At 44.3% G+C, this 127,017-nt stretch overlaps 2 protein-coding genes and 1 long non-coding RNA gene across 10 annotated transcripts; 2 read left to right on the top strand and 1 right to left on the bottom strand.

Moving 5' to 3' along the window:
• Nucleotides 1–19,429: 19,429 nt before the first annotated feature.
• Nucleotides 19,430–50,813, bottom strand: RRP1B (ribosomal RNA processing 1B). 4 transcript variants are annotated; one of them, XM_014581005.4, is made up of 16 exons: nt 50,555–50,813; nt 47,217–47,299; nt 46,824–46,881; nt 45,951–46,036; nt 44,739–44,800; nt 41,943–42,072; nt 39,781–39,845; nt 39,065–39,231; nt 37,554–37,645; nt 35,473–35,570; nt 34,735–34,754; nt 34,225–34,353; nt 29,098–29,777; nt 26,324–26,470; nt 25,104–25,170; nt 19,430–22,744 (listed from the first exon to the last, which is right to left on the bottom strand). In XM_014581005.4, the coding sequence occupies exons 1-16, from the start codon at nt 50,793–50,795 to the stop codon at nt 22,557–22,559; spliced, it is 2,313 nt and encodes a 770-aa protein (XP_014436491.3). In that variant the 5' UTR covers nt 50,796–50,813; the 3' UTR covers nt 19,430–22,556. The 4 variants fall into 4 exon arrangements, with proteins under 4 accessions (XP_014436491.3, XP_006137945.3, XP_075768613.2 ...); XM_006137883.5 differs by having other exon boundaries at nt 29,035–29,777; nt 50,555–50,808; XM_075912498.2 differs by lacking the exon at nt 50,555–50,813 and adding an exon at nt 49,413–49,831 and having other exon boundaries at nt 29,035–29,777.
• Nucleotides 31,088–34,506, top strand: LOC142821485 (uncharacterized). The gene is made up of 3 exons (XR_012898247.2): nt 31,088–31,174; nt 32,964–33,097; nt 34,258–34,506. It is a non-coding gene; the product is annotated as an uncharacterized LOC142821485 (long non-coding RNA).
• Nucleotides 50,814–55,510: 4,697 nt separating the features above from the next.
• Nucleotides 55,511–115,900, top strand: HSF2BP (heat shock transcription factor 2 binding protein). Of its 5 annotated transcripts, XR_012898246.2 has the most exons (10): nt 55,533–55,648; nt 64,257–64,407; nt 68,626–68,729; nt 75,555–75,704; nt 77,199–77,337; nt 81,812–81,929; nt 87,032–87,135; nt 102,661–102,719; nt 111,640–112,101; nt 114,797–115,900. XR_012898246.2 is itself a non-coding variant. In XM_075912470.2 (9 exons), the coding sequence occupies exons 1-9, from the start codon at nt 55,613–55,615 to the stop codon at nt 104,571–104,573; spliced, it is 870 nt and encodes a 289-aa protein (XP_075768585.1). In that variant the 5' UTR covers nt 55,533–55,612; the 3' UTR covers nt 104,574–105,047. The 5 variants fall into 5 exon arrangements, 4 of the variants coding, with proteins under 4 accessions (XP_075768573.1, XP_075768585.1, XP_089630460.1 ...); XM_075912470.2 differs by lacking the exons at nt 111,640–112,101; nt 114,797–115,900 and adding an exon at nt 104,565–105,047; XM_075912458.2 differs by lacking the exons at nt 111,640–112,101; nt 114,797–115,900 and having other exon boundaries at nt 55,511–55,648; nt 101,471–105,047.
• The last annotated feature ends 11,117 nt before the right edge of the window (nt 115,901–127,017 follow it).

The following is a 127,017-nucleotide window of genomic DNA, read 5'->3' as shown; positions in this document are numbered from 1 at the left end:
GCTGCCCGGTAAGTCCCCCCAGGATCAACCCGGCAGCACCTCAGCTGCTCTACCCCAGGCATCCACAACAAAAGCCTGGTCTGCGTAACTCAGGGACTGCCTGTATTTTGGGGTGTTTGTTCTTTCTTTTTAATAGTTTGTCCCCCTCATGAAAAGTGTCCCCAACTGGGTATCAGAAGATAAAGTCTCTGCTGCTTTTTTATCACTTGTTTGAGTTTCCTTTCCTGCTCGATAAGTCTATGTACTGCTTAAATGCAAGTTAAGCAGAGTACACATTCATTTTGTTTGACAGACAGGCCTGTAACTATCTCAATTTGGAGCACATTAATACCACTGTACAGTGGAATCTTACAGCTTCACAGTGTTACTGCACATTCTATCATATTAATACTCATCAGCAAGTTTTAGTCTTCAAATGATACCTCACAAAGCATCTTTTGTCCCAAGATTACTACAATAGCGTGTACAGTGTGAACACAGGGATACATTCTGTCACAACAGCATTCAACTGCCTTAACAATGAGACCTTCCTTTCCCCCCCTGCTTCATTCACCACAGCCCTTCCAAGTTCTGCAAGGAAATGAAGCAGGGATCTTACTAGACAATGTTGCCCCTCATTACACAGCCAGGATTCATCTCCAGACGTAAGCCTATCCTGTGCACTGATGAGCGCAGAGGTCCCGAGGAAAGGATATCATACTACATGCACACAAAGGGCTGAATTAGGGTCACACAAACTTAGAATGGACTCAATGGGTGCAGCAGGGCTGGAGCACCCACAGAAAAGAGTTGATAGCTGCTAAGCAGCCACTACCAACCAGCCTCCCCCACTCCACCCCTTCTTTGAGCACACCTCCATCAGTCACCTCCTCTCCCGCTTCCCCCAGAGCTTACCGCACTCTGAGGAACAATTATTAACCAGCATGCAGGAGGCACAGAGGGGGAAGAGGCAGAGCAAGGGTCAAGAAACCCTCAACTTGCAAGGGAGTCAGCATCTATGTGCACAAGTAACCAACATTCCAGCATTTCCTAACTCGAGTGCTTGGCTTTGCCCTCCTAATGTTCTTTTAACACATGTGCACATCCTTGGGGGAGCCTGCCTCAGCTTCTTCTCACCAGGCTCCCAGAAATAAGCCAAAGGCACCCTCTCCAATACCTTCCTTTAGGTCTATATTTATTAGAAAGACAATCCTCAAAGTACTAATCTCAAGCCACTTTCTATGTCCCCACAGGACTGCATTCCTTATCCAATTCTCCAGCTCCACAAAGTCATCAGGCAAACTGCTCTCCTGGCCTTGCCCTGATTCTTCAGGATCCTGTTCCCAGGGTACTACCCTAGAAGCCCTTGCATCCTTAGCTATCACTGGGCTTTGCTACCTTTCAGGTTTCTAGGTGCTAGACTTCAGCACTGACTCCCAAGCAATTTTTCCTGCTTTCTTTTCCCCCATACAGAAACCTTCCTTATTCCTCCACCAAGCTAACTTTTCTGCCCTTTTATAAAGCCCACATGTCTCATTATATCACCTGATCTTAATCCAAGCCCTTTTGGCTAAGAGGCAATTAATGAGCAGCACAGCTTGGACTGATGGAACAGAGCTGACTAGCCCTAGGCCTCTTATGAGCGTGAATGTGTGTTTAATTTCATAGGTTTTTTTAAAACCAACTGAAAAAAACCCAGAAACTCCACAAGGCATTATATTGACACCTACAAGGGTCATCAGCAAGCTTAGAAGCTTTCTGATCCACTACACAGGCCTCTGCCATTTGAGCCAACAGGATAACTGATAGCAGTAGGAGTTGCCATCCGTACCTGGACCAGCACTAGAGAGCAATGGGGCACTTTGCCAGTGAGTTTCACAGATAATTACTGATTGCAGAGAAAAGGTGAGACTCAGAAACTGTACCTTGCTTTCCAGCTCTAGAGGAGAGTGTGCTCTAAAAGTCTAATGAGCATGGATTCTTTTGCCTATTCCCCCCAAAATGTGATCCCTTTGGTCCTCCCTCTTCCCCACTCATGTCTCTGCCCCCCTTCTAGATCCTTCTCCCAGTTGCATTCTCTTCATCTAGTCACTTCCAGTCTCCACTCTTTCAGCTTCTCATCCAAGTCACAGTTTTCTTGCTGAATCATTCTGTTCCCCACCTTCCCCCCAGCTCCTTGTCCCAAGTCTCCTTGCCCACCAAGTCTCAGCTCAATCAGTCTTGGCTCCTTGTCTGACCTGTTTGTTTCCAACCCTAGTTGCCAATCACCTCCTCTCTGCCCACATTCTCTATCTCCACTGGTTCCCAGTTCAAATCTTCTTCCCCAAGCTCCTTGTCCAGACTCAGTCTTCTACTCACTGTTCCTTGTTCCCATTTCTTTGCCCAACTAAGCCCAATTCTCTCTTCCCACCCCCAGCTTCTCATTAGACCTGTTTTTCCTTCTCCTACATTTTCAGTCCCATCTGCCCATAGCTTCTCATCTGATTTCACTTTCTCAGCCACTGGCTCAGGCTGTCCCATTCTCCCCCACATGATCATTTCAGTCTCAGCTTCAATTTCCCACTTCTTGTCAGCATCCAATTTGTTTCCGCACACCCACGCTGTCTAGGCTATGTCTACACTACAGAGGGTTTTTTTTTAAAAAACAGCTTTTTTTCCGAAAAAACTTCACTTATGTCCTCTCTGCAGTCGTGTTCTTTTGGAAAAACATTTGAAAGAACAGAGGGGTTTTTCTGACATTGGTAAACCTCTTTCTACAAGGAAGAAGCCTTTTCCCAAAAGAACTCTTTCATAAAAAGGCCTGTGTGGATGGAAAAGAGGGAGTTCTTTCAAAAGAAGAGGAACGAGGAAAAAGCACATCCACAAAAAGCACTCCATCCATAGTAATCACAACTTAAATGTGAGATAGCATCTATTCAGTGTGGACACTATGTTTTGAAAAAGCAGATCGCTTTTTCGATGCACTTTGGCAAGGTGGACGCTCTCTTTCGGAAGAAGTTTTTTCGGAAGATCTCTTCCAGAAAAGCTTCTTCCGAAAGAAGCCTGCAGTCTAGATGTAGCCCTACTCTCCTCTCTCCCCACAGATATGGTTCTTGTCCCCTCTGCATTTGAATTGAGCAGCTTGGTCCTCCACACTGCCCGAGCCTAGCAGAGAGTCATTTTGAGCACAGGACAGAGAGGCAGGCTTCCTGTTGTCCATTCAGGTAGTTGGACCTGGGCCTGGATGGACCCAAAGCAGCTGGGAAATGCAATTACTGGGAAAACCCTGGGTTGCAGAATGCCTGATATGGATGGAATCTTCTGGGAATTTACCTGCAAACGTCTGGTAAGTCTCCACTGAGTATGTGCAAACTGCAATTTTCAGAAGCTTATCACTTGCGAAAATTTGGGCAGATTTTCACATGGATGTCAAAAGTTACATTCCTGACAGAGAGAGAATCCCCTGGACGAATTTTAAATTCCTGATCCACATCATGGGGCTGTTAGAGCTTTACAAATAAAAAGGTCACCAGAATTTTTTATCGTGGGCAAAACAACATATTTTCATCTAGTCTCATTCTTGGAATCAATTCAACCATTCTGCTGAAATTTTCCGCAAAGCATTCACTTTGAGGCAAACAACTAACATGGAAAATTTCAGCCTACCTTGTCAGAATTTAAAGGTGTAAGTTACTGAAAACAAGGATTCTATAACAGAAAGTGGCAGGTCAGACTAGATATACTATATACCATAACAAACACCATATGCTACATGCTCATGCATATACAGTAATCTTATATAGAAACAAATGTGCAATTCTGTAATGTTACATTGCACATGATGTACATCATATATGTTATAATCCCATCCAAACAACATGGAGCACACTTTGTAAATACACATATATATATAAAAACAGCAGCCTGAAACGCGCACACAATTTGCACAACAAAGACATAGCATGAAGGAAACTTGATTATTATTTTTCATTTCACATTTAATAGTTAGAGGCATCCTGCTGTGCATGTGTTTCCTGAACTTCAGCAGGCAGTGGCTAAGGTTTAGGCTTATAGTAATGTTCTTTACAGTAGAAGGGAACAATACACAGCAGCTTTTTAGTCTGCTAATCTGAAGTCTGCCTCAAACAGGTTGGAGGCAGCTGACTTGCAAGTTGCCATTCTCAGGTGCGCGCGTGTGCGGGCATACATACACACACACACACACACATACACAGATTGCAATGAGAAACTGCTGAGCTGGAATTTATAGGAAAATTTGACACTGTCAAAATAGGTTTAAGCAGAGACGTAGAATGGCTATTATTCTACAACTTCTATAATGGCTATTCTATTATGTATTGTAATAAAAATTATTACAATACATAATTTCCCTTTAAGTTACTGCCACCTCATCACTGATGGAGGTGAGCCACATCCACTCTGATTCAATTAGCACTGATGTCATACTCCCATCTCTGTATCCCTTCCTTTTTTCTTTTTTCTTCAAGCATCAGAAGTGAGTTGTATTTCAAAAAAGCTTATACCCAAATAAATTGGTTAGTCTTTAAAGTGTCACCAGACCCCTTGTTGTTTGTACAATGCAGAATATTTCTCTGAGTCCAAAGTGCTACTATACAGGATATATTTGCTTCTACTTGTGCACAAAAAGATATATCAACTCAAATGAAAATGAATTGCACTCAGGAAGAGAATATACATATAAATCACTGCTGGAATACAGTTCATTGAGATAATATGTTTTGATATGGGATAAAATAAATTACAACTGCAGAGTTTGCCACCAGCATATGATTGCTCTGAAATACTAAGTTAATTGAATATCAATTTACATAATCTGATTTTTTGCTGCTTTTCTCTGGGTTGTGTCAATTTAGGAGCAAGTCTCATGAGTAATTATTTAAGGGCATACTGATGGTTTCTTTTAAGTTTGTATAATGTTAAGATTTGATTACTGGCCATTGTTTTTTTTAAAAAAAACCTTAGATTCTGGAGAATATTATTTGTTCTGCAATCCTACTGCCAGGAATATGATAGGAGTACTTTATTCTGTTGTACTTCCTCACTCCCAGAACATGAGGGGGCTGTGTGCATTGTTCTAGCCACATAGGGTGTGTGTGTGGGTGGGCACACACACCTTTTTTGGAGGAACTCAAGAAATTACTTCCAGTAGGGAAGCAATATATGTAGGAGACTCTGAGTGTCTATTAACATAGTTGTGCATTGACATTAACATTTTCTCTCTACATGCCTCAAGCGCCTGCTGCATGATGCCTCTCCTTCGTCCCAGTAATTATTTCCTTTTCATAGGCAATCCAAAGGAGCCATCAGTAAGTGGCTCTGGCATTTCTGATTGCCCTTTCAACAGCTGCCAATGTGAGTCTTGCATTCTTATCAAACCAGCTCCTCTTCCTAAGAGAGCAAAGCATCTATCGCATTTGGAATGTCAGTCCTTCGGATTCTGGCACAGTTCTGGCAGCCTCCCGCACAGGTGTGCCAGATGGGGCTCAGACACAGGGAGTTATCACACACCTGTTCAGGAGCTGCTTTCACTTTTAGCATCATTAGATGTGACTGAGCCCCTACTAAGGAGTGTGTGTGTATATGCAGGGCTCTGCCCATCTCTGTGCACTAGTTGTCAGTCTAAGGAGGCAGTACATGCTGCACCTCCAAAAAGGACATGTAGAAAGCAGCCCTAAGCACCCTCCCCTTGCCTCAGCTCTCCATGCACCTAGAAGTGCAAAGGCAAAATACCTCTATTAACTGCTACCCAAGCACTGCACTTCTACACCGGGTGTGCTAAAATGTTAGTTAACTCTAATCACTTTCTAATCTAAACAAGCCCTTACAATGGCAGGATTAGGACCTAAGTCAGTACAGTTATGCATTCCCTTCATCAGAAGTCCATCCCTGTTAAGACATTAATTTTGAATGGTTGCTTGAAATGGATTGGACTGTACATAATGAAGATGTACTATGTAAAAGTCCTAGCAGGATTTTACTTATTAGGCCTTACTAAGACTTCTGTTCAAATAGAACTTCCATTGGTTCAGAACTAAAATAATGTTGTCAGGAACTATCAATAATGAGGGTAAATGCTCTTCTCTGGCTAACGGGAAGTAGATTATTGAAAATGGATAGTGTCACAGAGCCCACGCTGTGCTGGAGAGTTATTTGAACATTTTAAATGATTTGACAGGAGGCTTTGATTTGTGCAAAAGATGCTATGATCAATGCTATTTTTTCAGCAAGTTTTAAATAAAATAGAACAGCAAATCAGCAGGATTGGTATGTTTTCTGCAATGCTGCAATAGAATTGGTCTGAAGAATGACTGCCAGACTTAAATCCTTATTGACTGCAATAGTAATTTTAGTGCACAGAACAGCATTTATAGATGTCTTAAACTTTCTTTAGATCAGAGAACGCGTCTCTGGAACTGATGGGAACATGATAGGAAATAAAAAGCCTATCATTACCGCACTCAGGGCCCAGTCCTGCAAAGTGCCGAGTGCCCCCACCTCCTATTGACGTCAGCACTCTTTGGCAGCCCACCGTATTATAATGGCCGGAGGAAGAAGATCAGGCAATGTATTCTAGGACCTGATCCTAGAATGTAGGACCTGATCTTGCAAATTTTATGTGAGTTATCCAACTAAAATAAATGGGACAACTTCCTTGAGTAATATATGCAAAAATTCTGGGCCCAGAAGGCTGAGTGCCCTGAAAAAAATCAGGGCAATAATGATACAAGATTAAAATACCTGAAATGCAAACTGAAAAGAGTCCAGTTTTGATGTTCTACCCATATGTGATCCTTAGTCTGAGACTGACCTACTCCAGAAAAGGGGCTAGAAATATTCTTCCATTCAAAGAAAAAACCCTAAATATTTCATGATGTGTATTCTAAGATGTATATTCTGTACTCATGTATTATTACTTTCTCTGTTACCACAAGCCATAGTATTCCAACTGCTTTTGCCATCTACATATTTTTGGCCCCCATGGAACTAAAAAGTTTAAGGGAATAGAAAGCAGAAATCTAGACCCTGGTATTTTATCGTGTAAATCTTCATGACTACAGGGAAACCAACAGACCCACATTGGTTTACATCTGCTGAGGATCTGGCTCCAAGTTTTTTTTATATTGGCTGAATTCAGAATTGAATACTATTGTGCTTAGATCAACTATCAAAACAGTAGAAAAATAACGTTTCCTATTTCCTTATTCTTTTTTATCTAATTGCTTTGTTTATTCACAGTACAATGTCTTGCCATTGCTATTTATATATAATGGTAACTGTACCTGGTCCTCAGCTGAGAAGTACCTATTTCTAAAAGTGAACAAAACCCCTGCTGTTCAGAGTGACAAACTGCTATGGTGCAATGTAATGCAATGTAATACAATGCAATCCAGTGTGGCATGTGGTCATTATAGTTTCGTGAGAAAGCTGTGTTTTCAGTGGGCTGGAGTTTTTTGGTTTTTTTAAGGCACTTAGGTGTTTTTCTGAATCCCATTGTTTTCTGTAATTTACAGCCATATAGACCTTGCTACCTAACTTCATAGAATCATTGCACTGGAAGGAACCTCACAACATGACTGTATGAAGGGGGGTGTGAAGGGTGCAAACAAAATCCCCCATGGTCCTTCATGCTCTGCCATGGCTGACATAAGGAAGGCAGGGGCGGGGGCATTGCTCCAGCCTCCCCCACCTTGCTCTGGCTGGGGCTGATTCCCGCTTCCTCACTCAGGACCAAGGCTGGGGCGGGGCTGGGCCATGGGGGCAGCCACCAGCTCATCCCATAGCTCACATCCCCCCACACAGAGAAATTCCTGCATATGGGATGCAAGAAGTCATCTAGTCCAGTCCCCTGCTCTTTTGGACTAAGCACCACCTAGACCATTCTTGATGAGTGTTTGTCTAAACCTATACTCTTAATAATCTCCAGTGAGTTTGTATTACTTAACCCAAAAGAGGTGGGAGACAGTTTATAAGAGATACTGTACCAGATACATTTGTATTATAATCATGCTATGAGCTAGAAAAGAGCAAGCCCGTTGCTGGCACTTCTGAAACTTCTAGTCATAAACTGTATCTCTCAGCAGTTTGCCCTGCATGTGATGGCTTGCGTCACACGCTGTCATTTTGCTGTCATGAGTCACTTACTTCAGTTCCCGTTGCTTTGGGGTATAAGCTTGGCGAAGGAAGCCCTGTCTCTACATATTTTAATCCCTGTAGAAATGTGCACACAAAGCAGTGGAAACTCAGGCCTCTGCTGTGCTTGAAATGGAACAGATTTGCATTTGAGCGAGAACTCCAGGGGGTGGACGTTAAGCTGAGTAATATTGCATCTATTTTCAGTCTTGTTACCGGGGTGATAGTAATTGTTTTGTTGTTCTTTTCCTACAGTGATAGGGGGAAAAAATCCTCACTAGCAGTGAAGGGAATTTAGATTTTTAAAAATTCAATAGCTTCCCCAAAATTTCAACATCACATACAATATATCATATTATCAAAACGTCAAATGTCCAATATAAAACAAAATCTGGGAGTTACAAGCATGACTGTTTTGTCTTATTCTGTTCTTCCTTTAACCTGTATTTGATTTGCCTGTGTAATAACACAACCTTTATGGTAACAGGTAACAGGTTTAAAATAAACAAAAGGAATTACTTCTTCACACAACACAGCCAATCTGTGGAACTCCTTGCCAGAGCTAGTTAAAGTCAGAGAAGCAAAACATTGCAGTTATATTTTCTTTTTTCCTGAAAAAGCATTTGCTTTCTGGTATCAGTAAAAAGCCAGAAAAATTCAAATGTAGCCCAAAGAAGTTTGAGTAGCAATAAAAGTTGTGGAAAGAAAAGCTAGAGAAATGTGGACATTAAAATAAAGTAAATTAGAATTGTAGCTTGTTTGAGAGCCACAGGACCTGGATTTGGATCCTCTAAAGAGAGAAATAATGATTTGGGCATATTTTAGTGTCAAGAATGGGATCCATGAAGGGACTTATGCTGCAGCACTGAGTTTCATGGGGTGTCTAGCTTTTAGAAAATTACAGGAAGAACAGTGAAGCCCACCAGGCCAAGGTAGGTGTCTAAGGGCTTGTCTCCAGTACTCTTCACCCTGTGTCGTCTTTGGTAACTTACATAACTGAAGTAGCATAACTTAAGTCAACTTACAGAGTTAGCATACATCAGCATCAGCCCTTAGATCCCTGAACAATGAATGGGGAGAGAAAGGGATCCACAAAAGCCAGCACACTAGGCAGGGAGATGCCTAAGCCAGCCAATGGGATATTCTGGATCTGGGTCTAAGCACTAGCCTCCTTTCAGAGCCTAAGCCAGGCTGCAGGATCATGCCCAACTTTGCTTAGCCATTCACAAATAGGAGGCTGCCTCCTAGAGTCAGACAGTTTAGGTGCCAAAGATGTTTCTGGGACCAGCCTTACCCCATGCAAAATGGCTGCAGGAGTAACTGGTTTCTTATATAACTTCTCTCTCCCCCATTACCTACTATATGATAATGACAACAAGATGCTAAAATTAGGCTTTGAGAGGTGGGGTTCTGCTCATTGTGCACTGCTGGAAGACAGATCTCCATAATCTTGAAAACTGCCTCGTTTGCATCCCTTGGACATCGCAGCTGTGCTGAGGAGCTGGAGCCAACACATAACATCTTCCTTGGCTGATCTTAGGCAGCAGCTATAATGCCAGCCAGCTGGGGAAAGCAATATCCAGCTCAAGAAGCCTACGGGATTAAAATGGAAAAATCCCACGATGGCTAGAGTTCAAGATGTAGTGAACACATAATCAGTGAGAGCTCTTCTGAAGCTGCAGCTACCCTAGGATATGGGGCCACCACATTTTCCAATGGATACATCGCCAGTAGTGGAGATTGGAACGTGTTCAAGGGTTGGACAGGCTCAGACTTTTCCACTATTGTCAGACCCAATGGAAATTGATTGAACTTCATCCATTGGCCATTAGTATCCTAAAAAATCCTATACCGGGCACAACTTTTGATATTATATTAAAAAAAATTGTGGAAGTATCAGTAGGATGCCACAGGGGAAGGAACTTAACACCTATGACTGGGGTGGGGGGGGGGGGGCAGGAGACAAAGACAGCAATATGTTTAAAAGAGAGGTCTGAATCATAGAAATGTGGGGTTAGCGGGTATTGATTAATCAGCTAATCGAGTCATCAATGGAATTTCCATCAACTACTCAATTAGTCAATAAGGAGAAAGTGGAGCACTCGCTATCTGGGCTGCACCTCTGCCTTTTAAATATAGTAAGAGCAGCTCACAACTCTTACTACATTTAAAAAGCAGAAGAGCAGCGGGAAACCTGGAGTGGGGACTCAAGCAGTCTCCGTTTGCGCCGTTTCCCGCCTGTACCTCTGCCCCCCTGCCCCTTGCAGAGATGGTGCTAGGGGGGAAAACCAGCTTTTAAGCCAGCTCTCCCCAGCACCAGCTCCTGCTCCCCACCCTTGCTGACTCTCTCTGATAGAGGCAGCAACAGGGAGGAGGAGGGGGAGTGATTAGTCAAGTCACTACTCGACTATCCAACAAGCATATGCTTATCGGGTAGTCAACTAGTCACTTACATCCCTACAGGGACCTTCAAAAGTCATCGAGTCCAGTCCTCTGACCAAGTTAACCTAGGCCATTCCTGACAGGTGTTTGTCTGATATGTTCTTAAATGCCTCCAATGATGGGGATTCCACTGCCTCCCTTACAAACTTATTCCAGAGTTTAACTACCCTGGTAGATACAAAGTTTTTATTGATATCTAACCTAAATCTTCCTTCCTGCAGATGAAGACCTTTACTTCTTATCCTACATTCAGTGGACCTGGGGAACAATGATCACAGGTCTCATTGTAATAGCTCTTGATGTATTTGATGTACTCCAGCTGAGGCCTTACCTATTGTTTCTTACAGATGATACTCCTGTTAATACAGACTGGAATGACATCAGCCTTTTTTGCAGCTGCATTATGTTGACAACTCAGATTCCATTTGTGATCCTCTGTAGCCTCCTGATTCTGTTCAGTAGCACTTCCACCTCATCACTTCTTCCCTATTTTGTAGTTGTGTGTTTGTTCCTTCCCAAGTGAAGGACTTTGCACTTATCTTTGTTGAATTTCATGTAGCTGATTTCAAATCAACTCTCCAATTTATCAAGATGATTTTGATTTCTAATCCTCTCCTCTAACTTGCTCACAACTCCAGTAGCTTGGTGTCATCTGCATATTCTCTACTCTATTGTCCAAGTTTATTAAATGAGGCTTAGCTAATTCAGATCTGTAGAGACACTTTTTGTGACTTTTGCTGCCTTCGTCAGGGTTTTATAGCACAGCCATTGGGAAATGTTCACTGTAGAATGCAGACTTAAGAGGAAAGTGCTTAGTTATAGTCATATTTGTTTTTCACTAAGAGCAAATTTCACTCATCACAAGTCCTTCCACCTCACTGAAACTTTATGACAAGAAGGACAGGATCCCCAAAGGAGGTGTCAGCATTAGAGACAAAGTCACTACTCGACTATCCATGGGGGACACGGAGAATCCATGAGTGAATATGCTCTATGATTTTGCCTACAGATCCAGTCACCAAGAACCCTTACACAAGAGGCACAGAGGGGCCGCAGGTGCTAATGCTTGTGAATAGCAGCCATGGAGGGACTGTTACAGTCCTGCAGCTGACAGGTGGGTTGGGAGGAGTCCTCTCCTACAAACACACCTACAAAGGCCAAGTAATGGGATTGTGTGAGAAGAAAAGTTGGATTTTTTTTCCTAACCCAGCAAAGGCAGTAGAATTCTATGGACGGTAAGGTGAATGCCAGGTATAGACACTTAAAAGTCTCAGAGGGGTAGCCCTGTGAGTCTGTAACCAAAAAGAAATTAAAAAACCCATGAAAGTCACTAAGGTACTGCAAGGCCCAACAAAAAATGTGGTTAGTATCATGAGCTTTCAGGGGCACAACCCACTTCTAAAATGGGTTATGCCCCTGAAAGCTCATGATGCTATCCACATTTTTTGTTAGTCTCTAAGATACTTCAGGACCATTTGTTGTTTTCTTAGTTCTTTTCAGACACAGATGTTAATGAGTTCTGCAATTGTCCTAAGGCATGTTTAGGAATGACTACTCCATCATATTCACACCCTAAAGAAGCTGAGGAGAGGTCTATGCTAGAAAGTTACATTGACTATGTCTCTCAGGGGTATGAAACTGGTGTGAGTAGCTGGGACAACCTAATCCCTGGGTTTAGACAGCAAGGAGGCAACAGAAGAATTCTTCCATGGATATTTGTATATTCTCAATTAGGAAGAGAGCATCCTTAATGAATGCTGATTTCTTAATCCAGTTTTAGCTTTATCCTCCGTGATGTAAGGTAGCTTTGCATTCCAAAATTGGTCACTAAAGCTAGTGACTTTTTTCCTGTGGCTCAACCCTACCAGATTTTGATAAATCACCTGTCAAGCAATGGAGCATTATATAACTTTCCCCCATCCAGTCCACTATAACTGCAATCCTAGCAATTAAGACACACCTTGGCAAGGCCAGAAAAATACTTGTCAGCACTTAAAGTACAGAGAGGTTCATTTCAATTTAAATTGCAATGTTATTCCAGAAAACAAAAACTCCTTTCATTTTCTGGAGAATTCAACCACATATTATTCAGAGAACTCAGTGGTTCACAATCTCTCCTGTTATAAGTCGTAAGTAGAAAAGCCCGCTTTATATCATCTACTTAGTGAAACAAAGAATTTGATATTACGGAATCTTGTATTTCAGAAAATTTGCACATATCTGAAAACCAAATGCTAAGCTTATTAGTGTTAGAAACATAGAGGTCTCTTTGCCAGCTATTCATGCAACACAGCTGTTCAATTTTAGTTCAATGCTTAATTGTAAACATTAATCTGTGACCAAACCTAACTGTATAATGTGCTCCATTTCATCTGTTTTGGGAGACAATCAGCTTCAGACTTGGTGAGCATGTGGATGAAAGCAGCATGATTTTAAGGTGACTCTAGCTTAGTAACCTTTCCTTGATTGAATTAATTGATTTGTAAAATAACTATTCCCTTGGAAGCTCTTAGTAAGATGTCCCAATGCTGGCTACTGGAGTTGGCTGCGTTCTCCTTCTGGAGATGAGACAACAAAGACAGAAAAAAAAAAAGCCATAGCCCAGATACTATACAGAAACAAATCGGAAAATTCTTAGTAGTGTACTGAACAATTTGCACAGTGTACATTAGAAGTGGGCCTGTATACTTTAGTCCCATATTCTTATTTTTTTGATCATGAGTGTGTGCTAACGAAGAAGTCTGACACTAGGTGGCAGCTGTAGGAAGTACAGATTGAAAACAGCAAAAACAAAAGAACGTGTTAAATACTACATATTCAAGGTGCCTAAAAATGACAGTCAGGAGAAAACATTGCAAGAAGGATGTATGCAACTGTTTAGTATAACTAGAGGCCCATATTCTTCTTTAAAAGGGATTCATAGTTATCAAAAAATGGAGTGACTAATTTTCCATATTTCTGAAATAAAAACCCTGTAACTAGTGTGTCTTGAAATAAAGATTCTTTAACACTTCTTTTTAAGAAAGGGTTTTCCACTCCTCTACATATAAGAAGAAGGGTGTTTTGCAAGTTAATTGAATATATGGGAAAACAATGAAAATTATGTACAGAGTGCTGTAAAATTCACCAAAAGGAAGAAAAATATTTCTTCCCTTTTTATCCCACCATCACCAGTGTTAATAATCTTAGGGATTACCGTAAAATCTCGAGTATAATGCACACCTATATATAATGCGCATTTGCCTTTTCAAGGTCAAAATTCTTGAATAAATTAAACTCTTATCTATAATGCGCACCCCTATTATACTCGAGATTTTAAGCTATGCATAGGAAGGAAGGGGCTCGTGCCTGCCGCTGGGCCCCCAGCCCAGCTGAGCTCGTGCGTGCTGAGCTCGCACCTACTGGGGGAGCCTTCCCCACCCAGTTGCCAGCGCGCCGAGCTCGTGCCTGCCGGGGGAGCATCCCCGCTTAGTTGCTGGCTCGCCGAGCTTGCGCCTGCCCCCCCCCAGCTCATGCCTGCCGAGGGTGAGTTTAAAACTTTTTAAAAAAAACCTCCTATGGATAACGTGCACCCCGACTTTGCCGTTAAAAAACGGAAAAAAGTTTGCACTATATTCGCAACTTTACAGTACTTGCAACAACAGTAAATTCAAAAAATTCAAACAAAAATGTTATTTTTAGAGTTGACATCTTTTTAGCTTTCAGGGTATTGTTAAATGGCTGATGTTAATTCCTACAAGGGAGAACAGGATCCTCTAAAATATCCCTGCTGGTTACAAGAAGGTCCAGGAATCTTTCAAGTTTGTTTTCTGAAATTCCATGAACCACGATACCCAAGTCTTCAGTCAGCAGAGTTGCTGTGTAGCCCTGAAACCTGTACACTATTGTCAAATGAATATAACAGGGGCTCCGCAACCCCGGAAACACAACTCTCAGGGTATGTCTACACTACAGCGCTAATTCGAACTAACTTAGTTCGAATTAGTTAATTGGAACTAAGCTAATTCGAACGCGTCTAGAACTAAAAACTAGTTCGAATTAGCGTTTTGCTAATTCGAACTAGCATGTCCACATTAAGTGGACCCTGAACAGGGCTTAAGGATGGCCGGAAGCAGTGCCGGCAGGGCATCAGAGGAGGACTTAGAGCGTGGAGATGCTGTCTCAGGCTAGCCGAGGGCTGTGCTTAAAGGGTCCCGACCCCCACCCCGGACAGACAGTTCTCAGGGGTGCCCCGCTTGAAAAGCAGTCCTGGCTTGGAGTGCCCTGAGTGCCCACACTGGGCACATCACAGCACTCGGCCATCAGCCCGGCTGCACTTGACGCAGGCTGCCATCTGGGGAGAGCGGGCAATTGGGGGGCTGCAGGAGAGCTTCCACCCCCAGAAGCCCGCAGAGCCAGCCCAGTCTTCCCCATCGGGGGCGCGTACCCCATTCCTCCCTCACCTCCTTCCACTTACCCTTCCCTAGCCCCCCTTTTCTTGATGTACAAAATAAAGGACAATTGTGTTCAAAAATGGAATCTGTCTTTATTGAACAAAACTGGGGGAGACTGGGAAAAGGAGGTGGGAGAGGGGAAGAGAGAGGCTGGGAGAGGGGAGGGCAACTACAATGATCAGGGGTTGGGAACAGGTCCCATATGAAGAGAGGCTAAAGAGACTGGGACTTCTCAGCTTAGAAAAGAGGAGACGGAGGGGGGACAAGATAGAGGTCTCTAAAAGCAGGAGTTGGGTGGAGAGGGTGCATACAGAAAAGTTCTTCATTAGTTCCCATAAAGAAGGACTAGAGGACACCAAAGGAAAGGAATGGGTAGCAGGCTTCAAACTAGTAACAGAAAGTTCTTCTTCACAAAGCAAAGAGTCAACCTGTGGAACTCCTTGCTGCAGGAGGCTGTGAAGGCTAGAACTAGAACAGAGTTTAAAGGGAAGTGAGATCAAGTCATGGAGGTTGGGTCCATGGAGTGGTATTAGCCAGGGGGTAGGAGTGGTGTCCCTGCCCAAGGTTTGTGGAAGGCTGGAGAGGGATGGCACGAGACAAATGGCTTGGTCACTGTCTTCGGTCCATCCCCTCCAGGGTCCCTAGGGTTGGCCGCTGTCGGCAGACAGGCTACTGGGCTAGATGGACCTTTGGTCTGACCCAGGACGGCCATTGTAAGCTCAGGGCTCAGGGTCGGGGGTCTCAGTGGACCCCCTTGATTTTCATGCACACCTGCTCCTGGGTGGCCAGGCTGGCAGCTCTCCTGCCCTAGATGGCCACTTTCCTGTGCCTAGTGCGGAGATCGTGGACGAGGTCCACGATGTCCGCACTAGCCCAGGCGGGTGCCCGCCTCTTGCGGTCCCGGGCAAGCTCCCGGGAGCCGCCAGCCTGGTCCCGGGAAGAGGGGAAGGGCTGGGGGGCATCGGGTGGCTGGCTCGATCCGTGCCAGGTGCAGGGTCTGCTGGCTGGGTGCTGGCAGGCTTGCACCTGGCATGGGCACCGTAGCCAGCCCGTGCCCCTTTAAGGGGTCCAGGGCCGGGAGGGGGGCATAGAGTTTCCCTGGTGTTGGCCAGAGTGGCCACCAGGGAAAGCTGGGGAGGGCTAGCCTCCCACTAGTTCGAATTAAGGGTCTACACAGCCCTTAATTTGAACTAGCTAGTTCGAACTAGGCTTAATCCTCGTAAAATGAGGTTTACCTAGTTCGAACTAAGCGCTCCGCTAGTTCGAATTAAATTCGAACTAGCGGAGCGCTAGTGTAGCGCCTATTAAAGTTAGTTCGAACTAACGTCCGTTAGTTCGAACTAACTTTGTAGTGTAGACATACCCTCAGTTACTATTTGCATCCTCTGTTCAAAATAGCAGACATCAGCTATTTTAGCATTATTTTTAGGTAATGAAATACAGGACACCTGTAATGAGATCCTACTTTTAACTGCAAAACTATTTTAAAATGTAGGCTGACACTTAAAATATATTTACATTTTAAAGAGGTAAACTACACTGACAGGTTGGTTAAAGAAAGTTTACATTGAAGACAAGTAGCTTGGCACGTGGACTCATACACTGAAAGCATGTTCCAACTTTCATTAAAGGCACTGGTAAACTGGAGTTAACTAAACCCAAAGTTTGGGAAGACCTCTATACTAAAGCCCAGTGGAAATCCAGAAATTCAACTCTTATTCTCACATGTATTGTTTTAAGTATTTTTCTTTAGTCATCCTTACATTATTTTCCTCTGGAATGTTCAGATTGGAGTAGGCATCATTTATGTGCATGTTTGAGAAACTGTCTATATTTTCCACAGTGCTACCACACATTACGTCTACACTGGCACCCTTTTCCGGAAATGCTTAAAACAGAACGGTTTTCCGTTATAAGTATTTCCGGAAAAAGCACTTTTCCTGGAAAAGCATCCGTGGCCAATGTAGACGCGCTTTTCCGCAAAAGAGCCCCGATCGTCATTTTTGCGATCGGGGCTTTTTTGCGGAAAAGACTACTGTGCTGTCTACACTGGCCCTTTTCCAGAACAGTTTTTCCAGAAAAGGACTTTTGCCTGAACGAGAGCAGCATAGTTTTTCCGGAAAAACACTGACAATTTTACAGTAGACTGTCATTGCTCTTCCGGAAAAGCAAGCGGCCAGTGTAGACAGCTGGCAAGTTATTCCGGAAAAGCGGCTGCTTTTCCGGAATAAGTGGCCCAGTGTAGACACAGCCTACATGTTTGAGGCTAGGCAAGTCACCCAAATTTATCTGTGCCTCACGTCTCCAGTGGGGATAATACACTTGCCTACCCGTCACTGGGTGTTGTGAAGAAACACTTAGAAATTTCACTGTTAGGGGAGTACCAACCTAGCTAGCTATATAGGCCACAATCCCCTTGAGAAGATTCAGCAATGAGATTTAAGGGCGGGCCTAGGATTGAAAGCAAAGTCTGATAACTGAACAAGTTGGCAGATGATACCAAACTGTTTAGGATAGTCAAGACAGAAGCAGACTGTGAGGGACACTCCAAGAAGATCTCACCAAACTGAGTGATTGGGCAACAAAATGGCAAATGAAATTTAATGTGGATAAGTGTAAAGTAATGCACATCGGGAAAAATAACCCCAACTATACGTACAGTATGATGGGGGCTAATTTGGCTACGACAAATCAGGAAAGAGATCTTGGGAGTTATCGTGGACAGTTCTCTGAAAACTTCCACACAGTGTGCAGCGGCGGTCAAAAAGGCAAATAGGATGCTAGGAATTATTAGGAAAGGGATAGAAAATAAGACCCAGAATATCTTACTGCCCCTGTATAAAACTATGGTACGCCCACATCTTGAATACTGTGTACAGATGTGGTCTCCTCACCTCAAAAAATATATTTTGGCCTTGGAAAGGGTTCAGAAAAGGGCAACTAAAATGATTAGGGGTTTGGAACGGGTCCCATATGAGGAAAGGTTAAAGCGACTGGGACTTTTCAGTTTAGAAAAGAGGAGACTGAGGGGGGATATGATAGAGGTATATAAAATCATGAGTGGTGTGGAGAGGGCCGATAAAGAAAAGTTATTTATTAGTTCCCTAAATAGAAGAACTAGAGGACACCAAATGAAATTAATGGGTAGCAGGTTTAAAACTAATAAAAGAAAGTTCTTCTTCACACAGCGTGTAGTCAACCTGTGGAACTCCTTGCCAGAGGAGGCTGTGAAGGCTAGGACTATAATAGAGTTTAAAGAGAAGCTAGATAATTTCATGGAGGTTAGGTCCATAAAAGGCTATTAGGCAGGGGATAAAATGGTGTCCTTAGCCTCTGTCTGTCAGAGGCTGGAGAGGGATGGCAGGAGACAAATCGCTTGATCATTGTCTTCGGTCCACCCTCTCTGGGGCACCTGGTGCTGGCCACTGTTGGCAGACAGGATACTGGGCTAGATGGACCTTTGGTCTGACCCAGTACGGCCGTTCTTATGTTCTTAAATTAGCCAGTCAGAGCAAGCTTCCCCCTCGGGCACCTGAGCCAAGGGCAAGAAGCATGAGCAAGAGGGATCCAACTGCAAAAGGACAGTTAAAGTCTAAACCAAGTCATGCCTTTGTCTCTGCTGGTCCTCTACTGAGGATTAACAAACCAAATCCAATCCAATAGCATAACAGATTAAATGTACAATTATATTCTTGCTGCATGCTCATAATTCCTATTACCCAATGGAATCTTATTCAAACATTACCAAAATAGACCCTACCCAAGGCATTTATTCAAGTCTGAAGAAATATATTTTTTCACCTTTCATGTTGCAGGAGATCCATTGCCTGTAAAGGATTTTATCTGGAAAGAAATCACTGTTTCTAGGTTCTTTAGGATATTTATTTTACACTCCTCCCACAGCCCATTGCTGTGGGTGGACAGATCACATTTTCGTGACTGAAGAATTAGATTTCTAGTATTTCTCAGATACTGAACATTTAGCTCTTCAGTCAGGAAAATGTAATCAACAGTATTTTAGATGCTTGCATATAGCAGTTCTTGGAATTCTTAGTAATTATGTGATCATTGTAATCGAATACCTTATGTTTTACTGATGAAAAATGTAGAGAGCCATCACACTGCCCAACTTTATCACTTAAGTACCTCAGTGAGGCACAGTGATTATACCTTTAAGGTATACCTCTTCAGGTTGGAGTTGTGGTATTTAAACTTACTTTGCTTGTCCTGAAAAGTGTTTTTTACCTCTGTTGACCTCTACTCAATGGTTCCTATTATAATGGTCATGTGGACAGACACCTTCAGCCACTAACTTATTTACTTCCAATATGCACACGATAGCACCTCAATTCTGGGTATTGCAAAGAAAGCAAACAGACCCCAGATGCTACCACAAAAATAAAAATTCACTCCAGAATACAAAATCCACAGAAATGACAGTTTATTGGCACTTGACTAACAGATCAAATGTTTAACCATCCATATTTATATTAACAGTAAGGTTGCAAATGTACACAAATTAATGGGAAAAAAATTCCTGCCTGCAATAAAAGTTATATATGGGAAATGAGAATAAAAGGAACAAGGGTGTACAAAGCTTTAAGCTTTGATAAAAATAAAAGCTTTTACAGCCTGATATTTTAAATACAATGTTAAACAGTCCTCCCCCCCCCCCCCCCCGAGGATTCATTTTGTGCTTCTGAGTTCATCTAAAATCATTAAGAATTACAAACCATCAGAAAAGTTTGACAAGTACAAAGTTGACCAGATTTATAAAAAACTGGGGGGGAGAGAGATCCCCATTACAAAATACTGTCCTTTTTAATCTTAGCCACATTAACTTCACCATTCTGTTTCCTCAATTCTGAATATGGTTGGCAGCTGCAGATTTGAAATAAAATTAAGTGACAACTTGATTAGAATCCACTTTTTGTTTAAATCCATCTCTTTGTGCTAGAATTGTGTTTGCACAGTAATTATCTCAGATGTTGAATTTATTTCTCCTTTTATTTATCTTCAATGTTTACTGGAATTTCCATTACTGAAATGTTCTGGGTTATTTAATTAATTTAATTGAGAAATTGCATTGACTGTATTTTGGGTTTTCTTAGAAACTTGTCCTTAATGAAACTCCAGGTACACTGAAGAAAATGGAATATTTACTACACATGCATATTTACAAGACATTCCATCAATATAATGGTACACAGTATGCATTAAATCCAGGAGCCCCAATGAGCAATCATATCACTACAATATTCATTAAACAGTGACTGTCATTTTAACCCACACCATTTAGCATCTGTGGGTCATAGTAACTTGGCCAAGCACTGGGTCACAGGATCCAGAACCAGTAAAGAGGGGTGAGATAACTTGAAGATGTTTGCAGAAAGATAAGAATAATAACCATTTTGTTTGAACCTCTGATACCCAGTATCTCTATATACACCAGTGACTGTTGCATCTACATCCTTAAGGAATACTGAATTCCAAACATAATGTATTAAAATCCATGCACATACAGATGCTATTATGCGTATTCCACAAAAGACTTCTTACCCACAGTACAAGATAACAAGCACAACATATTATTGAATAGTCTTTGTTAACGCCTACTCACCACTGCCTTCTCAGAATAAGTCGTTTCTTCAATACGAGAATCTCGTTTTTATATATTAGTAATATACCGAAGAGCAAATATTCATAGTTCTCAGATGTATACTCCCTCGTTCTTTATTGAGCAGCCAGATCAATAAAAAAATGCAACCTACTGAAATTCAGTTCTTCATTTTGACTGAGTAGTAGCATTCAAAAAGTAGAAGTAAATGATTTTCTAAAGCGCTCTCATGTCAATACCACAAGTTGCGGACCGGCATTGATTTAATCTAATAGTAAGAGACATTTAACATTGAGCACCATCCTTAATTTACAATTGTACAAGCATTTTAAGGAAATCCTAAATGAACTGGTTTCTCAGAAGGTACAGTTTCATTCTAGTTGCTGTTGATACTATTTTGCAAAGACAGCAGGCACCAAAGACTGGTAAAAAGATATGGATCTATCTATCTTTCTAGATAGATTTTACATATTTACTATGCTGGCTGAAGTACGCATCTGCTAGTTTTGATATGACATAAGATGATGATATAGGCTTCCTGTGCCTATTGATACCCAGAAGTAAATGGAGGGAAATTAAGTGAACAGCTGTGTCCAGACACTACACTGTGCTTTAACACTGAGGTCCAATGCAGAGGCCTAGTGAAAATCCTTTTTTGTATAGGCACGTCTTCCAGAAAATACCTACTGCACCAGACTGCAGAATAATTCCCTCCACACATCATAATTTGTCAGAAGAAATGAATAGTCTATTACAGCAATTTACTTCATTCTTAACTGAAGTCATAAGAGTAAAAAAACTAAATTAAAAAAAAAAACACAATCAAATCACCGGATAACCATAGAATACCTGAATATTCCATGCAGAATAAAAACATACCAAAAATAAAACCTGTAGAAAGAATTCTTCTGGTTCTACCTTAAAGAAAAAGCTATGAGCTGCTTGCACTATAAAGCTCTACCTTGTATTTAAAGGCACCAAGGTTTTCAGAGAAATGTGTATCCTAAACAAAATGCACTACTCTGTTTTAACTCACTTTAATTTGCTGAATGAAGTTTAGACTATATTAAAGTCTGACCTCTGCTCAAATGTAGTGATACCAATTGTTAGAGGGGAAATAAAGATTGTTTTGAAACTTTTGCCATTTTTTGAGAAAGAAGACAGAAGCTGAACATTAACACACAAGAGACTTCTCAAATATGATAGCCTTATTTCAGTTGTAGTAGGTAAAAGAGAGAATGTGGAGAAGCCAACTGTGCCACAGTGATAGTGAAGTACAAGTCTGACTTGGCACTTGTTTTACAATATTTGTGTGGTTTGTATATAAGTAGCTGATTGGCTGATCAATGCCAAGAGTTTATGTATGAAATGATCATCTCAGCAGCTACTTTATTTCTAATCCATGTGGATAAGTTTTGCTGCCATCTGTAAGGCCAAGAGGTTCATTAAAACAGAGACTAAGTTTTCATGTCAGAAGTCAGGCCAAACCAGAATGCCAGCGATCAGAGAGTTACTTGAGGAACAAATCTGTAAATACACTGACAGCTGCCTAGTAAGTTGTTTTCTTTTTTCAAATCCTGAACTGCTGTAGACAGTCAAGGAGCTTGAAGAATAAGTTTTCTTAATCAGTCTCGAAAAACTGACTCTAGCAGTCCTTTAAATAGCAAGTCCTGTGAGAACGCCATGGGGAGACCACACCTTTCAGAAACGTAGGTAGAGTCTCATTTTAATCCCTTCCCCAAAACAAGTATAACAAGGTACCTCACAAGGCACAGCTGAAGAGGTGGTAAAGCAGCAGTGTCACAATCAGAACCTCTTATATACAGTTCAGAGAAATTTAAAATAAAAAACCCCAGAGAAGTCCAAAATACCTCCTGAGAAAGCTCTGGTTTACTGAAATATCCTGTACAAAAAGTAGGCCACTCCGAGCTGACTTAAAAGAAGTCCATTGCGGTTGGTCTCTTCTTAGCTGGTGTTACAAAGGATTTCTTCAGCTGGGGCTCTCCTGTGGGTGCACCAGGTGACTTCAGCACCCCATGGGGAGGCTTTTGTTCAGGGTTGAAAGCCACCCGGGAGGCTCCTTCTGGGCTCACTAAAATACTTTTGTCTGTCTTTTTAAATTCTGTCAATAAAAGTTAAAGAACAAAGTGATTAGAGACCCAGCCGATGAGAGATTTAGGCACTCCTCCAGTTCCCTGATTGCTCTGGCACCCGAATGGGTACCAAGGAAATCTGCCATCCATGCACGAGATCCAGGCTGTTACCAAAACTCAGAGTTTGAAGAGGAAAATCACAGAAATGTAGGACTGGGCAGGACTTCAATAGGAGATCTAGTCCAATCCTGCCTCAGTGCAGGGAATTACATATTACCTAGACTATCCACAACAGGTATTTGTCATTGGTAGTTTTTAACAACAGGTTTGACAGAGTTTACAACCTCCCCGAGTAATTTGTTCCCGTGCTTACCTACCCTTACTGTTAGGAAATTGTTCCTAATGTTTAACCTAGGTCACCCCTGCTGCAATGTAAGCCAATAACTTCTTGTCCCGACCTCAGTGAATCAGGAGAACAATTTATTACTCTTCTCTTTAAAAAAAATTCAAGTCCCTCCTCAGTCTCCTCTGCTCCAGACTAAATAAACCCAGTTTGTTCAATCTTTCCTCGTAGGTCATGTTTTCTAGAATATAAGAAATTTTTGTTGCTTTTCTCTGGACTGTCTCCAATATGTCCACATCATTCCTGAAGCATGGAGTCCAAAACTGGACACAGTACTCCAGTTGAGGTCTTCATAGTGCTGAGAGGAGTGGAAGAATTACTTCTTATGTCTTGCTTACATCATTCCTGTTAACATAACCCAGAATTATCTTTATTTTTTTTCCTGCAACAGTTTTTATATTTCTGCGGTACTCCCTCCTAATTTCCCATTTTGTATTTGTGCAGTTGATTACTCCTTCCTAAGTTTTGTACTTTGCATTTGATCCTTATTGAATTTCATCCTTTTTCTCCAATTTGTTAAGATAATTTTGAATTCGAACCCCGTCCTCCAAAGTACTTACAACCACTCCCAACTTGGTATTTTCCACAAACTTTATAAGTGTCATCTCTGTGTTTTGTAAGTGTCATCTAAATAATTTATGAGGCTATAGACTAGAACCAGACACAGGATAGATCGATGTGCGACCCCACTTGATCTGCCCTTCCAACTTGACTGTGAGCTATTGAAAACTACTCTTTAAGAATGGATTTCCAACCAGTTATCCACTGACCTTACAGTAGGTTTGTGTAGGTTATATTTCCTTATTTTATAAGGCCATATATAGCATCAAAAAGCCTCACTCAAGTCAACATACATCACTTCTATTACTTCCAAATTACAGAGAAGCCAACAAGCTTTTATGAAAAAAGATGTTTGTGACAAATCTACGTTCACTGTTACTCGCTTTGTATTTTCCCTTTTTCACGCCTATGAGATTTCTTCCATCCTCCATAAATTCTTAAAGATAACTGCTTATGGCTCAGATCTCGTTAGCCAGTTCTAGGATGTGTTTCATCAGTCCTTGAAGACATCTACTTTGTCTAAATTCTTAACTTGATTTTTCCCTATTTTGTCAGATCCTGCCCCATTTATACCGATTTTCACTATGTCAGTCATCTGATCACTGGTAAATCGGTGAAAATATGAAAGACTCTTATAAAGCGGTCCACAGAACGAAACAGATTTGAAACCACTCTGCCATAGCATTACTGAATCTAGTGGATTCTATTCATTAGGGATCAGTGCAGCTTCATGGAGTCAAGATAATCTCCGAGCCAGAAGCTTCTAGATTTTAGTCTGTCCCCCAGATCATAACTTGGGTACATAAACAATAGAATCCTAAGGCCGGAAGAGACCTCAGGAGGTCGAGTTCAGCCCACTGCCGAAAGCAGGACCAACCCCAACTAAATCATCCCAGCCAGCGCTTTGTCAAGCCGAGACTTAAAAACCTCTAGAGATGGAGATTCCACCACTTCCCTAGGTAACCCATTCCAGTGCTTCACCACCCTCCTAGTGAAATAGTTTTTCCTAATATCCAACTTAGACCTCCCCCAATGTAAGCTGAGACCATTGCTCCTTGTTCTACCATCTGTCACTACTGAGAACAGCCTCACTCCATCCTCTCTGGAACCTCCCTTCAGGAAGTTGAAGGCTGCTATCAAATCCCTCCTCACTCTTTTCTTCTGCAGACTAAATAAGCTCAAATCCCTCAGCCTTTCATGTAGGTCATGTGCTCCAGCCCCCTAATCATTTTGGTTGCCTTCTGCTGGACCCTCTACAAAGTTGACAAAAAGACACACTCTGGAAGCAGAGTCTGACAGGTTCTGTATCCTCGTCTACATACTGTTTTGTAGTTCTAGCCTCCCCTGCCCCTGTCTTTCAACACTGCCCTACTGCACACCAGAAGATATACGTATGTTGCAGGTTCGCAGACACATAGACTCACCAGCAGTCATGTTCTTATTCAATCCAAAGGTGACTTTTTTGGAGCTGGAGCCCTGCAGCTTGTTTAACTACAGAATAAAATGAAGATAGAAAATAAAGGTTGATTTGAGGCAACATTAAGTTCTGTTTCCCTGCTGGAGCTCTGCCGAGTCCTAATTTCTTCCCAGTTATAGATTACTCCCACCCTCAAAGACCCATGCATAGCAGCTTTTGTGCTGGAGAAAAAGGAATGATATTGCTTTAGATTGACTAGATAGCTCACCAATAGTCGACTGTCCTTCCTCCCAGGTATTAAGTACACTGGCCCCACCACCACTCTTAGCCCATCAAGCTAAGAGGGTGTTACAAAGCATAAATTTTAACAGGGTTCAGAAAAGTTGAGAAAAAGTTTAAGAGGGTTATATGAAAACAGGTAGGACGCCTTAGAAGACCTCTTCTGTTACAAGCCTCCATGAAAGGAAAGAGCTGCAAAACTTAAGAGACCATCTGTAAGAGCAGCAAGCCCAGCTCTCTCTCCCCAGCCTCTGGGAGGTTGGGCCAGGCCGTAGCTACCCCTCCCCAAGTGAGGCCATAGCTGAGGGAAAGGCTGAGGGACGCAGAGTGATGCATGATGTCACTGTGTCATCCCTCAGGAAAAGGAGGGAGAGGGAGAGATGGACAAATAAAATGGACATATAAAAATCCCATGGAAATCACAATCTGCTGAGGAGCTCCAGGCCAGTTTTCATCTAGGTCAGGGGTCCCAAACTTTTACCCAGTCTGAACCAATTTTCCTCTAATTGTTTCCAGCCATGTGCACAATAATTTTTTACATGCACGGAGACATATGTGAATATGAAACACAAAACCTAGCTCTGGGCGCTTTGGTAATCAGCTGGGTAGCACTGGACTCTCTCCTGAGCAGTCACACAGGCACTCAGCTTACCAGGAACACTGCTGAGAATTTGCCAGGAGCCTCGGGGCCACATCTAGTTTGCACAAGGCAGAGCAGACAACAGTTGTCTTCAGTGTCACAGATGCTGCTCACGGAGACAACAGATCCCAGCAAAACTGGATGAAGACACTGGTGTGATCCACATGGAGTATCATGGGTTGGGACCCACATCTGGACAAACTGCCTTCTGTTTTTAGATACAGGCAGCTGTCAGCCACATCCTGGAGTTCCATGAGCCATATTAAGCACCCCGCTAATTTTGGCAGACCAAATCAGGGTCACTTTACCTGCATTGAGGCTCTGGTTGAAGAGATGCTTCCTTTGGCTTTCCTGAAGAAAACTGGCTTTGGCAAAGTTGTTTTTTCAAATTTCACAAAGTCATTCTCTGTCTTGGCCTTCTTTTTCTTTATTAAAGTGAGAGTGCCACCAACCTCCTGTGAGGTGGGGAAAAATAAAACAAACATTGACTCAGCGTGGAAAAGAGCGGCAGCTAACTGAGAAATACATGCTATGGGTTAGTGCAAGCCATTCACTAGTGGTGGCCACAATTAAAGAATGGTAACTTATTATGAATGAATGCTAGTTGGCAGTCATTTGTTAGTCCCCTGGTTAACATTTGCCCTCATTACAAAAATGTCAAGTTTGCATGATGGGAAATCTGTGTTCAAGAAAGATCCGCACTGGAATAGGAAGACTGTTGCATGGCGAAAGGAGGTGCATTGGGGGAATTCTGAAAGGTGATGGGAACTTGGAAGACACTTGTTTGAACTTTCAGGGTCCAGATAATGCCACCCCATTCAGGAGCACAAGGTTTCCCTACTCTCTTCTATGTCCATCGGGGAGCTCTGAAGCTTTCCCCTTTCCCTCTGCCCCAGTAGGGCAAGGATTACATGGGACTGGTTCTGTGTCTGTTTAACTCTGTTCCTGCATTGAAAAGAGTGTGGACAGGCTGCTACTGAGTAATATAAAGATCTAGAGAACATGACCTATGAGGGAAGGCTGAAGGAATTTGGTTTGCTTAGTTTATAAAAGAGAAGATTGAGGGGGGACATGATAGCAGTTTTCAGGTATCTAAAAGGGTGTCATAAGGAGGAGGGAGAAAACTTGTTCATCTTGGCCTCTGAGGACAGAACAAGAAGCAATGGGCTTAAACTGCAGCAACGGAGGTTTAGATTGGACATTAGGAAAAAGTTCCTAACTGTCAGGGTGGTCAAACACTGGAATAAATTGCCAGGGAGGTTGTGGAATCCCCATCTCTGGAGATATTTAAGAGTAGGTTTAATAAATGTCTATCAGGGATGGTCTAGACAGTATTTGGTCCTGCCATGAGGGCAGGGGACTGGACTTGATGACCTCTCGAGATCCCTTCCAGTCCTAATATTCTACGATTCTATAAGCACACTTTGCTCTCTAAGGAATGACTATGTTAAGAAACCTAGGAGACCAAGAAAGTTACCAAGAATGAAACAAAGTCTCTTGCAGAACCTGGCAACTAAGTGGCTGCCCTCTCCTCACGGACAAATTGAGTCATGTTAGTTCAGATTTTTTTTTAAAAGAGCAAAAATAAAAAAGGGGGTAAGAGAATAAAAGGGGACCCTTTTCAGGGTAATCTTAATCTTAACACCACTGGGACCAGAATACAATTATGCTCCACTTAAAAAAAAGAGCATAAGTCTTAGTTTCCCAATTCTGGACATTTCTGGTTTTGCCCTTTCCTATTGTTTTACAATGTACACAGCTTCTTCCCCTTCCCAAAATTTTTCACACTTGGGAAACCAAGAAACAAAACATCTCCAACTCCATTCTCTTGAGGGCAGGACAATTTTTAGTTCAGGTTAGTTTTATGGGACATCATTTTTCAGATGCAACTAAGCTCCGTCTTCAAAGACAGAGAACCGAGAACGAGATATTACACCATTTAAAATAAAAGATGTACAAAGATAGATTCCTCTCTTTTTACATCATAAAGGAGAGAAGCAGTATTTAACTTTGCACTAGACAGATTTAGAGATCCAATATTTTGAAAACTCTATAATGGCAGAAATGTGTGATTTGTGATTTGGAAATGCCAATTTCCCATACTCTCATGAAGCCCTCGTTCTTTGAATACTATTTGACTGCAAAACATAACTCTTTAAAAAATGTTCACAGTATTATGTATAAAAATCTATAGAACCTTTCTAACAGCATAATATATGAGTTACTAGTCTTCCAAGGAGTATACTGTTGGATCTTGTCGATACACAAATGTGCACAGGTTTAACTAAAGATGTGTTTTTAAGCTTGTTTAAACTGGTGTGTAACCAAAGGTATTTAAGCAGTCTGATTTCTAAGGTAGAGGAACAAAGAACAAAACCTTTTCTTAGACTGTGTACAAAGGTTTCCTTAAAACCTTGTGAAAGACAAAATGAGCAATGCAAAGTGCAAAACTAGGATTAAAATATTTGGAAAAACATCTGTAAACGAAAATGAAAATATATAGCTAGTAAATATTCACTAGTTTTCACTAAGGAAAACTCAGAGACTATTTCAAGGGGAAAATAGACACAACACTTCTGGAATCCTGGCAAAGTCAGAATCTGCAAAATATTTTTGGATGCTAAATGCTTTGTAAATTCAGACTGCCTCCACTTACACCTCACGCCCCTAGAAGGACATGGAGGACAAAAACCAAAATGGCCATTTATTGTTGCAAGGAATTCTTATTGCTGCATCAGAGATGGCTTTCTGATGCAGAACAAATTGAGCACAGTGTTGGATGCAATGCCCCTTTACAAGGATTTGGCCCATTCATTCACACAAGTAGTCATGGAAGCACCATGAGCAATGGAAGTGACTCTGATCCATGACATTCCTGGGTGGTGAAAGAGGGAAAAATAGGAACATGGGACTCTCCCACTCCTTTAATTCCTTTTCACAAGGGGAAATTAATGCCCTCTCAGACTACTTAGCTCAAACAAGCCTCACGAGCAAAAGAGAATTAGGCCTCTCTGCTTACGCTCTTTTTGCTTTTCTTGCATGCAGCCTCAAGAACTCCCTTCACTTCCACAGAGTTTATCACCTCTTTGATCTTCCTCTTCTTTTTCAGGGATGCTGGTTTCTGGTTTGAGACCTTGAGTCCTTCTGAACTGCCCAACTTAGGTTTTTTCTTCAATTTCACTTTTTGGATAGGTGTGGATTCAGAGTCCCCTTCTCCTTTAAGGCTATTCTGCAAGCTTTCTCCTTCTGACTGCAGAGTAGCCTGTTCAGATAAGCCACTTCCATTGAATAAGACAGTCCCTATTTTCTGTTTCTTTTTCACCATCTTGGTAGTAGTCAGAGGGGCACAGTCACTGCCATCCTGCAGGGCACTGGCATTAGTTGGTCCATTCTGGGATACAGGATTTACAGGAACCTTCTGTAGTTTTGTATTCTTTTTCTTGAGCTGTGTCCTTTTATTCTGTATTATGTGGGTCAGAGCATCCTGAGCACAGTTGTCACCACCTCCTCCACTGCCGGTTGCTCCAATTCCAGTCTCCGTTGGCTCTCTGTCCAGAGATTTGGTTTTTCTTTTTCTCTTATTAGTTTCTGACGCTCTGCCCTTGTTGGGTTCAACGGCATCACATACCCCTTGCTCACTCCTTCCGTCAGCTGTGCTGGAGTTTGCAATTTGACAGTCCCTCTTCTTCCGCCTCTTCCTCTTCTTCTGGCGTCCTGGTGCATCATTTCCCTCTGCACTCGGTGCCTCTTTTCCATCCTTCTCTGCGAGACAAAATCAGAAGCAGAAAATTTAACACAAATATGAAATGAAGGGACAACTGCAACAGTCCAGGTGCTTTCATTATGCCCCTAAAACTTATCTTCATGTACAGCCACCGATTCCATATCATTTTCCCCCCAGGCCTATTCATGCTTTGCTTGCCTTTTTTCCTTTGTTATTGCTGGGTTGCCAGCAGTTTCCCATGAATAGTCTATTATGGGCAATAATATCTCTGCCCCATCAAAGTACTCTTTCTTGGAGGCCTTCCTGCCAGTAAACCCATTAAAAGGCAGCTCATGTGTCAGATGACTGGTACATTTTCAGATAAGAACATGAAGCCTGTAGTAATGTAAATGCAAACCCTGATGGGAGAAACAGCTGTGAAGCCTCCTAGATAGCTTATCTCCATTCCTCTCCTGTAGACATTCCCCCAATTGCTAATGTTCTAATACAGTGTTTCTCAACATTTCTTTTATAAAGTATCCCTTAAAAAAATTATAAGTACCCTCAGTACCTACAGTTTTCAGACACACAAATTTCTTTTCTACCATTGCAACACATGTGTTTAAACAACTTAACTGTAGCCAGGCGGGTGATGAAATTTTTGGGTGTAAGAAGTACAAAAATAATAAAGTGCTGTAACACTTAAAACAAAAATTCAGTTTCCTCCAAATTTCAGTTGTGCTGACATCCCCCGCCCCCCCCGACTTCTCGAGTACCCCTGAGGGTACTCGTACCACCGGTTGAGAAACACTGCTCTAATAGCGTTCCTCTTTCAAGAAGACAAATATGTTCTTGCTTGCACGGTAAATACCAATAGTGCTCTTTGACAGAGTGTCATGACCATGAGAGATGGGCAGTAGCCTGGGGACTAAGGGGTTAACTGTACCTAGCCAGGTGACTTGGGTTTAGAAAGATCCAATGTGGACAAGGGGGAGGAAGTTGCAGAGGGATTGGAGGTTGTTTCTGATGGAGTGGAGACAGCCAGGGAGATGAAATAGCCCTCTGGTGATCAAGTGACTGTTTGACCAGCTTGCTGGAGTGTGTGTGTTGCTGAACAGGGATGTTTCCAGTCTGATTCTGTGAAGGGACCAGAGATCCATAAGTCTATTAAACCAGTTCACCTAGGCCCTGTCTCTGTGAGGTAGTGGCCCACTTGGAAAACTAGATTGAAAGAAGCAGGGTGACAGGTTAGTGTCTGGACTGCTTGCTTCCTGATTCACTGTGGAGAGAAGGAAAATTCCATGGCCATTGTGAGCAAGGCAGACACACCCAGCCAGCCCTTTGTCTTTGGGATACAGAGTTCTGAATTTGAACACAAGGCGAGGGGGAGGGGTAAGACTTGTGTTTGCCCAGGAAGGAGGCAGCTTTTTAAATCAAAAAGCCCAAAATTGTCAGGGTACACTTGCTATGGATTTGTTTCTACTGCTTATCGTAACCTTCATAACCAATGTGTTGCTGTTACTAAGAATTGTAACAATGTCCACTGTGCATGATTTTGTACCAAAACCCTGGAAACTGTTAAGAAATGTACCCAAGGACACACTGTATGTTCAAAAGCCTTGTGACACTGGTATTTCACTATTGATACCTCTGCTTAGTTATAGAGCTTCTCACCTGAGAAGGGGTATTCCAGGATTGGTGTGCTATGTGAAAGGGGAAACGGAGGCACAACTACATTTTGGTATCCTGGCTAAGTTCCAACATGCCTACACTATGGGGAATAAGGATACATACATACATTATATCAGCGTTAATTTTAAACAATTGCCAAAGCTGGCATGGATAAATTTAATATTTTCTTTAGCTGAGCAAGAGCATTGCTGTACCCACTAATGGGTGTCGGGTCCAAATTTTGTGAAAAGGGGCCCATTTAAGGTGTCTACTGAAAACTTTTTCTCTGCTGATTCTATGTATGATACTAGTGTACGTGTGTGATGTTTGTATATGAAGTTATGGAATGGACTTTGTTCTTGTATGTTAAAATTTTTCTGTCTGGAAGGACTAAGTGGGTGTGGACTGCCTACTGTGAAGAATGCTTATTCAGTGAATGGCTGTGCTAAGTAGCACTGCCTCATGAAACAAAAAACAGGGCTATGTAGCACTTTAAAGACTAACAAGACCTGAGGCCTGCATCTGGGAGACTGAAAACCATCTTGCAGAGGACTGCTTGCATGTGACCAGCTCCAATTGGCAGACAGGAACATTAAAGGGCCCGAGGCTGACACTAAAGACTGTTAAGCTAGCAGTTTGTCCGATCTTTGCTAACCACCTGCATCAAACTCTCGGTGATTGACGTATGACAAGTGTTCTCTATAACAATCTTACTCCCAACTTTTTCTTTCATTAATACACCTTTAGAGTTTAGATTCTAAAGGACTGGCCCAGCGTGCTCTTGTGGGTAAGATCTAAGAGAAAACTGGCCTGGAACTGTGGATGAGTCCTTTGGATCATGAGGATCTGTTTAGAGTTGTGATAGAAATGTAGCCGTGTTAGTCTGGTGTAGCTGAAACAAAATACAGGACTATGTAGCACTTTAAAGACTAACAAGATGGTTTATTAGATGATGAGCTTTCGTGGGCCAGACCCACTTCCTCAGATCAGTGGGTCTGGCCCACGAAAGCTCATCATCTAATAAACCATCTTGTTAGTCTTTAAAGTGCTACATAGTCCTGTATTTTGTTTAGAGTTGGTGAGTGTAACCTCCCACCTGTATGTGAGGCCTGGGTCTGATGGTGGCACAGGGAAACTGGGGTGTCCAAGGGGTTTTGCTGGTAAGGCTTCGTGCTGGCCAGGTTAGCAGCTGAAGTGCTCGGTGTAACTGGTGGGGTGCCTTGGGAAAGGACCCCAGTTGAGGGTAGTAAGTAGCCCTGTTTTTAAGCAATTCGCCCTGAGCTGACGCCCTCAGCAGTACCAAGACCCGGCCTGGTGTATGACAGTGGTGCATTCCCCAGGAGGCACAGAACCTAGTCAATCAAGCTTTGGATCAGGACCCCACGCTATTCTAAATTTGATTTTGAAATTGAGAGTTTGATTGGTTAAAGAGGCAATTCCGGACTCAATTACTTAGGACACTCTCAATATATCAGTCATGGTACTCCATGAATGTGGAAGAGTTTTGTTTAATTCTCATGTATTCGCTAAGAATGTAAATTGTGCTTGTACTTATTTACTATGTTTTATCCCAGACCTCCAGGAAGAAATCACGGCCAGTGTAACCAGAGGCTGTCCAGCACCGTCTGCGATTTGGGGACGTGTCATGACCATGAGAGATGGGCAGCAGCCTGGAGACTAAGGGGTTAACTGTACCGTACCTAGCCAGGTATCTGCTCAGCCAATAGAAATGCAGATAGGGATTTCAAACTGAGACAAAGGAATTTTGGGGTTTTTCCCTCCTTTGTCCCTGAGCAGTTACTCTCCAGCTACTGAGGGGGGCAGACAAAATGTCTCTCTCCAAGAAAAGACTCTTCACTATCTGTAAGTAGGGCAAAGTTTAGACAAATCCGTTAGGTTTTATTGTTTGGGAATAGGAATCTATGTCTGTGCATTTAAAAATGGGTTTTCCTCTCCTAGTTTTGGCCCATGGTGGAATCCCCCCATGAGTATACTGTGACTTTTCCTGTACTCATTATGCTTGCAACAGGAATAGTGTGGTGATAAAATGAAAAGAGAAAGAACTTTTATTATTAACCTGGTATTGGTTAATTTGTGAGTCCTGGTTTTACTTTTGGAGCTGAGATTTCCTAAGTAGTCTCTCACTGGTTTCTTTATTATTACTTAGGTGGTGACAGTGGATTTTTTTTATCCTCAAAATCTAGGGTTTTAAGATTTTTTGGGGGGAAGCTTTATACCAAAGCCTGGAAAGATAAGACTTTGGGATACTTTTGTGGGCCCCCACTTCTGCATTTATCGTGCCAGAGTGGGGAAGAAACTTTGACAGTGAGTAAAAGCAAAGTCCAGCTTCTTCCCAATCTGCAACGTATTGGGTGAAACCTTAGCTCCACTCACAACAGTGGCAAAATTCCCATTGACTTAAATGAGAATTGAAGGATTTCAACCTTTCCCCTGCATTGCAATGAGACTCAGAAATCAGTGAATCCCAAGCAATTGATCATTGTTTTAAATCAATCTAATCCTCTTATGTTGCCATGCCACACTGGGTGTGTCTGCCCTGCAACTGGGAGCATACCTCCCAGCCTGAGCAGACAGACTTATACTAGCAGGACTTGATCTAGCATGCTGAAAAGAGCAGTGCAGCCACTGTGGCTCAGGCTCTCAAGTCTACCAGACCTCCTAGGCTTGACAATCAGAGTCACAGTGTACCACACATCTATTTTTAGTATGCTATCATCAGCCCTGCTAGCCTGAGTTTGGCTAGCTCACCACTGCAGTGTGGACATACTTGCAGCCTGGTGATAACAGTCCCGCTTCCCTAGCTTTGCCTCCTACCTTTCTCTTTCTCCAGCTTGGCTTTCTCCACAGGTTTAACAACTTTTCTCTTTCGCCTGCCCCTGCTGAATGTATCGTCATCTTCATCTGTAGAAACGTCTTCAGGGAAGTCATCTTGTGGGAAGATTCCTGTTGAGGAAAAAAAGTCTGAGGAGATGTCTGGAAGTCCCCACCTCTCTCCCTCAGTAGTTTCTGGGCTCACATTCAGCACAAGGGACACAAACATAGATTCCCCTACTCTACTTGTTCATCAGCAAGTTTAAAGCACCGCAAAGAAATGTGCACCAAAGTGTGAGATTTCTTCATTTTTCTGTATCAAACTAATCATGTTTCTCACTTAAGAAGCAATGAATCTGATTAAGTGGGCAAGACCCTGGCTTATATGCTTCCTAATCAGAAAAACACATCACAGCAATCCCCTCTGAAATTAATACTCTGAAAACGTATGTAAAAACAGCACACAGACATAACATTCATGAACATGCTTCTTTTTTGATGCTCAATTCTCACCTTCTGCTAGGCCCTGGAACCTGAAAAAAAGTTAAAAAACAAAGTCTTATTGTTACAATAACGTTTGACTGAAATGTCATCAAGTCACTGCATTTATGATGCACACTTCCCACTTTTAAGGAAAGCATAATGAATTGGAGGGCTACAAAACGTATCTCTCCAAGAGATCGGCCTCAAATCTCAGGCAATTCAAAGCCAAACTATTGAAGAAGTCTTGGCAAGAGTGCAGTCTAACACTCCCCCCTCCACAGTTTGAGCACAGCGCTGTTCAAAACACTGTGATTTAAGAGAATGTGGAGTAATTTGTCAAGCAAAGGCATAGAAGCCTGATCACTTGAAATACTTAGAACTACACAAGACAAAGCACTTGACATGCAATGTAACAACTATAAACTGGTATGAAGTACAGACAAAATAACTCAAGTCCCTTCCAACTCTAGTGTCTAGGAAACTGTGAAAGACACAACAGCCAAACCAAAATCTGTTTCAGACCCATACATATACCCATGTCAGACAGATTTTGTATTCATATACACTAGGAACTGTAAGCAATGTCCTCTTTTTAAGATATATGGTTAAAGCAGGAAAGTACTAGACAATATATTCACGGCTGAAACGCTTTCATTAAAAGGAGAGAAATCTCTTAATGCAGACACTAGCAGTAGACTGAGTTGTGGAAACAGGTCCTCAAGTCTACTGACAAATCATCATACAGAGCTTTGTTTCAAGAAAACTCACTTTTTGACCAGTTTGTACAGACGTTTTCTGTTAAAGGCAGGTGTATTTTTTCTGCTGGCCAATTCGAAGAGTCTGTTAGCAACAGCTTTATAGTTAAACTGCAAAAAGAAAGCGAGCACAATACAGCATCGTTGTTAGGCAATTATACTAAACAGCCTAGTATAGCTTATGTTATAAATACTTCAAGCAGCATATGCTTCTTACTACTTCCAATCTCTTCCATTACACTTGATCTCTGCCAAGATTCACACCCCCAAATGCACATGCTAGCTTTATGGATGGGTTCTTTGACGACATAACCATGGGAGAGACCAGCTGGGTGAGGCAATATCTTACTGGGTCAACTTCTGTTGGTGGAAGAGACAACCTAAGAGCTTGGTTTAGTTTGAACACTTGCATTTACTGCCAAGAAAAGTTGGTCCAACAAAAGTTATCTTACCCACTTTGTGTGTCACCCTCTGATAAACATAACTTCAGCAACACTACGTTACAATGAAGCATTCAAATAATATTTTTGAAGAACACTTCTAACATGGGCGTTCATTCAGAAGGAAAAAGCAAACAAATTAACTTATATTTAAAATCTTTTAAGATTTTAAACGACAAAATGTACATGCGCCATAGGCCATCCCAGAAGCACGAGGTGTCTCTGTTGTAGCATAATTCTGGATCTCAGCAGTTCATTCCAATGAGTTCATAAAATCTGGCATGCATCTTTAGAGGGGAGGGACAGCTCAGTGATTTGAGCACTGGCCTGCTTTTAAACCCAGAGTTGTGAGTTCAACCCTTGAGGGGGCCAATTAGGGATCTGGGGCAAATCTGTCAGGGAGGGTACTTGGTCCTGCTGTGAGGGCAGGGGACTGGACTGGATGACCTCTCAAGATTCCTTCCACCTCTATGAGCTGGTATAGCTCCATATATTATATTACTATTAAGGCCTAGCCCCATGCCCTGTATTCGCTTCTACCCTGTCATTTGTGCTCTCAGTATCAGTAAGGGCTGTCCTGACTCCTGGGACAGACAGTACAAGATATGGGTTTAGCAACTTTTTTGGTACCTTTTGAGGTGGAAGGGGAGGAAAGAAGCAGGTCAGGGGAAAAGGGAGAGAGAGAGAGGCAAAACAAAATTTGGCATATGTACTGCTGTACCATCATTTATTTTGTGTAACCACCTCATAAGGAATATGTTAATACAAAACTCAGCTGAAGATATTTAAGGCATGTCTACACTACAATTAAAAACCCATGTCTGGCTCCTATCTGCTGACAGGCTTGTGGTGAGGATGTCCTGGCTTGGGCTGTACCCTGAGCTCTGGGATGCATCCACCTTGCAGGTCCTAGATCTCAGCCCCAGCCCAGAAGTCTACACAGCAATCAAATAGCCCTAGAGCCAGACTCAGTTGGCAAGGGCCAGCCACAAGATCTTAGACATACCTTAAGACAGGGCTACTCGATTTTTGGTAGCCCCGGGGGCCACGATACTCACAGCCCATGCTGAGGGCCGTAATTTAAGCGTGGTTGCATATACATGCAAATAGCTTCCTTCACACAGACGAGCATGAATAAAGATCAATCCTTAAACCGTGGTGCTGGACCCAAACATGGCCAGTGTCAGCCAGTCAGCACTTCTCAGGTTCTGCCCATAAGGCTAAGCAGCCAGCACTTCCCACAATGCCCTGGCGCTCCCTGCACCTCTTTCCCTGGCGGTGAGAAATGCCGACATGCTGTACCTGTCTGTTCCAGCCAGCCCGTCCGCTTGAGTCTTTCAATGTTCATCCGGCCTTGGAGACACCTTGCCATTGTGGAGCATGTTCCCAGTGAAGGCCATGTTCAACGAATCCCACCCGCAGGCCATGTGTTGAGCCCCGCGTAAACCCAAACTGCACTGCGGGCCGCAAAGAAATGGGCCGCAGGTTGCATGCGGCCCGCTGCCCGCGTGTTGAGTAGCCCTGCCTTAAGTTATGCAAGACATATTTATCTCTTTATTCAACTGGTGATGTCTCCACTATACAACAAATAAACAAATCTTAGGATTATTCATGGGGACCTGTCATGCTGATACAAAGCAAGCAAGGCACACACCTGGAGAACAGGACCAATATTTTCATCAGTATTTTCAGAAAGGTCCTTTTGTTCCTCAAAGCCCAGTGCAGATTTTCTTGATAAATGTTTGTCTGTTACAGAAAAAGGATTTTAAAGCTCAGTCAGAAAGTATACGCAAAGTGCTGTGCAACACAGTGGAACAAGAGGCGTGTTAGAGCCATGAAACTCTCCCCCCATGTAGGGAGAGGGGAAGCAGCCATCACCAAGTAGCAAATGAACAAAGGGCCAAGACAGGAGACCTGATAACTTTCCTTGCTCTAGCACTGACATATTGTGTTATTTTTGGAAACTACCAGAGATGCTCTACACTGCAGGTACCTGCTCTTGGTATTAGGGATGAACACATTCCCATTTATATCCACGTATTTTGGCTGTAAGGATGAAAAACATCATACAATTCAAAACAGCGGTATTATTTCTGGGTCTTTGAAATGACCATCTCCATAGCAGAAGAAACATCTTGGAGCAATTTCCTCTCAGGTCATTATCACAAAATACAGTAAAACTTCAATTGTTGAGCATCCAGTGGTCCAGCACTCCTGATAGTCTGGCACCAACTGGAACCTGGAAGTGCTTCAGCTAGCTGGACAATTGGAGCTGCCCAGAAGCAGCGACAGAGAGAGGGCAAGAGGCAGGCAGCTGTTTAAGCGGGCGGGGGGGATGGGCGGAACACGGCAAGGGGTGAACCCTCCGCCGTGTTGCGGGGAGGCGGTGGAAGCCCCACGCAGCCGGCTTGCAAGTGGGGAAACTCAGCCGCCGGCTTGTAAGCGGTGGCAAGGGGCAGGCGGCGTTCCCCGCTGACCCCCGCCCCTGCCCGCCTGCCTTAAACTGCCTGCCTCTCGCCCCCTCTCCACTGCTTGCAAGCCGACTACGTGGGGCTTCCACCACTTCCCCGCAACACAGTGGAGGGTTCGCCCCTCGCTGCACTGTTCCCCGCCAGCCTTAAACAGCTGTCTGTCTCTCGCCTCCTCTCCTCCGCCGCTTGCAAGCTGGCTGCGCGGGGCTTCCACCCCCTCCCCACAACACGGCAGAGGGCTCGCCCCTCCCCGCGCCCCCTCCACGCAGTGCGGATCCTGGCAGTCCCGGCACAGTACCCTAACGGAGTACCTCCCGATACTCCGTCATATCTGATAATCTGACACCCCTGGGTCCCAAGGGTGCCGGATTATCAGAAGTCTACTGTACTAGTTTTTGGACAGTCCTGGGTTATCTATGGCTGTTGCTATAATTAGACAAATGTGGTACCGCATAGTCTGGTTTATAAAAACAGCACTGAGATTTGTATAATGTATTATTCTATTGTTACTTTGGCTATTAGGTCACCTGGACAGAAGCAAGATTTGCTGTTCTTGTATCCACCTGAGTGCCATAGGCCGGCTGAGAGTAGGAATGGCATTTTTAAAAGACAGGGTACATATTTGGATCCTATCAGTGGCTACCATATTTCTTTAAAATCTGGGCGAGGCTAATTTTCATCACTTCTTCCTCACCTTTGGTCATTAATGGCTCCTTGTTTTCATCTTCATCTTCCTCGGACAGCTCAACATGGTCATCACAGCTTGTTTTCAATTCTTTCATTAGATCTTCAATAGCAAAAGGGGACTGATCCACAATGGCTTCAAAGATACCCCGGGCTACTGCCTGCATCAGGTGACGACTGCGTTATATAAAAGGGATGAGAGTGATAAGGAACACACATAGTGCATTATAAGCTCTTTTTGCTTCCTATTTACATTTAAAAATTCTTTGAAGATGGTGAGACAGAGGTAGAGAGAGGCATCTAATTTTTTGGGGGGCGGGGGAGGGAAAGAACATCTATAACTTAAACAAGTCATGTAACTTCAAGCTGATTATCCAGTTTGGGATTTGGTTCTTCCAATGTTATAGCTTAGACATTTTGCTTATTTATTAATATTTTATATATTCCAGTAATACCAATCAGTACTCCAGAAGTATCTGTTGTGTTAGATACTCTATAAACACAGGTACAGGTGTTTTTTATGTTTACACACCCACTTCATTTATGATTAAGGTAGTCACAAAGGTTTGTCCATATGCTTCTTTCTCTAGGATCTAAACTTCGTTATGTTCTTTGCTTCAATCCATTTGTTTATTACCTCTTGAAATGGCATTTCAAGAACTTCATAGACTTAAGACTAAATAATTAAATAAAATGGAAAATCCAATATTCATCCATCAAACTTACTCCTTAGATTTGGCAGCAATTTTGCAGAATGGTTCAATAAACTTGAGATTCTGATCTGCTGTGAGCTGTGAGATTAAAAGACAGAAAGACTTAGTATAGTAGAGCAGGCAGGTTGAGTAACTCATTGTAGACTGTGAGGAAGATCTTTATAAGACTACGCCAGCACTTTTCATCAGGTCTTTTCCCACTAAAATTGACAACATTTTAGCACCACCACCACCACCACCAAGGTATCTGATAGAAGCACTATAGAAATAGAGTGCTTGTACACAATGATTTATTAAAACCTCACAATATGTCCTTGATACTCAATTCAAGAAGAAGGTGAAATAAGGCAGAAGAAAGTTAAGTGAGTCAGCCCAAGGTCACAAAGTAATTCTGCCGCACACTAAAACCTGCACACCTTAATCTACAGACTGTCAGACAAAACAGTAATGAACAGTAAGACTGGATCCTTTTACTAAGCTCAATATAAATATAGGCTGAGACTCTCAAAGCAGAATAGGGGATTTACATACACCTTTCAGTACAATTAATCTAAATCCCTTAGACCAGGGCTACTCAACTTTGGAAGCCCCGGGGGCCACAATATCCACAGCACATGCCGAGGGCCACAATTTAAGTGTGGTTGCATATACACATGCAAATATATATGCAAACAGCTTCTTTCACACTGACGGGCATGAATACAAAGATGAAACCTTAAACCGTGGTGCTGGACCCAAACGTGGCCAGTGTGAGCCAGTCAGCACTTCTCAGGCTCTGCCCACAAGGCTAAGCAGCCAGCACTTCCCACAATGCCCCGGTGCTCCCGGCACCTCTTCCCTGGGTGTTAGAATAGCCGACACCCTGTACTCATCTGCTTCAGCCAGCCCGTCTGCTTGCGTCTTTCAATGCTCACCCCCCCACCTGGGAGACACCTCGCCATTGTGGAATGTGTTCCCAGTGGAAGCCATGTTCAACGGATCCTATCCGCGGGCCATGTGTTAAGCCCTGCGTAAACTCAAACTGTACTGGGGGCTGCAAACAAATGGGCCGCGTGTTGAGTAGCCTTGCCCTGGACAGTTCTCAAAGTTCCAATCAAAATCCTTATGAACCTATGCAAATGCTGGGACTGGAGAAACAGTTGCTGAATTAGGGCCCTGATTGTAGACACTGTCTTCTGTTATGGAAGGTTCCGCTACCCCCTTGCTGCCTACACCTCCCAACAGAACTGACTGCTAGGTCACCCCTTGCATTCTGCTGGCTCCTCTTTACACAGCACTGCTACAAAACTAATAGGCACACCATGTCGGTTAGAAAGAAAAAGAAAATAGCTACCAGGAGAGGATTTGCCAGCAGCATCATATATGGACTAGCAAGTAAAGGCTGCAAATTAGTATATGGAGTCTGCAGAGACCCCTCCCCATCAGGCTAAGAAGAGACACTGTGGGGAGGGATTTCAAGTCATAATGAAATGCTGAATTCATATTCCTGCAGCAGAATTTCACAGTAGCTGCTGTAGAACCAGACTTTAAACTGCTGTAAAATTCTACTGCTTTGCAAAAGCCAATAGCATGTAAGCAAAACAGAGGAAGGTCAATATCAAAAGCACTGACAAGCAAACTAAATTAAGATATTGTTGGGTACCTGGCAAGTGTGCATTTTTATAGATTATGGGGTAATCTATAAAAATGCACACATCCAAATCCAGTCATTGAAGACAGTTTTAAAATTAGATTTCTAAACCTCTACAACGTATGTGATTAAAAGACCAGGTCAATTATGGGCTCAAAGTGAATTTGTATGCAAGAAAAGAGTGATTAAAATTTAAAAAGTCCCAAGAGAAATTACAACATTTTTTTTTCTCCAAAGAAAAAAAAGAGGGTAGGAGTCAGACAGAGATTTCTTCGTTATATTTGCCATCTAAAATTGGACTATTTGTACCAGAGCGTGAGAATTGGAAAGTGACCAATGTATATTCCTTGTCTAAGCTCAAAGAAATGCAAAACATAGCCGAACAAACAGTGATAAGTAAAGAGGATTTTAGAAATTTCTTCAATGTCGATAAGCTATATTTAAAACAATTAAATATAACAAACTAGGATTTAAAAACACTGATAAAAGATAGCTGTGTAATATAGAAATACTAATCACAAAGAAAGTTACAATGTGTATTCTACCTCCTTGGCTCCAACTTTAGCCAGTTCTTCCAGATAGATGTCAATAAAATGGAATTTAATCCCATTTGGAGCATTACTCTCTGGGTGTATAACTTCCTTCATTAACAGATGCAGAAATGGCCCAATCAGACTGAAAAAAGAAAAAAAGCAAGCAAGATACATACATTTATATGCCTGGGTATAGTTTGTTTTTTCACCAAATGCTAAAAGATGGCTTTTTGACAGCTTGATGAAAATATACAAGACTGTGCAGAGGCAACAGATTGGACAGAGAAGTCAGTTTACAATGAAAGACTGCTTGCTATAAGCTGGTTTTATCATGAAATTGTCACCCCACATAAGGAACATGCAATTCATAGGATAACAAGATTCCCCTTTTCCAGATGTTCTGTGCTATGACTTCATAGTGAATAGTGTACTTCTAAAATTCTACTGCTAGTTCTCCTGGTTGCAATGCCAAAAAGCTGGGCATTATCAGTATACACAGGAACCATTGAATGCAAGACGTGTTAGCCATCATGCTAAAAGCTCTTATATTCAGTATGTACACATATATCCAAATATGTTTTCACAAGAACCTTATTGTGGAATACATGATTCGACTAACTGCTTAAGCAACTTCACCATTATCAATTACAAACATGTTTAACGTAATAAATAATAATAATATAGACTTTAATGTATGCATTAACTAGCAGGTAAGGCCCATTGTTGACTGGGCAAAGTCAGTTTGCGTAGATTACATTTATGGGAAAGTTCAAGAAATTGCATATATGTAATAGAATTTTTTATTAATGTGCTTGCAAAAGGGAAGTAAAAGAACAGTTTTAAATTTGTAGAATTTCAACTTCAAACATTATTCATTTTATTGAATAATTACCATACGTACAATGAGTTTCTGATTCAGATGTAAAGCTTGCATTACTCTTTCTGTAATTAATTTGAATTATTTTGTGATTTGTAAGAGTAAAAATTTTCTTTGCACTAAAATGACAGTTGAATAGACAGCTTGATCTTAATTCTGTTAGCAAATATTTATGGACTCTAGTCATAAGTCATGACTTTTTTCTGATGAAAACCAAAAATGATTTAAACCTTTCATCCAGCATATTCTGATGTAAAAAAATAGTGCATCCAGTTAATTTACGTGGAAAGATTATTTATGCAAAAATTTGATATCTGTAGGTAATTGCAAAGTATGACTTTACTTGCACTAACAAATCCATAAAATATCTTCAAAATATATATGGGTTGTTCCTCCCTTAACCAGGACTTCCTGGTCTGTCAACATCAGTGGAACTGGATCACAGCAGGCACGCCACAGGGGGCACCAATGACTCAGCTGGGAGCCCAATGTGTGTGGGTGCGGGGTAATAGGGGGGGGTGGGCGGCTGGGAGGCAGAGGATAGACAGCCTGGAGGGGAGTTCTGGCCCTGGTGGAGCTCCTTGGTCCCAGCAGCTGGGAGTTCCAGCCCAGCAGCATCCGTGGAGCTCTGCCACAGCCTGGGAGCTCTACCCCCAGCAGCGGCCAGGGAGCCCTGACCCCAGACGCAGAGCTCTAGCCCCGGCCCCGATCTGGCTCCAACAGCCCAGGAGCTCCAGCCCCAGTAGCAGCCAGGAAGCTCTGGCCCTGGCTGCAGAGACAGACGGCTGCAGAGCTCTGGCCATAGTACTCTGGCTCTGGCAGCAGCGGGGTCGGTGGCACCTGAAGAGCCCCAGGGAGTTGGGGCAGCAGCAGGGGCAGGCTGGAGCCCTAACCCGGTGACAGCATGGGCCATCAGGGGAGGGACCTTCCCTGGTCTGGCAAATCACCTCATTCGGGACTATGGATGTGAAAGACTAGTCCACTATCCGATAAGCAAATGCTTATCAGATAGTTGAAAGGACAGTTGACTAGTCCAGCTGTGGCCAACCCACGGCTCGCTACTCCCCCCCCCCCCAAAATCAGTGTGGCTCACGGAACCGCCCCTGCGCTCCTAAGAATGGCTCCTCTGTGCTCACCGGGGCAGGGGAGCTGTCTGGTGCTTCCAATATGGTGGCGGCCAGCAGGAGCCTGCTAAGACCAAAAAGCATAGAAATGTGCTTCTTAAAGGGGCAGGCTCTTTTTTTTTTTGGCTCTACAACTTTGCCCTGGCTCTTCGTGCTGGGTGCACTAACATCTTGGCTCTACATCCAGAACGGGTTAGCCGCTTCCCCCATCTTGCTGCCTCCAGCAGAAAGAGGCAGCAAGGGGCGGTACTTCAAAGCGGTAGCACCACTTGAAGCTTGAGGCCAGGTGCCAGGCTCCACGCTTTGAAATGCTGCATCCAGTGCTGCCACTTTGAAACGCTGTGGGAAGTCCAGCATCAGGCTCCTTGTGGTGTTTCAAAGAGACAGTGCTGAGTGGAGCCCGGGATCAACTGGGGAGTCCTCAGCTAACCCCAGGCTCCATGCAGCGCTTTTGCCTTTGATGTGTAGTAACAGCCCTAGGAGCTGTTGTTACACTTCAAAGGCAGAGCCACCCTATCGACTAATTGAATAGTTGATGCAAAAATGTATAGACTATTCGATTAGTCAGTTAGCTGATACTTAACATCCTTATTCAGGACCAGTCAGGTTCTGAGGGTGCTAGACCACTTAGGTGCAACTTGTAGTAAACTAGACAGCACAAGAGATGTGATACATAAAAGGCTTAAGCAGAACAAAGAAAGCCCATGACTAAAAGAGCTACCTAAAGAGAAAGAAGGCACATTACATATTTTTGATATAGGCACACTGCATAATTTCTTTATTGTACAATTACATCCGTTTATTTACCTTTCATTCCATCCATTTCTTTTCAGTACTTCGAAGGACTGCCTCAAAACCATGCGGATTAGCTATAAAGCAGAAGAGTTGTTATACAATACTGCAATTTTCTAACAGAGTCAATAAACTAGTTATTGTTTAATTGAGTTTTTTATGGCCCCAGAAAGTTTGCTGGAAAGCTTCTTTCATGAACATATGAGAAGTTTCTCCATTACAAAGAGATGGGGTACAGGCAGTGTATGACCTGAAGTTCCCCCAGCATCTCTACTTACTCTTTTTCTTTGGCTTGGTATGTAACGATAGCAACCATTGTGAATTCCCCTACACAGTTCTATGATGCCCGCCTCTACCCCATAAATCCTACAAATCAGTTAAGGTGCATTTCCCAGTTTACAAAAATTCCAACTGAATAAGTTCAAACCAATTGAAAATGTTAACAGCTTCACACTAACATTAGTTTGTCCCATTGCATATACATTTAATTAAGAGACAGGTATACTACATATGTAACAGCCATAATAAACTTAACCTTACATTGCTGATGTTCTCAATTTGGAGTAGTGAACGTCTGAACCATAAAACCCCAATAAGATAAGTTTTTGAATGAAGCTTCCTTTTTTAAGGAAATAAAAATTGGAAGACGAAAACACTAATCTCATTTCATGGAGTATTTCCATTAATAGATATTTTATGCTCAGAATATGCCTTTAAAATTAATTTACCTCACTGTTAACACAATATCTCCTATACTTTGGTTTCTACTACATGGTAGTAAGTTTAATTGCCACAAATTGTAATTCTTTTGTTTTTAAACGACACCTTGCAGAAAAACCTTAACCAATATGTAAATATTAATTTTGATGAGGCATCCATTAACATGCCCTCTGGATATTATTACCAACACTCATGTATGTACTTAATTTTATGCCCAGGTATAGTCTTACTGAAGTCAATAAAGAATGCCCGTGTGGCGTAAAGCTAAGCAGATGCATAAGCAGGATCAGACACTTACATAAAAATAACGTAATGACTTCTACATTTGCCATGGCCCCTAAATAGAGGCCTATAAATGCATTGTGCATACTGAAACTGGCACAACTCTGGAAAATTCTTCTGCAAACACATACAAAGCTATGGCAACTCTCTTGTACAGTATCATCATTCTTTGTCCATGTATAATATATATACTAAAAAAAAATCACCCTAAAGAATTAATATTACCATGTAGTATTTATCAAGGCGCAGTCTGTCTATTCCATTCCATTCACGGTTCATAGTTTGCCAAAAGGTCTGAATGAACAGGTGCTCTGCAACAGAATTAAAATAGTGAATATGCATGTTCAACACTAATATTACTGTGTGTTAACGCAAGCAACCTAGAGAGACCTCTTTTCCAACTTAATTTTTTTCACACTTCTTCACATACTGGTCCAGCAGTTTCATCACCAGTCTGGAAACACATACTCAAGACTGTTGTGAGGGGAGATACAATACAGACTGTAAGGTGCTCAGGTACTACAGTAACTAGGAGCAAACAAGTATTTTACATAAATAGGTGCTGCAAACAGTTACACTGACTGATCTTTGTAAGAGATCAAATGAAAAGTGTATATCTACTTGAGGCAGAAAAAAGTGTTGATTTCGCACTAAGTTCTACTTGTACCCAGTTAGGCCATGATTCAGCAAATAAATCAGACACATTCTTAATGCTGGATCAGGTTGTTACAGTTCAAAAACATGTCTGTTTTTAATTGAGGTGAAAGATATAAAAGCAAATGAGCAGCTAAATAAAAGTGAAGTAGTAAGGCACTCTCATGGTTTTGTATTGATACCCATCATGGCAATATGGAGCACTTTTTATATCAAAATACTGTTGTACCGCAAACTTTTTCATGTTTGGATTCTGAACATGTGACTGAGACCCGCCTCATACATTGCAATCACAGACAAATCTTGGATGACAACTGGAAAACAACAACAAAAAAGCCCAACAACCCTATCTATATCTGTTCTGGACTCCCCGATGACTGCCTAAAAGTCCCAAAATATAAAGGCCAAAAAAATAGATAAAACAAAATGAAATAGTAAACTTACGAGCTTCAATATTCTGAATGACATGTATAAGTTGGGAGATAGTACTTGCTAGTTCTTCCTTAAAAAGATAAAAGGAAACAAAAATAAATGTTAATGAAAAGATTGTCCATTTCCCAGAACAGGCTGCTGAAAACTCAAATACACTCCCATTCAAGTAAATCTATAGGTGCCTCCTTTAGTGAAGGACTGCCAGTTACAATTAACTCTCCCACATGTGTTGAATTCCAACTTATCCTTATGAACGAAATGTGGCAAGAATGTAATTAAATCAGTGTTGCTACCCAAATGAAAGGGAACTGTATCTTCATGGTGCATTCTAGAAGGATATCTACTATATACACACACAACTTCCCCTCATCCCCTCACCCAAAAAAGGACAATTGGATAATATACCTGCAGCAGAGGTTTATCTTGCATCCACATACAATAAAATAATCCTTTCCATATTTTTAATAATTCTTCTTGGCTGAAGCCACCTAGAGTGCAATAAATAAAAAAATTACACATTTGAAAGAAAATCACTTCCTCCAAATTCTTAAAAGCAGATTTCTCATTCTCCATTCACTCACTTCCACCCCTTTAAAATACACATTTTTCCTTCTATTTTGAATGGAACTGAAGCTAATATGACAGTTTTGCTTGTGAAAAAACTCATTTAATGCAATGACACATTGCCTTTTAGCCTCCAACTTGTCTCATATAAAGTAATAAGCGTTTTGAAGAAGTCACAGATGGGAAAAACCTGTTAGGCTGTTTTATTCCATCCCCTTGTCAGCACAGCCCTGCACACAAAAAACACCCCTCACACACCATAGGGAACAAAGTCCCAGTGTTATTTTAAGTGAGGGCATCATATTTAATGTTTCATGAAAAGGATGAGAGGGGAGGAGAAAGGCTAAGGATAAAGCAGGGAGAGTAAGTGGCTATCACTACACTCAAACACCAACACTCAATGGATACATTCAGAAATACATTCTGTGTTTTGAAATCTTATTTAAATGCAATTCAAATACTGAACTCATTTCTCAGTAGTCAGCAGCTATGTATGGGTAAATCAATGTTAGAACGCAGACCAGCAAGAGATGTGACTGAATCACATTTAATATTTTTAGCATGACCCAGTCTTAATCATTGATCATAATTAAGTTCTTTTGATTGTACCTATAGTTGATCCCTTACCAACAAACTCCATGGCACCACACTGAAAAAGATGTGTTACTAAAAATTCAAGAATCTCTAATGGTGCCTTGAATTTGCGCTGTGATCTTACGCTCAATTCCAAGCTATGGCACACATACTTCTGAGAAGAAAAGTAACTATAGGCCAAATCTCCCTTGTCCGGCACCCTCGAGACCTGAGTGGTGCAAAAACCATGGAGTTTGCCAGACCAGTGGAGGGCAAGGCTCCCTACCAGGCTGTGGGCTCTGCTCCCAACTGTGGGCTGTTCTCCATGCCTCCTGCCCTGCTGCCTCCAGCCTCTCACCATGCCAGCACTGACTGGGGTTGTCCCTCCCTTGGCGCCAGCCTTGAACAGCCGTGCCAAGCTGCTGACCCCACTGCCTCCAGCCCTGGCCAGGGCTCTCTCTTGGCTGCCAGCTCTGCTGCCTTCAGCCCTAACTGGGGGTGCACCTCTCACCGCACCAGCCCCAACTTAGGCAGTGCCCTCCCACTGTGACAACCTGGCTGGGGATGCACTCCTGGCTGTCGGCCCCGCTGCCTCCAGCCCTGGCTGGAGCCACGCTCCTTGCCGTCAGCCCTCACCAAGGCTGGGTTGCCCACTGTGTGGACCCCTCTTGGGCTGCACTCCCTACTGCCAACCCAGCCTGGTGGGGGTGGGAAGGAGAGGTTGCCCAGGGGTAGCTGCAAACCTGCAGTATAAACAGAATGCACCCATGCCACTTGTCTAGAGAAAGTCAACAAGGTAAGTCACATTGGATAAGTGTCTCTGCGCTAGGGGCTTGTGCTGGTATAAACAGCACTACAGTTGTATTGATGCAAGTTTTCCTACTCTATATAAGAGGATGGGAAGACACAGAAAGCTCTTGCTACTCCCTGTTAAGCCATTCAGTCACCTGATCACTGAATTGTAAGGTTTAAAAAAGTGTGAAAAAAACCTCAAAGAGCACAAATTAAGAAAAAAAAGTGCTGATATTTATCTAAATGTTTTGTAATTATATTAACAAGCGCCCTGGTAATCTGCACATGCTAAATTTCCACACATACAATGGATTTATGTTAGCACATTTCATGCTACTGCAGAATTTAAGTTTTCACTTAAAACAACAAAAATGGGTTTAGCTCTTGCAGCAGCCATATATCAAAGTATGCAATATGGTTGTGCGCCAATCTCGTTAAAATACGGCCTAGTATTGCTAACATCGATAGGACTGGATTCTGCCTACACCAGCTACACAAAGACATTTTCTAAGATGCTTGGTACACAGTCATATTGTAAATGGGTGCTCCTACATAAAATTGAAATGTAAACCCTATTGAAGAGGCAGGCAGAAAACATGTAACAGCTATGAATTACACACAGTCATCTCAGGGTAGGTCTACACTACTGTTTGTACAGCTATGGAACCGCACCTCTGCTGCTGTAACGTAGATTCTTCTGAAATGGATGGAAGGAGCTTTTCTGTTGATGTCCACCTCTCTGGGAAGCACTAGCTATGCTGAAGAATTCTTTTGCTCACCTACCTGCCATTTACAGCAGGGACAGGGTGTTAAGTCAGCATACCTATGGCACTCAGGATGCAAAGTTTCTCAGAGCAGACATGGCTAGGTTGATCAAATTTTTAAGTATACATTAGGCCTCCGTCAGGTATCAACTTTAAAGCATGCTTCACTTAACATTTCCCCAGATATCCAACTAGGATGCTTCATATGTGAGCTCAAATGCTTGTTGTCTCCATTTGGCAATCATAACTGAGTTACATGCTGTTTCAAAAAGTGATTTTTATGAGCAATCTCAAAAAATTCATTCTGGTTCTAGAGACATTACTGATTCTGGAAATACTCCCCATTTAAAAAACAGAATCTGAAATATGTAATATTTCTAAACATCCATGTAATTGTCTACTTTACAGTACTTGAAGTCTCTGTGTTCTTAGGAGCCAAGCCGCTAATTATTCCTCCACATTCGTAGTAATATATTTCAGGAAAAAAATTCTTCCCATGGTAAATATAAATTAAAATAATATAAAATAAGGACATGAAGTAGTGAACGCACAAATTCTTCTTATAAAAGGTAGAGAGTACAAGAAGCTCCACTCCCATCTGAGCAGCAGCATCCCTTACTCCTTCTTAATTTGGCCTTGCGCACCACACACCATGTGCAGCATAACCCCATTCTCAGGGCTAACAACTCCACGTGTCTCGTACACTCTGTGACTCCACTTCCTTTCCCTAACACCACTGCCCCTCAGCAGTCTACTGCCAGGGCTAAGCCCTCATGCCTGCCCTACCCGCCCTCATTCTACTGCCAGGGCTAAGCCCTCATGCCTGCCCTGCCCGCCCTCATTCTCTGATGCCCATGCCTCTCGTGGCACCACGTGCTTGCCTCAGCTACTCCGTCCCTTACCCTGACCCCAGCCATGTGCGACTCCTAACCCCACCCCCATTTCGCAGTTGCCACCGCTTCGTCTCCCCTACCAAACCTCAGGCTGCCTGCCTCAGCACCATGTGCCGGCCCCACCGTCGCCCAGCACCGCGCTCCTGCCCGTCTTTACCCGCCGGGCTCCGGGTCCTGAGGCTGATGTAGCCGCGCAGCTTCTTCACCGCCCGGTCCCGGTTCCGCTTCTCGTTGGCGGCCAGTCTCTGCGCGAACTGGATCTCTGGCGGCTGCACGGCGGCGGTGGCGGCAGCAGGAGCCATGGTCCCCGCTCCACCATCCCCCTTCGCTCCCCCTCCCTCTGCTGGGTAGACGGCGTCCCTCCCGCCGGCCCGCTGGAACCGGCTGACGCGTTCCATCGAACGCCCGCTGATTGCGTCACAATCGCTCTCTGTCGCAAGAGTTCCAGGTCTCTCCGGGGAGGGTTCTGCTCTTAAAGAGCTAGTAGTCACTTATTGAAAGGTGCTTTCCTTCGGTGGGGAAATGTGCCAGTCGCATATTGTGCCACTACACACTATGCGCTTTTAAACGACTCCCCCCCTCACCATGGCGTCTGTACAAGCGGCGGCCAAAGTCCCCCTCCTCCCGGCAATTTCGTTGGACACGGATGCTTTTCAGTATATAAAGCACTCTCCCCTGCATGACACTACACACGCACACATAGGCCACGGTTGTTTGAAACCCTAGGTTACGAGAAACAGCTTCAGGAATTAGCAAACATGGACTGAGAAATCCAGACAAACAATCCCCACAGGTGAAAAGTGAATGATTTTAGATTTTTGGCAGAAATTTGAAAGCCTTTCTTTAACAAAACAGTGTTCCCCTACCATTCTAATCTTTATTTTAAATCTCCTTTGTTTTGTAAGAACGGTTTTGACCAGCAGTGTCAGATCTCATTTAGATTCAGAAGTATAATACGCATTTTACAAATGGAGATGTGAGGCAGCAAACAACGTAGGCCATTGCTACAATGGATCTATGCAGGTGAGTCATGCCTTTCTATCTCCCAACGACTGGAGTGGGTATCATAGGCATAATTTTCATGGTCAGGAGGATCTTGAAGTAAGCAGTCATGAGAAAAATCTGTGGTAGGAACTCAGGGTGAATTTAGATCCCTAAATCTCCAAGAGCCACAAGACCATTCTTCCTACACAGTATTTTCAACTTCAAAGCATTATATGGAAAACTGAGCCTGTATATACCATCAAAAAGCCAGATCCAGGAGACACTACTTGTATCTGTTCTATTTTCATAAAATACTATAAAACATTGCCAGCTCACAGAATCCAACATACACAAATTCAGGTTCAATGGGAGGTATGCACCTAAATACCTCTGAGGATATAGACCACAATTTATCATTTCTTACCATGTAGACTTTCACCTACAAAAACAGAGAAGACACCCTCTAATTCTTTCAACAACACATACCATTGATTTTTCTCTTTTAGACAACTTATTTCTTCTAATCTTCCAATAATTTTTTATGTATTCTTTCAGTGACTTCATCCTGCAATAAATTCTGTTTGGCTGAACCTAGCTACCGGACTGGGGCCCAGTTAAAATTGTAGTCCTAAATACTTGTAACAAAAGAGGGAATTCTGACTTTCACCCAGACATTAAACTACCTTCTACTTTAATGCACACAAACCATTAGGGTTGCCAGATGGTTTAACAAAAAATATGGAACACTCCTCTTTCCCCTCCCAAAAAAAACCACCAGGAAAAAATGTTGTTGAGAAAAAAAAAGGGGGGAGACCAAAGCTGTTAAGTTAAAAAAAAAAAGAGAGAGACCAAAGTTGTTAAACAAAAAAGAAAAAAAGGGGAGACCAAAGTTAAAAAAAAAAAGGGTGCTGTGGCTTTAAATGGCTCTGCACTCCTCACTCCCTCCCCCACCTGATACGACAGGGGAAAATTGTCCCCGCCAGGCTTCCGTCCAAGGGAAACAGGAAATACTGGACATTTCACGTGTCCGGGATTTTCTGTTTTTTTTTTAATTTTAACCAGACGGGATCCGAATACCGAACTGTCCGGGTGGAAACAAAATCTGACAATCCTACAAACCATTTTAAATTCACACTTCTGTTTGAAATTATTTATATCTATTATTAGGGATATTAACTGGCTCTTGCCAATTAACATCTGTGGTGTCCAGTCATAGCAGGATTGGGTGGTGGGTCCTAGGTTAAAATGGTTTACTGGTTAAGCACTATCATTTAACCAGTTAACCATTTTAACATCCCTATCTACTATAGTTACATGTATCATCTAAGATTACTGGAAACTATAAGGAATAAACATTTTTAAGCTTGCTTACTTTGTCCATTTTACAATACTTAAAGCCCTATCCTGCAGGTTGTTCCACAGGATCAGATCCTTATGCCCAAGTGATTCCTATAGAGATCAGTGGAACTGCACGCAGGCACATGAGGCCAGCTATGTAAGAGTCAAATAAGATCCGAGTCTTGTTTCTCTGTTTTCTGTGTAAATCTTTCACAAACAGAAATGATAAGAAACTATGATTGTAAAATCATAAAGAGTAGAGGCATATTCAAATGTAAATTTACAGTATATTAAACAACTTTAGAAAAATCTGACTAGATTGCAAATTGGCAGTGTCTCTGTGCCCTCCTTCATGATTAATATGTTTTAAGCTTAAATCTTAACATATTCTGTGATTCCTCCATTAAACCCAATGTTGTAACTATATTTTTAAAAGGCTGTAAAGGTGATTTGGGGAATTAGATACCAGTCAGAATTACACCTGTAACCAGAAAATTATTTGAAATAATAATTAAAAACAAAATATCTGGAAGGTGATGACAATAATGACACGGTTTGCCCAGCATGGTTTCTACAAACGAAAATAATGACTCACTAATATCTTACATAATACACTTAAAAAACAACAAATGATCCAGTAGCACTTTATAGACTAACAAAACATGTAGATGGTATCATGAGCTGTAGTGGGCACAACCCACTTCTTCAGATTGACTGGAGTTTTTTTGAAACTTTGAAGTATCTTACAGGGTTTTTTTTTTTAAAACATGTCATCGGTAAAACAACGGATAAAAGAGAACGACATGGCAATTTATTTAGATGTCCAAACAGGCCTTTGACAAAGTCCCACACAAAAATCTACAAGAAGCTAAGCAGTCATGGGATTAGAGGCAAATCACTGTTATGAACAAAAAATTGGCAGAGAAAAGAGAGAATAAGCAAAAAGTAGGATTAGTTAGTTTTCCTTATTGTAAAAAGTTCGCAGAGTGCTTCAAAATTTCAGAGTAGGCCCTCTAGTATTAAACAATGGTCAGGAAATGGTGAGAACTGAAGCACAAATTTGCAATGACACAAAGTTATTTAGTCAGGAACAAAAAGATTATGAGGAACCTGCGAGACATCAACAAACCAGGCACATAGGCAACATGATGGCAAATTAAATTCAGTGTTGATAAATGTAAATAAAACATACTGAAGGAAAAAATTATCTTACAGAGAGCTCTGGATTAATTATCACAACTCAGGAAAGGGATTGGGGCATAACTACACAGTGCAATGGAACCTTTGGCTAAATGGGCTGCAGAAGTTTAAAAAATCCCAAAATGTTAGGATGCATAAGTAATGGGATAGTGACTAATACAATATTATAATGCCTTCATATCAACTAATACAGCATGGCCTGTCTAGAGTATTGGTTTCATCATCTCAGAAATAATATTGTAAAAGAAGAGGGATGTTCAGAAAAGGATAAAAAGACTAGTTAAAGACATGGAAAAATCCTCACATGACGAGAGAATTACAAGATTGGGATTTTATTTTAAAAAAGGAGAGAAGAGGGGACATAATGAAAGTATATAAAGATAGAGCAATTAGACAAGGTAAAACTGATGGACCTGTCTCCTAACACAAGCACAAAGGACTATCCAATGACATTTAGAAGTGGGGAATTAAAACAAATAATGCAAATACTTTTTTACATAGTAATTACTCTGGATCTTATTGCTCATTGGATGCTTTTTAGGTTAGACTTTAATAAGATTAAAGAGTTTTATGGACAATTCATTCAAGAATATGGTAAACATTTTGGAAAGACTATTAAAACTGATGTTGCAAGGGTTAGGTAAATTTTTGGCTGCTAGAGACAGTGGGCCAGGGCCTACTGCAATGGCTCTTACACGTTGCTCTGAAGCATCTTGCGCTGGCCATTGTCCTCGCTGATACTTCACTAGCTGAGCCTGTACTGGACCAACTAAATCTGCTGCAGTATGGCACCCCCAAAGTGTGTAATGGATATCAAACTGCTGCACTTTGCAGAAAAGAAGTTGCTGGATTTCATTCATCTTCCCACTGTCTTCTATTGTCACTTGGGCTACGTCTAGACTGCAAGCCTCTTTCGAAAGAGACTTTTTCGAAAGATCCTTTCAAAAAAGCTTCTTTCAAAAAAGAGCATCTAAACTGCAATCTCTTCTTTGGAAAAGTGAGCTGCTTTTTCGAAAGAGAGCTCCCAGGCAGTCTGGATGCTCTCGTTCGAAAAAGCCCTGTTTGCATTCAAGAACGCCTTTTTTCAAAAGAGCATTTTCAAAAAAAGGCGTTCTTCCTTGTGAAATGATTTCAAAAGAACACGGCTATAGTCTAGATGCAGGTTTAGTTTTTTCAAAAAAAAGCTACTTTTTTCGAAAAAACCCTGCAGTCTAGACACAGCCTTGGTAAAACTACCAGCGTTAGAAACTCCCACTCGCCTGTCTGCTACTTTGGAGATAAACGCCCCCACCCCAGGCATAAGTAGCCTAAAAAAACCCAAAACCAACCCAAAACCTCCAGCGAAGGCAGCTCCCAGCCCAGTCACAAAGGACACTAGCAATCGCACCGGTCCCCTTCAAAGGCTCCCGGGACTGGCCAGCGCACCCTGCCAGGCACCAGCCGCAGGCACCAGGAAGCCTTCTGCGTCCCGCCTCCTAAGAACTGCGAGGCGCAGAATAGGCAAGGAACCTCCACGCGCCTACAAGCGGCCCTTCCCACCAGTCCCAGAACCCGCTGGGCTCCGCCCCCCCCCCTCCCTTCCGAGGTGGGATGTTCGAGAGAGTCACGTGGAGCGGAGGCGCGTGGTGGGCGGGGGCTCTGCTCTTGCGCCTTTCTCGCGGCGCGCGGGAGAATTTCGAGGCCGGCGGGCGCCATGAAGCGGAGCGCGCGCCAGGCCGCGGACGGGCAGGTAGAGCGCGCGGCCTTTTCCCTCCGCTAGGTTGCGCCTCGCGCCCATCAGGCCCCGGGTCGCTCGCCCCGAAGCGGCGGGGTCTGGCGGGGCAGGTTCGGTTCCCGGTTGTGCTGCCTCCGCGTGCCCAGGCAGGGCGTCTGCGACCTCAGAGCGCTGCAAACGATAGGCCCCGAAGGGCTTTTGAGAGGGTCAGCTGGGCTCGTCCCGTGCACCAGTCATGGCAGGGTGAAGCCTGAGCTAGGCATCCCCCGACCTGCCTCTGTCACACCTTTCCCCTGAACGTATTAACCGCTGAGATTCTGCAATCTCTTACCCTGGGCTACACTCTCCCCCCCCCCCTCCCAGAAATGTCCTAGTATCCAACCTCATCCCCCCTTCTTTTAAGCCTGTTGCTTCTTATCCTGTCCTCGCTAATGAAGGAGAAACATTTTTCTCCCTCTTTGTAACAACTTTGTATGCACTTGAAAGCTATTTCCTCCCCCTCTCAGGTTTCACTTTGCCAGACCAAATTGGCCCATTTTTTTTTTCAGTCTTCCCTCATAGGTCATGTTTTCCAGACCTTTAATCATTCTTGTTGCTCTTCTCTAGACTGTCTCCAGTTTGTTCACATCTTTCCAGAACTGGAGGTCATAACAGCTCAGAGTAGAGTGGAAGAATTACGTCTCATGGCTTCCGTACAACGGTCTTGCTAATACATCCCAGAATGAAGTTGGTGTTCCTCCCGCCTCCAAAAGACCTGTTTTGACCAGGCTTGATGTGTGTGGATGTACTTTTAGAAAATCAGGACACATTTAGTACATTATATGCAGCCACAGTGACTTCTGCTGTGAGATATGACCTTGGGAGGCCTTGTAAAGATCGATACAAAAAAATAAAACTTCAGTTTACACTCTATAATGTGTATTTGTGTGAACTGTAATGCACTATACAGGAGCTACACTAGAGAATATTAGCCAGCTGTGGAGGTGAGTCACTGAATCAGTGATCTGTTCAACATCACATAATCTTTAGAACAGTGGTCCCCAAACTTTTTGGCATCATGCCCCCTTTTTGATTTTTGAGAAACCCCCTCACGCTTCCCCTCCCCCCCCAAAAAAACCCCAGCAAAACTTGTTGAGGAAAAAAAATGGGCTTTCAAGAGCAGAGCAGGCATTGCCCTTTAAAGGCAGCCATTTTGAAGTCTGCCCCAGCCAGCCTGAGTGGACAAAAGGACCAGGCTCTTTCTTAAGGCTGGGCTGGGTTGCCCCCCTGCCCCCCTGGAATTTCTTGATGCCCCTCAGTTTGGGAACCTATGCTTTAGAAAAAAGAGGAATAGATAGAACTGGGTTCTGACTTAACAGTTACTTGTTTCATGTAGTGTGATAGCTGTGTTGATCCCAGGATTTTAAAGAAATAAGGTGAGTGAGGTCATATCTTCTATGGGACCACTTTTTGTGGTGAGAGGACAATCTTTTGAATTCACACACAGCTCTACAGAGGTGTAAGCTTAAAATTGATCTTGTTCACCAAAAGAAGTTGGTCCAATAAAAAGATATTACCTCAGCCATCTTTGTCTTTAGTTACTTATATTAACCCATAGCATCGAAACACCGCACAACATCTTTGTGCATTACAGAACCAAGTTTTATAGATGGAAAACTGAGATTCACAGTTAAATGCTATGGGCATTGTTGCATAGGGGGTTAGTGGTAACATCAGGAATTGATCCCAGCAAGTCTTTTGCAATGGTGCTGGAACAATTTTTAGGCTGAAGGTACCCCTTTACACTTTTTTCCATGCCTCTCTGATGGTTGCCAACTCGATGCAATTTGTGGCAAAGTCAAGTCCGTCTAGTCTAGGAGACTTGACAACCCTAACCCCTCCTTGGCCACAGAGGGGCCACAGATGGGGGCAACTGCTGACCCTCAGGCCGAGGCCAGGAGCTGAGCCCTGCACTGGCAGCAATGGAGCTGCCAAGGCCCGTATCCTAGGTCCAGCAGGGCCAGTGGCCTGTACTCTAGGGCTGTGTCTACACTGGCAAGTTATTCCGGAAAATCAACTGCTTTTCTGGAAAAACTTACCAGATGTCTACACTGGCCACTTGAATTTCCGGAAAAGCACTGATGATCTAATGTAAAATCATCAGTGCTTTTCCGGAAAAACTATGCTGCTCCCGTTCGGGCAAAAGTCTTTTTCCGGAAAACTGTTCTGGAAAAGGGCAAGTGTAGACAGCACAGTAGTGTTTTCCGAAAAAAGCCCCGATCGCGAAAATGACGATCGAGGCTTTTTTGCGGAAAAGCGCGTCTAGATTGGCCACGGACGCTTTCCCGGAAAAAGTGCTTTTCCAGAAAAGCGTCCTGCCAATCTTGACGTGCTTTTCTGAAAATGCTTTTAACGGAAAACTTTTCCGTTAAAAGCATTTCCGGAAAATCATACCAGTGTAGACGTAGCCTAGGGCTATATCTACACTCACGGCTTCTTGCGTGAGAAATATGTGGAATATTGCTAAGCCTCATTTGCATGCCTAATAAACTGCCATTTTTGCAGAAGAGGCTCTTACGCCAGAAGGAGCTGTTTACACTGTCCCTTCTTGCGCAAGAAAAACCCTTTTGCGCAATGCCGCTACGCTGATTATTTTCAGGAATAAAAGCATTGCTCAAGAGCGTTTTTCTTGCACAAGAAGGGGCAGTATAGACAGCTCCTTGTGACGCAAGAACCTCTTCTGGAAAAATGGCAGCTCATTATGTATGCAAATGAGGCTTGGCAATATTCCATGCTTAGCCTCGTTTGCATATTTCTCACGCAAGAAGCCGTGAGCGTAGACATAGCCCATAGGTGGTGAGCTGTGGATTGGTGGCTGATAGGACCTGAAGGGCTTTTAGAGCAGTGGTCCCCAACCTTTTGGGGCTGCTGGGAACCCAGGGGCAGGGCTGTGCACGTGCCTGGGGGCAGGGCCACCCATATGGACACGCCTGGTGCTGGTGCCACCCATGTGCCACACTCCCGGGGATCGGCGCTGGTACCGCTCCTGTGCCACGTGCCCAGGGGTGGAGCTGCCCATACGCCGTGCGCCGGGGCTGGAAAAGCCCATGCGCCACGCGCCCAGGGGCGGGGCTGCCACCGCCCGTGTACTGCATGCCCTGGGCCGGTGCCACCCCTGTGTCGCGTGCCCAAGGGCCGGCACCACCCATATGCTGTGCACCCGGGGGCGGGGCTGCCCAAATGCTGCGCACCCGGGGTCGGCACTGCCCATGTGCTGTGCACCCAGGGCCAGCACTATTCCTCTGCCGCACGCCCGCAGCCGGGGCTGCCCCTGTGCCGCGCACCCGGGGCCGGCACTGCCCTTACACTGTGCACCCGGGGGCAGGGCCACCCAAATACTGTGCACCCGGGGGCGGCCCGGGGCCGACGCTGCCCATACACCGTGCACCCAGGGGACTGGCACCACCCAGGCGCCCGGGGGCGGAGTCAGCCCCGTTCAGTCAGCAGATGCACAGAAATGGCCCGGCGGGCGCCATGGCGCCTGTGGGCACCACGTTGGGGACCACTGTTTTAGAGCTTTCAAGGCCAGCTGGCAGCAGCAAAGCTAGTGAGGCCAGTGGGTAGCTGCGGGGGCTGCCCAGAGGTCTGGAGCTGGCAAAACCAGTGATGGGTTGGCAGTGGGGCTGACTTCTGAGCACGGAAATGCTGGCTGCAGCGCCCCCCACCTCCTGCACCATAACGTCCTGCACCAATAGTCTTCTGAGTCTAGTTTGGGGCCTTAATCACAAAACCATCCATTTTTCAGCGACCTAGTCTGTATGTCTAATTCCTTTCTTTAAAAAAATATTCCAACATTTGAGGCTTGTAAATTATTTCTGAGTGGAGGAAAGAAAAAATAAAACTTGACAATTGCATCTGTCATGTTGCATGAGATGAACTATGTGTACTGAGAGAATCGTAAATTAGAATTCTCAATTTTGTGCATTTAACATCGCAATCCAAATGTTAAAGTATTTAGTACTGAATACACCCATCTTTGATACCAGTTCCAAATTGCTTTTCATTTGTCAAAACTACTGACTTGCTACTTCACCCTTCCTATATGATCACTAATCTGCTCAGTCCCCTGATTGATCACGCTGTTTATCTAAAGCAGTGGTGGACAACCTGAGCCTGAGAAGGATCCAGAATATAACCAATGTACAGTACCAGAGAGCCACAATTATACATCATCAGCTCCCCTCTCCTGCCTCCACCACCTCTCAGTTGCCAGCAGAGGGGAACAAGGGCATGGCAGACTCAGGGGAGAGGATAGGAAGTGGTGGCAGTTTTGGGGGAAAGATGGAGTAGGGACAGGACCTGTGGCTGTGCCAGGGGTTGAGCACCCCCTAACACACTGGAAAGTTAGACCCCGTCGCTCCAGTCCCGGGGTCAGTGCCTGTGCAAAAAGCTTTACAGGCAGTCCCCGACTTACGCAGATCCGACTTATGTCAGATCCGCACTTAAGAACGGGGCTTTCTCGCCCCGGAGCTTGCAGGCAGCAATCCGCCACCTCGACCTCCGGAGCGAGAAAAGCTGCTCCCGGTGCCCCTGGTCTGCTGGAGACCGTCTCCAGCAGACCAGGGGCACCGGGAGCGAAGCCGCAGCAGCGGTGGGTTCCCGCGCTTCTGAGGCTTTGCCAGAGCAAAGCCTCAGAGGCGCGGGACCTCACCGCGGCTGCGGCTTCGCTCCCGGTGTCCCTGGTCTGCTGGAGATGGTCCCCAGCAGACCAGAGACACCGGGAGCGAAGCCTCAGCCGCGGCGCGGTCCCGCGCCTCGCAAAGCCTCAGAAGCGCGGGAACCCGCCGCTGCTGCGGCTTCGCTCCCGGTGTCTCTGGTCTGCTGGGGACCGTCTCCAGCAGACCAGGGACACCGGGAGCAAAGGCGCAGCCGCGGCGGGGTCCCGCGCCTCTGAGGTTTTGCCAGAGCAAAGCCTCAGAGGCGCGGCACCCCGCTGCCGCTGCGGCTTTGCTCCCCGTGTCCCTGGTCTGTTGGGGGCGGGGGGAAGCTAGTGTGCCCCCCCCCCCCCCGCAGACCAGGCTTTTGTTGTGGACCCTGGGGTAGAGCAGCTGGGGCACTGCCGGTTGGTCCTGCAGCGCTGCTCTGGGCACTACTGGACCAACCCGGCAGCACCCCAGCTGCTCTGCCCCAGGCGTCCCCAAGTCAGCCGCTGCTGAAACTGACCAGCGCTGACTACAGGAAGCCCGAGGCAGAGTTGCTCTGCCCCAGGCTTCCTGGAATCAGCCGCTGATCAGTTTCAGCAGCAGCTGACTTGGGGACGCTTGGGGTTCTTAAGTTGAATCTGTATGTAAGTCAGAACTGGCGGTCAGTTTCAGCAGCTGCTGAATCTGGACGCCAGTTCCGACTTACATACAGATTCAACTTAAGAACAAACCTACAGTCCCTATCTTGTACGTAACCCGGGGTCTGCCTGTATTAACATCTGAAGAGCTGAATGCAGCTCCAGAACCACAGGTTGGCTACCCCGATCTAAAGTTTTGCTGACCTGTTTATCTTCCCCTCCCCTCCCTCTGAGCTCCTTGGGATTTAATCCATTAACATGGCAAAGAGATTCACTCTGTCCAGAAAGTTTACAATCTATGTAAATAATCTTATTTTAATACTTTCATTTTCACTCTGGTGTCTTAACCAGGAAATCTGGTATTTTGTTAAATGCCAGACAGCACTGGGCTGTTTTTGATGGGGAGGGGAAGCAGGAAGGGAAGGGACTGCAAAAGAAATAAAAGGAGAAGTAAACATGAAAGGGAAGCATACAAACAGAAAAGAAAGAGGATGAAGCAGGCAACCAAAAAGGGAGAGGAAATAGAAAAATGTGTAAGAGAAATGCAAATTCCATATAGATTGTCCTGGTAGTTTAGTGATAAAGTGTACTTGGAATGACCTTCCCTCTCTCATCTGGCTGAAGATGGGAATGTTGCAGAGGCAGCACCTTAGAGTAAAGGCTGTTTGTATGGTTCTTCAGCAGCCCCTTGTGGCTGACTGAAGAAAATTTGTATGCAGTGTTGTAGGCATGCTGGTCCCACGGTATAAGAGACAAGATAGGTGAAGTAATAGTTTTTATTACTCCAACTTCTGTTGGTAAGAAAGACATGTTTGAGCTTAAACACAGCTCTTTTTCAGAAGAAAGTTTGACAGGCTTGAGGGGCAGCTGTTTTCACTAGAGATTTCTTGCCAGCATGGCAGTTGCTGGTTTATTTTAAACAGCACACTTATTTTGAAATAAGCTATTTCAGAATTTTTTTTTACAAAATAGCACATCTACACTACAGGGAAGCCTCAGAATTAGTCTAAGGCAGGCGTCCCTAATGTGGAAATGCTACCTTGATTTAGAGGCCCAGGAGGTACAGGGGAGTAATTATTTTGAATGGCCCTATGGAGGAGCTATTTCAAAATAGCAGTGAAACATTATTCCTCGTGGAATGAGGTTTATAAGATTTTGAAATAACAGAATTGCTGTGTAGACACTAGGGCTGTGTCTACACTGGCATGAATTTCCGGAACTGCTTAAAACGGAATACTATTCCGATTTCAGTTTTTCCGGAAAAGGAGCGTCTACATTGGCAGGCTGCTTTTCCGGAAAAGCCCTTTTTCCGGAAAAGTGTCTGTGGCCAATGTAGACGTGCTTTTCCGGAAAAGAGCCCCGATCGCCATTTTCGCGATCGGGGCTTTTTTCCGGAAAAGACTACTGGGCTGTCTACACTGGCCCTTTTCTGGAACAGTGTTCCGGAATAAGGACTTATGCCCGAGCGGGAGCAGAATAGTTTTTCCGGAATAGCGGCTGATTTTGTACAGTAGAGCGTCGTTGCTTTTCCGGAAATTCAAGGGCCAGTGTAGACAGTTCGCAGCTTATTCTGGAAAAGCGGCTGATTTTCCGGAATAAGTGGCCCAGTGTAGACACAGCCTAGGGCTGTGTCTAGACTGGCAAGTTTTTCTGCAAAAGCAGCTGCTTTTGTGGAAAAACTTGCCAGCTGTCTACACTTGCCGCTTGAATTTCCGCAAGAACACTGACGATCTCATGTAAGAAATCAGTGCTTCTTGTGGAAATACTATGCTGCTCCCGTTCGGGCAAAAGTCCTTTTGCGCAAAAGCTTTTGTGCAAAAGGGCCAGTGTAGACAGCTCAGATTTGTTTTGCACAAAAAAGCCCTAATCGCGAAAATGGCGATCGGGGCTTTTTTGCACAAAAGTGCGTCTAGATTGGCTCGGACGCTTTTCTGCAAAAAGTGCTTTTGCGGAAAAGCATCCGTGCCAATCTAGACGCTCTTTTCCGCAAATGCTTTTAACGGAAAACTTTTCTGTTAAAAGCATTTGCGGAAAAACTTGCCAGTCTAGACACAGCCTAGCATTATTATTTCAAAATAACTGATGTTATTTTGAAGTAAGTGCTGTGTCGACTCACCCTGACCGACCAGTGTGGACTCACAGCTAGTAAGGCAGGTGATATTAATCAGTTGTTATCTATTTGCACCTGTTTCAGGGTTACTATCTGAAATATCTCTGGATAGTTTTGGAGTGGCTTTAATAATGTGCAGATCATATAAAGACTGGGGATTTCAATATATCTCTAGTTTTGTGTTCTTTTAGGTAAGTGAGATAGCCTATAATGCAAGGTTCTTGGAGAGGGAGAAAGGAGGAAATTAAAGCTGTTGGAAAGATGTTCCCTCCTTTGCCACCCAAAAGGAATAATATTTAAATAAGAGGATGGAATGAGAGGGAGACACACAAATAGAGACGTATGAAAACAGACAGGAGTGTAAGAAAAATATTAGATATAATAAGTGATCAGAGTAGTAGAGAGTTTGAAATGTGCTGCTTCATTCTAGAATCTAGGGAGAAAAATTTGTGGTTTTGTATAGCACCAGACTAATTGATATTAAAATAACTTGATTTGTGGTTGAAATAAGCGCACACAAAAAGATCACCCCAAAATTTTGTAATTCTGCCTTTTGAAAGCATATTGGAAGACATTCCAGACAAACAAAACTTAATGATTAATCTTGAATGTACAGCAGTTTTCAAGACAGTACCGTGTGCACATGCATATATTAGAGTGAGTACTCCGTTTCTTTTTTTAAGTAAGAGCTAATTTTCTCAGGCGGCAGAGTTTAAATGAATGCTATAGCAACAGTTAAATACAAGAAGAATTATATAACTTTTATTGGTCTTAAATCAGAGTTTAATTGCTTCTGTGTGTTGGTTGTGATTCATGAATGTTAATTTATGAGCTTTTAAAATTTGATCTTTTGTGGTGAATATAAATAGTTCCAGTAGAAGACCTATTATGATTTATTAAAATAGCTGAGGAAGTTTCAGAATTTTTTGGATTACTTTAAAATACAAACAGTACATCATAAGCCTTAGGACAATCTAAAGATAGTAGTTCAGCATCTGTATGATACTTCATATTTTTAAAGTTCAATGATTTAAAAGACCACTAGATAACATTCCCTTTCAAAATAAATCCTGTATTACTATTGAATGGTGGGAGATGCATTTGTGGTAGAGAAAGATAGATGTTTAACTAGAATACAAGTAAGAGACTACTGCAGAGTAACAAAGATATCTATGGTCTGTTCCATGATTCAGAAGGCTGAGACCAAAGAGGAATTTGTTAAAGTCAAAAAGCGAGATTTGGAGAGACTAACAACTGAAGTAATGCAGTTACGAGACTTCCTACCCAGAATACTGAATGGAGAGGTCTTGGAGAGCTTCCAGAAATTGGACGTTATTGAAACCAGTAAGTTGCTCCACATTAGAAGCAATCATAAATACATTCACCACTATTTATAACATATCCCAGTTGTACAAATGAATATAGATTTTTGTTGACACATTCAGCTTTAATATTTTTTCAAAGAACAGTTCCAGTGTTTTTCAAAATTTCAGAATTAACTACACATGTCAATAAAATATTTTAATTTTGTAGAATTAGTTAATTAAAGACAAAACCTTTATTTACACAATATAAGCTGCCATTTTCCTATCAAAAGACAGAAAGGAAGAGAGATTGGGTCAGGAAGAAGCTTATTCTGCATTGAAAACCATGAAAGGAAGCTTGCAAATACAGTACAGGTTGGACCTTCCTGGGTCTGGCACCCTTGGGACCTAACTGGTCCCAGCTGAGGGATTTTGCCAGACATGGGGAGGTTGTTTGTGGCCCTCCTGCTGCAAGCCCCATCCCCTGCCCTGCCACCCCACTGGGCTCACCAGCTCCACAGTGCAGCAGCTCCCTCACTTGCCATCCCTTAATCGGTTAACCCATTAAACAATATGTTTAATCAAATAGCCACTTAAATGGGATTTTACATCCCCACAAATCAGGATGTGATGTTGCAGAAATCTGCCTCTCTAATGCTTTTTTCAGGTTGATTCTGTCAGTGCACAGTTCAGACCACTGGCTGAGAAACTTCTAGGCCAACCACTTTCAGGGCATCAAATGCTCAAACTAGTAATCATAGTCTTTCACCAAATCTATCCGTCTCTGAGCTCCAGTTTCAGTCTCCTTCAGGTACTCTAGCATCTTCACCCCCAGCTTTGGCATTGAGTACTGGCCCCTTGGAATGAGTCTCTGAGATTGCTGCACTTTTGCAGACTCTGGCTCAGGCTGCTTCACAGAAATCCCTCTGCTGCCAATGGTTCTCTCCTTCAGACTGAGCTGTCCCTTTTCCCCTCCCCCCTATACACCTTTTATAAGGCTCAAGTGCCAATTAACTTTCAGATAGTTCCCAGTTGCACCAGAAGCAGCTACTTAGGTACACACCTGTTGCATCTGTGCCATAATTAATTGGCTATTGACCCCTTTCCAGTCTGTGATGGGCTTCTACCCCATCATTGCCCAAAACAGCTTAGACTTCATTCAAGCTCAAGTACTAAAGATTCTCAATAATTTCTACAGTTGAAATATTTCTTCCTTCCTTTAGCTCATTCAGTGTCTTCCTGACTGTAATAATGGAGGATCATCCACCAGTGGAGTTGCTCTTAGTTTTTTCTCAACCAGCAATATCCAGGTTTCTCAAGGCCCTTCTATATACTTTAGTGGTCAGAAAATCTATTTTAGAGTGCGACATCATTGTTATTCTCCTAAAACTTATGGAGCTCATCCCTGCATTTGAGCCTCTCTCCTAGTCTGCTCCATCTCACTCTCAAAATAGTTTTTTTGGTAGCCATCACCTTAGCCCAGCAGAGAGAGTGAGCTTCAGGCATGCATGACTGAACTCTCATACATGTTTCACACCATGTGGCACTTGGTCCATTTAAATTAATCTGTTAATTTACCTGTGTTCTTTCCAAAACCAAGGGGAGAAGTACCTGCACAGTCTGGATATATCAGAGAGCTCCAGATACTGGATTGACAGGAATACATTTTTCAGAATGTCTTCTAATCAATTTTTGGCTTCACATGGTTGTTTTATTGGAAAGATTATCAAATTGGATAACACAAAATGTCTCAATGGTACCTCCCTTACCAAATACCAATGCTCACGCCAGCAGAACTCAGACATCTTCTGGCTGCTTCTGAAATTTCCAGCAGGGGCGGTCCGTCCATATAGGTGAACTAGGCGATCGCCTAGGGTGGCAACTTAAAATGGGGCGCTAAATGGTGGCGCAATATCATTGAGGGGTTTGGAGATGGGGGCGCCGATTGCATGGTTCGCCTAGGGCGCCAGTCGCTGGCAGCTAGTCTAGGGCCGCCCCTGTGTGCCAGTATCAGAAATCTGCAATCTAGAGGAAATGCTTCATGTTTGTCAAGCATTATTCCAAATGTGTGAGAGCAGTACTCCAATTTCTATTTGACCGACACAGCCGAAACTCCTCACTGATACCATCTGACGAAAACACTGTTTGCCAGTCATTTGCAGTAGGATCCACGAGGACAAGCACACAAAGAAGAAAGAATGGATATTTACCCTGCAGTAACTGGTTTATTGAGATGATATCATGACTTCCTTGCCATTTCTGCTTTTCAGTATCCTCAGCAAGGGAAGTCATGACATCATCTCAAGAAATCTTGGTTACTGCAGGGTAAATATCTAAGGGAACTAAAGCAGGATTGCACCCACTCTGCCCTTAATGGCCTCGAGCAGGGGCACAAGAAGGCACAAGGTGCATGTGGGGCCCTAATAATCATGTTCAGTAAACATTCTTAGTTTGTGTGGCATGTGCATTTACCATAGGTTCTACATTGACTACAACATTTCAAGGAGACACAATTGTGGTAGAGTAAGCAATCATTTGTTCTTTCTGTGTCAGTAAATGGAGCCGCTTTGTTCTTTCTCTATGAACAATGGAAGAACTTACTTGTCTGACCTGAGCACAAGGGGGAATTGTGAGAATGCACTGGAGGAAGTGTTTCAAATTACTTTTTCCCCCCTTTGGAATTTCACAGTTCTTTACCAAATAAAAAAAGTGGGATGCAAGTGACTAGTCAACTACCCGATAAGCACATGCCTTATGCAGTCCTCACTTGTGCCGGTCCCAATTGCTGCGCCTCTCCCTTTGAGATGTATAAGAGCTGCCTTGTACATTTCAGAGGAAGAGAAACAGTGGGGAACCTGCGTGAGTGGGGACTGCTTATGTAAAATTTAGATTAATTGGCTAATTGAATGGTCGATGCAAATTTGCATCGACTATTTGATTAGTTGATAAGGGCACCTCCACCTCTGAAGTGTAGCAACAGCTTCAGGGCTGTTGCTACACTTCAAAGGTGAAAATGCTGTGCGGAGCACGGAGCTAGTGGGGGACTCAAGCAGTCCTATGCTGGCCCTATGCTCCCTACGGCTTTTCAAAGCAGCAGCACCGCATGAAGTCCGGGGTCAATGGGGGAGTCCCCAGCTGGCCACGGGCTGCACACAGTGTTTTAAAATGGCAGCACTGCATGGAGCCCAGGGTCTGGCCCTGGCTCCATGTGGCGATGCTGCTTTGAAGCAGTCCCTTCTCTCCCCCTACCCCTTCCTGCCTCTTTCTGATAGACAACTAGTGTGTCGACTATCTGGTAAACATTTGCTTATCAGATAGTCAACTAGTTGTTCACATCCCTATAAATATATGCATAGGATTTATCTAGTTTTCTACAAACATTAGCACATTTGGGCTATGTCTAGACTGCAAGCCTCTTTTGAAAGAGTAAGCGGAACTTTCGAAAGAGCAAGCCGCTTTTTCGAAAGAAAGCACCCAGTGAGTCTGGATGCTCTCTTTCGAAGAAGCCCTATTTACATTCAAGAACGCCTTCTTTCGAAAGAAGCACTTTCGAAAGAAGGCGTTCTTCCTCGTGAAATGAGGTTTACCGCCGTCGAAAGAAAAGCCGCGTTCTTTCAATTTAATTTCGAAAGAACGCGGCTGCAGTCTAGACGCATGTGAAGTTTTTTCGGAAAAAGGCTACTTTTCCCGAAATAACCCCTGAGTCTGGACACAGCCTCAGAGTATTTCAACTACATTTTTTAATTGTTCACATACTTCATATCACATAGATTAAATCAACATTTACTTCTGGTTGGTGTTGATATTTTTCTCATCTTTGCCTACAGTATTTCATTATACCTGCCACTGGAGTTTAGGGCAAAAACTCCAGATGATATGCAGATTATGAAAACTAAAAAAAAAAGTAGAAAATCAATGACATTAAAATAAAGTTAATGTTCTGGGCAAAAGGAAGCTCAATTTCAACATAGCTTACTGTGCCCTGCCATGGTCAAATAAGAGAGATTTGATCATTCACCATGAATTCTCGATTTCCTGATTTAAGTTATAAAATTCATGTTAATTTATTAGATTTTTTGTAATATTTGTTTATTTATGTGACACATGGTTATAGTACCTGTTGGCCACAAGGAGGAGGCCTGACACAACCAAATATTTAAAGCAGATTTTTCATATTGCATTTGGCAGAATATTCATGGTTGGTGTAAGGTAGTTGCTTGTAACTTCTTACTGAATTTGTATAAATTATTTATTGCAGACATGGAGAAAAGAGAACAAGAACTAGAGCATCTGAGATTGGATTGTGAACACTTCAAAGCCCGTCTGGAAACAGCCAAAGCAGATTGCATGAAGGAGAAAAAGGTACATTTGTTTGCAAAAAAAGCTATGATCTGTATGCTTGTGTTTTAGTAAGAAGTGCAGAGAAATACCAGTTTAGCACGTGAACCCTGCAAGATATAATATCTCTTCAGTCAGGGGTGGATATAGGGCAGGGCGAGCGGGGCGGCCACCCGGGCCCTGTACTTCAAGAAGCCCTGCGCATGTGCGTGGCGCCACCGCGCATGCGCCGTGGCAAAGGGGGGCCCTGCGAAATTGTGCTGCCCTGGGCCCTGAAAAATAGTCATCTGCCCCTGTCTTCAGTACAGGCAGTCCCCGGGTTACGTACAAGATAGGGACTGTAGGTTTGTTCTTAAGTTGAATTTGTATGTAAGTCGGAACTGGTACATATTGTAGGGGAAACTCTAGCCAAACATTTTTTTTAATTTTGGATAGCATAGGGAAAGGTTAACTCCCCTCTAATGTTTGTTTTGCTGTCTGTTCCCCTGTTCAGAAGATTTCACATCTATTTCTGTCCCTATGACAAACTCAGGACTAAAGGAGTAACTCATCAAATACCAAACAGCTCTGCACCATGCTTTGAGCTAATAGCTTTATTTCCACACACCACCCAGGGTTCTAGGAGGAGGGTCCTTTTTTTGCTAACACAATGAGGCCAGCACTTTGTTTGTTTTGGTGGAGTCTTTGTTTGCCCAGGGAGCCCAGCATGTATAGGGGGAGGAGGGGCAGAGAGGCTGCTTTTGTCTGCTGTTCGGCAGCCTGTTGCTCAGGGGAGGGGGCAGCCTGTTGCTGGCAGGGGGGGAGGGGGGAGGCGTGCAGGATGCGAGGCAGCGGGCGTGGGGAGGCACTTTTCCTCTGCCCAGCAGCTCTGCGGGATCCCTGTCCCTGTGGCCAGCTGCTGCAGGCAGAGGCCAGTTGGAGCCGGCCGAAGAGGAGGAGAAGGTGGATTCTAGGACCCAGGTGAGCGAGCCCCGGGGACGCTGCTGCGCTCCGGGAGCCCGGGAGCCCGGCATGTATAGAGGGGAGGAGGGGCAGAGAGGCTGCTTTTGTCTGTTCAGCAGCCTGTTGCTCAGGGGAGGGGGCAGCCTGTTGCTGGCAGAGGGGTGGGGGGGGCAGCGGGCGTGGGGAGGCACTTTTCCTCTGCCCGGCAGCTCTGCGGGACCCCAGTCGGAGCCGGCCCGAGGAGGAGGAGGAGGATCCTAGGACCCAGGTGAGCGAGCCCCGGGAATGCTGCTGCGCATGTGCGGGAGTTGCCTTACCCCGTTCGTATCTAGGGATCCGACGTAAGTCGGATCCACGTAAGTCGGGGACTGCCTGTATATGTTTTTTCAGCAATCTGGAAAAATGTTGGACATTGAGTTCATATAACTAAATAATATGTAAATTGTGCTCCTGAAAGTTCTAACTTTCATACTTTTTGTACAAAGGATTGTTCTAGAACTGAAATGTCCATATTATAAGAGTAGTAAAATGAAACATGTCTGCAGTACTCATAGTTATTTGAAGCTGAAATCTTAAAAGGAAACAAATTCACTCTTGTGTGTGATTTTCTTTATCTCTTATTATAAATGTCTCTAAAAAACTAATTACATATTATTCCCATAAATGAAGTTGGGGGAAAACTAAATATGTTTGATAATATTGTTCTTAGATTTCTCCCTTTTTCAAACATAAATTAAACTGGAATTGGTATAAAGGGATGCTTTCTCAGTTATAGATGTATATATTGCAGTCTACGCAGGGGTCAAAATAGTTTGATTTTTGTATTGTACATGCTGCAGTTGTTGTTTACAGTGCGATGCATTTAGGTCAGATTTATTCTTAAATATGATTTCCTTTTTTTTAAGATTGTTTGACTTAACATTTGAATCTGGTTTAACCCACGTGATTGAAAATCTACATCCATATGCTCTTTGTCTCAAAATAGAGGAACACGCTGCTTAGGTTTTCTCAAAGCATTTTACAAAATCTTTGCAGATAGTTGACATCAAGAGCTTTTAGGAATTAATCTCTTTAATTTAATATAACATTTCTATAACATGGCCATTTAAAAAGGGAAAACATTTCTCCTGCTGTCATATTATGTACCACTAGTTGGACCTGGGGAAAATTCTAACTCTAGTTGCAGTATTGCATAGAGACATTCTAAAGCAAAGTACAGTGCTTGACCACCAGACAGTGACTTTGGCTTGGCTACACAAGGAGGATACTCTACAGCAGTGTTTCTCTGAATGCGTCTACACTACAGGGCTTAACTCGAAATAAGCTATGCAAATTGAGCTACGTCAATTGCATATCTTATTTCGATATAGTTTATTTCGAAATAGGGAGCATCTACACAGCACTTATTTTGAAATAGAGCACTCTTCCTCCGACTTCCCTTATTCCTCGTACAATGAGGGTTACAGGAATCTGCGTAAGAAGTCCTCCAGCTTGACAGTATTTTGACACTGTTTTGAAATAACTGCCTGCTGTGTAGACGTGGACTAAGTTATTTCAGAATAGCACTAGTTATTTCGAAATAGTCTGTGGACCCACTCTGAGAAAGCTGGTACCAGGCCACTCCGGTTTGTTTATTTACCGGCTCTGCAGCCACAGAGTTCGCGGCTCCCATTGGTTGTGGTTTGCTGTTTGCAGCCAAGGGGAGCTGCAGGAAGCAGTGGCCCAAGTCATGCTGCTTCCCATGTCTCCCCTTGGCTGCAAATGGCAAACCACAGCCAATGTGAGCTGCTAGCCTCTGTGGCCCAGTAGCAGCTTTCTCACCACTTTGAGAAACACTGCTCCTACAGTAAGATAGGGTGTGAATTTAAAGTGCAGGAGCTTTTCCAGAAAAGATCTTGGTGTGGATACTCTTATTCCAGAAAAAGTTTGCCTTTTTCCAGTTTATTTTGATCTGCTTCCAAAATTGATTAAATAATGAGAAAAAGGCATCCTTACTCCAGAATAAGCATGTCCACAGGGCCACGAAAGCTTATGCCTTAGTGCCCTAATAAATATTTTAGTTTTTAAAGCGCCACCAAACTCCTTGTTATTTCAGACTAGCTTATTCTGCTGTAGCTATTCTGGTCCATTTCTCTGTGGTATAAGCATCAGAGTTGAAATACCTACACATCATAATGGCACTGACTCAAATTCTGACAGAATGGATTTTATTAACTTGATAAACCGAATGCCATCCAGTTCACAGAGTGTAATTTTTTATATGACTTTAAAATAAATTATGGTACATTTAATAAGAGAATGAGTTTCCCTGGTGTTCTTGGCCAAATTTTTCCCTCTCATCTTCATTGTTGTGCAGTAGATGTTGATTTCCCTGGTGTGTGCAGTGGTGTGTGCATGGATAGGTTGTGAAAGTCTTTCAGAAATATGTAATGGTCTGCTTATTTGCATGTCATTGTCCTGAATACTCTTTCAGTTGCTGGCTGTTTAGTAGCAATGATAGTGTGATCAGCTTGGAAACAAATTAAAAAGTAGGGATGTAAAAAATCCATTAAAAAGGTAACCATAAGTCCACTGAAAATCTAGTTTTATGACCATGCACTGACTGCTCCAGACTGCTTTTAGTACATATAGACATTTTTTTGAAAAACTGTTTACAAGAAATGGAAGTCCCAGATTCTTTGATATCAGTAACTAGTGTATGTCTGCTGAATCGACTACAGCAAGAGAAGAATATATTATGGATTGACGCTGAAAAATCTGCTCAGTTAATTTCATTTGCAAAACAGTGACTCACACGTTGCATGTCCCAGTGACAGCATATTTAATCAACACAAAGTTGGCTATAAATTGTGTAGGCAGCTAGATGTGGACATAGGAATATATCAACAAAGTAGCTTTTTAGATTATCAATTATGTGACCTGGGGGATCTAATTAAAGCAATCACTCATAACAATAATGTGTAAATCTGCAAAGCTTTGTGGATGGATGTGGGTACCATGTTATAACATGTTTTCTTTAGGTGACTTTAACTATTTCAGTATTTTCAACCCACAACTTCAAAAATTGAGGACTCCCCCCCCACCCAAGGATTGAGATCCCTAGCTTTGAAATCCCGATCATGGTGTTTTTCATTTGTTTGTTTTTTAATCATATGTTTGGCTCTGTTTTTTTCATACTCAAACTTGTTAAGAAAACATCCTCTCCACCCACACTTTACGTGTGAGCCGGTGTCAGAGCGGAACACACAGGGCACCCACACAGATGAGATGAGGGCACCTTGATTCCTCCTGAAATGTAGTGTACTTTCCCTCGTTTTAACCATTCAATTGGCATCCTTTTCTTCACTGGCCGTTTACTCCCTCTGCCCAACACATTCTCCAGTAGCTTCCCCTTTGAGAGGCGTGGTACAGCCTATACCTCCATCTCCCTGACATATTCCAGCTCCTGGCACTCCAGTCCTGATGTCACTTCCCCCAGTGTATCTAGCATTGTACACATTGGGATAGACCGAGTGACCCAGAAACCCATAACCCTTATTCCGCCTCAGCAGACTCCCGCAGCAGACTCCCATCCTATACTCTAGCACAGCCTTAGCTCCCATCTTCCTTTTAGGCTTCAGCAAGTTTCCCCTATCCCAGCCTGCTGGAAAAACTCCTATTCTGGGAGTAAGGAGGATGTTACCCTGCTGGGATCTCTTCCTATCTAAATTAACTTTGCTACCCCAGTGAAGTAGTAGTGGTAGACGAGAGACTGTTGCTGCCTACTTCAGTGGGAGAGGGCTTCTCTGGGTATGTCTACACTACAAATAAAAACCGGTTGGCTGGCCCCTGCCATCTGAGGCTGGCTAAGGGGCTGTTTAAGGGCAGGGTAGATGTTAGGCTTGGCAGCCTGAGCTCTGGGACCTTTCATCTTCACGGGCTCCTGGAGCCTGGGCTCCAGCTTTAGTCTAAAAATCTGTACCAAAATTTAACAGGCCCAAGGCTTGCAAGTCTGAGTCAACAGTATAATTGCAGTGTAGACATCCCTCTCAGTGTTGCACCAGCTCTGTTTCCCATTGACTAGCCCAACGTGCCCAGGAATTGCCTGCAGCTGCTGGGTTGCTGACTGTACTACAGGCTGCTAAAGCAAAAGCTGCAGGTTGCTAGTATGAAACCCTGAGGTGCATGTGGTTGTGCGCTTATTTACAAGCAGATGCAAAAACTGTCCCCAAATTACAATGCTCATAGTGTCTTCACAAGTACAGGTTGGACTTCACTGGTCCAGCACCCTCAGGACCTAAGTGGTCCCGGATAAGGGAATTTGCCAAACCAGGGAAGGTCTCCTGCCTCCGGCCCCCTCAGCCCCTCCCCACTGCTGGCTTATTTGGCTCTGTTGCCATCTGGGCGACATGGCTGCCCAAACCTCGCTGCCAGAGCTACTGCTCCAGCCTCAGTGCCGGCACAGCAGCATGCAGCCCTGGCCCCGGTGCTGCAGCACCAGCCCTGCTGCCGGCCAGTACGCAGCCATGATCAGGCTGCTGATCTGCTGTGGCCCGAGATGGGCTTCACCCGCTGCGCTGCCGCGGCCCGGCCTTACTGTCCCCACTGCCGGGCTGACACGCTCAGGGTGTCGCGGCACAACACTGCTTCTGGGCTGTCACCTATGGGCTGCCCCTACTCCATGGTCCTGCTACTGCCGCAGGTCTGCTGAGTGCCTGGCCCCATTACCACCAGCTGCGCCTTCTGCAGGACTCTCAGCTGCTGGCCCTCCTGCCCTGGGTCTCTCTTGTTCAGCAAGATCCGCAGTCCTGCCGGACCACACATGTTGCCGGACGAGAGAGTCCCAGTTTAGGGAGGTGCCACCTGTATTATAGCTCCGCTTTCTCTTTCCTTGAAACATTGTTCATTATTTAGTGTGATTTTTGGTAGGTTTATATTTAGTCCCTTGTAGGCAACAATTTAGAGGGCTTTTTGGGAGATTGGTACTTCTTGATTTTCTTTGTGACCTGCTCATGTCTGTTTTCTTTCTTGTCTGGTCAGGCTATCCTGTCTGATTAGTCAGTAAGGATTATTTAAAAACTGTTTGAGACCTGAGAATATCTTCATTTCATGTCTCTCTTTTTGCCAACCTACCATGTAGCTGTGAGAACTGCCTGCCGCTCCAAAATACTACCAGGTCTAGCTGAATTTACCAATCAGGTGATATATTCTCTGTGTTGGCCTATGGCAGAGTGAGCTAAGCACAAACCAATTCATGCAAACAGGCCTGCTGCTCCTATATCATGAACGACAGATCCTTGGAAGCCTGTGACCTAAGGTCCTAAAATTGGAGGCCATCCCAAAGCTAGGGCCTAGAGCTTAGAGCTCCAGGGATCCTCTCTTAATCTGCCACTGCATGTCAGGGAAGTCGCCTCTAGCTTCTGTGAGATAGGATAGGCCATTATTTTTTTTCTGGGGCATTTATTCTAACTCAGAAACAACTTTATTTCACATAGCTGAGATTCTTAGCCGTTTTTTACAGGACTGCTACCCTAAGACTCTTGCTTAAGACCAAGACTCTTGCTAAGACTGTTGTGCTAAAATGTCTTGTGTCTCAGCGGGAAATGCAATTCTTTGTGTGATAGGAGCTGATTGTACTTTAACTTGAACCACATAGTCTATTGTGGCAGCTATAGTTCAGCTCTGGCACTACTCCATAAACTACAGGTTGCAGACTCCTCTAATTCCTGCTGTATTCCCCAGCAGACAGCATGATTACTTAGACTGCTCTGGAAAGAGACTGCAGCTCTGTGGAAGTACTGCAAATTGCTGCTTATATATATATGGCTGTAATATTGTCTCCCTAGCTTTTAGTGGTAGAAACATAGTTGGGATGCTTTGAAACAGAATGAAATGCTCTTCAGTTTTAATCTCCCCAATTAATTTCAGGAGAAATTAGCCCATCGACAGCAGCTGAATGAGGCAAGACAGCAACTACTGCAACAGGCAGAATATTGTACAGAAATGGGAGCTGCAGTCTGTACTTTGTTATGGGGTGTCTCTAGCAATGAGGAAGCAGTTAAAAACATTCTAGGAGGGGTAAGTACTGCAGAGGTATACATTGTAGTGGGAATGCTTAGGTGTTATAGGTAGATAACTTGCTGTGAAAACCATGACACACAGGTGTATTTCAGAAGCTTCAGTGGGTACAAACCAATTCTGCTAGCCAGATCCACAGACAAGCATTGGAATTAGAGTTCATCCACAAATTCAGTTAACGTGCTAATGGACTCAATCCTGATGGAAGTTGGTTGGGACACTACCAATTTAACAGCCATTGAAGGTGCCAACAGCTCTTTGTATAGACTCATGTCAGGAAGGATATTATCTATTGACGTTGATTCTTATCTGCTTCATTTTAACTACCCAATCTTCAGATACTTACTGATTCCCTCTAGCTCCCTGTCTCCCACCCTTCTTCCTTTATTCCCCCCTTCCCCTCCCCTTTCCTATTTATTTTGGGTGTGCACATCTTAAACTCATAACTCCAGTCATTGAAGAAGTGGGCTGTGCCCACGAAAGCTCATGATACCATCTACATGTTTTGTTAATCCATAAAGTGCTACCAGATATATTTCAGAAATTGAACATACAGCAAAATTATTCTCTGAATTGTTTATTCTCTTTGGACTATCCACATATAGAGTCTATAAACTGTTTAATGTATAGAAGCAGGGAACTTTTTTTTTTTTTTTGCACAAAACCCCTGTTTTGTGCAAGATCCTTATGCCTGTCCCAGAGAGGCATAAGGATCTTGCGCAAAATGGGATTTTTGCACAAAAACAAGTCCACACTCCTTCTTTTGGCGCAAAAACCCTTTGCGCAATAAGAAATGGCAGAAAAGATGCTAATGGGATCATGACTTATGCTGCTGGAAGAACTCGCAGTGAAGACGTAGCCTAAGACTCTAAACATGCTGTTGCGTGAAGAGAGTACGTGTGTTCCCTCCCCTCCCCCAGCATGTTGCAGAGGGCTCCTTGCAGTGTCACTTCTGCCTTCTTGATTATCTAAACTCCTGAATATCTAAACAAAATTCATGTCCATCCTTCTATTCAGATAACTGAGAGTATATTGTGTAAGATACATTTTAAGTACAAATTTATCATTCAGTAGATGTGCAAAATGAGTGTAACTTGCACAGCTTTATTTTATACTCTTATCAGTTGCCTTTTCTGCTGTGCTGCTTCTGTCCCTGCCATATTTTAGTTGCTCACTTTATTATCACACTAAGTGTCAGATGAGTGCAAGTTATACTACTTTACCATTTTGCCAGTTATCTGATCAGTTTGCTCTCAACGTTTAACTTTTGCTACCTTTTATATCATTGCGGAATTTGGCAGTTAAGTTCTAATACTTGCTGGAAGATGTGTTTCGTAAGGGAGGAGTTCTGCAAGGGTCAGTAAACTGTGGCATGTAAAGAAATTTGACATATACAGTGAGGTAGTGATAACACTTGTATACTATCATATGTTCCTTTCAATATTACTTAGTACAGTCTGTGAAAAGTGATTTGTTTTCCCTCCGCACTTGCAGAGCAAAGCAGTAAAGTTTTTCACGATCACTGGACAAACTTTGGAGAGCTTTGTGAGGTCACTAGGTGAAGATACCAAACACCAAGATCTGGATTCTGATGAAAATCAATTTGTATTAGCTTTGGCAGGGATTGTGACAAGTAAGTCAGTTTGTATAGGTCAGTTTTGTATGTCAGGATTGTATTCCACTCTGTAAGGAGCATATTGTTCAGTAAGTATGATGAGGCATATCTAGCCGTTTGACTAAATAACTGATTATTTAAAATGTTGGTATCTTGTGTGAATCACCATTCTCTTCAAGTTCTAGACAGCTTCATTGTCTTCTAGCTGTGTTGGTTCTGCTATGTTAAGTAGAGTAAAAAGTGATAAAACTTTCTTTCTCATTTAAGTTGGTAAACATGACACTGATTTCACCCTGGGAGCAGATTTATTGGATTTTAGTTTCTTTCTCACTATAATCATGCTTTGAAATCAGAAGTTTAGACAGGGCTTTTGCTTTTAATATAATATTAGTAGAAGACATAAGCTAATTATCTCAACTTCCAGAAGGTATTTATTTCTCACAAATGGTTATTAAGGAAGCCAAATATCCTAGGGCGAGAAGTAAAAGATAGGAATCCAAAGAACTAACTGTGTTTGTTCTTGGCATGAAAAAATGTTAAAAACGCTGGAATCAGCATCTTGAAACAGGGCTTAACTATTGAGATGGAAGTATTTGCTTAAAACACAAAATTATATAGTCTAAACTAAAGAGTATTGTGAAGAACTACAGAAAGAACTAACAACACATAAATTATTCATATATAGTAGTGGTCCTAAATTTAATAACCCTTTTTTGGAGTCTGATGTGATAATCTAGGTGATATTATGGCTAGTTCAATTAAGATGTCTCATAAATGTGAATAAGATGAAAGCCTGTATTTAGGATAATATAAAAATATTATGCCTTTCTACAAATTAAAGGTGTGATTTGATTCTGCCTCAGATTACTTCATTTATAAAAGCATATCAGAAATAAAGGTCCAGAGACTGACAATGAAAATGTTTAGAGGTCTGTGGAATGAAGAAGTCTTCTATTGGAGGACAAAATTTAAAAAAAGTATTGCCAGTGACTTCAGTACTGCTGAGATATCACCTAGTATGTCTACTTAATTTAGAACAGAGAATGTTTAAGGACAAATATGGTAAAGGATATGCTATAATGAATGATTGAACCTTAATCATGGTTTTGCAACCTTAACATTTTTAAGGTAGGTTTTTTTCTTAATAAAAAATGTGATTCTTTAATATTCTAACTCAAGGTTTATTAGCTAAGAAAAAGAAATTAGAGTTATTGAAGGTTAAAGCAGGTAAAATACATTAATAGGTGAGTCCAAGTTTGTAAATCCAGATTGATAGCAGAGATGTAGTAATCTGCAAGTTTGCACTAAGTCTCTTTGCGTTTATCAAAATAGTTCTGGGTATCTCTGTACACTTGTACAGTATTCTACCCTGTTAGAATTCAAACAATTCAGAGATTCAGGATTGTTCTCTGGATCCATTCTAATTGCTGTCTTCCCCGGAAACAATCTGGCAAATGTTTCCATCACAGAACGGGCTTGTGATGGACCCAGCAGGGTCCGCACTGACCCTGGTCGGGGGACCATCCCTCCCTTCCTCCCTCCACCCCTCCCGGCTCGGGGAGGGCAGGCTGGTGGCGTGAATGGCTGGAGCAGCCCCGGCCGGGCTCAGACCAGGTGCAGGGGATCGCGCGTGGCCCCGTGGTGAAGGGGGCGGGGCCGGACGCGACCGTGATGGGCGGGCTGGGAGCCTGAGAAGCGTGCCGGCTGCCTGGGGCCGCGTGGAGCGGGAGGCGGAGCTCTGCACCCCGGTCGTTGCGCAACGGGGCGTGCGGACGCCAGAGGGGTGGGGCTGACTCACGCTGCATCCATGCCTGGGTCGCTTGAAAAGTGGCCGGGTGAGACGGCTGGAGGCGGCTCAGGGAGGAGCCGCCAAACCCCCCCCCCCCAGAAGGGCGAGCATCCTGCCCTGCTGGAGGGAAAGAAGAGCAACGCCGGAGCCTCCAGGACACCGGCCGGACGGGGCCGACGGCTCGGGCGCGGTAAGTGACCGGGGCGGACACCCCGGCAGGGCAGTGGAGAGCGGGGAGTGGAAGAATCCCGGGGCAGAGCGCTTCTGGCGCCCATGGGCAGGCGAGTTTCGGGGATCGTCCCCGCCTGTTGTGGAGGGAACGCACTAGTTGTACCCCGCTTAGGGCCCCGGGCTGGGACCCGGTGGAGAGGGCGGGCCTGGGTCCCCCACACCCTCCCCTTGTCCCTGCCGCCTCAGCCTATCCAGTAGACCCGGCACACTGCAACCCCTGGAGAGCCGGGCGACCTCTAACGCGAGCCAAACGCTTGTCACCCCCTCCCCCCCTTCTGGGGAGGACCTTTCCTAGGAACAGGCCCCTGGACCTCCTTTCCCGATGGGACCCCCAGGACCCTTAACTGGGGTGGAGCAGTGAGTCCGCCGAACCCCGGCACCGACCCGGTACCGGGTGATCGCACTCACCTACCCCTCCCCGGGGACAAGCCCCGGAGCAAAAATACGTCAGACACAGATGGTGGGTCCGCTGAACCCCCCTGGCCCGTCGGAAGGGGGCGCTCGCACCCGGTAAATCCGTCACAGGGCTTTTCCTCTATATACTAAATTCAGACTGGGTCTGTGGATTTCCCATTGTTGAAAATAATGACCCATACTTCAAAGTAAGTATGCTGCTTCATTTATATATCCAAGGCTCCAGTCCCATTTGATGGGCAGTCCAATTACAGAAATAATTACAATGCATTTAGTTACAGTAATCCAAAACATCATTAGTTTTGATGAAGTTTATGAATCAAGTTAATTTTCACTAACATACACTTTTGATCTGGGGTTAATTAAGAACAGGGTATGCATAATATAATGCAATAGTAATAACAGATTATAGGTGAGTGAAGACAATAACATTTCTTTGATATTCACACACAAGTGAATTGGCCTGTGACTTTGATTTGAACTGGTGTCTCAGCATAACACTGAACTGGTCTGTCAGTATTACAGCCAGTACTTAAAAGAACCCTGCAAATGTTAAAAAAACAGCAGTAAAAAGAATAAATAGGAATTAAGTTTGCTAACATCACCTGCCAGATTCCCTTACAGTAAATCCATACCAGATGAGGGTTGTAATTTCTAAAATGTCACACATTTTTGCACTTTTATTTTTTTTCCTTCCTGGTACTGATGAATATATATTCTCCCCTTTTAACCATTTTGTGATTGATAATATAGCAAGACTGACTGACTAACTAATTATATATTTTCTAATAATCTTACAATATATTTTCTCTTGAAGGGTAAAGTGTGTCAGAATACAATGCAATTGGTCTGATCCTCACCTCACTTGCTCGTATTTTACACCTGCTTCAACTCCGTAGATTTCAGTCAAGTTATTCCTGATTTATATCTGTCTGAGAGGAGTCAGGCTCATTTTTTTTTTTAAATGCAAGCTGCTATCATATTGTTTCATGCCTTATTGCTTAACATTTGAATTTGTTGTGCTTCCTACAGTACAAGTGTATTCAAGAGGAAACTGTATTCCCTAAGGGTATGTCTACACTACCACACTAGTTCGAACTAGCGTGGTTAATGTAGTCATTCGAAGTTGCAAATGAAGCCCGGGATTTAAATATCCCGGGCTTCATTTACATCTTGCCGGGTGCCGCCATTTTAAAATCCCCGTTAGTGCGGACTCCGTGCCCGCGGCTACACGCGGCACGGAGTAGGTAGTTCGAATTAGGCTTTCCACGAGGCGTAACGGTAGTTTGAATTAGAAAGCCTAATTCGAACTACCTACTCCGTGCCGCGTGTAGCCGCGGGCATGGAGTCCGCACTAATGGGGATTTAAAATGGCGGCGCCCGGCAAGATGCAAATGAAGCCCAGTATATTTAAATCCCGGGCTTCATTTGCAACTTCGAATGACTACATTAACCACCCTAGTTCCAACTAGGGTGGTGGTGTAGACATACCCTAAGAGAGTAATAATCTTTCTCCATTTTTTACCCATAGTACTTTCCACTGAATTATGAAGCATTCCTGTAAGAGTAGGGGCAAGTTAACCTTTGTTTTTGCTTTACATGTATTCTTTGACCAGGAACTTAGGGGGAATAAATATAAAGAAATCTTCATCTTCTGTCCTTTAATACGGAGACTACATTAGGGTCAAACTTTGCACTATTTCCACAATGATTCTAGATGCTGCCAGTTCAGAACTTAAATCATACCTGTTTCATAACTACATAATTGCATTTTGAATTTTGTTGCCAAACCATCCTGAATACATATTTTAATTAACAACGTATAATTATAAACAGATTTTGACTGCTAGGCATCATTCACTACTTCAGTAGCATATAATAATACAGTTCAATATTGGCTGTTTTGCTAAATATAGGGAAAGGTTTGTAAATGTTATAACTCAGTCTTCACAGTTCCTCCATTTTCAGTAGTACAGGTAGTTAATATTTGATTGTATTAGATACTACCTCATTTTCCTGTTTTTGGAATGTATTATTTTATTTTGTGTTCTGTTGTAGATGTTGCTGCACTGGCATGTGGCCGTGAATTCCTGGTTAATTCAAGTCAGGTATTGTTGGACACAATGATGCAGCTTCTGGGAGACATGAAGCCAGGACTTTGTACCAGACTTAAAGTGTATGAAGGCCTAATATTTTTAAAAAGAAGATGTTAAGTTACAATGTAGACAATGATTGTTGAGATCCAGGTTTCTTGGTTAAGCTGTGGTTAAAGTCTGGACCCCAGAGAAACAATTTTCATATCACATGTGTCCCTATTCATTGAATGCATACGATGGTGTGTAATATACCCTGGGCCCATTGCAGAGGTGGTCAGTAGGTGGACTGTGCGCCAAAACCAGAGTGCCAAAGGCTTTTGACCAGATCATGAAATTCCACAGGCAGTTAATGTGAGTGCGGTTAGTGCAGGTAGAGAAGTGGCTGGCTTCGTGCTAGCAGGCTTGGGGGAGCTGGTGCCTGGGCTGGCATATAACTCTGGGTGGCCTGCACCTCCCACTTACCTCTCTAAACAGAGCCAGGCTGACAGTGGGAGCCAAGGCAGATGTCCAGGACTGACTTGTAACTCAGGAGGGGCAGATGTTCCCCCCTACTCTCTCTAATTAGAGCTCTGCCAGACGAATTGGGGCTTGGGACTTCAGTCCCACAGGAGGCTCCAGGCTGCATGCTTTGGCTGTAGACTCCAGCCCCAGCATGCCTGGAAGGGGCGGAAGTCCTGAGCCCCGGCAGTGCAGAAGAGACTGAAGCCGCGTCCCCCCGCTCAAGTCCTGGTGAGGCTGAAGTCCCAAGTCCTTGTATGTTTCATGCAGGGCTGAAGCAGCAAGTCCTAGAATGCCGCTGGAGGGGCTGAAGCCCCAAGTACTGGCATGAATCCTGGCAGGGCTGAAACCCTGAGTTCTGGAGTGCCCTGTGGTTCCCTGAAAAGCCTCTGATGCTCTGGGTTTGGACTGTGGTCTGCCCATTGACTATCCCTGATGTAGGCCATTATTCCTGCAGCTCTTAATCTAATGATCCTGTCAAGGATCTGCCCCCATGAGAGCACCCCTTCTGGATGAGACTTGGATTCATACAGATCTAGTTCTTTTAATGGGAGTGTGTGGTGATAATCTAGCAGTGTCATACAGACTCTCAGCCCTCCTTTTGGCTATATCTCCCCTTTTCCAGAGTCACAGGTGAAACGAACAATCCAAAGGCTACAAAAGGACAACCCTATAGGCTGTTCTAGGGATGTGATAGTGTAAACAGTTCACAGAGGGCCCCACTGCCCACACCGCTGCCACACTGGGATCAGGCTCCCTGCGGGCACTGGCTCCTGCAGAACCGCCTGCCCTTTCCCCTCACCCCACTGCTGCCTCACGGGAGCAGTGGTGTCGGGGGGAGCGGCTCCATGGGAGCCAGTGCTTATGGGGAGCTTGCTTAAAAACTGGCTCCCTGTGAGCACCAGCTCTTGCCTGCCCCCGCCCCCGCCCCCGCGTGTAAATATGTAACTGCTGAAATTTTCATACATTTATCTGAATGAACACTTTTTAACATCCCCAGGCAGAGTCCTCTGGGTCGCCAGCACAAATTTTAGGGTTAAGTCTCTTCCCTCTTTTGGCATAGGAGATCTGTGTTCCATTTTTGTGAGGACAAAGATGCTGCCAGCTATAAGGCTTCTTCCTTAGATCTGGGAAACTTAAGGATCTGCTCCCCTTTCTAGCTGCCAACTGCTGAGTGGAGCTTCCTCCCAGCTATTGCAATAGTTCATCCACTGTTGGCATTGAATAGGCATTGAATTTTGAAGCCACTTTGACCTTTCAGAATCAGTCTAGAAACATGTCCTCCCTTAACTGTGTGATTCTTCTACTCTGTGCTCCCTTTGGAGGCTACATTGAAAATAGCATTCATACAAAATCTGGTCCTTTTAGCAGGAACATTCAGTGACAATCTAGTGGAAGTGGGCTCTTAGGCCTCCTTCAACCAATTTCGCCCCTTTTCAGAGTTGTAGGCCAAACAAACAAACACACAATCTAGTCAGCTCTGAATACATTTAAAAGACTAAAGTGCAGCATGAGGTACCTGGCGCGAGCCAGGAATCAGCTGGCCCGGCTTGCGCTGTGTCTCTCCTGCTGTGTACCAGCGGCAGGCTCCAAATACATTTAAAAGGCAGAGCCACAGCGGGGTTAGCTTCCAGTGCCATGACCAGGCTGGAGCATGTCCCTCCCCCACTGCCTCCTCCCCCCTGTCTCCTGCGTGGGCTGGGAGCCAGCAGCCTCCCCAGGGCTGGAGCAGCCTAAGCATTACCCATGAAGGGTGATACCTACCAGGTAACTGGTTAACAGGTTATCCATTTACATCCCTAGTGTTTATGTTTATTGTTACAGATTGATTTAGCGTTACTTAATGGCTGTTTTGCTGTTTCCCAAGTGTAGGGCTTGGAAGTCAGCATTGAAAACAGGATAGACAGTTTTCATATTATTTGCTATTTTTCTTAAAGCCCTGCTTTCTGGAATCATATGATTACGTGAGAATCACAATTTCCATTTTTAAAAAAAATGCAAATTTCAAGCCCTCTTGATTGCATAGAAACGCTTGAAAATGTGACCTCTAAAGGTTCAAAATCCGTAAGGCAAATAATCCCCCCTAACCCAGACTTCTACAAATCTCTTGATTTTTAAGCCAGTCTTACGAGTTTTTTGAGGGGTTCCTCTCGATTTTTGAACATTTTGCAATACCATAATCATTTAGTGATTAAGGGGCTTTCTTTTGGAAATTAATTTTAAAAATAAATTCTTTATTGTAAAAGCAACTAATGCTGATTGCCATACAGTTTCTCATGGTATGAATGCCAGCTACCTCGCTCGCCACAGGCATTTTAAAACATGTGCAAGTCAAGTCTACAGAAAAATCAAAGACTCGGCAGGAAGACATCGAGTTTATAGAGTAGCAACATAAAAAGTCCATCCAACTGGGTTAGCATACAGCCTAGAGAAGACACTGCACAAAATCTCATGTGGCTCAAATTTTAATTCCAAATTAATTTTATAGCAGTGCCACAATAAATTGTGCAGTATCTTACATAATATAGTGATCATCTTTGATCTATTTATAGTCTGCTTGTGATGAAAACTACCATGTAATATTTGGTGTTGGATAAAAAAGAGTATTTATCACAGTTCTAGTATCAATACTATATTAATGAAGGGTAATGTGACTGATATTTATGCTTTGCAGATTAAGGTGACTGGATAAATATAGGATTTGGATTCAAACCAAAGATTCATCACAACCCTGTTTTAAGTGACAAAAAAACATTCTTTTCTCACTTCTGCCTTGAAAACTGACTCTTGCAGGCTTAGGGTTAGAGAGAGTAGACTTGGCAGTCAAACTTGTAAGGCCTGTATGGCTACCATACGATGCATGATTTATTTTTAAGAGCTCCATACAACTAAAAGCTATACAAACAAGTGCAAGTCTAGACTCAGAAATCAGATTACCTCTTTTCTGCTGACCAAACAAAATGCTGATTTAATACTTTTTGTTTTCAATTAATTACTTTATAAATAGGTGGAGCTAGTTCAGAGATGTGGTGACTGGCTTAAACATTTCCAGTTTTTGTTACTTGGAGGGTGGAGGTAAATAGGACTAAGAGTCAGAGGAATATAATAATAGGGATAAGGGCAAAGGAAAAATAGTGGGTTTAAATACAGAGATGATGAGGGAGCAGTAGAGCTGAGAGTGGCATAAAGAGCCAAGGAATGTTTTCACATTGTGTTATTATTAATAACATACTATTACTTTGGGCTTAAATCTTTTGAGTGGCTAGCAAAATGGGTTTAAATATCAGGAAACTTCTCCCAACATTCCAGGATTCTTAGTTCACCACAATCACACAAAACAAACACGCAAATGAAAAATTCAATCAAACAGTGTCCCTTTATGTCATTTTAAATCTATTTGACATTTCCATTGAAGGACAGATTGAAAGACCATGCATTGAAGGACAGATTGAAAGAAACAAGCAGTGTAGATGGGTCTGTTTTGCCAAAAAAAAGTCTTTTTGCACAAGAACCCGTATGGTATATGGGTATATGGGACCTTGTGCAAAAGGGTTTTTTTGCGCAAAATGGACCCGTTTACACTGCTTGTTTTTGAGCAAAAACCTCATGTGCAAAAAGCATCGGCAGAGATATGCAAATGACAGCATGACAAATGCTAACGAGCACTTGATTAGCGTACCAACCCTGCCAACAACAGCCAATGGAGTTGGTTTTGTTTGGAGGCAGTGGATACCACTATACCTCCTTTAAGGATGATACTCCAGGAGGCATGGTGCCTGGCTGGGATAATTTCATGATCTCACTGATTATTAAGACACATTGTTTGGCAGGTAGAGTATACTACAATGGAGTCTAACCATTTCTATTTTAATGACTTCTTTGTAGGATTTTGTTTTACAGTGTGCTTTACTTGTAGCCTGATCCTGTGAAGTGTTGAGTGACATCAGTCCCTACTGAAATCAGTATGCCCAGCACTTCTTTAATTTGGGACAGCTACTTTAACAGGATCCCTTCCATAGAACAGATTTAACCTAATGATATAGAATGATTGACTGCTGCTTTAATTGGAATTGAATTAGCATACATTTTATTTGACAAGGGCATGAGTGGCCAGTGTGAGGTGATTAAGAGGTATTAAAGATGTGAAATTCTAAGCTGCTTTTTTAATGCAGAGGTTGTCAGAGATCAAAAGAAGAATGAAGGAAATGCAGCAAATTCATTTAGTTATTTTGATTCAGAATAGTCATTGTTACAAAATTTTTGCAACCCTTTTTAAAGTGGCCCTTTCATTTGTTGAGACAAGCAGCTTAATCGGGACGATAGGCTCCCCTCTGGGGAGTCCTAGTTAAGAGGATTCAGTTACATGTGTAAGGATAAATCATGTAAGGCCAAATCTTGCTTGCCCTATTCATGTGAATAGTCCTATTCAATTCAGAGGAATTTAAGTGCTGTCAAATTGACTGACTTTTACATGATTACAATATTTTGATTTATAAATTTAAATATCATCACACACGTTGTACTCCTGTAGCTGTAGGTATATAACATGTGACATAAGTACATATCTTTGTATCTTATATTAAGTTAGAAGTATGCATAAGCATCTAGCCACCTGGTAGATGCTCATCCTAAATAATGTTTAAGTATGAGATGCAGTCTAATCACTTTTTCAATTTTATTTTAGACTAATGCTGATGTCACTGTACAATGTGAGCATCAACTTGAAAGGCTTGAAGTACATTAATGAAAGTCCAGGTTTTATTCCATTACTTTGGTGGCTATTGAATGGTAAGATTGTTACAACAGACATTAAAATTATGGACAATAGCTGTGAATAGATATGGATAATGTCTGAGGAGGGATTCAGATCTGTGACCATGTATATTTACATTTTATCAGATAATAAAGGTCCAAAGAGAGGAAAATGTTATTCCTAGCATGTCTTTGCCAGAGGCTGGGAATGAACAATAGAGAATGAATCACTTGATGTCTATCTGTTTTGTTCATTCCCTTTGGGGCACCTGGCATTGGTCACTGTCAGAAGACACAATACTGGGCTAGATGGATTTTTGGTCTGATCCAGTATGAACATTCTTATGTTCTTAAATAATTGAGGGGATGAATATAAGGTTTTTTTTGTCAGTGGTCCTGGTGTATAACATTCCATTCACGTAAGAGTTATTGATGGCAGTTCTTCCAATGAGGGGAAGGGAGAAAACTGATAAAGCAAATGGAAGACAGCTGCCTGTATTTGAATCTATGAATTTTAAAATATCTTTGATCTATGAGACACCATAAAAATGTAACCGCTGAAAAATATGTAGCTTATGGTCAGTCTTAGTTTTTGATCTTGAAACAAATTAACCATGGCAACTAACTCATCCCTGGTATGAGTCCAGTTTCTGGTGATGAGATCCAGCATGGTCTAGTGGATGGGGCAGTGTACTGAAAGTCAGGAGATGTAAGTTGTATTCCCAGCTCTGCCAGTTGTGTGACCTCATGTAAGTAAATTCACCTCTTTGTGTTGATTTCCCTTCTCACGTATCTTTTCTGTTTAGCCTGTAAGCTCTTCAGTGCTGGGTTTGCCTCTATATCTACAGTATCTAGTGGAGTGGGGCTACTGTAGTATAAATAATAATAATAGACGTTAATGGGAGTTGCACCTGCTAATGCAGGGTTTGGATTTGATGCTTGGAGTTTGATCTATTGTATTTCAACACAGTTGGGATGTCCTGTATGTCACATGGCGCTCTCATATATTTTTATGTAAAAATTATGTACTCAGGCTCATTATCAAATAACTTTTTCTTCACAGTTAATTATACCTAACAGCCTCCCTGTAAAATATCATACCCATTTTATAGATGTATGCATAGCTGGGGGAGATGAGTTGCTCAGTGGAGAAACCTGAGTATATGATCTTTTGCCTGGCAGTGCATAGAAAGCTTACATACATTGCTCCACATTTTCCTCTTTATGTCAAGCTAATATTTAGGTCATTTCTCTAACAAAAATTAGGTGACTAAAGCTCCCAAATGTTCCATTCAAAAGGCCTTGATAGACAAAATTGGCTTAGATATTTGATGTGATTTTTTTTTAAAATTAAAGCTTCTACGATCACACAAATGGAAAGAGTATGATATACAATTGCAACTGTTGATGTCAAGATAGGCTGAAAGGCTGATCTGTATTCTAAAGGTGTTGCTTATCTGTGTCTGGTATGAGGAGAAAAAGACAGGCTTATATAATACCTTCATTTTCTGAAGTTAAAATTCTTACATTCTGAGAAAGGGCAAGGGTTCCCATGCAGAGTGCATCTGCCAGTTCAGATTCCTCTGTGCTGCTTCCAGTCGACAGAAATGGCTGAGTAGTTTGTGCATCTGGACCCACAGTACTGAGCAGAGGATGAGCCCAGGATTGACTCACTCCCATCCTCTTCCATAGCAGGAGGTCCAAGCAGTTTCCTGTGCTCAGGGCTTTCTTCATCCTTTCATATCGACTTAGTTGTTTTGTTTTCATTTATCTCTTTTCCACTCTTGTTCCTTTCTTCTCTTGCTTGCAGTGTCCAGTCTTCTCAAACCTTGTTTGCCAGGATCCATGACCAGAAACATCAAGCAGCCCAGTCCTGCCTGTTTTCATTTTCACACACTCCTTAGCAAGGGTTTGGACTTTGGTGCACTAGTTTATGCAGTCTGAATCACCCTGCTTAGGCTGAAGTAATGAAGGAGACTCCTGGAAAGAGCAAACTGGGTATGGTCTAGCTCCTGTGATGCCTGGACATTCCACAGCTCTTCGGCCTCGTCAAAGGCCTTCACAGTTCCCATTCAAGGAGCCTTTCACAGTCGTCCTCTGATTCTTCTGCCACTGCCATTGCAGGCCTTGTTCCAATACCCTTCACCTTCTCCGTCCTGGAAGTGTCTATGACTTGGAATTTCGAAGTGTTTATGGATTTATATTCCAGGAATCTTCCTCTGCTTTCCCTTCCCATGAGAGCCTGAGTGATTTCAGTTCTCGTCAGGGGCCAGTATCTTTGTGGTATTGGCTAGGCTAATGCTATTATATTATCTACAGTCATGAAGTAGTCCATCTTCCTCAGCAACATAAACAAATTTCCTCTCTCACACAAAGCCTTTTGAGACTAATTTCTTAGTGCTTCATTTCTCTAGGCACAAGAAGTACATCTCATCTTTTACAAAGGGCTAGACCAAGAAAACCTTTCTCCATTCACCACACCATTAAACATCAAGGAGAAGCAATTGGTGATAGACTCAGATTTGCCATCTCTCCTGGAACAAAACAGTTGCAAGAAAAAATCACATTCTTTGGTATTTTCATTCTTTGGTATCTCTTTATGGCAACTTTTTTTTTAATAGAGCCAAAAGTTTGATTCTTCTTCGAGTGATTGCTCATATGTATTCCAACTGAGGTGTGAACGCGCCATCTGTAAGGCTGCCGGAAAGTTTTTACCTCAGCTGCTACCCGTTGGGTTAGTTATGGAGTCCCCAGGAGTGGCGCCGATGTGATGCCCTATATATGACCCTGCCAACCCAACAGTCCTTCAGTTTCTTCTTACCGCCAGTGATGACTCTTGGAACTTGTGGTTCTCTTGCTTTGCAAGTGCTTCGTATCCCTTTGAACCTCTAGCAACTTGTTTGTTATTCGACCTTTCATGGAAGGTGGCATTTCTTGTCACCATTACCTCCACCAGATGGGTGCCAGAACTCCGTGCCCTCATGTCAGACTCTCTGTATACTGTGTTCCATAAGGACAAGGTTCAGTGTTGTTATCCTCACCCAGCTTTTCTCCCAAAAGTGATATCTGTCTTCCACACGGACCAGGACATTTTCCTCCTGGTTTTCTATCCTAAACCTCACCAAAGCCCGCAGGAGCAGTGGCTTCACTCCCCAGATGTCAGGTGAGCTCTCGCATTCTACATTGACAAAACTAAGCCCTTTTGGAATCCTTATAGCTATTCGAAACAGTGGTGAACTGGGTGAAGGGTCTGCCAGTTTCGTTGCAGCGCATCGCCTCCTGGATCACGGCATGCATCTGCATATATTATGACCTCACTAAGTTATTTCCACCACCTCTCATGGCACATTTCATTGGCTGCTTTTCTGTCCCATGTTCCTCTCCAGATAATCTGCAGGACTATGACATGGTTCTCAGTCCATATCTTCAGGTCTCACTACACTATTGTACAGCAGCCCACACATGATATGGCCTTTGGGGCTGTGGTACATGAGTCAGCTACAAATTTACTCCAACCCCTCCTCCTATGTAAAGCTTGTGACTTAGTTGAATTGGAATACATATTAGCAAGCACTCAGAGAAGAAAAATGATTACTGACCTTTGTAACTGTTGTTCTTTGAGATGTGTTGCACACACATATATATATATATAGAGAGAGAGAGAGAGCGAGAGAGAGAGAGAGAGAGAGAGAGACGGTCCCCGATTTACGAACACGTTACGTTCCAAGCACTTGGTTGTAACTCGATGTGTTCGTAAGTTGGATTACATTCACTGACATATGGCCGTGCTGTTTGTAAGTGCGGATTTTGTTTGTAACTTGGGTTCCAGCTGTATAGGATGTTGGTCGTAAATACGAGTGGTCGTAAATCGATTCGTTCGTAACTCGGGGACCGGCTGTACTATCCCCGCCCTCTTTCCTCACTGTCAGAGTAGCCGGCAAGAAGGAATTGAGGGGCATTGGGTCAGCAGGGTTATATATAGGACATTTCACTAGCTCAACTCCAGAGGTCTCCACAGCTGACCTGATGGGTGCAGCTAGGAGAAAACTTTCCGGTAACCAGGCATGCAGCACACACACACGTCAATTGGAATAGATATGAGCAACACATCTTGAAGAACAATAGCTGCAAAGGTGAGTAACTGTTTTTTCTGTTGAATTTGGTCAGAGGTGTTACAGACTTTGAAGGGATTATTGTAATTTTCCCCTCAGTTCCAGGGAACTTATTCAGGAATTTCATAAAACAAAAGCAACAAAGAATCAGTGGCACTTTAAAACCAACAAATGTATTAGGGTATAAGCTTTCATGAGCTGCAACTCATTTCCTCAGATGCTGAAAAGAAAAGGGGAAAAAAGGAAGGGATAATTTTATTTCTTTTCTCTTCAGCATCTGAGGAAGTGGGTTATAGCTCATGAAAAATTGTGCCCTAATGCCCTAACACATTTGTTAGTCTTTAAAGTGCCACCAGACTCTCTGTTGTTATGGAACAGACTAACACAGCTATCCCTCGGAAATAAAAGGGAGCAGGAAGCTCTTGAGTGTTCTTAAATATCTCCTCTCTAAATTTTCTCTTGAAGCTATCACAGTTCCATTTGAAAACTCTTATTTTGATCCAGGAAGTTTCTGCAAATGACTCTCTCTACTCTAGAGATCTCAATAAAGCATATCTTCCCATTCCTAAACAACGAGAAGTCCTGAGGCACCTTATAGACTAACAGATGTATTGGAGCATACGCTTTCGTGGGAAAAGACCTACTTCGTCAGATGCATGACATGCATCTGACAAAGGGGGGCTTTGCTCATGAAAGCTTATGCTCCAATAAAACTGTTGGATGTCTACACTGCATTCCTCTTTCAAGAGAGGAATGCAAATGCCGACGAACGAAATTGCAAATGAAGCGCGGATTTGAATTTCCCGTGCTTTATTTGCATAATTGCATCCAGGCACTATTTCGAAATACTCTATTTAGAAAAAAGAAATGCAGTCTAGACAAGGTTATTTCGAAAGAAAACCCTTCTTTCGAAATAACCCTTATTCCTTATAAAATGAGGTTTGAATTGTCTGTGGGTCTCAGAATTTTTTGAAGATTTAAGTAATTCTTCTGGCAGCACCTCTTTTAGAAGTCACCTTAGTTTACTGTTGCCCCAATGCCTTATTAATCAAATCCTCTAATTCTTAGATTTGTCTAAGTCTCAAAAAGTTCAAACTTCAACTTTTAAATCAGTGTACAAAAGAGTGCCCTTTCCCACTTCTGGACTGCATTCATCTCAGCACTCAATAACTTAAGTTTTCATCCTCATGCCTAAAAACAATTTCCTCCAAATCAAGTCTCCTGTGAGCAGCACTGTGAATTTATATTTGTCTTTATAAGCAAGCTTTTCTAAACTTACCTGATTACAGGCAGTCCCCGGGTTACGTACAAGATAGGGACTGTAGGTTTGTTCTTATGTTGAATTTGTATGTAAGTTGGAACTGGTACATATTGTAGGGGAAACTCTAGCCAAACATTTCTCCAGAGCTCAGTTTTATTCTCCCACACCTCACTTCCCTCAGTCCTTTATTCTCAAGCTGAGGTGTCTGCTGAGAAAAGCCGCTCCGCGTCTCCCTGGTCTGCTGGGGGGGGGGGGGCACTAGCTTCACATCTCCCTGGTCTGCTGGGGGGAAGCTAGTGCGGGGTTGCCTCACCCCATTTGTAAGTAGGGATCCGATGTAAGTCGGATCCATGTAACCCAGGGACTGCCTGTAAAATATATTCGTGTGTTAGTGCACCATCCATATAAGAAATAACTTTCTATTTCTTCATTGTTCTGATAGTTGTATTGTGATCATGCCCAGAGTTCTCAACCAGCATCGAAGTCTCAGTATGCAATAGGTGCTATGCTTAAGATTTCACTTAAACAGCTGTGTAGCTGAGAGGCACATATACAGTGCATCACTTTGCTATATGAAAGACTTCTGGACTCTCACTTCCATGTCCAGTGAGTAATCAGGCACGTTGTTGAGGAAATGGGCCATATTCTTTTCTGATATGAATCTAGAGTTGCAGTGTCAGCTTTAATGGATTTTCACATTTGAAAATTAGATCAGAATTTGGCCCTTTTAGGTGGGATTGCTAACTGGCTGATTTCCTCAGATAGCAATGAGAACAGTCCCTTGACAAAAAGAAAGATTGAACTCACATCAGTTGTTATGCAGGAACTGGAGTAAAAAAAGAGAATATAAAAGGGTACATTTCACAGAAAAAGCAGACTTTCAACATTAGGACTTGCTGCAGCAAGAGCTCATGCTTTGTAAACGCTGCCTGCGTTAACATTTTTTCCACTGCAAATACTTTGTTTATTATGTCACCTTTTATCTCTTTGGTAGGGGAATTTTTCAAAATCCCCAGCGACTGCCAACACGGGTTCAGCTCCCCAAGCGTTAGCAATATCAGGAGTCTTTGTATGGGTGGGCCATCAACTTGCCTCACCATCAGTTAGACCTGGTGTGAGCTAGGAATGTGAAAGTGTAACTGCGTTCATGGTTAACCAATGAGCCTGGGTTCATTGGTTAATCTTCACAGTTACACGTGGCCACTGGCTTTAACCCCATTGCTGCCTTTTAAGCTAGCTCCCTATGGCTTTGTCTAGACTACATCCCTCTGTCGGCAGAGGGATATAAATGAAACACTTCAAAAGTGCAAATGAAGCCAGGATTTAAATATCGTAATGGCGCTCTTTTGAAAAAGTGCTATTTCGAAATTGAAACCGCAGTCTAGATGCAGTTCTTTCGAAAAAAATGCCCCGTTTTTGAAAGAGCCTGTAAACCGCATCTCGACTGCGGTTTCAATTTCGAAAGAGCGCAATTACGTGATTATGCAAATGAAGCACGGGATATTTAAATCCTGGCTTCATTTACACTTTTGAAGTGCTTCATTTACATCCCTCTGCCAACAGGGATGTAGTCTAGACGTAGCCTATGAGCACCATTTTCTGACTAGCTACCTGCCCCTGCCCCTCCCCCCCATGCTGCTGCCTTTGTATCAGATACAGCAGCATGAGAATGGAGGAAGAAGCGGCATCAGGGAGCTACCTCCCTCGGCCTGTAAACATCGAATCATTGACATTTTCAGCAGTTACACGTTTACCTAAATAAACCCATTTTAACATCCCTAGTGTGAGCCTGCGTAGTGACATAATGCTTAAAATGGGGGCAGCAGCTGGTGCCTCTCCTCGCTAGATCTTCCAGGACTGCTAACTGTGGTAGTGCTGACTTAGCCAAGATGTGAAACTTTTAAAATACTGTCCTGGCATAGGCAGGGCCATAAACTATTGCAAATCATTTGCCAGCAACAAATATTGCATCCAGGCTGGCCAGAAAATGTAACAGGTACACGTACGTTGGATTCACACCACTCAAAGAGCCAATTGTAAACAAGCTGTTTCGCATTGATGTAATGCAGTTACTGAAATCCTGCTGTTGGGGATATTTCATCTAAGAGCACACTCCTAATGACAGATGTGACTGTAAAATCTGCCTGCTTTATCAGCTGTTTTTGTCAGAGACTGAGTGCCAGTGACATCAGACAGTACCTCAGTAGCAGATAGCAAAACGTCAGCAAAGTTAGAGAGTTTCAAGTACCTTGCTAAAATTGCATCAGTATGTTATAATTGTGGTAGGCTTATATTACACATGCTGTTTGAAACCAAGACAAGAGTCTATTTTTTCCACTTAATGATTAGACTTGGATATATTAGCTAAGAAATGTGTGCACCAGTTGTTAGGAGGATGTGATGCAGTGATTTAATTACAACTGAAACATTTTTTTTGGCTTTGTATAAATGAAATTACTCAACTAATATAGAAATGACTGAATCTGGAAGCCATTGAAATAAACATAATGTTGAGTAAAAAAGATTCCTGTCATAGTTGCTTCCTGTCATATTCCCATCCTATTCTCTACTAGAATGTATTTTCAAAGAGAAATTCTTAATGAAACTGGGGAGACCAGAAAAGGGGTGTTTGAGTATATTTTAAAATCCAAGCAGAAAAATATAATTATCCCTAACAAGCAGATTTGTAAAATCATATATAGTCATGATAAAGTGTTTTAACATGCAGCCATTTATGTAACTCTAAGTGTCTTTGGAATACACGTAGAACAATAGAAATCCTAGATGAGAGATATTGGGTTTATTTTATCCATACCTCCTCTGATGTAGCATTATATTCACCAAGTGTCTAATAGATTCTTCATTCAGAGGATTCAACCAGTATAAGAACATAAGAACGGCCGTACTGGGTCAGACTATAGGTCCATCTAGCCCAGTATCCTGTCTGCCGACAGTGGCCAGCACCAGGTGCCCCAGAGAGGGTGGACCGAAGACAATGATGAAGCGATTTGTTTCCTGCTATCTCTCTTCAGCCTCTGACAAACAGAGGCTAAGGACACCATTTTATCCCCTGGCTAATAGCCTTTTATGGCCTTAACCTCTATGAAATTATCTAGCTTCTCTTTAAACTCTATTATAGTCCTAGCCTTCATAGCCTCCTCTGGCAAGGAGTTCCACGGGTTGACTACACGCTGTGTGAAGAAGAACTTTCTTTTATTAGTTTTAAACCTGCTCCCCATTAATTTCATTTGGTGTCCTCTAGTTCTTCTATTTAGGGAACTAATAAATAACTTTTCTTTATCGGCCCTCTCCACACCACTCATGATTTTATAGACCTCTATCATATCCCCCCTCAGTCTCCTCTTTTCTAAACTGAAAAGTCCCAGTCGCTTTAACCTCTCCTCATATGGGACCCATTGGATTCTATGACTGCCATTGGAGCGGGGGGTGAAAGTAACTTAAATTTCTTACAGGTACTGTCCTATCACAACCCGGCTCCCCTTTGTGGGTAGGGGGGACTAAATGGAAGGGGGAGTAGCCATAGCGCAATACCTGTTAGAAATGTAAGTAGAGGGTGGGGGGGCTCAGGTCAGAGGGTTTGAGTGTGTGGGGGGGATACAGGAGTTAGGGCTAGGGATGGGAATGCAGGAGTCAGGGTTGAGGTGTATGAGCACCTTAGGGCAGGGGATGTGAGGAGAGGGCTTAGGGAATGGGGTTGAGGTGAAGGGGTGCAGTAGTTAGAGCTGAAGATTGGGATTCAGGAGTCAAGGTTGGGGGCATAAGGGGCTCAGAATAGGGGTGGCATGAGGAGGGGGCTCAGGGTAGGGGGTTGGAGTATGTGTGTGTGGAGGGAGGGGGGCTGCAGCTGCACTTATCCCATCCCTGTGGGTATGTCTACACTACCATCCTAGTTCGAACTAGGGTGGTAATGTAGGCAACTGGAGTTGCAAATGAAGCCCGGGATTTGAATTTCCCGGGCTTCATTTGCATAAAGCCGGGCGCCGCCATTTTTAAATGTCCGCTAGTGCGGACTCTGTGCCGCGCGGCTACATGCGGCACGGACTAGGCAGTTCGAACTAGGGTGGTAAGCCTAGGAAGCCTAGTCTGAACTACCTAGTCCGTGCCGCGTGTAGCCGTGCGGCACGGAGTCCGCACTAGCGGACATTTAAAAATGGCGGCGCCCAGCTTTATGCAAATGAAGCCCGGGAAATTCAAAACCCGGGCTTCATTTGCAACTCCGGTTGCCTACATTACCACCCTAGTTTGAACTAGGGTGGTAGTGTAGACATACCCTGAGAGTTTTTTTCCCCTGTTTGCTGACTAGGGAGCGAGACAAATTACACAGCCTGTGTCCTTCCTCCTCTGCACTCCCCTGGGCAGCTTAGAGCTAGAGCAGGCTGTACACTTTGCCTCATTCCCTAACCTAACCAGAAGAAAAAAAACACTCAGTGAATGGGATAAGTGCAGCTGCAGCCCCCCACCCCTGAAATTGCAGTGGGGTGGCAGAGGGGGCTTCAGGCTGGGGCAGTCCCAGACACCCCCACTAAGCCCCTCTAACCTGCCAGGCTGCCTGCTTCTAGTGCAGTAGCCAGCATGAAGGCCAGGGAGCAGGGCTAAGAGTGACCCTCCCGTACCCTCTCCCTGCATCTAAGTGCCCCAGCCGGCCAGTTTCTTGCCAGAATGCTGCACCAGCTTAAATGCACCTCTGCATTGGAGACTCTTCCCGGAATTCAATAGATCTCACTAGAAAATGTTCTTACTGTGCAACTAGATATGATTTCCCTTACCTTAAGTTGCATAATTTTATACCTACTTAGGCAATTTCTCTCTTCCTTAGTACTTACATCCTCCTAATGTTTGCAGGCAATACTAATATAAATGCATCAAGCGTTTTAAAACAACTTACATGTATACACTAGGGGGCTATGCCCCCTGCTTGCTAGGTTTGCCCACCCCACATCTGTTCCCCACAGCTGGATTGTGGCCTCCCCTCCTACCTGTGCCACAGCAGGAGGGGGGCCACCACCACCAGCCCTTCCTGTGGCCAGATGGGGGATGGACCGCGAGGCCTGCCCCATGATTGGGGCCGGGGACAGCACACCGTTTCCATATGGGGACTGGGCCCCGACAGGCAGGAGTCTGGCCGGGGAGAGAAGTCAAGAGCAGGTTGGGGGACAGGGTATCTAGCCGGGAGGGTGGGGGGGGCAGGAGTGGGCAGGGAGCAGGGTGTCTGGCCAGGGGGAAAGGGACAGGGACAGGGAGCGGGTAGGAGCAGGTTGAGGGCAGGGTGTCTGGCCAGTGGGGAGGGAGCATGGTTGGGCGGGGGGCAGGGTGTCTGACTGGAGGGAGGGGGTAGGAACGGGATGGGGGTGCATGAGGCACTGGGGGTGCAAAGTCTGGGTGTGAGATGCCGGGGGGGCACTTACTTCTTTTCATGTTGCATGCCGCTCCCAGGCACTGGAGGCTTTCCCCAATGTTCCAATGGGGAAGCCACCTATGGTCCCGCTTCTCTGGGGCCCTGACACCCTGCGACCCAGCGGGGAACCACTGCCTGCCTGGCGCCCCAGCCTTGCACTCCCCACAAGATTAGAGCGTCAGTGCCGGCTTTCTGCAGGGGCGGGGAAGAGAAGGCCCTAGGCTCTGCAACAAATTCAGCTTGCGCAGCACACATGCACTTCCCCACAAGCCAGATCCAGCGCGGAGGCTTGGGGCTTTCTCTCCCCTCCCCTGCAGCAGGAAGCTGGTACTGGCACTCTAAACTTGTGTGGGGGGTAGGGGGCATGAGGCTGGAGTGCCAGGCAGGCAGCAGCAGTGGTTCCCCGCTGAATCAGGGAGTGGCAGGGCACCGGACCCACAAGCAGCAGCAGGGCTGGAGGAGGTTGGATGGGAAGCAGTAGGCCTCGGAGAACAGCAGAGCTCACTGAGCGCCCTGTGGCCATCCCCCATCAAAGCGCTGCTGGTGGGAGCTGGGGCATAAGGTGGAGCAGGAGTGCAGCGAGGAGCTGTTGCTGCCCTCTAACCCTCCTGCCAAGGAGCCAGGGGACAGCGGGGAGCCCAGGGAACCCTCTGAGGAGGGACCGGAGGAGCCTTGAGCCATGGCTTCCCCTTCTGACTCTGCCGAGGCTGGGGGAGCAGAGTGACGTGGTGATGTCGTCCTGCAGGAAAAGCTTTTTTATATAGAGAGGAAGATATTAAAGCCTCACAACTCTTTTGTAAGGTACTAAAAGTAGTAGACTTGTTTTATAGATGGGTACACTGAAACCCAGAAAGGTTATGGCTAGCTATATCCAGTTAACTTCAGTAACTTTCTCTTCTGTTTCACTGGACCATATTTTGCTGCCCTTACTCTCAGTGCACAGCACTATTCTCCCAGACAGCCCCATTGTGATTGATGTAAAGCAATGTTCAACACACGTAAAGGGAGCAGAACTTGGCCCTGTATTACAGAGGACAACGTGGCTTGGCTGTATACTTTTTGAAAAGTATGTGTTTAGATTCCCATCTCCATTTTGCCTGAAATAAACAATAAATTCTTAGACGTCTTAGAAGCCTAAAATTTATGCAAGTACACATTTACCAAAATAAACAAATTTTAACATCCCTACCAGGAACCCAGTGAGTCCAACACCAGCCCTGGTGACCCCCTTAAAACAAACTCATGAAACACTTTGTGTTTGTGAGTTACTGTTTGAAAACCAGTACAAATATAGAACAAAATAAATAAGCCTCTGTCTGAATGAAATTTTAGTTTTTACTGACTTTCCTGGTGGTTTTTATGTAGCTGGTTGAAAAACTAGGCACATTTCTGAGGACCCTTGTTAGAGAACCACATTGGGCAAGACTACACTACAAAGTTCTGCTGATATAGGTACGTCAGTTAAGGGTGTGAAAAATGTAGCTCCCCTCCTCCAAAGAACATAGCTATGCTAGCAGAACTCCAAGTATAGAGGCAGCTAAGCCAACAGAATAGTGCTTCTGTTGGAATTGCTAAGGCTGTGTCTACACTGCCATTTCCAGCGCTAAAACTTTAGTCTTTTGGGGGTGTGAGCGATAAAGTTTTAGCACTGAAAAATGACAATATAGACAGTGTTTTATAAAGCTACTGCCCCTGGTTTATGGGGAGTGGCCTCTCCCCTGGCTATAAAGAGTGACTACACTGCCCATGTTAGGGGATTCTAGTGGCAGCATTGTCGAAATACCCACCCAGACAAAGGGTATGAGAAAGTAAATATATTACCCCGTTGTACAGCTGTGGTACTAAGGCACAGAAAGATTGTGATCTATCACCACTCACATTGGAAATCTGTGGCAGATTCAGGTTTAACTAACATAGTGTAAAATTGTAAGAAGCCACCAGTGCTAAATACCTGTTCTCCTGAACTTTTGGCAGTGACAGTGGGAATTTCATAAAATTTCCCATCTAGATAAGGCTTTTGTCATTTCTTGACTATATTTCTCACCTCTAGGCCCTATTCTGTTTGGTATTTTCAACACCTCACAGTTTAATGTCTGTAAATTTAATTAGCATTCTGCTTATCCTGATTTCAGATCATTAAACAAAGGTGTTAAGTAAGCTGACTAATAAGAGAGCTTTTGCTCTAGCCCACTTGAGACCTTCTTTCAGTTCAGGGTATTGTGTTTTATCACTGCACTTGATTTGTTGTCCTACTGCAAGACCTCAGTCCCCATAGCAATGCTAGTATGAAAATTTCAATTAACTTTTCTTAACATTTACATACAATGCTCTGTCAAAGGCTTTACTGAAATCTAGCTATGACAGTGATAGACATAGTAGAAATGCATAGCACATGATACAAATGGATGTTTTCGCTGCACAATATATTAAAAATACAAGGTGGGAATAAGCAAAATAGAAAACTGAAGGGAAAAAAAATAGTCACCTACTGGATATGTCTACCAAAGGCACAAACAGACCCCTGACTGACTATTGGATTTAATTAAAATAGAATCACTACTAATATTTCAGTAGTTATAAATGCATCCTGTTCTTTTAAAAATAGAAATCAAAATCGTACATCTTCATAGGCGGATTTTTCTGACATGTTCCTAAGCAATCAGACCAGATTTGTCTCATTACCATAAAATCAAACCTACCCGATATTTCAGTTTGTGTCAACTATATTATTAACATATGGTGGACTGGCATACTATTGCAAAATGTATTTGATTAAAGTCAAGGCTTTATTGAGCTTAAATGGAATCTGAACCTTATTTAGATAAAGAAAAGCCTGATAAGAAATGCAGGATGACTGTTTTAAACCAAACTAAATAGTAATGGGACATAATTTATCCTTTTCCAAGTCAAACTGCAGCAAGTAAATATTGACTGCTGACTGGTTATATCAAGGTTGTTAATAAATCCACATATTTATGGACTCTACTACATTTGAAGTAAAGAAGAAGGAAACAAAATATTCCTGATTATTCCCAGCCAGTGCTTAGCACATGCAACTGGGTAGAAAGGCAGTGGTGGTTTTATACCTGTCATAAGTATCTAAAAGGGTGTTATAAGGTAGTGGGAGAAAAATTGTTCTCCTTGGCCTCTGAGGATAGGACAAGAAGCAATGGGCTTATATTACAGCAAGGGAAATTTAGGTTGGACATCAGAAAAAATTTCCTAACTGTCGGAGTGGTTAAACACTAGAATAAATTGCCTAGGGGGCTGTAGAATCTCCATCACCAGAGATATTTAAGAGCAGGTTAGACAGACACCTGTCAGGGATGATCTAGACAGTGCTTGGTCCTGCGGTGAGAGCAGGGGACTGGACTTGATGATCTCTCAATGTCCCTTCCAGTTCTAGTGTTCTATGATTCTATTATTCTAAATACTGAAGCCAAGCAGCCTCAAAGGGCCATTTCAGCAGCTGAGAATCTTTTATCAAGGTTCATGAGGGATGGTGATGTAGAGCTATAAAGATAGTCCTGGCATAAGGAGGGTGTTCAGAAGTAGCTAGAATCTTTTCTTCCTCACTTCTAGACCCAGATACAGAAGTATGTCTGCATGTTCTACGCCTTCTTCAGTCTGTGATTCTAGAGCCAGAAGTTTTAGCAAAGACAGCACCTGAGATGCGTGACACCTTGCCATTTCAACGTATCATAGCACTGTCAAAGAGCCGCAATGCAGAGCTGCAAACATTGGCGCAAGAACTGCTTGAAGACCTCAAAATCCTTGAGTGTGAAGTGTAGAGCTACAGTCACTGGAGTATTATGACATCACCTATTTACATTTTCCCCATATTTTTTATTTTGCAAGGGTAGGCAAAATAGTATAGCAGATTAAAAATATGCATATTGAGTAATTAGTAGAGATGGACTTGGATTGAAGCATTTGAGTCTATTTAGTTACCTGTGTCAGAATCCCTGCCTGAAGCCAGATAACATAGTCCAATAATAATTGAAAAAATAATAATTGAAAAAATATGTTGTTTGTTAGGTGTTTGAACATAATCCTAGAGGAGCTTCCAGAAGAAAGAAAGTTTAATTTGTTTAATAGAGTTTTGATAATAATGTGTTTCTAAAGTGATCCAAACCTGTTGGTGATACATAGAGAATAAAATAATCACCTCAACTATCGGTAGTGCATTCTTTATTTTCAAGGGTAACCTTTTGGTCCAGTTCAGCCCATCTCTAATAATTAGTGTGCTAAAAGTAAACTTTGATGCTTTTTATTACTCTAGTGTTTCAGAAGACATAAGACATTTTATTTCTGTTTCTTTTCTTTATCCTTTCTAATCAAAGGCAGTTGGAATTGTGTATACTGTATTTACAGTTTGCTTTCGAATTTTTCATTCAGATTCATTAGAGTTGCTGAGGAGCTAAGTTAGCAGCTGCCAATGAATAATAGCAACTGAGCTTCCCATGGGCCCACAGAAGGGGAAAAAAATTGCTATGATATTTATATGTAGTTCCATAGCGAAAGAGGCTAAATTTAATTACTGCTTTGTCATGAACAACTGATGTATTTAGTTGAAATCCTCACTATTTATTAGGACTAAGCTTGCTTACCTCAAATAATAACCCTCAAACCAGCTATATTATATATTTTGTAATGCTATGATTTATGTGCCTATCAGTTATGCTGTCATTTTCAGTTCTCTTGTGTTTGTAATATAGCTTGAAATGTAACAATATTGGAAACAGTGACAGATAAAATATATACTTTTACAGGAACAACAACTTCCTCTTCTCTACTGGTGTTATGGTTCTTCACTGATGAAGCCAACACAGTAAGAAAAATTACAATCCTGATGTATTAGAAAAAATGCAACATTGTTGTCTTTTACATCATTGGTACAAAAGGCTCAGAACACAATCTTCTGACCTCCGTTTTGGCCAGTATTGTTGCTGTCTTGCATCTGTATCATGCTACAGCATTTTTTTAATTCAAGTAGTCACAAAACAATATGAAGCTTCAAGTTTCATCCCTGTTCAGCCAAGCATTTAACAAAGGCTTAACTTTGATTTGGGATTTAAGCACAAACGTAAACTTAAGCATAAGTGATTTGCTAAAGTGGAGCCCCAGTGCCACTGATGTTGATGATACAATGTGGCATAGTTGGTTACATGAAATCAAGTGCAAGTCCAAATACATTTTAAAAATTTCAGTAACTTATTTTTAATAGATATACAAACTTGTTCTGCATGGGATAGAATCCTTAGAACAATGCATTTTGTCCCTTAATTAGTTATTATGACAAATGGGTCATTGTACGACTAAGGAAGTATAAAATACATTAGATAAAGACATAGTAATAGAGCTTCCAAGAAAAGGGGTTTGGCACAGTGCGACAGATATATGATGCGAGAAAAATTAGTAGAAATGGATGTAAAGCGCCTTGTTGCAGAATTTTGCCAACATAGTAAAACATTCCATGGAGCCCAATTAGCACTGAATGAAGAAAATACAAGATATAAACTTCCCAGAACACTTCCAGTAAATCAAAGATTTCTCAGAAAATATGAGACTGATATCACAAATGATATCGCACTAGGAGGTGAGAAGCGGGATGGTGTAATTAAAAGAAAAGGATGCCATGAGCACTTACTGGGAATTGTACTGTTTCTGATTCAAGAATATATAATCCTCACAATGTGTAGATCTTGGTAAGAGTAAAACTTCATAAGTATTAACATGCACGTTTTGAAATTTGCTTTCTCGCTTTGATGTAAAACTCTCCCATGATGAAATCAAAATGGTGGTAACCTGGAATTTCTTGGACCATCAACTCAAATTGTTTAATTTTAAAGTACAGTAAAAGACAAAAACTGTTTAATCACACAGTTTTCTGTGGATAGATGTTCTCTCCCATTAATGTTTTTAATCAAATCATTTGAAGCCAATAAGCCACGGGGGAAAATAGTTCAGGGTATTTGTGGTCAGTCCTGTTTAGTTTAATTTTCAACCCACTGAGAAAAAAGGGTACATTCAGCACTTCCATTCACATTGTAGGTTTTGGTAAAAACCTTATAATTTTTGACCTGAGTGGGTTATCAACTCTGATAGTGAGCCCCTGTAGCTCCCAGCTCCCTTTCTCTAAGATTTAACTTGCTGGGGCTATGCTCTGCTATAGTCAGATGTAATGCCATAGATCCACCAACTTTTGAGGAAATGCCTATTTTTTTAAGTTTAATTATGCTGTTTGAATAAATACAATTATAGTTGGCTCTATAAAACTCACTTCATCTTCTGAAACACCTGAATTATGAAAAGCTCCAGAGACATACAGTGATAAAACAGATAATGTTTTAAGATCGCTATTGCATTTTTAAATACGTTCTTTTTATTGAAGAGTGTTCAACTTGTGTCTTACAGTTCTTAGTGAAAATGTTGTTTATTACTTGGTTTTATGCAAAAGAAAAGGTATTTTGTTTCAGTTCACACAGAAAAGTTTGAGAGTCACTAGGGCTGAATTGTATCGAGGTCAGAGAAAGAAGTCGGTTTTCAATTTATTTTTTATGAAAGCCTTCACTCTTTAAATATTGTGGTGGAATAAATAGTATCTTACTAGCTATAGTACTTATCAGTAACTATAATATCGTGTTGCTGTCTTTATTTTCTTCCTGTATCCCAGATTCAGTAGGCCCAGGAGTCAACTTCCTTCTCCAGACTGCTGAGATCTGGAAGCAATTTGTTACTGGTTACATTTAATAGAAGCTTTTGTACTGGCAGTAAAGTCTGGTGGCTTCCAAGCACAAATAATCTGACAAATCCTAGTTCTAGTTGTTTGCGGTTTTATGTCCACCTTACTAGTAATAAAACAGGGTAGTAGTACATTTTCAAATTTTCCAATTGTTGCTAACAACAGTTTATCTTACTGGGTGTTATTAAAGCTGGAAGTTCACCATTTGAAGTACTGTCAGCTACAACTTCCCTGAATCAAATGTTTTTGTCGTGAATAATCTTCATTTAGTACCTTAATTTATCTCCAGGTGACTACTACAGAAAATTAAGATGTTAGGTTATTGTAGACCCCCCCCCCCAACATTGTACATTTGGGGAGTTTATAAAACAGGGAAAGAAGCTGACTTTGTTGAAATAAACAGATGTTACTCAACTTTGGAGTGTGTGTCATTGTTTTCTTCAAATAAAAAGAGGAACATAGATGATTATATAGCAGCAACACCTTTTATTGCTACTGTAATGAAAGATCTATCAATTTATACATTATAAATCTCTTACTTTATTGGAAATGTTCCCTCTATTATGAAACTTCAGGATGTTGGGAAATTTTAGTAATTAAAAAAGTGTTTTGGAAATTTATGTTACACTTTGTGCAATAGTTTGTTTCTTTTCATATGGCAGGTGATTAATCACTTTGCCTGTTGTCCTCCAAAACATTAATTTACATAGGACTGAAGTCAGCTTTCACTAACATTCATGTAAATCCTGGGTAACACCATTAAAGCCACCTTTCTTATTGCATATTGTCAGCTCCCATTGGTATTAATTAGATTTTCCATCAAGGAGAGAACTAGAATTTGGTATTTGCATTGAGGACAGTGATGGAGAAGTTTTCGATTTTCACCAGTGTATATGAAAACAGAATATGGTCCTTACACTAACATAAGCCAAAAGGTCAAAAATCTGTTGTGAAAATTCCTATTTACCTCACAGATCACAATGTGCAATTAAAATTAAACTTTGATTCCTTGGAGAGGTGTGTACTCTGCTCACGGCAACTGAAGTTGTTCAGCTCTCGGGCACTGCTGTGGAAAAGTCTGGTTTTTTATTTTCTAAGCTGACAGGAACAAAAATCAAAGTTAACAGAACTCTGTGGAAAAGGCAGGTGGATTATTCTTCCACCTGATTTTAAAGGATTATACACTTGTATTCATCCTGGCATACAACTGATTGAAAAACTAGAGAGCTTTTGTAGAATTAGTGGGCAGGCTGAAGTTGGAGGGAGGAGCAACAGAACTCATACTGATTTGTGGGCCCTCTTGATGAGAATGTTTATCTTGTACTTTCACCGTGTGTGGATGATCGCTCCACTTCATGAAATGGCAGCATAAGAGTTCACTTACAGGAGAAGAGTCTAGAAAATGGGTGAGTGTTGTGATTAGTTATAGCCAGGAGTTGGGTATTTCAGGTTACATAGGCAGTGGTGGTCTGTGGGATAGGTCATGCAGGTAGAAAAGAGTATTGAGAAGACATTCATATTGTGTGATCTATGTAAGACATGGTGTAGTGCTGATGTCGGGGGGGGGGAGAGGGAGGATTTTGTGACATTGTGTGTGGCTCAGAGACTGGGAGAGTGTGTGTGTCACACACAGAGACAGTGTATTATGTGACAGTGACAAGAGATGTGTATGTGTGTGCTGGTTGCTGCTGGGTAAGTTTCTGAGAAGCCATGTGCTGTCTCTAAAACAGGGAAAGCTCTTCTGCTCTGTTGTCTCCCCTCCCTCTCCTCCTCCTGCTCCCTCTCCCCCCCCCCCCCGACATCAGCACTCCCCTCCACCCTACTTCCCCATTTTGTACAGTAGCAGGAGAATCACAGGAGCAGCTTGGCTGCAGGGTGGAGCAAGATGTGGGGAGAGGCAGCTGAACACAGGATGCTGGCTATAAGTATGCACGCTCTGCTAATCAGCTGGGTGGGCCGAATCCCACCCCTGGACTTGATTTTGCCCATTCCAGGGTTTCCACTGTAGCATCTTGGGGACTAAGAATATATATGAGCACAGCCCATTTCTTCAGATGAGTGGAGCACAAGGGCATTCTCTGGGGTTCAGTTCCTAGAAGGGCTGTGTATTTGCTTGCTGGGAAAAAGTGGCCCTGTCCCTCAGTTGAAGCAGGCTGGAGAGCTGGGCTCAACACGGCAGGGTTATGGAGTACCCAGGCTGTCAGAGGAAGAAGGCTCCATGGTGCCTCAGCACATCAGGTCACAATCCCAAGGGGATCCTGACCCATCGCAGATTGAATGCAGCTGAAATGGGAGTGCACAGCGCTCTCTCCACGCTGCTTTAAAGAACTACTTTTGTGAAGCATTATGTCCCTGCAGTGTGGCACACTGCTGCCATGCAGCGCGGAGGAAGCACAGCGATCTGTTTACGAGAGCACACGGGGTGAGTCTAGGTAACCAGCCATCACGTAGCTGAGCACCGTCCCCAGTATGATTCCACCCAGCTGCTTTTAGTGGAGGAAGTGGAAGGACCCAGATGGACACTCCTTGGCAAAAGCCTTGACCAGCTGCACTCAGTGAAGTGATACCCTGGCTGACCAGCGCCAAGTGGCAGGAAATGATAGTGTGGCAAAGCTGGGAAGTAGTGGGGGCAAAAGACCTACCTGGCTTCAAGATTAAGCTAGATGGGTTTATGAAGGGGATGGTTTGATGAAATAACATGATCTTGGTAACTAATTGACCTTTCACTATTGGTGGTAAATAGGCCAAAGGTGGGACGATAGGAGTTACTATAGAGAACTTTTCCTGGGTGTCGGCTGGTGAGTCTTGCCCACATGCTCAGGGTTCAGCTGATCGCCATATTTGGAGTCGGGAAGGAATTTTCCTCCAGGGTAGATTGGCAGAGGCCCTGGAGGTTTTTCGCCTTCCTCTGTAGCATGGGGCATGGATCACTGCTGGAGCATTCTCTGCACCTTGAGGTCTTTAAACCATTTGAGGACCTCAATTATCTGAGATACAGGTGAGAGGATTATTCCAGGAGTGGGTGGGTGAGATGCTGTGGCCTGTATTGTGCAGGGGGTCGGACTAGATGATCATAATGGTCCCTTCTGACCTTAAAGTCTATGAGACTAGCAGTGGCTGCAGAACTTGGATGCATAAGGCCACTGTCCTGGAAACCTGTACAGAGCGGTAGTGCTGGGCCCAACAGGTAGCACACAGTTCACTACCCCTGAGTACTACGGTTCAGTTGTGAGGGAGGTAGATGGGCTGTTAGGTCAGAATGGTTGGTAATGCACAGGAGACAACTGATGCCTTTGAATGGCTGGGGATTACACAGAAGCCGGGGAGGAGACCCATTATTTGCTCCCCGCACCACGCCTCAGAGTTCAATAAAAAAGGATATTTTTTCTTCAAGGGCCTGGAAGGTCTGTTTGCTCACCATGGCAGGATCATTAACATGAGTATGGAGTAGCCTGGAAATATCAATGAAGCTAGACTCTTTGGATCTGGTATAATTCAAAGAAAAGCTAAAGTTTTGCTCCAAGCAATCAGCATGAGCATTAACGGAGTTAAAATGCTGTCATCCTGGGAGACCCAGCTTAGCCTGTGCTTCCAGGGCATAGGAAGCCTTTAACGGTGGTGATTATCTATAGCAAAATCTGTGCAGTGGATATCTGGAAAACAGTAAGGAAGATGGAGGTGTCTCATGGCATGGCTTGAGACATCCTAGAGGTAGTTGCCTCGTATTATTGGTGCTTGCTGAGTGTTGCATAGCATTTGTGAAAGGGTGAAAGCCTCACAGAGGCATGGCTGACAGAGACAGTGGGACTGTCAGAGTGTTATGGCAATGGTGCCTCTGCCCAGTATCTCCACTATACAGTCCAGCAGACCCTAGACTAGTGGAGTACACATAGGTAATCAGGCCATTCTAGGTGTGAAGCAATGCACTGTATGGTAGCCTGATACAGGCAAGGCAAGAACACTGGTGCATTGGTGCCCCTGGTTCCCACAAAGGTTAGAATATGATTGTAATGATTAAGGTCTATGTTGTGTGCTGCCACAAACCAAATTCTAACTATTTTTGTATCTGCATTTCCAGCTCATTTAAAACTTGGCTCTAGGTGTCTAGGAGCAGATCCCCTGCTGATATAAATTGGCTACAGTGGAGCCATGACATGAATTCTCCCCCAAAGCTCCAGTACAGAGAGAGCTTGCAGGAAGCATCAGGGAAGTTGTTCAATGAAGAAATTCTGTAAAATGTGTCCTGAATGACTGAAGCTTTTAATCCAAGCTTTGTTCACTTGCACCTCTATAAACCAGAACTCCCTGGTCCGGACCACAGATGTTCCAAGATCAGAGAGTCCCAGCATGCTACGGAGTGTGGGGAGGACGGAAGCCAGACACTATGCAGGGGAGCGAGTTATATGTGGCCCAGCTGGGCTGTGGGAAGGTGGAGCCAGGAAGCCCAACGCATGGACTAGCTGAGCTGGAGGGGAGGGTAAGGGGACGGGAGTTGGCACACAGCTCAGATAGGCGGGGGGAGGAGGGTTGGGAGTCGGGGGTGGCTCCATTGGGCTACAGGGAGAGCCAGGAAGCCCACAGTGGGGTGAAGAGTGGGGACAGGGCAGTAAGGGCCAGCAGCAGGGAGGCCAGAAATGATGTCCCCATAGTCCGGAAAAATCTCTCATCCGGGACCAGTCAGGTCCTGAGGGTGCCGGACCTGGGAGGTACAACCTGTAGTATGTTCGTGGTTATGAAAGCTCATAAGATAAAGTTGAATAGGTCCAACATAACTGAGAGAAGTCTGCAGTTAAAAGAGACTATTCGGGTATGTCTAGACTACATGACTCCGTCGATGGAGCCATGTAGATGAGTTTACTAGACATAGGAAAATGAAGCGGCGATTTAAATAATCGCGGCTTCATTTACATCAAAATGGCTGCCGCGCTGTGCCGATCAGCTGTTTGGCGGCACAGCGAGGCAGTCTGGACGCGCTGCAGTCGACAAGGGAAGCCTTTGTCGACCTCTCCGGTACACCTCATTTCACGAGCCATACCGGAGTGGTCGACAAAGTCTTCCCTTGTCGACCGTGGCATGTCCAACTGCCCCACTGTGCCGCCAAACAGCTGATCAGCACAGCACGGCGGCCATTTTGATGTAAATGAAGCCACGATTATTTAAATCGTCGCTTCATTTTCCTATGTCTAGTAAACTCATCTACCTGGCTCCGTCGATGGAGCCATGTAGTCTAGACATACCCTTCATGTACTGATATAAATTTCAGGCTAGAATCTGCTGTTAGAAAATTGAGTATAAAGTGGAACGATAAAAGGACATGAGTTCTCTGACCATACACATGGGAACAGCAGAGATTGTGTCCAAAACAGAACAAGAAGAAGAGTAAAATCAGACATGGTGAAATTTAAGTTAATGTTCCTTAGAATTGTCCCCGCAGTGGATTAAGTGTGTTTTATAGGGCAGTGCCCACTGACAAACTGAAAAAGCACTGCCATCAACAAAGCAGTATGGGGGTAAGTATAGAGAAGGAGAATTCAAAGATTAATGAAGGTTTGTCTGCCGCTAGGTTGCACTGGTATAACTTAAATGTGATTTTAAACTGATTTAAACTGGGCAGAAGACTTGGTGGATGTACATACTTCAGATAGGTTCATTTCTGTTCAGTTTTAGTTGACTGGATCTAGTTTAAGCTAACCAGCCAAATATAAACTGAAAAAAGTTTCCATAAAGGGATTTGTGTCCGTTTCACTTAACTGCTTTTTTTAAAAAAAAACCAACAGATTTTTAAGTTAAACGTGAAACTTTCTGGTGGTGATAATAGCTGGGTGCTGATTGACTGTAAGACTGTACTGAATAGACAGACATGAGTCCATAGAGTTTTACAGAGACCAGTAAATAAGGATGAGTCCATTGGGAGAACTCCTGAGTATTGTGAACCATGAAGTGAAGTGCAATTCACATTTAAATGACAGAAAATGTGAAACTTTACGATGATGCATCCAGTAAGTTTTGTTCTTCCTATCAGAAGCATATGAACACATTGCAACACCAGTATGATGTACTGACAACTGGCAAAGAGCCCAAGGCTGCAATTGTACTTGCATATAGATGCCTGGACATTTTGAAATAGCAGTAATCCCCCTCCCCGCCCCCGAAATCCTAGTATTTGCTTGTTCTTGTAACAATTGTGCCATCTCCCTCAAGATCTGATTGGCCATAGCTGGCATTTGGGACGACACATTGGGCACTCCATACTGTGTAAACCATAAAGAATCACAAAATGTTCATCCGTGTATGTTATTAATTTGTCTGGTAACAAGAAGTTACCAGTAATGACTGCTATTCATCCTATATATACTGCGTCCAGTTCTTCATTCCAGTAATGTTTACTCTGGCAGAGTAATAATCATGAACATAATTATTGCTCTGCTGCAGCAGAAATCTAATCTTTTGGAATGAAGATCAACCGAGGAAAAAGGAGTTGTTCCCATTCCAGTAAGGAAGTCTTCACAGGAAGTCTCTCTAGAAATTATGTCCTCTGCTGCTCTGATCAGCCATCAAGCTATTGAACTGTAACAATGCTGACATACATGTAAGACTGCCCCGGAAACCTTAAGAGATTGCATATCTGACACAGCCAGTGTCTCCAGTGTGGAGGCAGCTAATCTAGCAGCAGACACATCTTGGTTAAGGAAGCAGTGGGAAAGGAGATTCCCTCTCCACAGCCTGGATGTAGTGGCTCCAAATAGCAGGAGATCAAAAGGTGTGTGAATGGTTACATAAGCAGCAAGAGCAAATCTGAGTGCAAGCATATATAAGGCCTCATCTAGGGATCAGAAATCTTCAAGTCAGCTGGAAAGTGGAGTTGCTAAAAACAACAGATCTCCTGTAACTGGTCTGGGGAGGAGGGAGCATTAGGTTAGCCTAAGAACGTGAGAACGTAATATAACCCACATTAAAAGTACCCACCAGGAGGAGCTAATTAATGAATTGTTTTTTTACTTCCTAGATCCTGTGCAGCAAGGCCCCTCTGACTTGGAATATATTGTCATCCGTTTGCTTATTGCAGTGTTCTGCAATGCCACACGGTGGATGTGGAAAGGGAGAAAATGCTTTACAATTTATTTTTTAATTACGATGGCTATTTAATTGTAACAAACATTTTCTGTTGCAAATGGGTATTTTAGAGCTTGAAGCTGAGGATGGTGGTAGCAATTGCTGAAAACTGATTGTGTTTTTGATACTGTCACTATGAAGGGCCAAGATAAGAGGCTGTAAAACAATTATCAGCCCTGCTTTGACTATCAGAAATGCAGCTTTGCTAAGGAAACTGTAAGCTCTGTGTTTTAACCACTGATGTGTTTTTTATCCAGTCTTTGATTTTCTTGGAGGAGATGAGAGTGTCCTTTGCTTCCTCATGTTCCTTCACCCTACTCAAGGGCTGATGTTGCAATTTCTGAGTCTTCTGGGGGTAAGAATACTTCCTTTCTTTCAACCATTCTGGTTTGTGAGGGCAAGGAGACTTTCTTCCTATATTTTTGTATACTGCCTCGTACAGTGAAGCCTGGAGCTTAGTTGGGACCCAGTATGAGAAATAATAATAAAAGCTGTCAACAGTGCCAAATGTGGCAGTCATTACCCACATATAAATGTTGATGCTTTTCAGGTCAGTGGACACTGCCTCCACCAAGGTACAGGAAAGTGAATGAAAAAAGTGATTGCTAAACTTGTCCTGCTTCATTTCTATCCCTTTCAGATGTGTTGAAGTTAAATCAGTCAGTGAACACAAAGGGTTTTAGAGCTGGTGTTCCGAAGTCAGACTGCTTATTAGAGCAGCAGCCTTAAGATACAGCCAGAGGGCATCAGTGCTCTTAGTATTCCGCATCTCCTGCTGAGTAGACTGGGGGGAGGAGAGAGACTATCCTCAGTTTCATCTTGACCCCAGTGAAGAAAGTTGGGAGAACTCTGCCCAGATCCCAAGTTCAAAGAGTGAGTCAAAGCCAAATCCTCAGGGGGCAAGAGAGGGGAAAAGCAAAATGGAGGTGAAGGAAGAAAGGGGCTTCATTTGCTTGATGAGGCTACGTCTACACTGCTGGTTTTGCCAGCAGTGAGTATGCAAATGAGGTGCAGATTAGCATATCACAGTGCATCATTTGCATAATTTATGCACACCATTTTTGCAGGGGGGAGAAGTAGCGTGGATGGGGGTTTTTTGCACAAAACCCCTGTTTTCCACAAAACCCTTTTAGCGGCGATATGCTAATCTGCGTCTCATTTGCATATTCATTGCTGGCAAAACCAGCAGTGTAGACGAAGCCTCGAGAGAACCCATTTACAGTGCACAGTGTAAAGAAGGAAAAGGGAGTGTGACGGACCGCCGCAGGTCCGCACTAGAACCGGGGCCGGTGGCGCCCCCTGGAGGCTGCCGGACGGGCCGGCAGGCAGCCCCGGGAGCAGGGGAGAGCGGGCCAGGGGGGAAGCCCCGCTGGGGGAGGGGCGGCTAACTCCCCAACGGGGAAGGAGGGGCCGGGAACGGCCCCAACCGAGGGGCGAGGAGAACTGAACGGCACGCCGCTCGGCCGGGGCAGTGCGGAGCCAGCGTCAGGCCGGCACGCTCCGGCCGTGACGTCAGAGGACGCCAGGACGCCCGGGGGACGGAACAGACGCCCCCGACGTCATCACCCGGGCTGTTTGGAAAGCGGCCTGGTGGAGTAAGGCGGGGCGGCACTCAGAGGAGCCGCCGCCGCCGCCCCGGCTGCCAAGGGGAGCCCCCCCCGCGTTGGAGGAGAGGAGGGAACGACCCCGAACTCCCACGACGGCTGCGGGATGAGACCGACGCCTCGGGCGGGGTAATTGACTGTGGGACCCCCACCAACAGGGCGGAGGGTAGTGGGGAGTGGAAGCAGCCCGGGGCGGGGGCCTTCTGGCGCCCGTGGACAGGTGCATTACGGGGATAAACCCCACCTGTCATGGGAGGAACGCCTGCATCGTTCCCCCCCCACTTAGGGCCCCGGGCTGGGACCCGGTGGAGAGGTCGGGCCCGGGTCCCCCATGTCCGCCTCCCTAGCCCAAAACCCCAACCCACGTAACCCCGTAGGGGGTGGCTAACCAAGGGGGCGAAGACCCTTGCATTTCGGCTGTCCCCGCGGGGACCTGACTTACAGACAAGCCCACAAGGGCGACCCCGTCTCCTCACCCAGGCACCTGGGCAGACTGGTAACCCGGGATTGCCCCGAGGAAACAGAACCACGAGTTTGCTGATCCCCGACCCGGACTCGCGGCCGGGTGATCGCACTCGAACTTCTAGACGGCGGGTCCGCTGAACCCGCTTCCCCCGCTGGGGGGGGGTGTTCGCACCCACACAGGCCGTCACAGGGAGTAAGAGGAAGAGCTCCATTTCCCAGAGAAATGGGAAGGGATAATTCCACCTGGGTAGCTTATCTTCCAGGGTGACAGAAAGAAACAAACCCTTTCACTGGGCAGTCTAACTCTTACGGGTAAAAGGGAAATCGGGTTACCAGATGATTTCAAAAAAATACCAGACACATTTGATCTCAGATGGGGAGGGCCGGCTGGGAGGAGATCGGGGGGAGCAGGGCTGGCCAGGGGAGATGGGGGGGAGGGGAAGAGAGGGAACAGCTGGCGGGGAGCAGGGCTGGCTGGGAGGTTGTGGGGACAGCGTGGCTGGCCAGGGGAGATCGGGAGGGGGGAACCAGCTGGCAGGAAGCAGGACTGTCTGGGAGGGGGTTGTGGGGAGTGAGGCTGACCCAGGGGAACCGGCCAGCAAGGAGTGGGGCTGGCCAGGAGGCAGTTGGGGGCAGTGGGGCTGGCCGGAAGCGGGGGGGTGGGAACCGGCTGGCGGGGAGCAGGGCTGGCCTAGGTGCACACAGATCCCAGGGTGCTGCCCATCCTGCGCATGATCCCGGCAGGGCTCATGGGTGAGTCCAGCCCCAGAGATTCCATCCCGCCCCAGCCCTGCCCCCACCCTCTCTACTGCGTAGTTGCGTACTCTCTGGCTGGTAGACCCGCTCATGCAGTGTGAGTGTGTCTACCAGCCAGGCAGTATGTAACTACGTACCGATACTCTAATAATAATAAAACTTACTTAATTAGAAAATACCGGACATTTATATGCCTGGTATTTTCTCAATTTGTTTCCTGGACAGAATGCTCAAAGACTGGACTGACCAGTTCAAAACTGGACACCTGGCAACCCTAAAGGGAAATACCATCAAAAGTGGACACAACTTCCTATGGGCCCTGGGAAGCCATTGGCTGAAGGGAGGATTTTGTTCAGGACCAGGTCCTTTAAAGGCCTGAGTGAATCATTCATTCTCCAGCTTGTTCTTTTTGGTCAGGACTGGCTGTGCTTCCTCACCAGGAGATTCTTGAAGAGCTGAAGGATAATGATCTCCTTGAATAAGGAAGATGGAGTTGGACAGGCCTACTTGTCACTCTTGAAAGATTTCTGGAAGGGGGTAATGGGTTAAGACCACTGTTTCTTTTCCCAGGTGACCTGTAAAGGTATGTTTGGGGTAGGTGATGCAAGGTCTGGAAATGTGTAAGATGACCTACATCCCTTGTCTCATTAATTTTGTAACTGACTGGGGGTATATCTACACTACAGTGTTATTTTGAAATATCTTATTTTGAAATAGTTAATTCGAAATAAGTTATTTCGAAATAACGCGTCTACACACAAAATGCATTTCGAAATAGCATTTTGCTATTTCGAAATAGCGCGTCCACACTGAGTGGATGCTGAATTGCATTAAGGCCGGCCATAACCAGGACCAGCAGGGCATCAGGTCAGGAGTTACTTTGTGTGGCTGCTGCCTGAGGCTATCTGAGGCCTGTGCTTCAAGAGACCCCCTCAGGACAGCCGGTTCTCAGCTTTCCCTGCTTGCTTGCCTACCTCGATGAGGGACAGCAAACATTTTGTCTCTGTATGCTCTGGTTGTCCTCACTCGGGACACCACAGCACTCTGCAACATGGAGCCGGAGCCGCCCCGGGCACTCTGGTGCTTCTCTTGGACATGTTGCTGCGAGCCTGGCTGCACTTTCTGCAGGCTGCCATGTGGGAGATCCATCGGGGGCTGACAGTACCCAGCAGGCCCTGCAGGAGAGCTTCCACCCTGAGGAGCACTAAGAGCCTCCCTGGTCTGCCCCACTGGGGGCTTGTGCCTCATTCCTCCCGCACATCCTTCCACTTACCCCCCTCCCCCCACCCCCGTTCCTGATGTCAAATAAAATACATGTATTTTCATGAACACAAACTCTTTATTTAACAAAACTGGGGGGGGGGGGGGGAATGAAACTCTGGTGAGACTGGGGAAAGGAGGTGGGAGCAGAGGCAGCCCTAGACTAGCTGCCAGCAACTGGCACCCTAGGCGAACCATGCAATCTGCCCCCCCCCCCATCCCAAAGGCAGATATTGACTGAGGGTTTTGGTTCTGTGCTGAGGAGAGGGGGGCTGGACCTGGGGACCTGGGGATGGAGTTTGGGGGCTGGGGAGAGGGAACAGGGTGTCAGTCGGGGGAGAGAGTCCCCTGCACCCACCTCCTCCCAAGATCCCCCCCCCCAGAGAGAAGCCGGCATGCACCTCTCCTGGGGTGACCCCTCCTCCTGTGGCGCTGGGGAAGCCGGCGCCTGCCTCCCCTGGGGCTGACACCCCCCCCGGGGCAGGGGAAACCCCTGCATTCCTCCTCCCCCAGGGCCGACCCCCACCCCTCCGCGGCACAGGGGAAACCCCCTCCTTCCTCCTCCCCCAGGGCTGATTTCCCCTCCCCTCCCTTCTCCCCCCACGCTGCCTCTCCCAGGACTTACCCCTCTCCTGGTCGCATGGAAGCCGTGCTCCAGGTAAGGCACTGGAAAGGGAATGGGAAATGGAAGGGGCAGAGTTTGGAATTTGGTGCCCCATTCGACTTGGCGCCCTAGGCGGCTGCCTAGTTTGCCTATAGGCACGGGCCACCCCTGGGTGGGAGAGAGGGTGAGAGAGGAGAGGGGGAAACCTTGGAGGAGGGAGCTGGAAGGGGGAAGAAGGGGGAGGGGAAGCCCAGGGCTCAGGATTGGGGGTCTCATTGGACCAACGTGATTTTCATGCGAACCTGCTCCTAGGTTCGCATGTGGCCTTTGGTGGCCAGTCTGGCAGCTATTCTGCCATAGACGGCTGCGTTCCTCTGTCTAGTGCAGAGATCATGGACATTGGGGGCATCCCTCCCAAACCTGAATAAGGTCCATGATCTCCACCCTGGACCAGGAAGGCGCCCACCTTCTCCGGGCCCTGGCAGGCTCCTGGGAAGCGGTGGAGGGCTGGCTGCCAGTGGCTTGCTGGCTTGCGTTTTGGGGCCACTGGGTCAGGGGCAGTGACTGCAGGCTTGGAGCTGGCACAGGCACTGTGGCCAGAGTCAACCCATTTAAGGGCTTCAGGTAGGGGGGAGGGAGAGGAGTATTCTTGGTTGAGGCTGGAGTGGTCACCAAGGCACCCTGGGAAGGCTGAAGGCCCCCTATTTCGATATGTGTCTATACAGCACTTATTTCAAAATCGCTATTTCGAATTTGGTGTTATTCCTCGTAGAATGAGGTTTACCAAATTCGAAATAAGCGCTCCGCTATTTCGAATTATTTTCAAAATAGCGGTTTGGCTGTGTAGACACTAGTAAAGTTATTTCAAAATAAGGGCTGTTATTTCAAAATAACTTTGCTGTGTAGACATACCCAGGGAAATGAGGGAGTGGGCTGAGTCTATGACATTGACAACAGGCTGGCTGGAAATGAGTGCATATCCAGAATCTCTACCTACTAGGCCCATCTCTAGGGTTTTTGTCTGTTCAGGTCCGTTTGTATTTCTCAAGAAATCTCTCAAGGTGCTCAGTACGCACGGCAGTCCCTCCAGTTTTGTGGGCCCAGAATCAACACAGATGTGCCATTTTATTTCTCTCTCTCAAATGCCATCCCCTCTGTGGCATCTTATAGAGTCTTCCCCTCCTCTCCCCCCACAAGACCTTCGACCAGCGCTCTCTTGAGTCTGAGTCTAAGGACATGCCAGTTTTCAAGTACATAAAAGTTTGTTGCAAAGAGGAGGGAGAAAAATTGTTGTTAACCCCTGAGGATAAGATAAGAAGAAATGGGTTTAAACTACACCAAGAGCAGTTTATGTTGGAAAACTTTCTGTCAGGGTAGTTAAGCGCTGCAACAAATCGCCTAAAGAGCTTGTGGAATCTCCATTGTTGGAGGTTTTTGAAAACAGGTTAGACCAGAGGTGGGCAATAATTTTTACAAGGGGGAGGCACTGCACAAATTTTGGTAAGTCATCATGGACTGGATCCGGGCCCCCCAAAAGGGTGGAGCCTTGTGTGGAAAGGGGCGGACCTGGAGGCAAAAGCGAGGGACTTTGTAACACAGATTGTGGGTGTGACACAGACTGGGTGTATGACACATAGGGTATGTCTACACTACAGCACTAAATCGAACTAACTTAATTTGAATTAGTTAATTCGAACTAAGCTAATTCGAACTAGTGCATCTAGACCAGTGGTCTCCAACCTTTTTACACCCAAGATCACTTTTTAAGTCTCAGAACAGGTGAAGATCTACTGCCCCGCCCCTTCCTTGAAGCCCCGCCTACATTACATGAGGAAATCTAATGTAAATGTACTGCGCAAGTGCGCAGTTCAGAGAGGGCTCAAGAGCTACTCTTAGAGCCCCTGAGATCTACCGGTAGCTCACGATCTACTGGTTGGTGACCACGGATCTAGACCTAAAAACTAGTTTGAATTAGGATTTTCCTAATTCAAACTAGCATGTCCACATTGAGTGGACCCGGAACCGAGGTTAAGGATGGCCGGAAGCAGTGCCGGCAGGGCATCAGATTAGGACTTAGAGCGTGGAGCTGCTGCCTCAGGCTAGCCGAGGGCTGTGCTTAAAGGGACCCGACCCCCACCCCGGACAGACAGTTCTCAGGGGTTCCCCGCTTGCTTGTCTAACTGGATGAGGGACAGCAAAGCAGTCCTATCTTGGAGTGCCGTGAGTGCCCACACTCAGCACATCACAGCACTCGGCCATCAGCCTGGCTGCACTTACCGCAGGCTGCCATCCGGGGGGGGCGGGGGTATCGGGAGGCTGCAAGAGAGCTTCCACCCCGAGGAACCCGCAGAGCCACCCCAGTCTTCCCCATCGGGGGCTCGTACCCCATTCCTCCCTCACCACCTTCCACTTACCTCTTCCTAGACCCCCTTCCTGATGTACAAAATAAAGGACACGTGTGTTCAAAAATAGAAACTCTCTTTCTTTATTGAACAAAACTCGGGGAGACTAGGAAAAGGAGAGAGGCTAAAGAGACAGGGACTTTTCAGCTTATAAAAGAGGAGACTGAGGGGGGATATGATAGAGGTCTATAAAAGCATGAGTGGTGTGGAGAGGGTGCATAAAGAAAAGTTCTTCATTAGTTCCCATAATAGAAGGACTAGAAGACACCAAATGAAATGAATGGGTAGCAAGCTTCAAACTAATAACAGAAAGTTCTTCTTCACAAAGCAAATAGTCAACCTGTGGAACTCCTTGCTGCAGGAGGCTGTGAAGGCTACAACTAGAACAGAGTTTAAAGAGAAGTTAGATAAATTCATGGAGGTTGGGTCCATGGAGTGCTATTAGCCAGGGGGTAGAAATGGTGTCCCTGGCCTCTGTTTGTGGAAGGCTGGAGATGGATGGCACGAGACAAATGGCTTGGTCATTGTCTTCGGTCCATCCCCTCCAGGATACCTAGTGTGGGCCGCTGTTGGCAGACAGGCTACTGGGCTAGATGGACCTTTGGTCTGACCCAGTACGGCCGTTCTTATGTTTTCATGTTCTAAGCTCAGGGTTGGGGGTCTCACTGGACCACCTTGATTTTCATGCAAACCTGCTCCTGGGTGGCCAGGCTGGCAGCTATCCTGCCCTAGACAGCCACTTTCCTGTGCCTAGTGCGGAGGTCATGGACGTTGGAGGCTTCTCCCCATACCTGGATGAGGTCCACGATCTCTGCACTAGACTAGGCGGGCGCCCACCTCTTGCGGACCCGGGCAGGCTCCTGGGAGCCGCCAGCCTGGTTCCAGGAAGAGGCGGAGGGCTGGGTGGCAGCGGGTGGCTGGCTCGTGCTGTGCCAGGTGCAGGGTCTGCTGGCTGGGTGCTGGCAGGCTTGCACCTGGCATGGGCACCGTAGCCAGCCCGTGCCCCTTTATGGGCTCTGGGGCTGGGAGGGGGGCAGAAGAGTTTCCCTGGTGGTGCCCAGAGTGGCCACCAGGGAAAGCTGGGGAGGGCTAGCCTCCCACTAGTTCGAATTAAGTGGCTACACAGCCCTTAATTCTAACTACTTAATTCGAACTAGGCGTTAGTCCTCGTAGAATGAGGTTTACCGAGTTCGAATTAAGCACTCCACTAGGTCGAATTAAGTTCGAACTAGCAGTTTGTATGTGTAGCGCCTATGAAAGTTAATTCGAACTAATGGCTGTTAGTTCAAATTAACTTTGTAGTGTAGACATACCCATACTGTGTGTGCGCGTGGGGGGAGGGAAGTAATGACAGAGTGTGTGTGTGTGTTGGCAGCTGCTGGATACATTTCTGAGAAATGCCATGTGCTGTCTTTTTAAAATAGGGAAAGCAGTCCTGCTCTGTTGTCTCTCTCCTCCCCCAGTCTGCAGAGATGGGGCATATGGGTGAGAGAGGGAGAGAACCAGAACAGAGAGACAGAAAGAGCTGGCTGCTGGAGGAATCTTAGAAGCAGTGCATTGCCTCTTAAGAAAGGCACTCATCTTGGTCACTCATCATACTGCAGACAGGAGCTGCTCTGCAGTGCTGCTTGTGTCCTCCTCTCCCTGAACCCTGCTGGGCAGAGATGGGGTACAGGGGAATGGGGACACCCTGGCATGAGCACTCCCCTTCCTCCCCCAGCCTCCACAGCTAGCAGGCATGTTTTGGGAGCAAGGTCGGGGAGAAGGGCAACTGAACATATGCTACAGGCTGTGAAGTATGTATCTCTACTAATCAGCTGGGCAGGCTGGATGGAAATGCTAAGTTGACTGGATGCAGCTAGTGGGCTGTATGGCTATGTCTACATTACCACCCTAGTTCGAACTAGGGAGGTTAATGTAGGCAATCGAAGTTGCAAATGAAGCCCGGGATTTACATATCCCGGGCTTCGTTTGCATCTTGCCGGGCGCCACCATTTTTAAAGCCCCGCGCGTGAGTAGCTTGTGGACGGGGCCACTCATAGGGCGCGCACCCGGTGCTGGCGCCACCCAAGCGCCGCACTCCTGGGGCTGGCGCTGTTTCTGTGCCGCAAGCCCAGGGGTGGGGCTGCCCATAGGCTATGCGCTAGGGCCGGAACAGCCCATGCGCTGCACGCCCAGGGGCGGGGCCACTCCTGTGCTGCACGCCCAGGGCCAGTGCCACCCCTGTACCACACACCCAGGGGCCAGCACCGCCCATATGCTGCGCGCCCGGGGCTGGCACAGCCCTTGTGCTGCGTACCCGGGGGTGAGGCCAACCAAACACCGCATGCGCGGGGCCGGCACTGCCCATGTGCTGCTCCTGTACCATACGCCCGCAGCCGGGGCCGCTCCTGTGCCACGTGCCTGGGGCCAGCACAGCCCTTGCATTGCACACCTGGGGGTGGGGCTGCCCAAATGCTGCGCACCTGGGGGCAGGGCCACCCATGTGCTGTGCACCCGGGGCCGACACTGTCCATACGCCATGCATCTGGGGGGCCGACACCGCCTATGCGCTGTGCACCCAGGGGCGGGGCCGGCCCCATTCACTCGGCAGACGCACAGAAATGGCCCGGCGGGTGCCATGGCACCGCGTTGGGGACCACTGTCCTATAAGAAACAGCTACCAGAAGTAGCACAATCCTACAGGGAGCATTTCCATACAGACCAGGTTTTCCGTAACTCATGATGCTGTGCGCTCTGCTCCCACCCCAGCCCAGCTGCTCCCCCCTCCCCCCACTTCCTCCTCACTACTCCTCTGTGCCAGAAGTCCGGAACATCCAGCTGCATCCTCCACCCAGCCCGGTCCAGGGCTTGGGGGACCCGGCACCGCATGGGCACTCTGGAAACCCGGAGCACCCGGCAGCCACGCTGAGGCCCAGTATTATTTTCCCGTGGACCGGTACTGGGCCGCGACCCATAGTTTGGGAAACACTGCTCTAGAGAGAATACTTAGTCCTGCCATGAGTGCAGGAGCCTGGACTAGAGGACCTCTTACGGTCCCTTCCAGTCCTACAGTTCTGTGATTCTTTTACCTGTTCCCTAACATTCAGGCTTTTGCCAAGTCTTGCCTCTTCTTCCTCCAAAAAGAATCTGGTGTAAAGCTCTTCCTTGCCTGTTGATCAGACCAAAATCTTCATTGAAATGTAACTGTTGGTTGAAGGTTTTATAGGATTTTTTTGGGTAGAAAAACTATACTGGCAACCAAATTCTGCTGGTTGCCTGCTAAAAACTCTTCTCCTACGGTATGTCTGCATTAGAGTTTTGTCGGAAAAATGGCCGTTTTTCTGACAAAACGTGAGGAATGTTCAAACTGCAGTTGTGCTCTTCCGCAATAAAATCTAAAGAACAGAGGGGTTTTTCCAGCACTGGTAATCCTCATTCTATGAGGAAGAAGCCTTTTTGCAAAAGAGCTCTTTTGCAAAAAGGCTTGTGTGGATGGGGAAGAGGGAGTCTTTTGAAAGAAGAAGAAAGAGGAAAAAGCACAGGTGCCCTGGTGGCCATTCCGTCCATAGCAATCACAGCTTTTATGTGAGAGAGCATCCATTCAGTCTGGACGCTAACTCTTGAAAAAGCACATCGCTTTTTTGATGCACTTTTGCAGTGTAGATGCTCTCTTTCAGAGCAAGTTTTTTTTGGCAGATCTCATCCGGAAAAGGCTTCTTCCGAAAGAAGCTTGCAGTCTAGATGTAGCCCTAGTGAGAACAGAGCTGGATATGCCACATGGCCTTTAACAGTCATGATCTAGAGAAGCCAATGTAGTAGTGGTTTTTCAAATCTGGGAAGGTGATCAACAACCGTATAATTATTTATTCCCATTTTACAGATGGTAAAATGAGGCACATAGCTAGTCCAGTAATCACTGGCACTTTTAAAATAAAATCTAGAAGCTGCACTGCAGGCTGCTCTGTTGGGCTGAGCCTGCCACAGGTGGGAACTGCTTAGACTGGGCCAAACCCACTGCACCACAGGTGGGGGCTGCTCAGGCTGGGCTCACCACACTGCGGGCAGGGAGTTGCTCCAGCCTGGCTAGGACACTGGTAAGAACAGCAAGAGCAGTTTAAGTTGGAAAACTAATGAGAACCCAAGAATTCAGACTCCCAGGCCTGTGCACGAACCAGTAGAGCACAATGTCACCCACGGTAATAGTAATGTGAGTTTTGTCAACTAACTTGTGGACATTCTTTAGAAAATAGGCATCCTAAGAGATTATAGTTAAGACCATTAAAGGCATTTTTTTTTTCAAAATGCACCATTAGTCTATGGAACTCAATGCCACAAGATATGATTAAAGCCAAGAGTTTAGCAGAATTCAAAAAAGATTGGAGATTGATATGGCTAAATAGAAATCTACAATTACATTATATATATATATATATAACTCTACAAAATTTGGAAGGGATAAACCTTCCTTCCCTGAGCATATAAATCACCTCACACCATGGGAGCAGGGTTTTGAAGAAATGTCCTTTAATCATAGGCTATTTCTTAGCAGGCCTGCCGCCAGGCAGAGGTGGGTGGGGCAGGAGGAGAGGGCAGTAGGCTGGGGGCTTCTGGCTGCCACCACTGCTGGTACTGCAGGAACAGAGGTGGCCGGAGCCCTGGACACTTTAAATTGCAACCAGCGCTCAGGGATGACTAGCAGATGGGAGGGACAGTGTGGTGCAGTGCTGAGAGCTGGCTGTCCCCATCCCCGCCGTTTCCAGGTCTGCTGAGCTAGGGCCCCCCAACCTTTGTGTAAGGGCCTGGCAAGTCTGTGGGTTCCCCTGTTTTTTAGTTGCCTTTTTCAGGATTTCTTGTAGCCGCTGACACTGGCCACTGTTGGTGATGGGATACTGAACTAGCTGAACCACAGGTCTGATCTACTATGGCAATTCCTATAATCAGAAAGACTGACTGGTTGTTGGTGTTTATTGCTTAGGTGCTACGTCCATGGTATGTTAATATGGAACAGGAGTAAATTACTGCATAGGGAACAAAACAGAATGAACAGAAACTGGATTATGCATTGAGCAGAGCAGGATATGAGAGTTTAAATGGCTCCCTTAAACCATGACATTTCAGTGGCAAGTTAAGTCATATATGGCATTAAATGTTTCTTTCTATGGTCAATAGCAGTTGACCTGATATTTGATTTTTAGACTTTGTTATTCAAAAATGCCTATGCAGGAGATTCATTCGTTGTCACTTTTTTGTTGACCTTGAAGTTTTTAAAGTGAACACCCCATTGTATGAGGGAACTCAATACTGTAATGGTGATTTGACCCATTGTGTGCTACAACATACTGGGATTTAACCAGCTTTTCTGGGCAAGGCCATCAAATAGTGCAGAGCAAACTTAATTAGCAAATGCTATGAACAATACCCAGCCAACTCACCCTAGTGCTGCAAGTGCTTTCTCCCTCAGTGCCAGTCATATCACTACATATCTTGGACTCTTTGAAGTAGGAATAAGAGATCCTCCAGAAAAGGGCTTTATTCCGGAGGATCGCGCCAGTCTAGACACTTTTTTTCCGGCTTTTCCCCAAGCCGGAAAAAAAGCGGCGGACATGTTTATTTAAGTCCGCGGGGGATATTTAAATCCCCCGCGGATTTCCCTATCCTGACTTACCTGATTTGCATCCCTTTTCCGGAAATTGTGGCCAGTATAGACGTAGCCCTTGTGTCTGTGGGGAAAGATGCCCCTTTCCTGTAGGTCACATAGAATTATCTTCCATAACCTCCAGTGAATCAGTGCATACTTGCCACTGACCTTAGCGGCTGTAAAGTTATTTTGAAATAAGGGTTATTATTTCAAAATAACTTTGCTGTGTAGACATACCCTTAATCTCTGTAGCACCTGGCCAAACTTGATAGTTTTTTTACAAATTTGTACTTTCCAGAAGTTGTGTCATATTAGTGCCCACACAGGAAGTGATTTTAAGGACTTTAACTTGAGCCGTAACAAACAGCTATGAAAGAAAACAATCTGTAAATGCCTTATTTGCTTAACACATAAAGTGGCTGCTGAAGAGTGGTTTTCCTCATGTCGACTGGCAGCATGAAAATTGTGTTCTCCAGCTTGAAAATGAAGAAAGTAAAAACACTTCTTTATCTTCACAGCTGTGCTTCCTTTCCACTCCCCTGCTTACCACATGCATCTATTTGACTTATTCCCAAACATTCTTAAATACACTGGCTGCATACGTAGCTCAAGGCAGAACTAAAGACTTCAGGTTGTCTGCTGCTCAGCTCTGATAACAATGATTTAGCTTTGAGGACAAATAACGGTTTGCCCCTACTTCCCAAATGCAACAGCAAAAGCTTGGGTGAGTGGGAGAGTTAGAGATCAGTAGCTCCACTAGTATAACCATACTTGAGGCAAGGTCTTCAAAAGTGAAGGAAACAGTGAACAGGTCAGATATTTCAGTGAAAATATTTTTTTTAATGACTTTTTGATAAAAAGGAAAAAGATGTTGAAAAACATGTTGATTTCAATGCAATGTCATTTAGGAAAACTCCCAGATAGTCAGTTGATGATGCTGAAACATCCCATTTCAATATTTTCTGAATGAAATGGCTTTGGGATTTTTGTTTCAAAACAAAATTCATTGTTATATTTATATAAAAGCTTTAAAAGCTTACAAGCAGAACTCTGCTGTTGTGGGGAGCACTACATTCTTATTCTGGATAATTCCGTTGGGTTATGTTGTATTAGAAGTAGTTTAAGCTAAACCGGAAAAAGCCATCCTTGGCTATGTCTAGACTGCAGAGTTTTCCGGGATACCGGAGTACAGGTAGTCCCCGAGTTACGCGGATCCGACTTATGTCGGATCCGCAGTTACGAACGGGGATTTTCTCACCCCGGAAGACTTGAGCGGCGGGACGCCTGGTCCTGCCGCCCGCCTCCTCCGGGGCGAGAAAAGCTGCTCCCCGTCTCCCTGGTCTGCTGCGGGAACCAGCAGACCAGGGAGACGGGGAGCAAAGCGGCGCAGGACCCGGGGCCGGACCCGCGGCCGCTTCCAGATCAGCTGGAAGCGCCGCGGGTCGGGCCGGGTCCTGCGCGGCTTTGCTCAGTGTCTCCCTGGTCTGCAGACCAGGGAGACGCTGAGCAAAGCGGCGCAGGACCCGGGGCCGGACCCGGGGCCGCTTTCCAGATCAGCTGGGGGGGGACGCAGCTAGTGCCCCCTCCAGCAGACCAGGGAGATGTGGAGCAAAGCCCGGGGCCTGTGGTAGAGCAGGTGGGGCGCTGCCGGTTGGTCCCGCAGCACCGCTCCTTGGCGCTACTGGACCAACCCGGCAGCACCCCAGCTGCTCAGCCCCAGGAGTCCTGATTCAGCCACTGTTGATCAGTTTCAGCAGTGGCTGAATCAGGACGCCTGGGGTAGAGCAGCTGGGGTGCTGCTGGGTTGGTCCAGTAGCGCCGAGGAGTGGCCGTGCTACTGGACCAACCCAGCAGCACCCGAGCTGCCCTACCTCAGGCGTCCCCAAGTTAGCCGCTGCTGAAACTGACCAGCGGCTGACTACAGGAAGCCCGAGGCAGAGTTGCTCTGCCCCAGGCTTCCTGGAATCAGCTGCTGATCAGTTTCAGCAGCAGCTGACTTGGGGACGCCTGGGGTTCTTAAGTTGAATCTGTATGTAAGTCAGAACTGGTGTCCAGATTCAGCGGCTGAATCTGGAGCCAGTTCCGACTTACATACAAATTCAACTTAAGAACAAACCTACAGTCCCTATCTTGTACGTAACCCGGGGACTGCCTGTATCTCAGAAAAGCTGTGCCACATACTGGGAACGTGTCTGCTTTTTCGGAACGGTTTCTAAAAAAGTGGACGTGTTCGTTCGGCATCCCTCGGTCAGAGGAATAAGGGATGTTCCGAAAGAGGAGGTTTTTCCAAAATTTGGCCCCGTGTAGATGAGCCAAATTTCAGAAAAGCCTCTATTGAAAAAAAGCGGTTTGCAATTTGTATATCTTTTTCCAGTAAAACTCTTCAGTCTAGACCTAGCCCTTGACTGGAACAGGAGTACCCCCATAGGGGAGAGGGGGCTTTACCAGTTTAACTAGTCAGTTGAAATCCTGGGATGAGGTTTACCTGGGTGGTCGACAAATACCTTTGATGTCCGCAGAGGAGCGTCCAGACTATCGCGCTGAGCCGACAAACAGCTGA

Source organism: Pelodiscus sinensis, chromosome 1 (assembly GCF_052426305.1).
Source record: "Pelodiscus sinensis isolate ZL-2025 chromosome 1, ASM5242630v1, whole genome shotgun sequence".
In the NCBI taxonomy this organism is placed as follows: domain Eukaryota; kingdom Metazoa; phylum Chordata; order Testudines; family Trionychidae; genus Pelodiscus; species Pelodiscus sinensis.
This window is presented reverse-complemented; position numbering and strand designations above follow the sequence as displayed.

Excerpts from the sequence above, each read along its gene's own strand:
- RRP1B (XM_006137883.5), bottom strand. The coding sequence starts at position 50,795 with ATGGAACGCGTCAGCCGGTTCCAGCGGGCCGGCGGGAGGGACGCCGTC. Across the intron at positions 35,571-37,553 it reads ATATTGGTCCTGTTCTCCAG|TTTAACTATAAAGCTGTTGC; the intron begins GTGTGTGCCTTG and ends TTCTTTTTGCAG. Across the intron at positions 26,471-29,034 it reads GCAAGAAAAGCAAAAAGAGC|GAGGTTGGTGGCACTCTCAC; the intron begins GTAAGCAGAGAG and ends CCCACCTCACAG.
- HSF2BP (XM_075912458.2), top strand. The coding sequence starts at position 55,613 with ATGAAGCGGAGCGCGCGCCAGGCCGCGGACGGGCAG. Across the intron at positions 55,649-64,256 it reads GCCAGGCCGCGGACGGGCAG|AAGGCTGAGACCAAAGAGGA; the intron begins GTAGAGCGCGCG and ends TCCATGATTCAG. Across the intron at positions 64,408-68,625 it reads ATTGGACGTTATTGAAACCA|ACATGGAGAAAAGAGAACAA; the intron begins GTAAGTTGCTCC and ends TATTTATTGCAG.